Raw genomic sequence first — 121,896 nt, forward strand, 5'->3', positions numbered from 1 at the left:
ACTGCTTTCACAGCTCCAGAGGTTCCCATATCCAGGACTTGGTGCATGGGTGTTTTTTCCTTTCTGCTGCCACACTCTCCTAATGACCTAGCAGGAGGGGATTTAGGGCAAGAAGAGGGCCTCTTGCTTTATTCTATGAAGCTTCTAGGTCTGTGTGAATATGCAGGAAAGCAGTCCATGACACCTTTCATTTGGATATGGATCTTATCTCCAGGTTTATCATCAAAGGGAAGCACCACACATCTCCCAACTTCTGTGATTGTAAGCCCTATCAGACCAGAGTCTGCTTTATTATGCCCCCTTTGTTTCCAAAGTTAAATTCATCCTATCCACTGAAGGTGGCTGGAAACTGTGGGAAAACACTGTGTAACTGAACATTGGATCCTGGAGTATACAATACATGGGAAAGAATTAGGGTTTTCGCAGGCATCTCCTGACTTTTTGGGGGCCAGAATTCACAACACTTCTTTGAACTGAGGGTTATGGACCACGCTCTTGGCCTTTCTGAAGGAAGGGAACTAACTTCCGCAGGTTGCCTGAAAATGGGAGGTTTTCTTCAGATTTTGCTCTCTGCAGTTACATGATTTCTTAAGATGGACTTTATTGACCACCTTCCTTGACAAGTAGCCTCATAAGTTCAAAGCAATGTGCTATAAAATAGCCCTACTATGGAGATCAGTGTCTAGCAAGACTGGCTTTTTAAGTGCTGTAGAAAAATAGCAAGAAAATAAGTATGTGTGAGACCAGGAGGATATTTATCTTACTAGCAAGTCTCAAATGTGCTCATTCAAACTTACTGTGGCACACTCTGAGGACCCAGCCTAATGGCAGAGACATTAAACTTTAGCATTAAGGGAGTGGACTGTGTAAGTTGGCTTGAAGGGTACCCAAGAGGTTTTATTATTTTTGCCTATGGTATTTATGGTGAGGCAGCTTCAGTTTTCTAGGAATACATCTTACTTTGTTTTCTTCTGAGACTTCTCTGTTGTAAGAAGTTGTTGATTTAAAACTATGCAGAAGTAAGCAAACAGGACATTTCTCAGAAATGTTTCCATTCTGTTTTTCCAAATGTTGTAGGCATCTAAAAATCTCTCATTGTTCCATGTGACAGGAAAGCAGAGCAGATCAGTTAGGGGTTTTGGCAAACAGTGTGTATTTATGGGGCCAAAGAGAGTGAGAATAACTTGGTTATCACAGCAGCCGGGGAACAGACACCCACAATTTGTTAGGAGAAGAGGAACCGGGAGAGACTCAAAAGTCCTCTAGCTTCTGACTTCAAAATAGTTTGGTGGGTGAGAAATTCTCTTAAACAAGATCAAATCCTGCTCCTGTTTAATTAGAAAGGAGAATCCTGGTCTCCAGTGTCCTAGTTGAATACCTGGAACTAGTGGAAAACAGTAAGAGACTCTCCACCCCTGTCTCCCCCTGATTTAGTGTGAAGGTGGAAAGTTCCCCTTCCTCATTTTCCTTCTGCTTGGATTCACACGAGAAGTCTGATTCCAGATTGATTTAATTTTCCTTTCTCCTGAATTTCAGTCTTTTTGAGGGGGATCCATCCCAGCGCCGTTGACTATCACTTCCTTAAGCCGCTGATTCCAGCCTTTCCTCGCAGTTCCTTGCAGGGCTTGCTGAGCCCCGAGGGGGTGGCAGTGAGGGAGGCAGCCAGAGCTGCCTTAGGCAGCGCTGCCTTAGAGCTGCTGCTGCTTCAGCGCTCAGCCTTACAGAGAAACAAAATGGAAATGATTCAGGAGCATGAACCAAAGTGGAGGTGCTCCTGGTACCAGTGGCATCCCAGAGGCCTTTGGCAGAGGTTTATAGATGTGAACTTTTGTGTTTCCTTGGTGAACGAGTCACTGTGGCTGTGCTTAAATCCTTAAAATGTCTTTTAAGCATTCACAATAGCATTTTTTCCCTGTTCGTGTGGCTACTTTCAAACACTAACTTCATGTACACCCAGGCTTTTGCAAATTGATACGAACTCTCCTCTGCTGGGTAGAAGCCAGGTTTGACCCAGAAGCTATTTAGCCGTGCTAGCGAAGTCCAAAACGTGGTCTAGTCTCTCTGGCAGGGTTTAAAAGCTTAAGCTCAATTTTTTTTTAGGTGGCTTTCCATTCTAAGAGTAAGTTCTTGTGCAGAAGGATCAAAATAGAGGGAGACTGAGCTTGCAGTTACTTGCAAAGTCAGGCTGGCTTTATCCTATGAATTTGCGGTATAAGAAATAACAAACCTAAATAGCGTGTCAGATCTTGACTCCATTTTTCATTGCTTCTCCTGTTCTGGGGGAGCTGCTACCTTGTCAAAATATGATGCGCACAGAATAAAATACAAAAAAAAAAATCGAGCAACAAATGAGATATTCTCATCATACTGAATTTTGTGGTGGAGATGGGACTGTTCCCTGGAACACCATGTACTAGAGGTCATGGCATGATATGTAACTTTAAACTTTCTCACTGCCGGTTTTGTTGTGTTAATATTTGGGTGCTCTGCTGAGTTGGCACTGCCGGATGCAGGTTGTTCCTTATCCATTACTGGCAGGAAATGTTGCACCAGAAGGGTGGATACAGACACCCTGGCTGCTGGGCACTTGCAATAGGAGATAATTTCCTGAGTGGCATGAGGCAGCATGGTTTGTATATCATGTAAAAAGCCCAGCTCCTGTGGCATTTTCCTCTGATTGCTAAGTCCACTGCAGAAGAGTAGAAACATATGACACTTAAAAATAGGATATATCCTCAACCATTGCAAACGCCATCTGTTCTCAAAGAAACAACTGGTAGAAAAAAATAACCTTGGGTTGAAACCTTGCATGAAGTTGCCATTTAAGATAAGTGGGGTTGGCTTTGTTATTTTTATTTTTTTGGAGGTGTGGAGAAGGGCTGTTTGATGGCAACTGAAAGAAAACAGATACGTGGAACTAGAGTGTGCGTGTTACAGACGTGCAGAGAAGTTGTGTCTTGAAGACCTGTTAAAACCCTGAGACCAAGCATCACAGTGACACTGGAAGGAGCCCATGCTCTATTTTAAATCAGTTCGTGCAGGTGACTGCAGCAAGGTTCCTGCCCACCACCAGAAGGTGGTTTCTAGGGAAAATGTCTACATTACTAGTCATAAACAGGTAAGATCTAATTTTCCAGCTGGACACAGTTCTCTGGTGAACGGTATGGCTTCCTCACCCATTCCGACTCCATCCAGTCTGCTAGTGAGGAGTGAATCAGTAGCCTAGGGAATGCTGACTCCATCCCTGTATGCTGCTCCCCCAAAACACACCCACAGCCACTGCCTCTGGTAACAGGAGCAAAGAGTCTGAGCTTTGGCCATTCCCAGGAGTCAGCACTGCTTCTTCTGGCCCTGTCAGGATGTGATTAAATGACTGAAGAGAATTTAGTTTTCACATAGTGGCAATTTGCTGTCCCCCATGGAACTTCAGTAACTAGTCATACCACCTACCCCAAGTCTGATAAAAAATCTTGAAAGCCCACTAGAGGACTTGGTCACTTGTGCTGTTTTGGATACCCTTCTGAGAAGTCAGGTGGGATACCTTTAGCATATACCTGTGATTTCCTTTGGTCCCTAAACTGAAGACAAACAGGAGCAACTCACCTTCTTTACATGAGCTGATAGCTTTAGAGCATCTATGGCCTATATGCAGGTGCAGAAGCACATGAAATTAGCAGGCCTCAGTAGCAACATAAAGCCTGTGTCTTGGTAGTCTTGTATGGAATAGAAATTTGAAAATGGTTTGGCTGCATTTCAGTGCATCTGCCCTGCTCTATACTAATGTGAAGAGCAACTGACTTGGACTTTAGACACATGCCAAGAAAGTGTGCATGAGGTAAAGGGAACACTGCATGGTGTTTGCTCAAACAGAATAGTCATGTTCCAAGGTGGTGTCCTAATCCTGTCAACCTCCCTGTTTTTATGAGCTCCAAGTGGGACAACATGGTGAGGTAAGAAAAGGGCATCTTAATGAATAGGTTTGATAGGGATATTTCTGACTTGTTTCTTTTTTTGCATCTCCCAGCACAGGAATAACTGCAGTGATGTAATGTTGCTATTTAGAATTGTTTTCAAAGTGTGTTTTGAGTTTGGTGTCTGCAGTATTGAAAATTTTGCTTTGGAAATGAGTGCAGCTAAGGTAAAGGATGTGTGCATGCATTTTCAGGCTCTCTCTCTCTGAATTTGGACTGCCATGCTTCTGATCTTCTTATCTCCAGTCTGAACATTAGAAGATTTGAAGGGTACTAGCTTGTGCTCAGGTTTTGTGACAAGCAGATGAGGGATGGGACAAATCTACTAAATATATTCTCTGCTTTGCAGGGGAGTAAAGCAATAACCTGCTTGCCAGTGTTTGGTCCTAGCAGACCTAACTCCTGAGATAAAGACCTTTTAGTACTTATGCCAGGGAATGAGTAATTCTTTTGTGATGTTCTGCCACAGCACATTTCTCTGTTCTGGCCTTAACTGCGCAGCAACAAAACCTGGCTGCATTGCCCCACAATAGAGCAAAAAACCACTGTGACTTTGAGGGTAAACTCCATGGAAGCATGAGGAGTGATGTGGCTGGCATAGTTCACAGTGGTGTGAGAGCAAGCTTCTGATTTCATAAGTGACGAGACAGAAAACCTCAGTTTTGCAAGACCTTTTTTTTTTTTTTTTGTCACACTGTTTCATACTGGAACAGTGTGACTAATTTACCAGGCCACAGACAGGGCAATAACACCCAGCCCTGTTTGTAACAAAGTATGCTCTTCTTGCAACACAACTCATACGTCTAGATTTGAGCCTTACGTGTGGGTCAACTATAGTTAACGTTTTAATACTCTAGCAATGTTTCAAACACACTCTGCTTTTGTCTACCAGCTTTTCCATTTCTTGCCACTGATGGTCTTGATCTTTCATGGCAGAAGTTCAATATCTCTCTAAAGTTGAAATAAAATCTTCTGTACTCTGAAATGTTAGATCAGCCTTATTATTATTAATTTTTTCCAGCTGTCAAGCTTAATGCATCTTTTAAAGCATCCTCTTACTTTAAGGTAAAGTTGTGAAAAGTGAATATGTAACAGTGCATATATATCTACTGTACATGTATCTGTTTGTGAGAGACCAGGACTGAAAACTAAATTCTGTTAGCCCCTAAATCTGATTCATGTTCACCCCTTCTCACAGCTTTAGATCTACTTGTGAAGTTTGTAGCATTGTGCATCTTTTTAATGGGTTAAATGAAAACTCTGGTTTGGGGCAATACTAACTTTTGTCCTAAAATGTATGATTTGGCTTGTAGTAGATTCCCACCGTGGGATCCTATGTCTGCATCCTGTCTCATTCTGTTCTGTGACTTCCAACTCATATTTGCCGTTCTGCCTAATATTTAAACAAGTTCATTAGGTATGGCCATGTTTTAAAAATACAAACTGCATTTTTCAGGCTATGGACAAACATGTTAAAAACCATCTGTGATATCAACTGCTCAACTTATGCTCTCCGAAGAGCCTGCTTTACTTACGGCAAATGCTCTGCACTTACAGAAAATAAAGATGGTCGTTAAGTACCTCAATTCACGTTTGAATATTTCAGCTAAGACTGAAATCATTACAGCTTTTATTGTATCTAACCCTCTGGGTTCTTTTGTAAATGTGGCAGAGTTAAGTGCTTCTGTCATTCATCCCAGTTATTTGTGAGCCCAAATGTGGAGTTAGGTAACTCATTTCAAACATATGACTTTGAAAACAGGTGATGAGAGTGGTGAGTGAAAATGGAATGAAATTTCATAGCCTGAGGCTTAGGCAAAATGTCCCTTTGGCTGTTCAGGTCAATGTGATTACCAGGGAAGTCTTCTTTTTCCTGAAGCATTTATTCCAGATGTGTTTCTTTAGCCTTCTGCTCTGCTTGGCTGACTGTTTGTCCTTGCTCTTTTGTACATAAATAAATTGAATTGTTAGATATAGAATTAGGAATTATCTTGGGTTATTGTAATGGTCTCTAAAGAAGGTAAAAATACTTCTGAGAAAAAAACCCCAGCAAATTCCAGGTTGAATTTTGTAAGCCACACTGGCATGGCCATGCTGAGGATTACCTAAAATTGTAGCTGTGTAAAATGCAGCGAAGCTGACATGAAAGTGAAAGGGAAAATGAATGTCGCACAAAAATTCTGTGTTTACAAAGTCACCTTCTGCACTGCAGGGACACTTTAAAGAGGAACATTAAGGGTCCTAAACCTTAGCTCTAGAGCTCGTCTGAATTTTAGTCCTTTTAAACATATTTGATGTTCGGTACCTTATGCCATATTAGAACAACAAAGGGCTCCTCAAAACAGCAACACAAAATGCTGCCAGCTTGAGGTAAAAATTCTCAAAGACTTTCACATGTCTTACTCATCGTGTCCTGTTCCTGCCCTCAGCCACTATAAGTGGTGGGAATCTCAATTTTACTGTTGAAGCAGATGGGCTTTCTGCAAGTCACTGAGGATTTCTACTCAGTTATTTAGTTCAGAAGAAAACATAAAAACTTCCTCCCCTGCCCTCCCCCTGTCTGGGCTGTTAGATTTTTAGACTAATGCTTAGATGTACTCCTTGGCTAATGGAACCCTACCTTCAGATTCTTCAGTTGTGTCTTTTGTTTCCCCTGTCCCCCCAAGAATTTGAGCACTTCAGACTTCTTCAAGGATTCCTGGTTGGAGCAAAAGCAATTGCAGCAACAAACCAAGCCAGAATGCTTTCAACAAGTCTGCAGGCCACATAGAAACCCAGTGTGTGTCTTCTGCAGATGTGCAGACCCAGTGCAGGGCCCCAGCTCACAGTTCTGCCTGGGTGTGTCTCTGCCTCCTGGAAGTGACAGACTCACAATACATGCCCCATACTTCTGCCTGGAGAAGCTTTACCCTCTGCCCAAGCTTCTGAGGGCATGGCTGTGAACAGCCACCATCACCTATTATAAATTTGTTTTCTCATATTTCAACTGCTACAGTAAAAATTGGTGCTTCACCACTGGTCAGGAACCAAGACTGACCTTAAAAAGCTGTAGACTCAGTTCTTATTTGTACTCAGCCACTTTTTTATGAGCTTGTTGTGCCATCAGCAACAAAAAAGGTCCTTTGCCCTTGCAAGAATGCTACAATGGGTTTTGACATGCATAAGAATCAGGAATGTAATATCTCCAAGTGCTGAATGATTTATAAACATATATTTAGTCAAAGGACAGATGACCACAGCATTCTCTGTTCTTCTAATGCTTTTTTTTTTGCAGTCAGAGAGTAAAATGTTGAATGAAGCAGGGTGTCTGAGGGCACACCTATATAAATTAGGGCTGACAGCCTCACCTTCTCTACCCACACTCTGGGAGTTATGTAAATTCCCCACTGCTCCAAATCCAGCCAACATGGAGCATGGGCAGTGAAAAGTTTGAGTCTGTGCCAGCCTGTGTGCATGTACCCTTCAATTTTTCCCAGTTAACCTCGTGGCTTGGGTGTCTCCTGCAAAGCTGCTGTCAGCCACTCAGTGCGACCCATTCTTCCATTAAAGATTTTAGATGTCCAGAATATATGTCTTCTGTTGTTAGTTGTGGCTTCTTGCAGTCCTGGAAATCCCAGTATCATCTTCATGCAAGACAGTTTTGACCATCACAGTTTGGGTAGGACCTGCTGAATCACGCTGTACAAACTGTGCAAACTGTCTTCCGTCATGCATGAACTTGGCAGTTCACTGAGCTTTGCTCAGCCATCTGCTTCCACCAGTTTCTTCCTCAGAAGAACAGCTTACCACCTTGGTCAAACAAGACCCCAGGCTCACTCTGTACTTCTAGGTCTTCCTAGAAATATCTGTTCTCATGTCTGATTACTTTGGGGTCGGAATTCTCTGATTAGCTGTTAGCATCTTGTCATATGAGAGACCCACATTTTTTTTGGCTCAGTCTGGTCCATTACTGATAGAATACAGAAATTAACACACTAATGTAAAACAGTTTTGGGACTGGGATGGTCCCCACATTTCAATTTCATTTGGCTGATGTTTATTTTTGTAGAAATATCAGTTGAAAATGTTCATAAAACTTCCCTGTTTCAGTTCTTTCTTGCGACATTTATTTCTGGTTTTATTTGTTTGGTTTTTTTGTTTGTTTGGATCACCTTAAAAATTCCCTTTTCCTATTGAGTTCCCAGCTCACCACATGAGTATGTCAGCATCCATAATAAAATACAGATACCTCATTAAAACACCTTTCTTTTTAAAGTAGTTAGGAATGTCAACTTCTGATGGTATAGTTGGTGGCTGACTTAACAAGATAGCAAAGTTTCTTCAGAGTGGAGGTCTGCTGCTGTGCCGGGCTGATTAGCTCTCCCATTTTACGACTATGTGGTCATAGCTGAAATTAAAAAGATGGCTGTGTGGTCATAGCTGAAATTAAGATGTTAAAGTAAAATATCCTTCTTCACTTCACTAGAGTGTGTGGCCAAGTTAATCAGAAGCATGGAGCTGCTGCATGACACACAGAAGGCACATCTTATTGTCACCTTTCACAACAGGACACTGTAGAGGCACAGAACATTATTGTTGAGAGCACTCTCACATTCGTTGCCATTATGACACTAGCTGATCATGTGAAGATGGTCTGAACTGTGAGGTAATATTCTGCTTACGGAGAGAAATGTCTGAACAGAAGCGCAAACTCCCCTTGTATTGGTTGATGAAGTTGCCCACGGTTCCCAAAAGCCAATGGGAATCTGAAAGTGTTACCTTAGTGAAGAGTAGGAAAAAACATAGTCCGAGGACTCAACTCATGTTCAGCTATGCTTTACTTAAGCAGCTATTTCTTTTCCTACTTTTAGGGTATACTAGTAAAGCAGACTCTGGCTTAAGATCCTAATTTCTTTTTCCTTGCTCCTAGCTAGGAAATAATGTCCTTTTCAGTGAACCCCCTTTCTTTCCAGCCTGTAGTCTACAGTCTCAGATGGTAGTAATGACTTTAATATTTCTGGCTGAGAAATGTAGTCATTAATATTCTCACAGAGAACTCACAGCAGTGACTGTAAATTACATGGTACTCTGGAAACACAGCGGGAGGTGTTTCCTTCCTTGGACCGTTTATTACAGGGCCTTCATCCCATGGCATATTACCCATATTTAATTTGCATGTTGAGTAATACCGTTGTGTCAACCTGGCTGGTGAGAATGCCTGTCTGTGACAGTGAGCTATCGCTCATGGTCTGCGGTTTCTCCTGTGTGAGAGCAATAAGAACAAGTCAGGGCTGAAATTTTCAAACTCCTCCTAGGGATTTGCCTACTGGTTTTAATAGGACTTATGAGGATTAACTCTTCCTCAGCCTTGAAAAGACCTACCCTATTGTCTTTGCTGAGAACAATGTCAAAGGTTTCAAGAAGTTCCTTTTGCTTTATCTGTGGCCATTGTTTCGGGTGTGAGATGTTATCCTTGGGAGATGGGATTTTTTATAAATAACCATAGAATCAGATTAAACACTTAGTGGACATTAAAGAACGAACCCTGTCTGAATTTCCTGGGTTCAGTCTGATGGGAGTATATTTATCTGGGATGACTGCTTTACTGGGGACTGTCCTAGGAGTTGCTTCAAATAACAATGGCAAAGAACAATGACTGTTGCTTAATCAGAACAAATTAAGACACATTTGCCTAATGAAGATATATTCAGCTGGAGCCAAGCCATTAAGTGGTGCTTAAATTCATATTACATGTTGGGGTTTTAGTTTAGTCTTAGGTTTTCCTGTTAAAGGAATTTTCTCCCATATGCATGTTGCTAGGGGACAAATAGCTGTACTTAAGAAAGACAAAAAGGGGAGTGGGGCGGGCCTGGCTACTCTTTTGTCTACACCTGGGTGTGGGGACAGTTCGCTCTGAGCGTCCGGGGAGAGAAGCTGCAGAGAAAGGAGCTGCTGCTGCTTTCTTTTTGGCCGTTCTTTCTTCCTGCTGGAAGCAACGCCGGGACCCCAAAAGCCGCTTTCCCTGCCCTGCTGGAGACCGAGCTGTGGCTGCCCTGCCCCGCTGCTGCTTCGAGCTTTCGCTACGCTGTAGCCCTGCTCGCCCTGCCTGCCTGGGCCTCCGTGGTTTTTTCCCATCTGGATACATCTCGCCTGCCACCCGGGATTTGCGTTCGTCCCTGCCATTCCAGCCTGCTGTTCCTGAGAGCCCGGGATCAGCTGCCCAGCGGTTTGTGAAGCCTTTGTTCCATCCCTTCCCGGGATCCCAGGGCACCAGAGCCGCGGGTTTCCCGAGCTCGCTCCGGAGCGCCCCCTGCAGCCGCGGGGGAACCATCGCACCTGCCCTGCTCACCGGGAGCCGCCAGCGCTCCTGCCGGCTGCGAGCGGAACTGCACCCGAGGGGAAAGGGCCTGACAGCCGAGAAGGCTGGGACTGGGTTTGTGATTGCTGTTACTGCCATAGTTGTTGTTGTTTTGTTTGACTGGTTATATACATATATATATATATATAGTAAAGAACTGTTATTCCTATTTCCCACATCTTTGCCTAAAGGCCCTTGATTTCAAAATATAATAACTTGGAGGGAAAAGGGGTTATATCTGCCACTTCAAGGGGGGCCTCTGCCTTCCTTAGCAGACACCTGTCTTTCAAAACCGAGACAGATCTTGGCGCCCAACGTGGGGCCTGAGGGCATTAAGAGATAGAGGTGAAAAAGGAATAACAGTTCCTCGATAACTTTATTTTGTGTGCTGGATATTGGAACCTTGTTAGGCAGCATTATGTGGTCTAGTTTACCCTGGTTTGGGTGGCATGTAGCCGTGGCTATATTCTTCCCCTTTGCAGCTCCTTACTTGAATATGGGTCCTCTGACTAAGGCTACCATTGCTGTTATCCAGCTTGCGTTATGGGTCGAGAAGGTGAGGAATTCATGGGTTTTTAACTTCCTCCAGAATGTGGGCACATGGATAAACAGCTATCACACACTGAGCACATGTTTTTGGGGTTATGTTAACAATGGTACCTTCTGTGAGGAAATGACACCAGGGGAAGTTTTCTCCCAACCCCTCAACCAGTTCTTTGGGCCCACCCCATCAATTTTCGAAGGGTTTAAATTCCCTCTGAATACTAACCATCTGCTGCTGATAGGCCTACTCTATTTAGCATTCAAGGATAAGTTGAGATTGGCTTGGATATCTACCCGGACACCAGCCCCAGAGACTAGAGATCCTGCCCCAGAACCTGACATGGCCCCAGAGAGTAGAGTTCCTACCCCAGAGCCTGATCCTGCCCCAGAGCCTGACACGGCCCCAGACACTAGAGATCCTACCCCAGAGCCAGAGCCTGCCACAGCCCCAGACACTAGAGATCCCGCCCCACAGACTGATACTGCCCAACAGTCCACCTCAGAAATGGACTACCCAAACTGGGTGGGGGTACTGGCAAAAGGGATGCAGGAGATGTGCCAAGAGATGGGTCAGGTGCGCCAGGGGATATGCCAGGAGATGGGTCAGGTGCGCCAGGAGATATGCCAGGAGATGGGCCAGGTGCGCCAGGAGATGTGCCAGGAGATGGGCCAGGTGCGCCAGGAGATATGCCAATTGCTAAGGGAATACACCTCCTCAGCTAGTGAAAAACCCTCTCCCTGCCCCAAAGAGGGTGAGTCCGATGGTGCAGCAGTGGAACCCACGGATGTTACAACCGTCCAGGCTTCAGCTGAACCACAAGGACAACCACAGCCAGCAGCAGTCGCCCCTGTGCAAAGGAGGAAGTATAAGACCAAATCAGTACGACCAGTTAATGATGATGGGCAACCAGGGCCCTCACAACCAGCAGGAGAGCCAGAGCCAGAAGTCATCACTGAGTCCCTGTCGCACGACAGTCTCCGTGCTATGCGAAACGACATTGTGCGAAGGGGGCGTGAGCCTTATACCACCTGGCTGCTTCGGGTTTGGGACCTTATGGGCACAAGTGTGCAACTGGATAGTGGTGAGGCAAGGTATCTGGGATCGTTGACCCAGGACCCAGGTGTGGACCAGATATTTGTGAGGGAGCCAGGGCCTCTCTCTCTCTGGGAGCGGCTCTTAATGAATGTGAGAGAAAGGTTCATTCACAAAGAAAGAATGCAGGAGTATCATCATAGAATGCAGTGGAAGACACTCGAGCAAGGGATCCAACAGCTAAGAGAGGTGGCAATATTAGAGGTACTCTTTGGGAAGGATGGACAGCATGATAATGACCCCGATAAGGTCAGGTGCACAGGACAGATGATGTGGAACCTGGCAAGGCTAGGGCCATCGCAATACACCACCTTCATTGCAACGATTGATGCTGACAATACCCGAGAAACAGTGGGCTCTGTTGCCAACAGGCTCAGGCATTATGACAGCATGATCAATGGCCTGCTGAAAGCTCATGTCTCTGCTGTGGTCCAGGACCTCAAAGAGGAGATGAAGGAGATGAGGAGGGTCAGTGTGGCACCAGTGCGAGTCACAGGCCCCCAAGTCAGAGCCCGTCGTCCCCCTGCTAGAGAGAGAGGGTACACCCCACGAGCTGAGCTGTGGTTTTTCCTGTGTGAGCATGGGGAAGACATGAGAAGGTGGGATGGGAAACCCACCTCTGCCCTGGCAGCGCGGGTGCGTGAACTCAAGGAGGGAGGCACTAACCGAGGGGGTTCCGCTAAGGTGAAGGTAGCCTCAGCCTCCCGTGACCGAGCTGCCAGGTATTACAGAAGGGAGGATGATATGTCGGATCCCCTTGAAGGTACCTCGAGCATGTACGCCCAGGGAAAGAATGATAACCAGGGCTAGAGGGGCCCTGCCTCTAGCCAGGAAGAGGCACGGGAGAACCGAGTTTTCTGGACGGTGTGGATCCGATGGCCTGGCACATCAGAGCCACAAAAATATGATGCGTTGGTTGATACTGGGGCACAGTGTACTTTAATGCCATCGGGACATGTGGGGGCAGAACCTGTATCCATCGCTGGGGTGACCGGGGGATCACAGCAGTTGACCCTTTTGGAAGCTGAGGTGAGCCTGACTGGGAAAGAGTGGCAAAAGCATCCGATTGTGACCGGCCCAGAGGCCCCGTGTATTCTGGGCATAGACTTCCTCCGGAATGGCTACTACAAAGACCCAAAAGGACTCAGGTGGGCATTTGGGATTGCTGCTGTGGAGGCAGAGGGCATTAGGCAATTGAACACCCTGCCTGGACTATCTGAGAATCCTTCTGCAGTTGGGCTCCTGAAAGTGGAAGAGCAACGAGTACCAATTGCCACCTCGACAGTGCACCGCCGGCAGTATCGGACAAATCGAGATGCTGTGATCCCCATCCACAAGATGATCCGCGAGCTGGAGAGTCAAGGGGTGGTCAACAAGACCCACTCACCCTTCAACAGCCCCATCTGGCCTGTGCGCAAGTCTGACGGGGAATGGAGATTGACTGTGGACTATCGTGCCCTGAATGAAGTGACTCCACCATTGAGCGCTGCCGTGCCAGACATGTTGGAGCTCCAGTACGAGCTGGAGTCCAAAGCAGCAAAGTGGTACGCCACTATTGACATTGCCAATGCATTCTTCTCCATTCCTCTGGCAGCAGAGTGCAGGCCTCAGTTTGCCTTCACCTGGAGGGGCGTGCAGTACACCTGGAACCGACTGCCCCAGGGGTGGAAGCACAGTCCCACCATCTGTCATGGACTGATCCAGACTGCACTAGAAAAGAGTGAGGCTCCAGAACATCTGCAGTACATTGATGACATCATTGTGTGGGGGAACACTGCAACCGAAGTGTTTGAGAAAGGAGAGAGAATAATTCAAATTCTCCTGCAAGCTGGTTTTGCCATCAAGAAGAGCAAGGTCAAGGGACTTGCCCGAGAGATCCAGTTCCTGGGAGTAAAGTGGCAAGATGGACGACGTCAGATTCCCACTGAGGTCATCAATAAGATCACAGCAATGTCTCCGCCGACCAACAAGAAGGAAACACAAGCTTTCCTAGGTGCTATAGGTTTCTGGAGGATGCACATTCCCGAGTACAGCCAGATCGTGAGTCCTCTCTACCTGGTTACCCGCAAGAAGAATGATTTCCACTGGGGCCCTGAACAGCAGCAAGCCTTCGCCCAGATCAAACAGGAAATTGCTCACGCCGTAGCCCTTGGCCCAGTCAGGACAGGACCAGAGGTGAAGAACGTGCTCTACTCTGCAGCCGGGAACAATGGTCTGTCCTGGAGCCTCTGACAGAAGGTGCCTGGTGAGACTCGGGGCCGACCACTGGGATTCTGGAGCCGAAGCTACAGAGGATCTGAAGCCAACTACACTCCCACCGAGAAGGAAATCCTGGCAGCTTATGAAGGAGTCCAGGCTGCCTCAGAAGTAATCGGCACTGAGGCACAACTCCTCCTGGCACCCCGACTACCGGTGCTGGGGTGGATGTTCAAAGGAAAGGTTCCCTCCACGCATCACGCCACCGACGCTACTTGGAGCAAATGGATTGCCCTCATCACGCAGCGCGCCCGAATTGGAAACCCAAGTCGCCCTGGGATCTTGGAAATAATTACAAACTGGCCAGAAGGTGAGACTTTTGGGTTATCTTCTGAAGAAGAAGAGGAGCAGGTGACACGTGCCGAAGAAGCCCCACCATATAACGAGCTACCAGAGAATGAAAGACAATACGCCCTCTTCACTGATGGTTCCTGCCGAATTGTAGGCGCTAGCCGGAAATGGAAAGCCGCTGTATGGAGCCCCACACGACAAGTTGCACAGGCCACTGAAGGAGAAGGTGGATCGAGCCAATTTGCTGAGCTCAAAGCTGTCCAATTAGCTCTGGACATAGCTGAAAGAGAGAAGTGGCCAAAGCTCTACCTCTACACCGATTCATGGATGGTAGCCAATGCTCTGTGGGGTTGGCTGGAAAGATGGAAGAAGGCAAACTGGCAGCGCAGAGGAAAACCAATCTGGGCTGCTGAAGAGTGGAAAGACATTGCCACTCGGGTAGAGAAGCTATCCGTGAAGGTCCGTCATGTAGATGCTCACATCCCCAAGAGCCGGGCTAATGAAGAACATCGTAACAACAAACAGGTAGATCAGGCTGCGAAAATAGAGGTGTCCCAGATAGACTTGGATTGGCAACATAAAGGAGAACTGTTCCTAGCTCGATGGGCCCATGATGCCTCAGGCCATCAGGGCAGAGATGCCACCTATAAGTGGGCACGAGACCGAGGGGTGGATCTAACCATGGACAGTATCTCCCAGGTTATCCATGACTGTGAGACATGTGCTGCGATCAAGCAGGCCAAGCGGGTGAAGCCTCTGTGGTATGGTGGGCGATGGTCCAAATACAAGTATGGGGAGGCCTGGCAGATTGATTACATCACACTGCCTCAAACCCGCCAAGGCAAGCGCTATGTGCTCACAATGGTAGAAGCCACCACTGGGTGGCTGGAGACCTACCCTGTGCCTCATGCTACTGCCCGGAACACCATCCTGGGCCTGGAAAAGCAAGTCCTTTGGAGGCATGGCACCCCTGAGAGAATCGAGTCTGACAATGGGACTCATTTCAAGAACAGCCTTATAAACACCTGGGCTAGAGAACATGGCATAGAGTGGGTGTACCACATCCCTTACCATGCACCAGCAGCTGGGAAGGTTGAGCGGTGTAATGGACTGCTTAAAACCACCTTGAAGGCACTGGGTGGGGGGACTTTCAAAAACTGGGAGATGCATTTAGCAAGAGCCACCTGGTTAGTTAACACTCGAGGTTCCACCAGCCGAGCAGGCCCTGCCCAATCCGAACCCCTACAAACAACAGATGGAGATAAGGTTCCAGTGGTGCACATGAGAGGTATGCTTGGAAAAACTGTTTGGGTAAAGTCTGCCTCGAGCAAAGACAAACCCATCCGTGGGGTTGTTTTTGCTCAGGGACCAGGTTGCACCTGGTGGGTGATGCAAAAGGATGGAGAGACCCGATGCTTACCTCAAGAGGACCTTGTTTTAGGGTGAACTACCCATGGCTCTGCACTTGTATCAATATCAGCATGTATATTTGTATATAATTTGGGTAATGCATAGATTTATATGGTTAAAAAAAAAAAAAAAAAAAGTTAAGTTTCATGTAACATGTTAGTATGGGAAAAATTCGGGGTGGATAATGTTGGGGTTTTAGTTTAGTCTTAGGTTTTCCTGTTAAAGGAATTTTCTCCCATATGCATGTTGCTAGGGGACAAATAGCTGTACTTAAGAAAGACAAAAAGGGGAGTGGGGCGGGCCTGGCTACTCTTTTGTCTACACCTGGGTGTGGGGACAGTTCGCTCTGAGCGTCCGGGGAGAGAAGCTGCAGAGAAAGGAGCTGCTGCTGCTTTCTTTTTGGCCGTTCTTTCTTCCTGCTGGAAGCAACGCCGGGACCCCAAAAGCCGCTTTCCCTGCCCTGCTGGAGACCGAGCTGTGGCTGCCCTGCCCCGCTGCTGCTTCGAGCTTTCGCTACGCTGTAGCCCTGCTCGCCCTGCCTGCCTGGGCCTCCGTGGTTTTTTCCCATCTGGATACATCTCGCCTGCCACCCGGGATTTGCGTTCGTCCCTGCCATTCCAGCCTGCTGTTCCTGAGAGTCCGGGATCGGCTGCCCAGCGGTTTGTGAAGCCTTTGTTCCATCCCTTCCCGGGATCCCAGGGCACCAGAGCCGCGGGTTTCCCGAGCTCGCTCCGGAGCGCCCCCTGCAGCCGCGGGGGAACCATCGCACCTGCCCTGCTCACCGGGAGCCGCCAGCGCCCCTGCCGGCTGCGAGCGGAACTGCACCCGAGGGGAAATAGCCTGACAGCCGAGAAGGCTGGGACTGGGTTTGTGATTGCTGTTACTGCCAGAGTTGTTGTTGTTTTGTTTGACTGGTTATATACATATATATATATATATAGTAAAGAACTGTTATTCCTATTTCCCACATCTTTGCCTAAAGGCCCTTGATTTCAAAATATAATAACTTGGAGGGAAAAGGGGTTATATCTGCCACTTCAAGGGGGGCCTCTGCCTTCCTTAGCAGACACCTGTCTTTCAAAACCGAGACATTACAGTCTAAACTTCTGGAAGTTTCCAAATAAGTGTTAAATGAAGATGTAAAACAACAAACGTAATTTTTAAGGGGGTTTTTTGTGTTGTATTTTTACATATCTTAAAAACTATTTAGACCAAGGTTTCTAACAGCTTTTCTTTTTTACAGCTGTTAAAATACAACAATTTACTGTTCATTGAGGTGCCTCAGTTCAGAGGATTTTAGTGCATTGCTATTAGCATGTAGAAGTACAGTTTTTTCATGTGCCCCAAGTTCAGGGTTTTCCTCTGTGGGCAGTTTTTCTGCACATGCTTGCAAAAGCCGTGACACAGCAGCGTGTCCCGACGTCAGTCACCTGGTGGAGCAGCAGGTGGAGGAGGTGATGTTTTCAGGTGCTGACCCATGCTCAGCTTGTGGTTTCAGAAAACAACACCCAGCCTTTTGCTACCACAGCACTCATGTGTGAGGTAGGTGGGGAGGGACCTCCATGCACACGGAAATAAAGGCACCAGAGTGCTGCATTGGAGAGGAAAATCCCTTGGAGAAATGGAGGAGCTGGTGGAGTTGCTACAGAAGTGGGGGAGTGGGACTTTCCCCTCTCTTTCTTCTGTGTTTTCAAGACCCCATCAACATGCCATCCCCATGGGGACAGGGAGGAGGCCTGAATGATGAAGTTACTAAGCATTAGTGTGATTCCCACCTGAACATTGCCTGTGAAAAAGTACATCTTCCTGCCAATAAATCAGCTGCCTTTGAGGTAAAGAGAAACCCAGAAGTTGTGTATGTACTGGCACAGGTAAGAGAAGAGGTGCTGGCAGATCACATTCTGTGTGATAAAATGAGATCAAAGACATACTAGTGCAAAAATCTGACATTGAACAGACCTGTAATGTCCGTCAAGTGGGATGTTAAGGTGTCAGATAAGTTTTGGTCACAAATTTTTTCTCTCTGGTATTTTGGGTCAAACGCATTGGTTTAATAATGAATGAGAACTGGAAACCATTGTTTAGGAGATCATATATATATTTATAGGAAATGACCCTGAGACTCTGTTACTTAGATCAACAGCTTTATTTTAAAGTCACACAAGTACCCTCTGTGCTACCCTGAAACATCAGACTTATTTGCCTAAACTTCCTGAAGCAGATAACCCTTATTTTGCTCTCAGAAGGTATTTGGTTTGGTTTTACAAAGAAAAGTTGATAGTTTGGCACATAGATAGGCTTGTTACATCCCTATTTGTATGCCAGTGAAGTTTTGAAAGCACTTACACCTCTTATCTTTCCCACAGTCCTGAGATAAGGGAAGATTTCCATCAAGCATCTTCCTGGCTCTTGGATCTAAGGTCAATAATGTTCCTGCTCTGTGACGTAATGCTACGAAGCCATTGCACCTACAAGTGTATAAATAAGTAGGCTGAGGTCCATGCTTTGCCAATTTTCTCCCCAGCAGTGTAGGGCTGATTTTCCCTGTGGTCTGGGAGGATGCACACTGGGTGATTTTCCCAGCCTTGCTGCAGTGTGGTGTCTCAGCTGGCAGAGCAACATGTTGTCACGGGGTGGCAAGTCAGGTCTGAGGATATCCATGTACACCCTCCTTCTCCACCTATGCATTCATTTGTGCATGCAGAGGAACTGTGTCCAAACTGCTGCACACTGGGTGGATGTGGGGGCTCTGCAAGGTCATGGAGGAAACATGGCTCTGGCTGTATGCCAAAAGGTCAAACTTCTCAGAGCATCATGATTTATACCTGAGGCTAATAAATGAATAAGGCCTGGGGAGCAGCTCTGTGGAAAGGGACCTGAGGTCCTGGTGGACAAGAAAAAGCTTGATATGAGTGAGCCGTGTGCTGCTCCTGCAGCAAAGGAAGCCAACAGGATGCTGGGCTGCATCAGCAAGGGCATCACCAGCAGAGATGGAGAAGTCATTGTCCCTCTCTAATTGGCACTCCTCAGGCTGCACCTTGAACACTGTGTTCAGTTTTGGTCCCTGCTATGCAAAAAAAGCTATGGACAGGCTGGGGAGGGTCCAGAGGAGGGCCACAAAACTATTCAAAGGCCTGGGCAGCCTGCCATGTGAGGAAAGGCTGAGAGAACTGGGTTTGTTCAGCCTTGGGAAAAGAGGCCTAGGGAGACCTCATCACCGTGTTCTAGTATTTCAAGTGTGGTACAAAGAAGATGGAAATTCCTATTTGCAAGACATCACATGGAAAAGACAAGGGGTACAAGTTACTCTCAGGAAGATTCTGATAGGACAGAAGAAGGAAATTTTTCACAATGAGAACAAACAGCCCTTGGAATAATCTCTCACAGGAAAGTGGAGTGTTCCCCAGTAGTGGACACTTTTAAGATTCAGCTGGACAGAGTGCTGGGCTGTCTTGTCTAGACCATGCTTTTGCTGAAAACAGTTGGTATTCTATGATTTATAGAACAAATTACTTTCAGCACTGTTGTCCCAGCTACCCTGTGAACAAGCAGTGCTTGGTGTCCTGCATTACTTTGATTTTCCACCTTGTAGTCTCCCTGCTGTCCTGCATTCTACTGATATCAAGAACGACGGGCAGAGCAGAGGTCAGTCTCTTAGCTAGTTGTGCTATAATGCAGCATGGAGAGAGGATTTTATCTGTTGGAATACCTTAACTGCATCTTAGGCAGGCTCCCTGACATCCAGAAATTCGCCTTGCTTAACACATGTGGAATGTGGCACTTAGCTTAAATGGAGACTCCTCTTTCTCTTCGACTGGGAACCTCTTTAAAATCTCAGCACACCCACACGCTGAAGGTCGGACTCATTTGATGTGTACCCAAGCTCTCCCTGGGTGGTACAACACATTGCTGCCTCTGCACAACTTCCCTTTAAATCTGCTGTACTGGGGTTTTCAGTGGTGAGACTATTGCAGTCTCTCTGCAATACAGTCTCTCTGTAAAGAAACATTTTACACTGTTTTTGTGAGTAAAATGGTGAATTAAAAAAAAAAAGGCATACTGCCTGTCTTTCTAAACAAACATGTGGTTTGGGTCTTGATGTAAGTCTGTAGTTTTGTTGAGGTATATGTTGATATGCTAAATGTATGAAGAGAGATATTTTCCTTTATGGAAAAATATCTAATTCTCTCTATTATGGTAAGCCTCAAGTCCTGTTCAAATTCCTGTTTTGGTTACCCAGCCTTCTTTCCCCAAATGGTGCAATGATGAGTGGAAGCAAATTATTTAATAGCTGTCACAATGGAAGACACAATTAGTACAGTAACAACGTGAGGATTCCTAGTTAGTGGAGTCAGTACTTTCAGGGCTGAATTTCAGCCTCATTCATGGGTTAGAATGAAGTTCAGCCAACAACTTAAAGGCTCAAGAAGAGCCTACTAAAATGAAGCTTAAATGACAGAGGTCATAAAAAGAGGGATTTCTGTCCTTCAGTGTATCAGGGTCTCTTTCTTTTGTTTCCAGGTCTCCTTTGGTTCACACTAGTCACAGACCCAGGTCTCATTCTCAAGGTGTCCAATTACTTGGAATCAGAGATATAAATTTCCTCTGTCTGAAACTTTCTTGAAACCTGAAGCCTGTGGTAGGTATTCCAAAGTCTTTGCTTAAACCTTACACCAGAAACTGAATGTATTTGAGTCATATCTCTAATTAAACTGATTGAATACTTAAATATGTTATGGCTGGATAAAAAAAGTGTTTTTCATTCCACTGCTACTTTTCAGTTCACTTGCAATGGTAATACTTATCATGTTGGCAAAGGAAATACCAACATCCCTTGTGCTCTCCAGGTAAAGAAGGGCTTGTTGGACTAAAGTACTCATGAGGGAGACACATGATAAAGTTCCTGTTCTGCTATTCTCTTGTGTCTTGGGTGAGATCTCAGAAAATCATCAAATAACTGCTGCTCTAGAAATCAAGAAATCTTGTGTGAGAAGCCTGGATGATGATTTTTTTCAGAGCTGGCATTTTTCTCTGAAATAGTTTTGTTGACCAGTTTGGTCAACAGAATTTGTGATGAGGAACTTCTAGGTAATCTGTCATATGAATAGCTTGTGTGAAGAGTCCTGGCCATTACTGGAATGCAAGGTACAGTTCCAGAGGATGAGAGATACGAAGATGGATTGCCATGCTTTTGGAAGGAGTTAGAAGCAATGATCCTGTACTCATTTCAAAGCACACCTTCACAATCCTAGCATTTTCTCACAGCTGAAGCAAAACAATGATTACTGTCCTTCTCAAACTCTTGTTCCACCATGGCAGCGTACCTCCAAGTAATGCAAACCATGGAAGGTCTGCCTGTATCTTGAAGCAGTATCATGCTGCATCACCCCATGGGATAGCCATGATTCACCAAGTTTCAAATCTTTTAAAGATCTTGGTATCATTGAAGATGAAGGTTATAAATCATTTTGAGAGCAACAGATTTAAAGTAGAGATATTTTCTCTGAGGAGACAAATTTAAAACCACATTTATTGCCGTTTTTCAATTTTACATCAGAAATGTCTGAGCATCTCCCATTCAATTTCCACTTCTTCTATCAAGTATTTATTATTTCTCCAGAAAGTTGTAGCTGGGTTGGAAAGCACCACTAGGTCAATTCTTAGTTTGATAATAGCCTGAAATCCCAATGCTGACCCCCGAAGTGCTTCTTCAAACATGTCTTTTGAACAGCGCTGGCTGTAATAGCAATAACAATCATACTTGGAGGTCCATGTGGGGAAAATATGTAATAAGTCAGATTGGAGTTCTCTTTCATCTATCTCTTGTAAATACACAGAGCAACAGTCACTGGGTAATTTATTCTTGTGATAACACAGATTATTCATACAAATGGTGCTTTTTAAGGCCCGTTTTGCAGGGCTAGGTCTCTGGCTGACCAAGTGATACTGTATTAATGGAAACAGTCGTCTTCAAAGAAATTTCATCTCTTGGACTGCTAGTGAAGAAAATAACAGGCTTCAAAGACAATTGAAAAAATTGCAAAAAATTCAACTATCACAGTGTGTGAGAATGCATTGCTTAAAATTACAATGTTCCACACCTGGAGAAAAATTAGTATGATAGTTTGCTGGAATACAGTAAAAGAGGTCACCTAGATCTTTACCAACCTCTTCTGAACAACAGTCATTTTTATAAAATTTCAGACAGAAAAGTTGTTTGGCTCTAAAAGTTGAAAGAAAATAAGTGGGTGTTTGAAATGAAGCGGCTTAGATTTTCTGGAATTCTTTGGAAGCACTCACATCTAAAGTGTTAATTTTTAAGCAGCATTTGTCAAGTGTCCTTGGGCAGCACCCCATTGCTGGCTCAATAAATGTATTAGTGGTGGTGTTGTGCCCCTCCAGAGCAAAGGCACCTTTGCACTCCTCAAATCCGTTTTGAGTGGTGACTGTGCAGCACTAACCACAGCTGCAGCCGCAGCAGGCTTCCCATAACCCTTAACACCGCGCGGTTCAAAAGGTACATTGGTCCTTTTTCAGAAGCCACTCTACTTACCAGAGTGGATGCAAATCTTATCTTAAAGGTTGAGCTCGGCCAGGTCATGTGTGAGAGCTTCTGGAACTAGCACAGGGAAAAGCTCTCGTACCTTCTCGCATCCCCTCCCTTAACCTCTCGCACTACCTGGCTGCTGACCAGCTAGCTTTCCTGGTGGCTCTGTTTTCTCAACTTACACTCTTCTACTTTTGGAATATTCCAGGCATTATCCTAAAATGCTTTTCTTAATATAGTGTGTCACTCTTTTCCCTCATGTCAATCCATACTCTTGGGTCTAAAGTGCAACATGTCAGAGCCCTCTTTACCTCTCTGCTGCAGCTGAAGCTGAGCAGTGTGTGTGCCATAGCCTTTCACATTCTTGCTTATACAGGGTAGAACTTTTGCTTGGCATAGCCCACCTTACATTAAAGAGCCCTTTTCAGTAATGTCTTACATTGGGAATCTTACAAAGAATTTAAAAAAGTATTTGACAGGGTGAAGTGAAAATATTTCATGCTCTTTCACGCAACATGTTGGACTACAGCTTTTCTCCTTTCTGTATCTTTGGGTATTTGTATGCAGAATCAGTTCAAAAATGCCTCTCTCTTAAAAAAATAATAATAAAAAATCTTGAAAAACTCTTAAATCGCATTTTCCCTTGCTTTTTTTCCACTACTCACTCCTCTTTATGTATACATATATGTATGGAAATGAGAAATGGAAAAATAAGCTTGAACTTTTTTTCTTCAATTTGAAGGAATGATGCCCATTTGAAAGGATCTTTATTAAAATAGGAACTGTTAAAAAGGACTATTTCTCTTTATTATTTCAAGTTCTGCTCGTAAGAATGTGAAAGGAAATATTTTTATAAACTTGAGATTTTTGTAAAAGCTTGTTTTTACTAGTTCTAAAGTACTGGGTAGCACTAATTTGTCAATATTTCTGGGAAATTGAACAGTTGAAAGGATAAAAATGTGTTTATGTTATCTTTGGGTTTTTACTGTTACTTTGCTTAGAGATTGATATATAAAATTCAGGTCCCTTCAGAAGGCTTCACAATCATTATAAATTACTCAACTCTTGTTGTATTAATTATTTATTTTGGAAAAAGTTTCTTATTATCCCAAATCTTGTCTATATATAGTATCTGATCTTATTAGAAAACAAAGCAAAACTGAAATTCAAAACTTAAACCCCAGGTTTCTTAAGAACTGGAACATCAGTTCCATGGGGAATTCCATTGTTTCTAATACATTTGTCTGACTTTCAGAGGAGAAACCAAATATTGTTTATTTATTGGAAGAGCAAAAATTGCTTTTCAAGTAAAGGGAATGGAAGTGTTTAGGTATGATAATGTTAAATGCCCCTTTTTTTTACAGTGCTTTTATTCATTCTGTATGCATTTACTACAAAATGAAAAATTAAAAAATTTAAAATGAAAGTGTCCCCACTTCCCCAGTGCTTATCTTTTCAGGATAAGGGTCTATCAAAACAGCCTGGTTTGGGACTTGATCTCAAACTTGATCAGGGACAGAAAAAGGATCTTCTACAGACTACTGACATCTGGGAAAAATCTGTGGCTTGTAGCAGAGTGGCGATCAGATAGCCACAGCCCTGGAGATCAGCAAGGAATTTATGACAGACACGTGGACTCATAGCATGGTGTTCAAAATGACATGTTCATCCTGAGCTAAAAGAGAGACTTTTCAGTAGTGTGCTAAAGGAATACTCCCACTATTTCTGCCATAGAGTGCCTGTGAGTCAGCACTTTCTTATTTCTGTGTGTCTTTTGAAATTTCTCTGTTCAGAACATCCTTCTGTTGGAAAATCACAGGCATGTCTGCAACCCTCCAGAGGAGACAGAGTGATTCAAAGGCCCTCAGACTGTGATGGAAAACAGAGAACCAGACTTCAGGTGTAAACTGGAGAGAATTTTGCTGCCAGTGAGATGTCCTTTGAGGTGGTTGCAGCACAAAAGAGAGTTGAAATGAGAAGAGCCAGAGTTTGACTACAAGGCAAGAAAAAGACCAGCTCAGGTCAGTTAACCTACCACGTTGCATGTGGGGGATCTATGATCGGGCACTGTCTCTGCCTGCTCTGAAATAGTGTAATTGAAGGGATGCAGTCTTCAGAGGTGTCCTTGCCTGAATGGCAGCTGCTAGGGCTTGCTAGGCATCGCTGATGGAGGACTCAGAAAACTACCCCAGCAAAATGCTGCAAGTGGTGAGAGAAATACTCATGTAACAAGTTGGAGAGTTCGCAGAGGGAGTCCTTGTGGAGGGATAAAAAAGGATGGAGAAGGAGATCAAGCTGTTCAAAGGCATGAAAGCAGCAGCTGAATAGAGTTGGACTCCTCATCCTGTCAGTGATGGAGTGCCTTGAGAGAGACACAAAATCATGAGTCTAAGCTGCTTGATGACTTGAAGGTGACTTCCAGTTTTGTTATTATTCTTAGCTGATATTTAGATACCCAGAAACCTGAGCAAATCTCTGTGCATTACACATTGCTTTCTTAACATGTCTCAGACACAGCTGAGGATACTTATTTTGCTGGCATTTGCAAAATCATGTGAGGAGGAGATGCAGGAAGCAGACATATTCAAAACTAAATGGATAACTGTGCTTGGAAAAACAACCATTCAAAAAGGTGAGCTGAAGTAATGGGCAATATGTTCGCCATCACCTCTCTATTCTGAGGACAATGTCAGTACCAAAGTGGTGATATTTCAGTACTCTGCTGATAATAAAAACAAGCAGAGAGAACTGTAGCTATTGGAAGAGAAAATTAAATGTGAGAAAAGAAAAATAATTTCTTTAACTTTCTTGGAAATTATCCCCTCTGTCTTCTTATTGCTTTAATCAGAAATGCACAATCACACCTACCCACAATTTCCTTCCCCCAAATCCTAAATAAGAAAGCCCTCAATGGGTGATGAAGACATTGCAAAGTTTTAGCCTGGTTGCATAAGAAGATATTATCTGATGTCAAAATTCTTGTTCAGCACCCCAGCAAGGGTACAGGGTTGATAAATTTCCAGGCGTTTCCTTTAACATCCCCTGACTTCTGAGAGCTCTTGCATAATTGCTCATTTCAAAAATCTCTAGCTGTACCAGAAAAATTTAATGCCCTGAGGTCAAGATTCAGTTGAGTTCTGTCATTGTTGAAGCCTGCTCTCAATTCTGGTTCTGGCAGGCTGGCTACCTGGCTTTAACAAAGGTGATCTCTGAGAACTCCAGATCTGAAGACATAAGCAGAAAATCACGAAGCTGAAGCTAGATAATTTGAAGGCAAATCTGAACATTGTAAATACACGCCAGTAGCTTCCACCAAAGATTTTGGAAATGAGATAGAAATTTTCACTGAAAATTTCAGCTGCTTTGTAATGGTTACTGCTGTGGCTTACCAGGTTTGGGATGGGTCTGCTGACTGGATTTTGTTGATCCCTTGAGCAATAAGTCTTGCAGTAGAAAGAAGCAGAAAGCAGAAGGTTTCTAATGGAATTTCCACCTAGAAAATTTCATTTGAGACATGCTCATCTATGGAGAACCAGATCTTTCAAACAGCCTACTCCCTGATCTCTTCCATCATATTTGATGGCACCAAGGACTTTGTGTGGTCAGGGAGTCACAGATTTCTTCACATCAGAAAGAGACTGCTTCTATAGGAAAATTTTGCCTGGTGCTGTCATATAACACAGAGGCAAAATTCATCCCTTAAAAACTGATGATCCAAATGAAGTTATTATTTCAATACTATTGTTACTGGTCTGGTCTTGGTGAAGCAATGTCATTTCTCTGAACAAAATGACTCAGCTCCTTGCAGAAGGAAGAACTGACCTCTGGAGCTGACCTCTGCCTGCCCCTGACATACTAGGGTTGTCACGGTGTCTCAAAGGATCTAGGGAAAAGCAGCAAGAACTCCTAAATAATTTTGCAGTAAGGAAAATGCCCTCTTACCGTAAGGTTTCCCTTAGCCCTACATAGAACAAGATCTATCTGACAAATAGTTAGCTTCTAGTTTAAGAGTTAAAGGCGGGCTCATGTTTATTAAACTTCTATTAAATATAAAGCAATTTATGTTTCCAGTGCAGAGATAATCGGAGAAGGTGGGTTGCTTATGAGACACATTTGATCCAACTCCCACCCTTGGAGCATGATAATCAGATCTGGATAAATACATATGGACTTTTCTCTTCTGGGAGTACTGGACCACATCATGCTGAAATGGCAACAGCTGAAAGTATATTTGATTTTCATCAAGTATATTTGAATGATCTTTCTTACCTTGGCAACAGTATTGATGGTCCTTGTCAATCCTTCCAAATGCAGTTTCTCCCTTCTGTGGTTTTATGGTTCCTTTTTTGCAAATTCACCTAAGCCAAATTATTACTCAGCTTTCTTTTGGGAAAAAATAAAAAGTCACAGAAATGCTTCTGAGAACTTGTATAAGTGAGGTCTCAGGAAAAATGTAAGCCAAAATATCTGATCTACTTTAAGAGCTATAGAAAACTGCATCGCTCAGTTGTCCCATGCTTGTGCTACCACTGTTTTCCCCAAACTGCAAATGTTGAGGGTTTTTTTTTCATTTTCACTGTTTAAACTCTGTCATCCTTCCCTGAATTCCTTCATAGTCTAAGTAGCAAGGTGAAAGTTCTCACATTCAATACTCTTTACTTCAAAACTGCTGACATTACTGACCTTGTGTCTCACTAAATACTCTGCAGCATTTCCATCCTCTTTTGGATGCTGTACTTGTAGGCCTCTCCTGGGCATTACAGTCCTATTGAAGGGCCAGCTGTGTGAGAAGCCACTCAAGAGTGTCTCTCCATGACCTCAGAACTCCTGAGTCCTCTATTTTTTCCTCCATGGCTCCAATTAAGCAACAGCTGGGGGTTTTTTTCACATGTGCAGAACAGACTTGTGAAATAGGTGTTATCCATCAGGATAATAAGGCACTCAGAGTCCCTTGCGCTCTTAAGGCACCCTGAGCACCGTCACATGGGGATTTCTCGGGAGAGTTCCCGAAAGAGAAACCAGCTCATGGCTGCTGAATGTTAGTGTCTAGCCATGCATTTCTATGTAGTCCTTATGGGGAGAGTATTGGTGCTGGAGCACTTTTGTCCGGCGGCTCTGTGTGCATGCAAGCAGGCACAGCCACTCAGGGAGCGTGTGGGCTGTGCTTGGGGTAGGATCACACACATCATTTGGGCTGTGCCACTTGTACCACTTACAAGCTAGGTGGATGTTGCTGGAGCAGAACTCAGTAGAAGCCCTTGAGAACTACTTTAGACAGATTTGGAAAGTATGTTGGGACTGTTTTCATTTGCTCACAAAGATGAATGCTTTAGTTAGAAGCTCTTAGAATTAGAACACTTACAGAATTTTAAAGAAACCACAAAATCCCAGAAAAATTTCAATAACCTCATGACACTAAATGACACTCAGGACTTTCCAGGACTTTGACTAAGTTCTTTCTGCTTGCTAGAAAACCTGAACATTCCCCAGATCGTTCATTTAAGAGCTCTTATTTCAATGTTTGCGGGATGGGAGATAAAGAAACTATGAAAAATCATGACTCCTGGCTTGTAGGGTAGGAAACTCACTTAGAGCAACAAGAAGAGGTTGATTTATGACCTGCTGCGAATTGGAGTCACCTGTAGAATTGGGATGTGTTATCCTGCAAATCACAGTGAGACAGATGACTAGACAGAGAACAGGGGAAGAGGCAGAAGAGATTGATTTGGTAAAATTCTCTATGATTTATTGTATGGTGATCCCAGCCATCCCAATGGACATCACTTTCACATAGTGGCTAGGGTCCTGCAATATGCAACAAAAAGGTTCCTGCAAATCTGCAAGGGACTGTTCCTGGCCATTTTCCTCTCTGATTTACAACCTTTTGCCCAAGAAAAGGAAGTAAAACTTTAGTAAGTGAAAAAAAAAGCTCTATTAAGGCTTTTATTTGTGGCAAGATATTTTAAGAAAACATGTTTGGGACAAATGGTGTTCTATATCTCCCTGGGTTATTTTCTTTCTTCTTTTGTGAGATGACTTTATTATCTTCCTGGGTTTTTTATCATTATAACGGTTGTGGTTGGTGTAAGGAAAGGGTCTTATGATTAATATTTTATTCTGGCAAAGATCAGATCAATACTTTGTGGTCTGTTTTTTAAATTTCATTTCATATAGGCTGCCTCTTTTCCAGGGTTGGTAACTTCCTCCACAACTTTTCTGTCTACAGGTCTTTTAAACTCACTTAAATTTTTCTCTCACTACTTTTGATTTAATATTGATGCTGTGACTTGGAAGGAGAGCTCCTTCCAAGAGGAGGGGGGAGGATGAGGTGTCCAGACTTTGTTCACTCTGCAGATTTTTTTGGACTGTATCAGCTTTTGTGAATTATGTGGACTCAGGCTTGAGTCCAGCTTGTCAGGAAAGCTGTAACCTTCCTGCACCTCCTCATTACATCCAAGAATACTCAGGAGGAGACACAAACAGGGAAACAGAGTAAGAAATTTTTGAACTCTGCTTCTCTTCCTGATTTTTATCTCCTTTTTCTGGCTTTGTCATGTGAGGATCTTTCACATGGATTTTGTGCTTTGCTGCACCTTGGTGTAGCAGGAAGATGAGGACAGCTCTCAGACAGAGGCTGCTGCTCTTGTTGTGCCTTGTTCTCCTTAAAGCTCTGAGGAGCAGTCCAAATATGCCCAGGGAATGTCAGTGACTTCATCTATATGAGAACTCATGTTGTGCAGACAAGATGACGAGATTTTAAATAAATGAACTAAGTATGGGTAACAATTCTTATATCATAGCTTCTGAGGACCATAAAGGTAAGAGCAAGATGCAGAAGTCTACAGTTTTAAAATATTTATATTGTTAAAGAGCACATGAATTTTTGTGCTGAAAGGAACTGGAAACCTACATGTTTGCTGGTATTTGAAATAACTCTTGAAAAGATATAAACTGTAATGAACCCTGATCCTTGATTGTCACTGACTTCCCTAGAAACAGGTTTGAAGTTATGATGGAGGGATAAATTGCAAATGTATCAGTTTCTTAGATTCTCTTTTTTTTTTTTTGCCATGGATTGACTCTCCCTCCCATCTCTGGGAACATTAAGACTTCCTCTTTTGAGTCTTCTGGTAAACACAGGGGTTGCTGACTGGAAATCCCCTTCCCTCTCTGTCCCTCCCAGTGGATCACAGGCAGCACTCCACTAGGAAATACCTCAGTCTTCTAGGTCAAGTGGGATCCCATCTTTCCCATGCATGTGGCCAGGCTCTGCCCTTTGCTTTGCTGTTGCCTTCCACAGCACATCAGTGAGGTGCACAAGGTTTCTGTTTTTCACTTTATGAGTGATTTTGGTAACAAACACATATAGTAACTCAGCCTGGCATTGGTTCATTATTTCAGTACTTCCCCTGCCAGCATGGATGGTTTGACTACACATTTTGGTGGTCTGTCATATGGACTCTTTTTCATGTTTGCCCGGTGGGATGGCATTTGTTCATTTGTTTGGGGGTTGTTATTACTATTTTTAAAAGTATTTTGGATGTTGTTTGCCTGTGCAAATTGGCAAGGGGAATGAAGAGACCTGAAATAACTTTTAACTCTATCATGAGAATATATCCTAGAATGAAGAAATGTCCATTCTGACAGACTTGTGAAACTAGAGAAGAGAGTGAATTATTTAGTGTTTGTAAGTAGAGCTCACTTTTAGTAATGATACGCAGCCTCTGATTCACTGTGTGTTGCTTGTGTTGGACGCAGAAGGAAGGTCATAAAGGAAAAATGAGACTAGAGATGTGGCCAGTGAAGTCTTCAAGATTCCTATTTCATTCCTGGTAAGAATAGGACTCCTAATGATAATAAGCAGAGAGAAAAGAATTAAGGCAAGGAGGAAAGTTTGTATGAGACTGCTAAGGAGAAGCAGACTTGAGAAAAAGTGAATTTGTTGATTTACAAAGGAAAATCTTTTCACTGAATGAAGATACTATATAATTTCCTTCAGTTATTTTGAAGATTGGGATATGGGAATTGAGGATCAGTCTAGAGTTATCTCTTTTTATCAATGTTATGTTTTTGTAAGAATATGCAGAGATTTCTTTCTTATAATAGGCATTCTGTGTTACTTGGAAAATTATCAAGAAAGGATTCCCTGCATACAGAAAACACTTACTTTCCATACTCAAGGTTCACTTGGCAAGGAGAGAGAATGAACTGGTGCTGTAATGAGTTCCTGATTCTGAAAAAAAAAAATAGGAAGGGCATGGTGAACAAAGAAAGACATGTTCATAAATCCAATGTGTCCTTGAGGAAAACAAGGCTTCTTTATCTTCAGAAGATAAAGCAGCAAGCTCTGAGACTCACGGGGGCAGAAATTAATGGAAAATAGGAAAAGAATTAAAAGGCTTCAATCATTAGTAGTTTCAAAGGAACAGTTTCCTTTGTTTTCCTTGCCTTAAATGGCGGTTGATGTGGATCCTGGAGAACTAGGCTTAACCTTGATGCAGAGTCTGAAGAGAAGTTTGAAAGAAACATTTGTGGCTGTTGACCCCAACGATAACCTAACATTGAGCATGGTGTTGCACAGAACTGATGTCAGCCCCACAGAACAGTGTTGATTATGCCCTTAAGATCTTCACAACCTCCTGAGAATACCAGAAAACACCATCCCCACCCCTCAACTTGAAAGTGATAATGGGACAGAGAGGACATCTGGGCTTCCATGGGAGTGAAGCTCTCAATCAGTCAGTCAGTCTCTGGTTTTCAGATCTCTGTTGTTCATGCTGTAAGGTTTACAGAGCTGAACTGTAGCCATGTGGATGTTGAGCTTGCTGATGTCTGATCTCCTGCTCTGTGTAAGGCGATGCATTCCCCCCCTCTCTGGTGTACCTGAATACAGTGGGATGAACAGCCCTCTGGAGCTGTCTCCATTTACTGCAGAGAAAGCATAAACAATTGAGTTGATTTAGGCTATATCAAACTCCTAACTATCTATGGTGAGAGGAGAAGAATCCAACCTGAACTCACTGGAGATAGGTCTGAATATGCCAAAGAAAGCAAAACCAGAGTGAGGGCTACAGTGAAGGTGAGTGAGAAGAAGCCAAGTGGAAACTAAGATTGCAAATCCTTACCGCAGGCTCTGTAATGTAAAATGTGATCTGTGGGTGTGACTGAGTTAATGGCACTTGCTGTGATATCATTGACTGCTGAAGCCTTGATATCCTGGAGGACAGAGACCAAAGTGATGCAAGGGGCTGGCAGGTGGTTGTGTGAAAGGCCACCACCCTGGTATCACTGGATGTATGGAGCTCCAGGATGGGTTTCTGAGAGAAAGGAGAATTGTGGGCAAAGAGGAGACAGAGGCCTGTGCTGACCAAGAGGGTGGACAGATGACAGAGTGAGGAAGTCATGGAACAAGAAGAGTCCAGCCTTTCTGAAAAAGCCTTCTTTCTTTAGGGAAATTTAGGCATGTCCAGCTGAGGGGAACAAAATTTATATCATATAAGGGCCCCAAAGTGACTTCATTAATGAGAGGGACAAGATATCAAAGATAATTTCAGAATGATTGTGAGTCATTAGGCTGAAGACCAAAGAACTGAGCAGTCTTGGCAGAAAGCAGGAGGTTTCTGGGCTGTGAGTTCCTGCTTTCTTCACAAAGGTTACAATATGAAAGGAGGACAGGAGTTCTCCCTGGGAGAAGCAAAATTTGGCTAACCAAGTACCTTGATGCCCTTTTAATTACTGTCTTTTTTTTTTTTTTTTTGCCTGTGATCTCTTCAGACATCACCTAAAACATGTTGTGCTGCCATTTCATTCACTTTTTCCTGTGGAGGTGGAAGATGTGCCAAGCCTGTTGAAGAATTCGTGCACTCCAGAGGTTTATGTAACACCTGTGAGGTTTTTTTATCAATTGAATTTCTGCATATATCTACTTTTGCAACCATCCTACAAACTGAGACAAGTGTCTGTATTTCTCAGCCAGGGAGAACTTTGGACCAGGTGACCCGCTCTGGTCTCTTCTAACATTGCCCATTCTGTGAGGTGAGGTAGCCACAAGATTTTCAGGGTTCATACCATACTGAAATAGGCCAGTGTGAGGCTATGCTGGGGATGCCTGGCAGTCTCCAGTCTAATCTGGAAACAGCCTCTCAGTATGTCTGATTGCTCTGGTCCTAAGCTGTTATCTTGGACAAGAACTGAGATGACTGGAGATCCAACATCAGCTGCATCGACGTGAGTGGGAAAAGTAGATGAGGTTGGTTTGGGCATATTCAGTGTTCCCTGAATGCTAATGAAAAGACAAACATGTTTGGCACCATTACAAGTCAAGCACCCTGAGGATTTCAAAATAGTGTCCTTTTTTATAACAGTAATAAATTTGTCAGTTATGTGGGAAAACATTGTGAAAAATGAATGTCTTTTACTGCATTCAGAGCTGCTGTTCCAAATCCAGTGAGATAATGGTCAATAAAACTTTGAGCAGGGAGGTTGAGTTCTGCATTGCTAAAGCTTCATTACGTGTTGTTTTAGAAAATGTACACATGTGCCAGAGTCTCATTGTTCTTTTGCTGTTTTATTATTTTGTCACTATGAAGTGGCTCTGATTTCAGCTATGAAACACAAGTTTAGCTTATATTGATCCTGCTGTCTGTGTATAGGTGTTTTGCAACTTTGCAGGATGTTGTTAAGAGCAGTTAGGTTTTATCTGCAGCTGAACCATACTATACTGTTCCCTATCAAAAAAATTTAATTTCGGTCCAAATGTACTTGATGTATCTTTTTCTTTTTCTTCCTTTTTTTTTTTCTTTGTGTTGTAGAGGGTTGTAATTGAGATCCCCCATGTTTTTTGAATACTTAGAGGGAGCCAAGAGACAATCTATTTGGGAATCCCAAGGCACAGAATGTGACTGCAGTTCCCAGAACTCTTGTTAAATGGCCGGCTCTGCTGTGGGGCCATAGCATTCTCTTGTCCTTATAGTATAGGCCAGATTCTCCATTAGTGTTAGGCTGAAACTCTGTGTTACGTTCCCTGTTGCAGCTTTTAGGATAATGCAGGCTTTGTTTATATCTTTGACAAATCCAGTAACCCCTTGTTTGAAAAACATTTGTATTTGGGCAGACTGGAATACAATTAGGAGCTCTTCTGTAACCAGGTTCAGTTTTCAGCACTCAGTGAAAGTACTTCATCTCACAAGAAGTTAGCATTTGAATCCAAGTACATCACATTGCCAGTCCACTTGTTGGTTCTCTAGGTATTATAAATCCAACTCACAACAATGACACTTCATGTGTAGTGTCTGGGGTTTTTTTCCTAACTGTGGTATACAGTTTAGAATATGATGCATAAGCTAATACTCATTAGCAGATCTTGGAGGGATGGCATTACAGACACAATGACCTCAAAAAGCATGAAAATACTGCAACCTTTAGGACGGAATATGTGAGTTTATTTTGTACTGTGACCAATGCTATGCTAGGAAAAACTAACACCTTGTGCTGGAACAAAACCAGTAGACAAGGGCGTGTGCTTGCATAACAAGCCTACCCAGACAAATAACAGAATGTTTTGAAACAGAGAAATGATGTGGTACCTAAGAACTGAATGGAGAGATTGTTGGTTTAGTGTAAACCAGGCAATGGTGCTGGCAACAACAAGGGTCTTATGAGAGACTGTGAGGACTGTGCATTAGTGCAGCATCATCGGTGTATCACATCTGATCAAAACTGAACTCCTTGAGGGACTGCAGCATTTGTTTTCTCAGCATAGATGGACAAATCCTTGATCAAATTATTCTTTTGAACAGCACTGATGCTTTGCAAGGGAGACTGGGCACAAAGCAAATTAAAACCTTAAAAAACTATGCTGGCAGGAGAATGGCCATAGAGTTGGGCATGGGCTGGCTCCCACCATGCTCTGCACCAAAGGACGAGTGTGTAGAAGGGCAGTAATGTATTATTTGTTGATCCCCTCTTGGGTAAGAAAAGCTCTGTGTTGACACTACGTCTGCTAGAGGATCAGAAAATGGAAATTCTCTCTTGTATCTCTGACACCTTGTCTGTAGTTCATGGCACAGTGCTATCATGTGTGTCTGTCTGGGGCTGTGTAATGGATGTGCAGTACCAAAAAGAGTGCAGAGAGATTTGCTGTTCCCCCTAGCGGGTTACAGCACACATGTACCACAAGGAAAACTCTTTCTGATGTCACCTGATCAGATTTTGTTGTTGGTCATGTGTGTTTGGAGAAATGCCATAGTCTTCAGTACTGTCCCTTGGATTGTGTACAGGCAATGGGGAGGGGATCAAACCCTTCATTTTATCTATGAAGTCAAAGGCAACTGAAGTCAGAGGATTTTAAAGGAGGGAACTGAAAGTAGATGACTACTTTTGTTTTGGTTAATTTTAGAGGCAGACATTAAGGTTTTGAATCTGTTTTATCTTGCCATTAGAAGCAGTCAGGTTTACCAGAGTTAATTTTAGAGAGCTAAAATATAAACCAAAGGCACTTAAAACCAGCACTAACTTTCATCCTTTTCAAGTCAGTATGTTTGTAAGTAATACAATATTATAAAATGGACTTGTAATTGTGTGTTACTGTTTCCCCTGTAAGGACCAGCAAACCACAGGGAGCAGCATTCCACTAAGTATTTGAGAGATCAGCTGCAAAATGCAAAAGGAGGTCCAGGTAGTTCCCTGGTTTGTGGATGTCAAAACATCCACATGGTTTTGATAATCCAATGCTCTTCTTCCTCTGGAGCTCAGGAAGTCCTTCCTTAGTCTTCTGCTCCTTCTCCCACTACTGGTCCGCTGGCTACAAACCAAGTGTCCTGTTCCAGTCTGTGTTTGCTGAAACTCTGGTGGCTCCACTCAGGCCAGGTGCTCTCTTCCCCCTCTCATGCGTGTACTCCTTTCTGGGGATAAACACTGGCACTTGAAGAGCCTGCTATCACACTGCAAAGCCCTGCTTGGGAAATGGGATCTGTAAAAGAGTGCCCCTGAAGTCCTCTCAGATGTTTTTTGGCAAAAAAGCAAAGAGCAACGCTTGGTTTGAGCGTGGGAGGTTTAAAGCTTCCCTGCTGGTCTCCAAAGTCTACCCAGGAGCAGTTGAGCAGGAGCCTTATGTGGGGTGGGTGGGTTTGGGTTTGCACCAAATCACAGGACTGAGTGGTGGGAAGATGGGGGGTCCCAGCTCAGAGCACACACCCCCTGTATCTCACTTTGGATATATTATTTTCTGATGGAAGGTGAAATGTTGATCCCCTCTCCTTTCCTCTTTATGGAATTGCTTTGCCCACTGCTAATTTAAATCTCAAGCATAAAAGAAATCTTTGTGTTCAAATAAAAAACATAAAGCTTCACTCTAGAGGCAATTAAAAATGAAGAGACAAAATATTATAATGTACTGAACAATATTCAAATGCTTTTTAACTTTTTCCACAAAAATACATCTGCAGATCTGTATGCCATTGCAGAGATTATTCTAGAGGGATTTGATCCCTAAAACAGAACAAGACAGTGACTTTTGATCTTTACTGAAGTGGTGAGTTAATGGATATACAAAAAAAAAGGAGGAAAACAGAACAGGAGGTAGAAATTGTGGAGAATACACCAGGAATTTCTGGAACATTTTACACTTCAAAACTATGCACATGTGGGTTGTGAATTGCTCCATAATTTTTATGGGATCTGCCCCAAAAAGTCTGTCAGAAATGTCAGGGACCCAAGGCTCTCATTCTTTTAGACCAGGCTTTGACAGTGGAGCAAACCCAACAGGAAGGTCCCCAGCAGACTTTTGTAGGTGTAATGGGGCACACCATGCGGAGCACTGATATCACAGATACCAACAACATAGATGTATCACTCATATTTCTCCAGGAATGGTTCAAATGTCCAAAGACTCTCTGAGGCTGGAAATAGCAATGACAAATTTGGTGCTGTAGGAAATGTTACCCTCATTTCAGGTACCGCAACTAACTTGATAGAAATGCAGTCTTCTGCCCAGATCAAATTTGTCCTGCCAAGCAGTCTGCTGGTGGAGAAAGCCAGAGTCTGTGACAGTGAAACCCTGGTGAGAAACTTTCTGTTACCTCTCTCCTCACAGTATTGAATTTCCTAGTTTTTATGTCACATACAACTGATGGTACAATAGAAAGACAAAGCTAATGGTTCTCTATCTGTCATCAGAAAGTTGTCTATCTGGCCTAGATAGACAACTTATTTTTCTTAATTTTTTTCATAGCCAAACTACACTACAGAGAAAGGATTAATTAAAATAGAAGAGAAGCTGGAGGGGGAAGCTGGAGGGAGAGCCATTGTGATGAGGTAACTTTCTCTTGAATTAGTGCAATTAGGTTGTGTTATGATCAGATCCTGTCACGTAAAATTAGCCCCAAAGATGACCTTAAGAGATCATTAAACGATATTTCCTTCTGAATGCAAGTGCAACTTTATCAGCATCATTCCTTACAGATGTGTGTCTAACTCCTCCTTAAAGATACCCAGAGATGGAGTCTTGAAGTTGGGGCCTCAAAACTTAAATAAGCTTTAGCAAGCTGTAGCAATGAGCAGTTGTGATTACTAGAATTAAGCTTATATTCTAAGGAGCTGGAAAAATCAACCATAATTTAAAAATCTGAGTGTGTAGGCTAAGTAGCAAAGCCACAAAGGTAATTCAAAATTAAGCTCTGTAGACAGGTGAGACAATAAATATCCCAGTCTTGCTGCCTTTTTGTTTGTATGGAGCTTTTTCCCTTTATTTAAAAATTGAGTGCTTTCTCTGTCTTTTATAATACAGATTTGACTAAAGATATGTAAATATCGTGGTATCTTTTGGCAGGGAGGAGGAGGGGGGAGGAATGCATTGTTTGGTTTTAACTGAGAATTACTTTCTGCCTTCATTTCACACGGGGTGGAGGTGAGCAGGTGATGGGTGGCAAGGCAGTAACCAGTTAAGACCGTCCAACTTCTTACCTGCCTTGACTTTGGAGCTGCTAAGTTCCCCTCTATGGGTTTGCAAAAACTGCTGCTGATAATCTGTATTTAGTACTTACTTGGCTTTATCTGGTTTAAATATCTGTATAACTGCTTTTGTCTCTTTTGTGCTTACTATGGCCTTCTTTTAGAATCCTTTCTCTCCAAAACTGCTGAGGGATGTACGGAGAAAATTATCTGTGAACTGAAGTCTTGACTTCAGAATTAGGTCATGAGTTATTGTCTGAGAATTTGGTCCTTAAAACTAAACTGTCAGCAAGAATCATTGAAATTGCTAGGAAATACACTGTTAAAAAAACAGCTTGGTGTTACCTGCACAGCAAAGGAGGCTGCTGTTTGTACTTCAGCAAGGCTGGAATTTAGACATTAGTAAGGCCTGTTTTATAGCACAGACTTAATTCTGGAGCATACCTTCATCTCTCTTCGCTATTTTGCTCCAGAGCCAATGTAGTTAAGGCTACAGTGTTTTGAACTGAGCTCATCCTTTATGGATATGAATCCCTTTTCTAAAATGGAAAAAGGAGAAGTGTATTGTGACTGACAGCTCAATCTGAGCTTTGCATCTAAGCAAAACCCTGATTCACGTGTGAGGCAGGAAGTGAATTGCAGAGCTTCAGAAATAGCACAGAAGCCTACATTCTGCTTGCAAATGCCCCGTTCAGCGCTTCTGCAGGGGCTGTAGCTCAGTACCCGGCAACAAAGGCAGCAATCCTGGTGTGGAATAACATGTAAAAAACTGTATTGTGATAAACACTTAAAATAAGGGTGCCTTACAGCAGGTAGGAAATCTTCTAATTGCTTGGAGGATGTGGTGGAAGGTTGCCTTAATTCAAAGGCTTTGGGAGCAAATGAAGATGAGTGTGGCATAGCAGGACTTCGAAGGTTCAGTCTGGTCCCATGAAACTGCAGTTAGGTCAGGTGTGGTGCATGCTAAGGGAAAGTGAGCCAAGATCCAGCAACTTTAGGTCAGTATGGAAAGCAAGACCTTGCATTTATAGCTAAAAAAAAGTGTCAAAGTAGCTCTAAGCAGGCTGAACTCCATCCAACAGTCTGCTTTATTTTGGTTCTTTTTCTCTTACAGTGGGACTGGGTTTAAATAACAGTGGCTCTGTGTTGTGAAATCTCTTTAAATGACCTAGAAAAGAGGTTTAGCTGACCCTGGGGCAAGAATACTCACGTACATGATACTCAGGCCCGCAGATTACTTTGGTGCTGGTGGCATCACAGTGTGGGACAGGGCATTAAACGGGCCAAGGTGAAAGTAAATCAGCTCTCAATTCCTGCCCTTCCCATGCCAGCACATGATTAATATCCCAAGGTGTAGCATGCCCTGCATAGTCTGGTGAGAGAATTGTCAAGGAGCAGTCATGCTGGCTGCAGCTATGGGAGGTCTGCTGGCATTGCCCGGATGAGCACAAGCACGACATCACTGTTCAGCCATTGCAGAGGATCCAGGGTGTCCCCAAAATACTGTGCAGGTGCAGTCTGGCCACATGTGTGTTATCTATGTCCAATGCATTGCCTCAGGGGATCAGTGGGAAGGCAGAGTCCAAGTGCCCGCACCAGGCTGGTGATGATGGGAAAGGATTGGAGGGGTGGTAGAAAGCTGTGTCCTAGTTCCACCAGTGCAGCACTGGTTGTTTTTTACACCTCTGATGTAATCTGCTGCATCAACAGGCTGCTGAATCTACCAGAGTCTATCCAGGGAGTGTTAAGATCACAGAGGACTGAACTGCTTTTTTGGAAGGCACGAGTTTCTTGCACACACTGAAAACTTGCAGATGAAATCCTAAAAATTTTGAAATTTCTAGAGGAGCAGGGAGAAACAAAAGACACAGGCATAATCATGCTGTGGTATTCTGTCATCATAATTAATGCAGTTCATAGTAAATGTGTGTGTGTAAATAAGTATATATTCATCTCTTTGTTAAATACTGTCTCTACTTATGATTCTAGGAGTTCTTCATATTAAAATTAAGACAATATATGGTTTCATATCATCTATATTTGTAATCCCATTGTAGAAGAAAATGTGATAGCTTCTGTTGGTGCATTTCAGGAACAAATATCCAAATCTGGTTTATTCAGATACACCAAATACATTTGGTTACAATGATGGAAGTTATATAATCTTTTGGATTGTCACTTTTTATTTGCCTGAATGGAAAAGAAACAGCCCCTTCATTTTCCCCACCTCAAAAAAAAAAAAAAGAAAAACAAACCCCAAAACCTGGAAATTGTTTTAAATGCTGGAAAACACCCACAGGAGACACAAAATGGAGAAACAGAATTGTCAGCCCTCCTGAATGACTAATCCTGGATTTTAAATGACAAACAAAATTTCATCTGAAATGATAATTTTCAGGAAACCACAACCAAGTGGGAGGACAGCTTTCCACTGGCCCAGTTGAGTTTACTTTCATCTGCACTTCATGGCATCCTTTACATGGTTAGTCCCATGGGATAATTCAATGTTAAGCACTTCACTCACTGTGAAACAGGTTATGGAAAAGCAGTGTAATGAATTTAGTTTTGCAGCTTTAAGAACGCATCCATTCCCAGGCCTCTCGGGTTTCCTATTTGGAATGAAGGGAAGGAGAAAAGCGTAGGACACTTGAGGGTTGGACCTCCACCTCCGCTCCTTGTGTGCTCTGCACCACTGCCATGCGACAGCAGAGCTCCAGGTTTGGTGGGGTGGTGCTACCACCCTTGCTTTGATAGAGTCCTGCAGGGATATGCCTACAGTCCATGCTAGAAATGGGAATAACATCGCCGTTTCCATCAGGTTTGTGCTCCTTTCCTTGCTGTCTGTCACAGTTTTCTCTACCAACAGCTTCACTGATCAAGGCATAAATGAAGGTAGGGAGCTGGCATTTGCTGTCCTCTCAGCAAAGAGAGGAATGCTGGCTCTGCAGCCTCTTGACTGAAGGAAAAACATGAAATTGCTTTGCTGCCCTTCTGCAGAGAAGTTATTAACCTCACTAACAGGGAAGGGGGTACATTTTTAAACCCCATGCCTGTGGGATTAGACAAGCAACTCTTAATGTCAGCATTTATATGTCTGAGTAAGTTAGTCCCTTCCTGAAAACATAACCCAGGTGAGCAGAGATTCTGACTGTGCAGCTTTAGCCCAAGTGGATGGAGGAGAACAGACCTTACAAAAGAAAGGCCAAACCCAGGCCTGTTTATGATAAAGAAACATCTACATGTTTACATTTATCAATGTGAATTTCAAGGAATATATATATATATATATATATATAATATATAATATATATATACACACATATGTATATATATATATAATATTCAGTGTGAAAAATAAAAGGCTCTTCACCAATGTTTTGGTATTGTGCCTTAAAAAATGACACTTTCCACTGCCAGTCATGACTTTAAGTCAGATTATGGCTAAAAATATTAAGGAAAGGATCACCACAGCAACAATCACATTGCTCCCCTTGTGCAGAAGAAATGGAAAAACACTCAAACTTTGCCAACCTGAATAAATTACCCAGATTATCAAAACTGTAAGGAAAGCCATATGTAAGCAACTCTGTGTGTGTGTGTGTGTCTGGGAGTGTGTGCAAATGTGTTAACTGGGTTGCAACCCATTAAATACCTAAATCAAAGGGGACAACTCTGAAAATATGCTCAAGAGACAAAAAATTACTGTGGTTGTACCTTAATTGGCCAGCAGATACCGTGTGAAGGGTAGTGCTCACTGTAACACCAGAGGACTCCAGTCCAGCCGCTGGGCTGGGCTCTCCTGCCCATGGTGGCCTGAAGATGGGATGGAGGGCATTGATGCTCACTTGGCCTTGCACCAATGTGAAGCTGGGAAAGGGCTGCTTTGCTCACACAGATGCACTCCTGCTCCAGTCTTGCAGCTGTTTGTACATACTTGGTGTGGTTTGCTCTGCCAAAGGAAAACATCTCGTTAGCCAAGGGGGGAAGAACAGCAGTGGAAGGGTGAGGGGACAGGAGCAATATTGTCACTGCTTGACTTGAAGCACATTATGCAGGAGTCTGTGCTGGAAACCTCCTCTTACCAGGCTGCCCACACTGTCAGTGAAGATAAGATGGCTTTTTTAGAGGCAGTCCAAGGATGTGACTTAGAATAGTTGAAATGATGTCAAGATCTTTGGTGAATTCATATTGCATTAAAGACTCTAAATCAACTTATGGAAGCCTGAAGCACATGGCTTTTGAGCACTGGAAGAGAAGGCATAGGTGCAAAGGCTGTGTGTTCCCATTCTCTCGCTGTTAGAATGAGCATTTGTTTAACTGTTTGTAGGCCCAGAATTAAACCCTGGATTGTTGTCTGTCCAGGGGGCTGCTGTCGCTTTCTGGCTTGCATTTCTAGCTAGAAAGGATCCTCAGTTATTTTTGGGATCGCGTATTTTAAGTAAATGGTGCTTGACTGGTCTGTGTCTTTAGCCTTTTCTACTTTCCAGATTCACAGATGTTCTGCAAAGGAGGTGTATGCTCCTGCTGAACAAATTTAAACCTATGGATATCAGACTTGCTTTGCTTTTTTTTTTTTTTCCCTTTTTTTTTTTTTTTCTTTTTTTTTAATGTAGGCTGCTGCAGGCTATGGCTTGGCCAGATGATCTAAGTGATGCCAGTGATATCCTGGCCCCATTTGAAGTATCTACTGAATGACAGGTCCAGTATATATTATATATATATAGTCTGTTGATGCAGACTGAATTCCAGTAATGACCCATACCTGATGGTAACATGGCTGGAAAATGGTTACAATAGCTGCTGTCAGAAGCATATGGGGCTCTCTCCTGACTTGCAGTATGTGCTGTTCAGGGCCCTCATGTGCCGGTGCCAGAGAGGCACATGAGCAAGCAGGAGGTTTCAGTTTGATCAGGCTGGCTGAAAACTCCTGCTGTTACCTCCAGCTTGTAAAGAACAGTTTATGGCAAATTTGGTTGCTCCGCAGTATTCTGCTTTTTGGGTTTTTAAAGTGCAAATTTAAAAATTTTCTTGCCAACTCATTTGAAGAGCCCTTAAGGCCCATCCACCTTGCTCTATTTTCTGTCTTTTGATAGCTGCCACCTTGCTGTGCCCACCATGGCACCAAGGCTGGCAGCCTGCTTAGCCACGGAGCCTTGCCACATGGCATGGATTTTGTGTTGGCTGGTGGTGACACTGAGCCATTTCAGTGGGGAAATCTAACAGCAGCAGCTGGAGTTAATGAATCCTACATCACCCAGGATCAAGGACAGGAATCCCAGAGCTCAGAGGGTTTTTATGGAGGTCTGCTGCAATCTTGATGTGTGAGTGAGTGGAGGAGATGAAAGCACATCTGGATGAGCTAAGGAATACGTAAGCACTGGAATTCTAATTAGTTCAGTGCTTGTGCATTAGTTGATTTGTTTTGGTTTGGTTTTTTTTTCCTATCTCTTTTTAAGATTTGCTTGTTTTTCTGGGTAAGGAAAGATGACTGGTACATATGGTTAGATGTTTCTCTGGTATGATTCTGTTACTGTGTGTGGGACCTTTAAAAATGGAGTGTTCCCTAGGCTGTAGCTTAGCAGTGAATGCTATGCATCAATGCAAGATAGCCCTTACAGTCAGTTACACTCTTGTTTGTTTCCCATGTAGCTGTTATTTCTCTCCTTGCTTGTTTGATCTAATTTGAAACAAAAGCTATTCTGGTTGTAGGAAATTTTGATCTAGGCATTCAGGAAATGGAACAGGATTAGATCTGTGGAAAGTATAACTGTGGAAATCCTACAAGAACAACATGTTGCTTCCCCCACCATCCTGTCTAAGTCAGGTCTGATCAGGGTGTCTCCTCTGTACCACCCTGACCTACCTGTTAGGAGGACAGATTCTGAACTGGATGATAATGGATTTTCTTTCCCCTTCAAAATCACTCTCTCCAAATTAAGGTCTGTATGTTATAACCAACACTCCAGTCTAGAAAGCTGAAGTGATTCCTAGCTGCAAAAGTAATATTTGAATTCCTGATAATGAGATAATATGTGAGAAGCCACCAATTTCTTTAATCCAGATTTACTGGATGAAAGCCTCAAATATGAGTGGTATATCTAAAGGAGCTGTGGGTCTTGCCTGCATTACAGTTTGGGAATTGGCTTGCTGCATTATAGTTTGGGAACAACAGTCTTGGTAGCCTCTAAGCTGAACTCAGCCTCACAGAGTGCCTTTCTGGTGACTAGTTTATTCTGTTTGTTGTACCTTCCTGTCAAATGCGATGGGAAATCAGTGATGAACAGGAGGTCCCTAATCTCCATGGATACTTGTCTCTGCACGGTGTCAAAATCTGAGTTGGCTGTTAATTTTCTCATACTTTACATATGACTAATTTACTTAGGAAGGGAGGGAAAGGAAGGAGGTTGTTTGAGATTAAAGTAAAAAATGAGAGAAAAAAATTTGGCAGTGGTTCTCAACTGTAGCTGCTGGGAGGCCTCCAGAAGCCTGTCCCATACCTGCATCCCCCAAGCTTGCTGTCAGCTCTCACGCTTTGTTCTGTGCTCGGAGGAGGGTCTCGAAGGAACACAGCTGCTGCAGCTGCTTGTAGACCAAAAGGTGACCTTTGAGTAGCTGAGGAATTATGCATTATTTAGTGCATTCCTGGCTAAAATGGAAATGAAATGTTTTCATGAGCAGAAAGATTTGTTTGTCCTTTTGCTTGCATGCATCCTTTTTGCATCACACAATAGTGTGGCGTGCACACCACTCCTCACCGTTTCTTTGGGGTAAAGTTTTTGGTAAGATACTGAAAAAACACTGTTTACTAGAAGGACTGTACAAGCCAAATGTAATAGACTTCAGTTTAGAGGTACCAAGTTTGCAAAAAAACAACTTCTATTTAAATAATGTGTAGGAGTGAAAGCTTCCTGGTGAAGTGTATGTCTTTAGACTATCAGCTGATACTGGTAAGTACCATGACCAGCTGTTGCTTCAACATGAAGTGTTTTGCTTCTTTCAATTAATCAAGAGTCTCTTGGAAGTTGCCATAGCAGGACATTCATTACAGGGAGGTTTAATGAGTAGAATATTTGTCATTTGCATAGAGAGAGGCTTCAGCAGTGATAGCCAGGTACTCAGGCACTCTGTGTATCTGTTGGGTGAAGGAGGGGAGGCAGATGGGACCAATTTTTCACAATGTCTGACATTAAATTTCCCACGTGGTCTTCCAGACAGAGATTCAAAGAGGCTGGAACCTCCCTCTCCTGATGACTGTGAATGAAGACTGCAGTATACTCTGCTACAAGTCCATCTGCTCTTTAACGTTATTAAAAAAAAAAACCAAAAAAACCAGTGTGTTTTTACTTTGAATTTTCCAGCACCATTTATGAAGGCTCAAAAGGGATATTATTCATATGTTTCAGATGAAGAAAGCTGAACTGTCAAAGTAACAACAGACTTGAGAATAGCCAGTATTCTCCAAGGCATCAGTATTTAGAAGGACCTGGGAAAAGATCCTGTGCTTACCAGGAAACTTCACTGATCTCATCAAGCCCCAAAACACAGGAAGGAGAAAAAATCTGCACAAATGAAGAAGTGCCCAGCAGACCATGCTATCTTGTTGAAAACCCCAGTGGTAAAAATTGTTCATAAAATGAAAGGTATCTGCTTCTGTGGGATTATTTTTAGCAGTAAAAGAGTAGACAGTGTAAGACAAGTGAAGAGGGATTCCATAATTCCATAAATAACTGCAAGTGTTTCAGTTACATGTTTGGCATTGTCTTAATTGTTACAACAAACAGCACAAGATGACAAAAATTTAACACCTTTCTACTCAGAAGATAAACTGCTCTTAAAAAAGAGAGGAACGAAACTCATCTCTATGATTTCTAGTATCCCAGTTAATTAAAATGGACATGACTGGAGAAGCACAGACACCTGAGCAGCTTTCAAGACACTTTTCTGGCATATTCTTACTGACTCCAAGACCTTATTTCCAGCCACAGTGTCTGCTCATCTTAAGCCAACACCCTTCAAACCAACCTTCCCCAAAGGATCCAGCAGATATGGTCTGAGAAAAGAGCTGAGCACAAGCTGGTAGGTTCTCACTGCAGGGAGTTTTAAGTGCTGTGGGATTTAGTCAAACAGTAAAGTACAAGCTTCTATGATGACTCATCTGGTGTAAAACTAGTGCTAAGTATTGTACATAATTAAGACAACATTATTACAGTGAGATGGCACTTCTTTTTTTGGTGTGGTTAAAGTCTTGAAAAGGTGTAATGTTTTCAGCCTTCAGAGCTGTGAAGATGAAGAGTTCTGATAGGAGTTTGTTCTAAAAGATACCATGGCTCCAGTGAGTTTAGATCATAATTTGCGTTATTGCTGCAGCTTTGCATGCATATTTCTGTTGCCTTTGTGAAAAGCTGTGGTATTTGTGAGAATAAACACGACCTTAGAGTCATGTTCATTAGATAACACTTGCAACACTGGCCTCTCTACACATTCCAAGGGTTTTCATAATTTTTATACCCACAAGTCAAGCATTTCATTTTGAACCACATTTCTTGAAGAGGTCCTATTGGTTTTTCAAGTAACAGGCACAAAAAATTATATTTGCCATTGAATGCAACAGAAAATGCTGGTGACAGTACTGTCACTGAACTAGAGATTCAACAGTTGAACACTGACTGTCAGCAGGTACAGAAGTATTAGTAAGACATTGTCCCTACCAATGGGAAAAGTTGAACAAGTAGGTCATTCCAATTTGCTCATTTGCCCCAACTTTTTCCTTCAGAGGTCCACAAATCAACTTTGCTTTTAGTGAATGCATGTTCCTGGTTAAAATGTATTGTATAATAATAATGCCAAGAAATTCAGCTTATTGGTCATTCTAAAGCCATTTGTTCAAGTTACTTGGTTCTCATTATCCTTGACTAGAAACTCTGTGGTGCTATGATATTCTTTCTCTTCATTGATTATCTGTGACTTGCGAGGGAGAGGTGGTAAATCCGACTGCAAGATGGTGACATGGGCCATTTTAAGGGACAGGACTTTAAAAGAACCCATTTCCACCTGTGTGTTCCAATGGATGCCTTTGAAGTATGCTTATGCTCTTGGCTACTCCATCGGCTACTTCTTCAACCTAACTTTCACCACTTTTCTTATAGTTTCCTAACATGCTGTTTATACCATGTTTCATGCACATCTCCAAGGAATTATTTGTGTAAGTTACAGGAACTACAGAGTCTCAGGACGAATGCCAGGCAAACAGTGAACTTGGGTGAAGACATGTCAACTACAGCCAGTAAACCCTTTCTTTTTGTATGAGTTGAACAAACTATAATATTTTACAAGTCTGAAGATTAAGAATTCCAAGGGCCTTTCTGGAACAAAAAAAAAGATCATTTAATATAAAAGATCAATTCCTGTTTTGTTTGTTCTGCTGCTTTCCAGATGAGTTTCCAATCTATTAGTGAAGCAGTAAATGCTCCCCCAGCAACCAACCATCAATGTTTTGAAAGCAAATCAAAAGCTGTGTAAGGCTGTTGAAGAAAAGGGCTTGAAAGGAAAAGAGTGAAAGATCATACCATTCCTATGGTAGCTGCAAGAGTTTGTGAAGATTGCAGCTGAGAGAGAAATGGGCCAGAGACCAGAGAGAGACCAAGGGATCAAGGACAAGGTATCTGCCTGCAGAATTTTGTCCTAACATGCCTTCTTGCAACCTCACAGCCTAAACAGTGCAACTAAAACTTTGTAGGGTTGATCTGTCAGGGGCACACCATCAGAGGTGGAATTGTGTGAGAGGATGGATAAGCCTCAAATGGAGAGAGCACCTGTTGACCATGGTTATTACCTTGGACTTTGTTCAGCCCTGACAGGATTTACAGAGACTCTGGATGAGTAAGAGAAGTACTGTGCATGCCTATTCTTTGTATCATAGGGTTTTCACTTCAGCGGAGGGGCCAGGGACCTTGCTGTGGGTGCATGCCTGAGATGCACTCTCAGCTGCTCTGACTTTTATCTTTATTCCAACCATGAGCTCACTACAAGCCCAAAGGGAAAAGTATTTGTATTCCACTGTGCACATTGACAGTAATTTTGTGGATGCAGCACAGCACTGTAGAAAGAGACAGGTATATGGAGCATTTAGAAGGCAATAATTTCTTCTAACTTTTTTATTTTTTTTTTTAGGCACACTGCAAAGGTTATAGTGGGAATAGCAAAGGAAAGAACTTGCAGACTTCACAAAAATCAAAGCCTACAGCTTGTGCTGGATGGGTTTATTTGGCACACATCTGTGATTATGAAACAAATTTTGAATTGCTTTTGAACTTCATCTGGATAATGATTCATTCTTTTGATTTCGCTTTTCCCTCCAGAACATCCGCCATTAACAATCCAACAAGTTGCAATGTTGTGCAATCCACATTTGAACCTATTTCTCAAAAGATTGCACATTTCCTTGAATAAACAATTACTCAGCTCATTTGCTCAGAGATAAGGTCAGTCTCGGGACTGAAAAATGAATCAACAACCTTCACTGGCAACCATGTTTGAAAGGGTCAAGAAGCAATTGCAGTAGAAACATGTTAAACTGCAACTTCATGTTGCAGAAATGCAACATCAGCAGGCAGCTTGAGTGTTTCTGTACAAACAGATATTGTACAGCCTTGGTTTGGTTGAGTTGAGCCCATTACAGGGTTTAGGCGCATGCCTGAAGATGGAATTACACGACAGAAGTTAAGATGTGTTTAAGTGTTTTGTTGTGTATAGGCCTACACACTGCATCTGTGTTTGTATTAAGAAGAAAAGCTGTTCTACAAGACATTCAGGCATTTTAAAATATATTTTTGTTCTGAACTGGAACAGGAAGTTTTATCTTTTAATGAAATTTAGGAGATCTTTAATTCCAGAAATCTTGTAATTGAGCATACTTGAAACATTCTGTGTCAGTAATGTTGAAACTATTTGAGACATTAAGATTGAAATATTGCATGTCCACATATGTTACTAAATTAATTAGAAGCAACTGCCGGGATTGCCTGGGTTTGTATTACCACTGCCTGGATACAGAAAAGAGCTGTGGTCTGGTCTAGCTTCTTGGCTGAGATGCAATGTTCCATGAACATGCTTCTCAGCTGAGCAGTACAACAAGGGTATTCATCTGTGTATAAAGTAGACCCGGACCTACTAAACCCTGCTCAGTCCAACTGGACTTAGGTAGGGACATCTCAAGTGTCTTGTACTAGGTCTCTGCTGCAAGTGCTTCAGGAATGCAGGACACAGACCCTGTGCTTGTGCTTGTAGGTGGTTTGGGTCTTCCTTGGCTTGTTGGTTCTGCCTTTGATGTATCCAAGATGATTCTTGGCAAGTCCAGGAGCCATGGTAGTTTGGACACAGCACCATCATTTGCATCTGATGCTGTACATGATAAATGAGCCCCTCTGGAGCTGAGGGCTGCAGCTCTGCAGTAACCAGCCTGGGTGCAGAACTAAGCTGCAGCTACTTAAGGTCAAGCTGAGTCTTTGCAGGAGCTTTAATGTTCCCTACAAGCCTGTTCTGCCATAAACATCCCACTACCTGAGGACTGCAGCCTGGCTTTAAACTTAAACCCTAAAATTTTAAAGTCAGAGCTAAGCATGTTTTGGTAACTTCTTACTAACTATATTACCAAAATCAATTGCCATTCTCTTGAAAAAGTTTCAGTATTGTGGAATCAGCCTTCACTATAAGGAGACTGATGTACTGGACAAAATTCAAGCAGCTCTGTGAGTATATAGCAAGAATGATAGACAAAGTCTTACCACACTGAATATGCTGTTTGTTCTGCTTCTCTCTAGATATAGTGGCTGTTCGAAAGGGGGTAGATACCTGGGAATAGTCTGTGAATGGGAATCATACTCTGTTCCCCTCTGTTTCCCCTGCTCTTCAAGTTACAGTCTCTTTTCTCAGTCTTATTGCATGACAGATCAAGTAGGGTTGATCCCCAGGCCAAGGGCTGGTTTGGGTAGGTGGGCTTAAGAAAACTGAGACAATTGCTTTCGATAGGAATATTTGCATGGCCCAAACATATGGCACCCGTGGTGAAATTTATTCAGACAAATGTTTTACCTAAAATGGCCTTTCCTGCTTAAGTCTCTAGGTAGTTATGGCATTGTTTGGATGTCCTGCCCTTTTCTTCTGGGGTTGAAATAACTATCTGAGGTCCATAGCCTTTCTGTCCCTGTCAGCCTCTGGGTCAGCTGGCCAGCAGAGAAGTTGTCTAATCCCATTTTTGAGAGATGTTCTTTCATCCTTTAAGTCCTCAACTCCAGCAAAACATAAACCAGTAGATTTAGCTGGAGACTGTGAATATTGCCCCTTATGACAGACTCCTCTGCCCTTGCTTGACTTCTCTCTTACTCTTCCTGTAAGAAACTAGGGCAGTCCCTATAATCCAACCAACAAAATTCTTTGGGTTCAGATCTGATTAAGAATAGGAGCAGGAACCTGGATTCTATATTCATAATATTTATTATTATTATTATTATTATTATTATTATTTTGCTGCAGTTACTACGTGTATTGTTATATTTCTGTCTGAAGAAACAGAACAGCTTCACAAATGAGTATAAAAAGATGCATGTGTTTTCCCAAACTTGTATGCATTTTACTGTAATCTGACGCTGACTGTAAGAAATACATTTTATAAAACTGGCAGTGGCAGACTTTTTCTGATAGAAAAAAAATGTATTGAACAACACACTGTGTATCACTGATAGTGACTTGCAGCAGTATTTCTATAAAAGTAAAGGATAATTTAGTACTTGAAAGTTAGGCCTCAAGACCAAAATAAAATGCTTTTCTGTTTCTGTACCTAGCCTAGGATATATCTCATCTCACTGCAGACATCAGCAGTGTAGACACATATGGCAAAACCCATCACCCCAAGCTCCCTTTGCAGTCAATACAGGGAGCAGGCACTTTTAGGCCATGATTCATCTGACCTATTTACATGTCTGCTGTAGGAGGAGATGAATCACTGCCTAGACTAGATCTGTGCGGAGGATAAAGGGAGCCTAAGATGGCCAGCACAGATGTAGATGCTTGTAAAGATCTACAGTTTGAGTTTAGGTTTTCAGTTTGGAACAACAATTTTTCAAAGAAGAGTAAAATTTCCTAAGCTGTGTTTTCCTCGAAAAATATGTGTATGAATATATACATATATGGTATTTTTCTTCCTGCAACAGAAACATTTGCAACAATATCTTTTGAACACTGGCCTTATATCCCCTTCCAAATGTTCTGCCATTTGAAGAGCTGCCATTTTATCTCTCTCTGCCTCTGCCCCTCTTTCACACATACAGACATGTACACATACCATATTTCAGAGCTGGGCCTTCTGAATTTTCAGCATTAACTTAAAATATATTGCTCTGTGTGTGGCAGCCAGAGCTGCTGCTACACACAGATATATTAACTGGGTTTGTTTTTTTAAGAAAACCAAAGAAAAATATGCAAACCAAACCGCCAAATGAAGGTTTCTAAAATTTCCTTCTTTAAAAATAACATTTTTATTAGTTTGGTTTTTTTTCTTCTAACATCTGCTCTACCCTGCCTGCAGCTTTGGTGAGGCAGAGCATCATAGGAAGAGGAACATGAATTTCTGGGAGACAAGTACAGATGCAGAGGCAGCAGGAAGACAAGACTTGATCATCTAAGAAAGAGTGCAGGTTCCTAAGTAAAGCTCTGAGATGACAAGAGAGAGGCACAGTTGTGTTATTATGTATAGAAAGTCAGAGTTGAGAGAGTCTGGTTTCTCGAGGATGATGTCCTGGCAGGTACTCCTGTGCACATGCTGTAGTATAATGTTCCAGTGCATCCGTACATCCATCCACACTGCAAGTGGCACGGGGGTAACATTTTAAAAAAAGAAGAAGAAATGAAACCACCCTGTTGGAGAGCTTTACAATGCTCAGCTGCTCCCTAGGAGTGCTTGGTGTAGCTACAGCAGGCAAAACATCTCCCCCATCTAGACACTGGCACACAGCACAGCAACCCATTTATGTGAGCACCTGGTTGATCAGTTTGCCTGTGACAGATCTTGGCATACCCTCTCCTCTGGCTGTAAAGCTTTACTGACTTGTGTGTTTTTTCCCCCACAAATTCTTGTCTGGCATGGGAGGACTTGGAACAGAACAACACTGGCTCTAGCAACAACAGGAAAGTGCATTTTAGATAACCCTTTAGGGTGCAAGCTTTGCAGCCATTTAAGGGCTTTTCTGTGGGGTTAATGAGGAAAGGCTGTCCATCATCCAAAGTCTACTGCTGTGGGAAGGGTGCCTGTGACTGCAAAGGTCTTTGGCAAAGGCCATGAGCATCTGAAAGCTGCTCTGAGAAATGGGTATGGGCTCACAGTTCCCCACAGGGTGCAGTGTAGAAGTGGCTTCAGGAAGAGAGCGCTCTTCCACTGGTCATCCCAGTGCATCATTCATTAAATATAACGCCCTACAGGAAAATCAGGGTTTCGTGCTTTCTGTACCCCCTCCTGCATCAGCTCTGACGTCAGTAGTTTGGAACCACGGAAGTTAAATTAAGGCCAATGCAGTCTAATAGGCAAGGGATAGCAAATGCTAAGAAGTCAAGGTAATGAGAAAATACCTGCCATCTGGAGCTGTCATACACATGAATTTACATCTCTCCCCACGAAATAAATAAATCACAGCCTACAAAACATTACTCTCCCTGGATGCAAAGTCCCACTCCTGCCACTGCCACCAAAAATTTTGGCCTCCCTACTTTCTGCGTGGTTGGTGGCTTCTGCCGAAAGCCCCAGGGTGACGTGCCTGGGTGCGGGGAGACATCTGCAACCGCTGCCTGCTCAGGCGCGATGGCTGGAGCGGGATCTGTTCTGCTGCATCCACTCGCTCCAGTCCTCACTCTGACGGAAAGTTTTCCTCCTGGCTCTGACAGCGCTGCAGCCACTTGGGGAAGCACATGACTTCCTTGGGAGAAGGTGTTTCTTATTTGTGTTGCAGGCCTCCAGCAGGCATGGCACCGAGGCAATATTTATATCAGTTTTTGTAACATCTTCGCAGCAGCTGCAATTTTGGGAACTGAAGTGCTGGCTGGAAGTGGAAGAGAGAGGCACAAAGCACAACATGCCACACAGAAATGTGGATGCAAGGGGAAAAAAAAAAGAAAAAAAAAAAGTAAAGAAAAGAAAATTGGCAACCAGCCTCCTCCCCCAGAAAGCTCATTGTGTTCCCGGGTGCCAGGGGTGCTGCTTGCTCTCCAGATGGTTACCACAGGGCCCATCTGTGAAAAAATGAGTCAATGGCAATTGCAGCTTGGGATGCGTGTGATGGGATCAGATCTGTCCCCTCAGGGTGCTTGCACTCCTGGGGGAGCAGGGCAGGGGAAGGAGAGTGCTCCAGCCAGGTGGCTTTCTGTGCTACAAGCCAAACAGTCTTCAGCAGTCTTCTTGTACCCTTCAGCTATGAGAAAGCGTAGTGCAACACTTATGTGCAGGTAACCAGGCTGCCCCCAAAACTGCTGCAGCCCCATGCTGTGCCTTGGCAATCAGCCCTAGCAAGCTCTTTATCCCAGCTGCAGTGCCATGCTGCTCCCAGGTGCCCAGCTCGGATCTCTGACCCACACTCTGCAGGTGTCCTGACCTCTGTGGAACCACCTTGCTGTGGCTGGGAAACCCCCAGGGAGGTAGGATGGAGGTCCTGTCTTCCAGATGATTTACTTGCTGCTTCCCATTACAGGAATGTGACTCAATTCTTTCCTTTTCTGCCCCCTGGCTTGATTTCAGTGGTGTTTAGCCAGTGGAGGTTTGAGGCTCTGGTGCTATGGGGTGAGAAGACATAGCTGCCTGAAAGACGGTAGAATCCTCTTCACTGTGTCTCCTTGTTCCTTCATCTGCCCTGCAGCAGAGGTGAGTAAGTGCCCTTGGTGGGTCCCATGTATGTAAGAGGGGCTGCCCACTGCCCATGAATGTTCTCAGTAGGTGGTTTCTACCTCTGCTGCCAAACAGCAGCAGCTGGCAGAACATAGGCCTGCCTGAATTCTTCCCTGTCCATTGCCTTTTCTCCGTGTAGCTCCACTGGCCTGTGGAGTTGTCTGACAGAGGAGGTGTCACACAGTCCCCAGTTACCTTAGAGCTTGGTGAAACTGAAGAAAGTTGACATGAAGTTGAAAAGCTCCCACAAGCTGCTGTCCCAGACCTGTTAGGTGATGCACATTTTATCATGGGCAAGAGCTGAAGATCATTTGACCCAAATATAGCTGTGTGGTGCAAAATACCTTCATTGTCCTGGGCAGCACAAGGTCTCTAGAAAAAGCTGGGCTGACAATGAGCTCTCCATGTTCATGTGTCCTGCAGTCCTCTGAAAGGACTGCTGTGAGGACTAAGCAAGGGAACCATCCCTGTGTCTGCCTGGGAGGACCCTTGAAAACCTGCACACGAAGCTGCATCATAGGCTCCCTGAGGCAGACACCATCAAAGTCTGGCAACGTGGTAAGCATGGCTTCTTGGACTATGTCTGTCAGAAAATCCTCTCCTGTCTCCCACTTCATATGCTCTTGTGCCATAAGCACTCCTACTTTGTCTCAAAAAGAACTGCAACTTCAGTGCCCAAGTTGTTTCCTTAGCACAAACACCCTGAAATGCTCCTGGTGAGCAGAGTTGCAGTGAGACAGGCAGGGAGGGGAGGGAGGAAAAAAAAACATGCCAGCTGTGGTGGCAGATCCTCCGAGGTGGCATGGGGAGGGCTTGACAAACCTTTCAGCACTGTCCTATTGCAACAGGAAGGAGGAGGATATACAGAGGTTACTTAAAAGCCTCCAACTTTTTCCCTGCTTCCATTGCACTGCAGAAATTCTGCAAGGGAGAAGGAAAAAAAAAGACTATCTGAAAAGAAGGTACCCTTGATAACTAAAAAACCCCTTCCTTTTAGAGCTTACTTCTATTAAATAATTTCTACATTTTCAATTGCTGTTTTCAGGGGCTTTGGGAAGAAGTTTTCCTCTCAGTCATTAATATTTTCTTAGAAGGGTGGCACGGCTTTTTTACTGCTACATGCTTACACTGAAATAGATGTGAAAGCAGTTTTGAGTAGCTCAAAAAGAAGTCTCTGATCAGCCTACATCTAAGATTTCCCTTAAGGACATTAGTGGGAGAGAAATAAGTGGATAAGTGCTTTTTTCTTTTCCTTTTTTTCCATTTACTCCCCTCTCTCTTCCCCCCTCCCCCTCTTTTTCTCAAAAGTGGATTGTCTGGGTGCATAGGGACAAAAATACAATTCTCCACTAATCATCCACAGACTGTTGTAGGCTGTAGTATTTGGCTTGATTGAAGTATGACTTATAATGCCATTTTTATTAGGGAGAGGTAGTGTGTGATGCACTTTCTGAAAATATAATCTGCTATTTTGGATTCAATAATGCTGTTATGGAGTATGAGAGAGTGAATGATTTTCCAGTTCTTTTACCTGAAACTTCCTAATGTTTTTAGTGCCTTGCTTCTCCTAGGCAAATACTTCTGTGTTAGACTTCCCTCCTCTTCTCCCACCCCCTCCTTCTTCTCTTATTCATGTGTTTTGATGAACACAAAATGCCTTCCAATCCTTAGAGAGCTGTACTTATCATTAGACTGATGTTTTCTCCCTCTCAGGTTTTATTTATGTAAGTCAAAATTGTGTAGCTCACTGACACCCCACATTGCTTTTGGCTTCTCCCATCTTGCACGTACCATGCTAGCTCATGTTTGCTTTTTCCTTGCACTCTTTCTTTCATAGTATTACACCTTTTTTAGTACAGGATGTCTGAAACAATGAGCACTAACGAGGAGAAGAAACTTCCGTTGAACGGGAGAAGAGCCATCCCACCAAACAACTCCAATGATGAAGAAAATGAGGTCCCTGAGATGGAGGCTTTTGGATTGATACCTAGAGGATTTAATCCTAGAGGTACAGTGTATAATTAAGCCATAAATTTATTTTTACATCTTCCATACCCTTCTCAGCACAGATCTGTGAACTAAACCCAAACCACTTTTTCCTTACATCTTTCCAACTCAGTTTTTCTTGCTGCTTATGGGAAAACTTACTGAAACCACCTGTATGCATGGAAATGTTAACACGGGTTATGAGTAGGGAAAACGAGGAGTGGAGAAGCTGAGTGACCAATTTTCAGCTTGAACTGTGAGACTGGTTAAAAAAAAGGCAAGAATGGGTTTTCTCAGTTTGATCGTAATCACAGAGTTACTTTAGGAATCTGCTGGCTTCAGGCACGGCTGTGGCAGCATTGGAGTAAAGAGCCAGAAGGAGTCTGTACTCTTAATGGCCCTTCTCATTTATATGGCCTTAAACTGCCTGTGAAACTGCTGCAAAATGTTGTCTGTCAGGGAAAACTTTTGCTATAGACATTCAGCTCACTCACAAAAAATAGCATGAGACTAAAAGGAATACCCATATGATTATTTATTCTCCTGTGAAAAATGTTTCAATCATTTGACTGGGAAAACAAAACAACGTCATGGTAGAGGATAGACAAATCAAAGTTTTGTTCCCACTGTCAGCTCTTTGGAGGCAACCAGAAATAAAAAATATGTAAGATTTGGTTAAAAGAAAACAGGACTAACTTCTGAATGACTCACTAATGAAATGATGTTAAATTTTTTGCCTATTTGAATTGAACAGCAGAACTTGTTGAACGTGGCAGCTCAGGGTAGCTGGATGTAATACTACTTAATGCTCATAGGGGAATTTTCAAGAGTTGAAGGAGTGCTTAATAAATGTGGACAAGAATTAATTACTGAATTTCACACATTGGGAAGCAGGCAAAGAGATTTTAAGCGACAAGTTGCAAAGCATTATTTCTGTAATCCTAATCATGTGCCTTAGCCACCCTCCCCACACGCCCTGCCCCACCCCCATCTTAGCACACACACATTTCTTTTAAAAGCATTTATTTTTAAAAAATGCCTGAGAAAAGCAACTGGCATGTTAAGACTGCAGAAATTTTGCTTGAACCTATTCTGACAACCCTGTAGCTCTGGGGCAAGTGTGTGTGTTTAAATTGTCAAATGCAATGCAGTGCAGGTCCTGGCTAGACACTGTTTCAAACCTGATATGCTCACCGAAACTGGAGATGTTTAAGTGTGGGATACCTTAGAAGGAATGCAGCCTGTAGCTAAAGCCCACCAGTACCAGGAGAAAGATTCCTATTGCTTTTTGATGTGCTTCACATCAGGCTCTGAATGAAGTGTGGTGCTTGTGGGTGGCAGCCTCCTGCTTTTCAGAAATGCAGTGGCAACTTAGGAATGTCGGGTCAAGTGAGTTGAGGCAGCAACCCAGCATGTCCTTATGGTGATGCTCCTGTTGAGAAAAACATCCCTTGTCCAAAGCAAGAGCTTGTGTGGACATTGGGTAAACCTGGCTATGGGACTGGTATGGCTGGAAAATAAATCTGTGTGTGACAGCAAAATTCTTTTTGTACATCTGGATCAGCTCTGCTGTACAATTCTCTCCAATGCTTGTAGCAAAAATATGCAAGGGGTGACCTGAAGGGTCACCGGAAAGGTTCCTGAAGGGACTGCAGCAGTGTTCCTGTTTTGGTGCACATCAGCTGTGATCTAAGCCGGTGCTACCAGCTGATGTTAGTGTGGTCCCTGGACATATTGTTTGGGGTAGGACGCTTAAGTCACCTGTCAGACCGCGTTAAAGGTTTATTGCCCCATGGTGCTCACCCTGACATTCAGGAGCTGAGCTTGCCCCGGAGCACTCTCAGTGCTGTGCTTGGGGGATAAAATGAGTGTCCACGGGTAGAGCAGGAGCAGCACAGCACGACGGGGCTCTAGAGCTGTGAGCACATCCTGGCAGAGAGCTGCTTGTGACACCTTCCCCTTCTCCTGCACACCCCTACACTTCTGCTTTGTCCAGATTTTTCTGTAGTGTTTCCCAGATTTTGTTGCCATAATACACTGAAAAAAAGTGTGCAAATGCTTTTATCTCTCCTGTTACAACTGAGGTGTTTTCTAGCCTTTGGACACCTGCTATAAACATCTAAACACCTGTGTCTTCATCTGTGTCAGATCATAGTCAACACAGAGCCATCCAGGGAGTGGAAGTGAGGGCACAGGTTGTCCAGGGAGTCACTGGATGTCAACTCCATGGTGATCTGTACCCTTCTCTCAGCTTCACCGACTGCAGCAACCAGCCATCAACTGGCCATAATAAGAAGTTACATACCAAGCTCACATCATTTAGATGCCTAAATTTAACTGAATTCTGCCCTTGATCTGTGCAGTGTAGGAGTCTACAGCTGAGCTAGTCACCCTCGTTTCCCTTGACAGCCAACAGAAAGAAACAGGCATTTTTAGGGTGTGATTCATTTGACCTATTTTAGCTACTACTCTCGGATGAGGTAAGACCCTGTGCTTGCCTAGCTCTCTGCTGACACCCACTTCTACTCCGCTGAATCACAGCCGGGACGAGCACGGCGGCCGCCAGGGCCGGCTGCGTCCCCAGCCCGGTCAGTGGGCTACCTGCTGCTGGAGCCGGCTCGCCTGCGGGAGGAGATACTCCTGAGGGGGACGGAGCGCTTCTTCAGCGAGAAGCCTGTGTCCCCGGGAACATCCCTGTGCCATGTCCTCCCTCTGGCTCGTCCTGGCCAGCTCATCTCACCACAGTGTGTCGTGAGTGGGCTCGGCGGGAGGACGCAGCCCTGCCACCCCGCCCTTCTTCGAAAAGTCCGGCGACTCGCCAGGCATTCATGCTTCCCCTGCTAGCGGAGTGATGGGCACTTCCTTTGGAAATTCACGCTAGTTTTTTTAGTAACTCAAAGCCCTTCCTCTCTGCTTGTCCGAGGAAACCTGATGTTTGAAGGCTATTCTTTTTATTTGAAAAACCGCTCAAGCTTGTGCTCATTTATTTCCCTGCAAGCATAACATTACAAAAGCTTTAAGAAATCGCACTGCTGCCTCTCGTGCAGCAAACCTTCTTGCACTGAACAACAGAACAGGCTACAGGCAAACCCTCAAGTGGACCTGACTTCAAAGGAGGCCTCGATGGCCACCTGTCAGTCACAAATAGATGAGCATCGCCTGGAGCTTTCCTTTGGATCACACCCTGATGCTGGTGTTAGCACATCCCATTACCCTGCTCATGTTTTGCCCTCTGTAATTACCATTACTGTAATTAGCACAGGCTCAGCCATGGGTTATCTTCATCTGTCAAGCTTAATGTACATTTTAACACTGATACCAAAAATGAAGTATGTTTTCTGCAGATGTGTATGGCTGTGTTCTGACAGGAGCCATATAAAGTCCTGTGGTAAAATGAAGCAAATGCTGAACTGAAAGCCCCGGGTGGTTTAGCTCTGCCGTGCCTTGAAGACATGCAGAGGAAGGGTGGGTTCACTATTGCCTTTTATTGCAGAACAGGAGATGAAAATAAAACAAACACTCAGTTCTGGTTTTATGCCTTCTTGGAAGGAGGGAGAAGCTGAGCCAATTTCTTATTGATACTTCACTTCTCACAGAACCCCAAAATACACAGCTTTTACCTGTAGTGCTTTCCGCCCAGATGGGGTTGCGACATATAAGGGGAGAGACTCTTCCCCTCCCCTGCCCCTGCTTTAACCCTCTACTGGGAATTCCTGCCTCGTGTAATTGAATTGTGAATTTTGTCAGCATTTTTGAGACAGCATTGGTAAGTTTTTCAAGGAGGGAGGTGAAGACATGCCCTACTTCAGAGAGGGGCAATGAGAAGGATTTCTGAGCAAAGTGTTTCATGCAGACATCTCTGTAACTTCAGCCAGTGCTAAAGCCAGTGGGTTTTCACAGAAGTTACTCCAGAAGCTTGATGAATTGAGCAGAGAATAACAATAACATTGTCATGGGACTTTAAGCCTGACTCAGGATTGAACAGAGTATTCCAGCCTTTTTGCAGATTAGGGCTAGCAGGAGGCAGATGGTTTTGCGTTCAGTTATGCAGGGCTTTTCCATGAAAGGTTCCTTATCTTTCTGTGTCCTCAGGCATATTCCTTTCCTTCTGTTTCCTAAAAGACACGGCTAGGGATCTGAGGGGTGATGCAAGCAGGAGTGGGACCTACTCCCACTACCATTACTCCCCTGTCTCCCATTAGCTGTTGCCCAGAGCCCAGGCTGGGGCAGGTAAAGGACCATGCTTCCCATCCAGGGAAGGTGCTGACTGCAGGGCTCTGCTGCTTGTCAAGAACTGACAAATTAAAACAATGTGCAGAGCTCTAGTCTGAGCTTCTCTGAAAGGGGCCGTGTTCAGCCCTCAGTGACTTGAATGTCCGACTCATTTACTGGGCACATCATTCTTGCTCACAGTGTGCTTAGCAGAAGGCCAAATTAGCCACCATCACAAGTACACACAGCTCCACCAGCTGCTGTAAATGTGCACCTCTTTTTGCCAGGCATGAGTTTGGCTCTGTCACTAAGTGTAAAATGCAGGAATTAGCTTGTTTCTAACCGTCTGCACCTGGAACAACAAGCTGAGAGCTGCCAATCTAGCTTTACTCTTCTGTCTCTCTCCTGGTAGTGACTAGTAATGGACCTGCTCCTCCTGGCAGAGGTTTCATGATTATGTGCCTAAGCATGTAGGCAAAAGAACGATATCCAGTTCCTTTTCATGTGGTTTTTCATAGTGTGAGAATACTCCCATTGTGCAGATTCATGGTGTGGTACAGTCATGTCGCTTATGGTGACTGCGAGCACCTGTGGCTATCCCAGTGCCACCCCACACTGGTCATTAGCTGAACAAACTACTTCCAGTCTGCTATAACCCTTTAGACAGCCCTAAATTGAAGGGAGCAAAGCTTTTCCTGTGCATGTTGTAGATACCTACTGCTGCTTGCCTGTAACTCTATGCTGTAATTGTATGCTGTAATGTTATATTTAGTTTTCATAAGAAGACACTAATAGCAGTGGAGGTGTACTGAGAAGCTGAGTCTAGACACATGCAGTACACCCAAACCTTATCTAATACAGGCAATCCAAGCTCTCAGCTGAGTGCAAGATCATTAACTGCCTCTCAGGCTCTTCAGCTCTCAGTACCAGTAGCATTTTGCAAGCAATGTATTTAAGTGTCACAAAGCCCTTGTGAATTTGCATTTTACAAGGTAGGGGCCTGCAAGAAAGGAGACACGATGCCCCAGCTGTCAAAGCCCCACTAATTGCTCCCGTAAACTTGTGACAGCAAGGCCCAGACTTGAGGAAAGCTGATGCCAATGGAAAGTTGTGGGCCAGACTCTCCTTGGGGACATTCACCTTCCAACACCTAACTACTCTGTCTGTGGTTGCTTTCACCATGCATTAGAAGCCTTGCAGCCTCTGTGAAAATGGCAGGTTGTTACAGCAGGGATTACTGTAACACGCATATATCAAACCAGGAGTCCCGTGGAAAAGAAGTATATATGGACGGATTCTTGCTAGATGTTTCAGAGATCCTTATTTCTCCAGCTGCATGGCCGGGGCTCTGCTCAGGAACTCTCACAGTCACGGGACCCGAGGGTCCTTCTGCCCGCGCAGGGGAACACAAAACAACCAATCGGGAATGAGGCTGACCAGCGGCAGGGAAACCCCGTGTCTCCCCCACAAGGGCCCATCTCCCAGGGCTACATGGCAGGGGGGGAGACCCCAACAGCAGGTGGACAGAGAAGTGTCAGTCCAAAAGTCTCTGCTCAGCCAGGAGCATGTAAGCCCCACACAGGTCCAGCATGCTCTTGTTGCATGGTGTCCCTTTTCCGGAGAAGGGGAGGACATGGCCTCTAATGATGTTGATACCAATACTGACATTTCAACACACTGACTCCTTCCCCCTCTGTTCATCTATGTGTCTCTGCAGACTACCTGCGTGTTGAGGATATTTACATGTTCAAGGACCCTCATGAGATCAACAAGCAGGAGCACCACACTGACAAGTACTACAACCCCAAGCTGATAGTGCGTCGGGGACAGTCTTTCCAAATCCAGATTTACTTCAACCGGCCCTACAAGCCAGAGACGGACCAATTCTGGCTGGAGTTTTTGATGGGTGAGTGCCTGGCAAAGGTTGTGTCTTATCAGTAAAGCAATAGTCTCTCATAAACATGAACACAACAGAACTTAATGGCTGGGTCTTTTCCTGTTATGATTGATAAACCATAAAAACAGGCCTAGCCATAGGCAAGGAAGTGTTTTTCTAAACAGGGTTTGAATCCTTTCTTGAGAAAATCAGCAGAATTTTGTGTGAGAGAAGAAGGAGCAAAATGTGGGGGTTTCTGTTTCGTAAGAAGCTGTACTTTTTTGAGCTTTCAAAGTTGTATCTGGTTAATGCTGTATGGCAATGCTGACAGGTAGGTGGAACAGGAAACATCTTTTGTTACTGTTTAGGAGATGTAGGGAGGAGGAGTCTGTTGTTTGCGGTAGGAGGGGTGAGTGTATGAACTGAGATAGCAAAATACTGATTGCATAAAGAGGGGAAGTTACACAGGGTGGAAGAATCTTGCAACTTTTCAGCCTGCATTCACAAGCAACTTAGTACCAAGAGAGAAAGTTCAGTGACTGTAATTTTGGACCAGAAACAGAACTGTGAATCATTACATCACTAAGGTTGGAAAAGACCTCTAAGATAATTGACTCTACATGTTACCCTAGCACTGCCATGTTTACCGCCAAACTATGTACCCAAGTAAGGGTTGTGATTCCACGACTTCCCTGGGCAGTCTATTCCGATGCATGACTATCCTTTCAGTGAAGAAATTTTCCTTAATATCGAATCTAAACCTCCCCTGGTACAACTTGAGACTATTTCCTCTTGTTCTGTTGCTTGTTACCTGGGAGAAGAGACCAACCCTCTCCTTGCTATACCCTCCTTTCAGGCAGTTGTAGAGAGTGATGAGGTCTTCCCTGAGCCTCCTTTTCTCCAGGCTAAACACCCCCAGCTCCTTCAGCCACCCCTCATAGGACTTGTGTTCCAGACCCTTCCCCAATTCACTTGCTCTTCTCTGGACCTGCTCCAGCACCTCAATGTCTTTGTTGTAGTGAGGGCCCAGAACTGAACATGGGATTCGAGGTGTGGCCTCACCAGTGCTGAGAGACTTACTCAGGACAATTTGAGAGACTTTCTTGATTTATTGCTGAAAGAGCAAGAGAGTTTTTTGCCTCTTGCTGAGAAGTCTTCATCAGAGACCCAGGTCCTAAGGTGCCTGTGTACTCATTGAAGGTACAGGACTAGAGAAGAGCATGACCTCATAGCCTCACTAGAAAAGGAGAGAAGCAAAAGGGTTTCCTGCTATGCTCCAAAGTTGCCCCCAGCAAATACTGGTCCCTACAACGCAACTCTGGGAAACCCCCAGCTTAATCTAGATTCATTTTGGAGTTTCTGTGTTAAGACATCAGTGTTCCCCTTATAAAGTCTTTAAAGCAGGTTATAATTGGTGTTTTAATTTACTTTACTGTGAGATGCAGCTCTGAAATTTGTAATGCTGAGTCTTTTCCATCATTGAATTATGATGATGTGGCCATTTATTAGATTTGTTGCCTTCTAAAACTAGATGGGTGTTTATCTCTTAAACATATGTGCAGTGAAAATGTTACTGTCTGCACATTTTTTTTCATGGGTCTCTTCTTTCTAATTTAAATTAGGGTTGGAAGGCATGTTATGACAGTCCAGTGAATGATTGGCTGAACAGCCACGAGTGCCTTTAAAAATTTAATATGCATAAATATCATTAGTTCTTTTGGGATTTAATTAAATTCAAGATTGTTCCCTTAATCTTTATATGTTTAAAACAAACAGCTGTATCAAGAAGAAGTGGAAAATGGAACATTTGGTTTTTATTGCACTCTGTGCAGTTTGCATTTGTTTTAATCAGATATTCTATATTGGAAGAAGAAAATTAACACTTCTTTTGACATTGCACTATCTGATTAAGAGAACACATTCACTTATTTTTCTGTTGCTCTCTCCTAACACATCCATCCATGGTACCTTGAATCTCTAAGCATGGGTAAAAATACTCTCATCTTCAGCCATGGTAGGAATGGGGTTAAATACAGCCTGAGCCAGGGGATTCTCTGCAATAAACACAGCTCTGAATGATTCCTTTGGAGTTAGCCCTGAGTCTGTGGTGGAATTCCCCTCTCTGTTCCCCTCTCTGTTCTTCACTGTTGCTGTCCTTCCTGTGAAATGTGATGGGTGTCCATGTGTGGTGGCTGACAATCAGCTGCAGGAAAGTGCTGCAGATACAGGATGATGTTCAATGCTATTGCCCTCCCCTGCTTTTTAAGTGTCTGCTTCTGTGAACACCACTGCCCTCTTGTTGCAAGGACTTAGCTCACAGAGATTCAGTCGGGAGGTGTTCAAGCTCCTCTTCTGGGAACTGGTCAACATTCAGCACTCTGCAAATGTTTCTCTTTGTGAACATGTGGTGAAAATGCAGTATATTTGTTCTCAGAGGCTAGCAACAGGAAGCAAAACAAAAACAGTCCACAATGGAGAAGGAAAATTCAGAAATCACATGCTTGACTCTTGCTACTTCTCCTTTTAGTATTAAGTCCAATGTTTAATGCTGAGAAGAGAAAGGAAATTTATCTTAGTTACAAAAGACAACTGCCTGCTGAATGTCTCAGTGCTGTGCTCTCAAACCTTTTGTCACAGGGAGATGTGGCCATTTTCATCCAGTTTTTTTCAGTTTGTCTTCCTGAAGAGCTGGCACTCACCTCTTGTACTCTTGTACACCTCTTGTACCTCTTGTGCTGCCTGAACAGCAGAACCCAGTCCAAAGCTCTTGCCCAGGCTGCCTGTGAGCAAGGGGGAGAGGCAGGCACCTCCAAGCAGAGTTTAACCCTGCTGTCTTAAAGTGGGATGAACTCTCTTCTGGATTTTTTTTCCTTCCTCTATTGAGTCTCTCTCATAGACCAGATTCTGACTTCTAGAACATCGAAGGCAGGAGAGGTGAATCCTGCCCTTTGGTACTGTCAGGCAGAAGCTATCCATAGGGAGTGGCTCAGACAACAGCCCTAGAGCAGAGGCAGCTTGAGCTCAGAGAAGCTTTTTGTACTGAAAGGAGTATACCTTCTAGGAATGTGCTGAGTTTGGGAGATTAAAATGATGGACACACAGAAATATTGGCAGGCTGTTGTAAGATGACCTTTCCAAGGAGCACTCTGTCTGCCTGAGCAGTAGATTTCAAATGGTGCAGCAGAACTGTTGAATAGGATAACCTAGATTGGAGGGGCCTCCGTAGGTCTCATCTCTAGCCCTTGGTCAAAGCAGGTCCAGCTTCTCCAGCATCTCTGGGTCTTTCCCTGCGAACAGGTTTTGAGTATCTCCAAGAGTGTGGATGTTGCCCCAAGCAATGTGGACCAGACTGTCCTGAACTGCAGAACTTTTTGAGTGGTTCAAGGTTCTGTTCTCATAAGGTACAAAGATACTCTATAGGGATGGCTGGCTTTGGCTCCCAGGGAATTCAGCTGGAGCTGGGAAAACTTGAAGTCTCCTTTTGCAGGGCTGTGCCTGCAGTGGGGGCTGTTTATACAACAGTGCCTATGAAGCTATTCAGAAGTTATTAGTTTCCAGCTCTGGGAAATTTCCCAGAGTTGACATTTCCATCACAGAATTTTTATCCATTAAAGACTAATTTTGATCCTGAAAAATGTGACAGTTGTAATGGATTGATCATGTGGGTGTGCACAGAATTATTCTATTTCCGTTATTCCCTAAAATTTCCCTTCCCTTCTCTTTTTTTTTTTCCCCTATTTTTTCTTCTTTTGCATCATTAAAAAGATGATTAATGAAGCAAGTAAAGCAAGTAGAGACTGCTTAATCCTTCTAATTGATAATGAATCAAGGGTACCTGGGACAAATGCTGCTTGTGTCATATGAAACTAGGTCTGTAACACTCACAGAACAATCTTTAATTACAATCTTATTTAATCCACAGTCCATTTAAATACCATTTACACAGAATTTAGAATTCATAAGTTAAATTGTATAAACAAATATATATATATATATGTAAATATATAAATACATATGTGAATATATGAATAATTCGCCCCAATCTCTTGAAAGTCACTTTTACAGATATTCTTCTGTGATGGGTCCTTATGATGGAAGTCATTCTTGCTTTAACAGACTGTTTCCTGTAGAGTCATCAGTGGTGAAACTGACTGAAATGCTAATGTGAATTATCATAATTCAGTTTTGCACATAATCCTTCATTAAATTAGGACCATAGTTGCCTGCCAAAGTATGGAACACAATGAATGTGCCAAAAAATCCACATGGAAAAATATCCACTTATAAAGAGTAATTGGATGTAATTCCAGTTCTTGTGCTGGACCTCAGCCCTGCCACAGTACCTATGGTTTGAGAGCTGCTCCATCACCACATATTTCCTTTGTTTCTGCCTTCTGCCTGGTTTTTACAAGAAGAAAGGTGAGCATCACCACTTGGGAGATACTCATTTTATTGCTCTGGGGTTGAGATGAAAGAGCCAGGAGAAGTGCGGATGCTGTGCTTACATCTAGTTCCTCACAGTGGGAATAATTTCAGTTTGTTTGGAGCCTCAGCCAACCCGGACTCCTTCACCCACCTTGATCTGTCCTGACTCCTGCCTTTGCAGTGATGGGGATATTTTGTGTTCCTCTTTGCTTTCCACAATGCAAGGCTTAGCCTGGCTGAGCACAGCTCCCACACCTGGGACAGCCAGTTTGGTGTGAGTGCTGAAAAGTTTCCACTGGCACTGCTGCACTGGTAGGGATTTCTCTGAAAAACAGATGAATGGTGAGATGAGTTTATACAGTCTTCACTCTTGCTTTTAGTAGTAGTTTCCAGTGCATGGCTGTAAATCCTTGTGGGGCTGATGAGTTTATATGTGCATCCTGACTCTAATGATGTATTTCCCCACATCCTCATAAATTGTTGTCTATTTGTGTTTTCCTTAAATGGCTTCATAAATCCATATATATTGGTCTAGCCCTAAATGTCATTATGAACATTTTATTCATTGATGCACTTCTGGAATGACCATAAATTCCATTCCCCCAGGCTACCATCACCTTTCCACACGTGTGCATGTGTGGACACCCACGCACCTGTCCATATGCTCTCTTCAGGCTTCTATAAATCATTGGCTTCTGGCCTGAGATGAGAGACTTACTGCTCATTTTTCCACAGTCTTTCCAAGCCAGCTCCAGAGGGATAGCTAGAAACGCATCAAAGAAGCTAAGAACATAAAGATGTTAGAGCTGATCCCGTATGGCTTATTTAGGTGACACCAAATTCCCACTTATAGTCAGAGGGATAGCTGAGTTCAACTAAATAACTAAATGTCCAGTCCAGGATACACACACCAGAATCAATGGAGCTCTTCATACTGTCCTACAGTGTCCACAGCCTTTCCCTGTTTTCACAGCAGAGTTGGACCAGGGATGATTCCAGGGTTATTGAGGTTTTGGTGATTTTGTCAGACAGTAATTCTGCCTTAGTGGGAAGTATTTCTACCTCTGCTCTTACCTGTCCTCCTCAGCAGCTCTGGGCAGGGCAGGTTGTAGCCAACAGAGGTGCTGGAACATGAGATATCCCCCAGCACTTGGGATGGGATTGTCGAGCTGAGTTCTGACTCTGGGTAAAAGTTTCTCTTTGGAAAACTTCGGATCTTCATGTTTTAGCAGCTTTCTTGGCACTATCAAGAGAACTAACTGGTCTAGAGGACACAACATGTTGATGTGTAACAACACTGCGTGTTTATTAGATCCCTGTTTCACAAAGAACTACAAAAAATTGAGCAGAGATACAGAAACACCTCATGGTCTAAACTTGAAGTCTCATTTTGTGATAGAAAAAATAATTTATTAGCAGTGGAACATATTTTCTAGAGATTGACTCCCAACAGACAACAGACTTGTTTGCCAGCTCTTAGCAAACAACAAACCTCTTCACTTTCTGAACAAAAGCATTGAGGTATATTTTTCCTCCTCTCTGGAATTCCCAACCAGCCCCCAGAGGAGCAGAGAGGAGGGAGTCCCTCGAGGTGCTCTATAAATGCAGTATTTCATGCAAAGCAATCTTTATCATGCCAACTTTTGCACTGCTGCAGCAGCAGCAAGTGGCACATAAAATCTAGCTGTATTTTTTAGTTGTTTTACTAGCTAAGGTGCATGGCTCTGATGTGTGTTTTACAATTGTAAAGTGCTAGAAACATTCACTGCTGGGACAGAGTGGCCAGATGTTAAGTATTCATAACTGGAGCCATGAGGAAAACTTCTTTCTAGGTATTTGTGTTTACTACATCTCCAAGTTTGTATATAGCACTTCTGAAGGCAATGGAATTTGGGGGTGGAAGGAATCCCGATGAGATGTTAGAAATTAGAGACTACTGCTTTTAACAAAAAATTCTTTCTTTTTCTTACTGCTTTTGATTGCTTGGAATTTTATTAGAGCATCTCTTCTGTTTCTTTATTTTACTCTGTGTTCCCTGTCATGAATCCCATGTGCTAACACCCATCTCCAAGGCTGCTTGCTATCAAAAGGCTTACCTCTGCTACACTGTACAGCCACTGTACTGGTGGCTTCCAGATCAAGCTTATTTATCAACATGTCACAATTATTATACTTCCATGTATGGCATTGAAATAGGTCCTTTACCCTTTATATGAAAGAGTGTATCTAGATAAAACAAATGAACCTATCGGAAAATTGTTAATTACTCTGTGTAATATGTATTCCAAAGGGAAACAGATTATTTGACTCCTTGAAAAGCCAATCTTCCAAGGAGGGTTCCTAAGAGACAAAAACTACTGAGAGATAACTTTGTTCACCTCCCTCTCTTCTGAGGTATCCCACTTCCATCAGGAAGGAAATGTCCTGTAAAGCTCACTAAATCTCTAGTCTCTGTGCTACCAAACTTTCCCTCCTCACTGCTGGAAATAAAGCTCAGTTGTGTAGGACCTATCCAAGAGCACCTGCTGGTCCCTCCACTGTCTGTGCCAACAGCACAGCACTAACTCAGCTATGGCATTTATGAGCTGTTTAATGCACACACACAGCAATGTGCATGTCCACTGGGGATCAAGGGCACAGCTAAACTAAACTAAATGTAGTCAGGAGCTTCCAGGCACTGGGCAGAGAAGGCGAAGGAGGAGAAGAGTCTGAGCAAGCCCTGGGTCCTGTTAGTCACTCGCAGGGAACAGCAGCAGAATTGGATAACTGGAGGAGGAGTGCTTGTGTTTTGGCAGCTGAAGCCACTGTACCTATCTCTCACCCTCTCTCTATGTCTGTAAACCCCTCTCTGGTGTGGCAGTTTTACCCAGAATTTAATACAGCTTGCTTCCGTGCCTCATGGGCCCAGAGCTGACATGCTAGGGAGATAAGGCGTATATGGAAAATAACTCACTTTGAATGCATGTGTGTGGCCCCCACCCTGTGTTTTAGATTGCTCATTATTTTCCTGCTACATAAATAGATTTTGGCAAGCTTTGACAAACACTGGACTTTGCTCTTTGCCCCTGTAAAGAGTCTATGAGTGACAGGAAACATCCCATGCATTCCCACATCCACACACACTTCAGTCATGGCACCTTTTGCCATGTAGATCTTCACTCATGTTTTTTTATTTATTTTATGACTGCCTTTAATAGCAACATCAGCTACTTTACTCCTCTTTTCCTGGGTACCTGGAAACACCAAGAAGTGTAAAGTTGAGCTCAGCTGCAACTGAAGTGAGAAGGAGCTTTAGAACCCCAGCTTAATTAGCTATGGAAACCAAGGTACAACAAGAAAGGATAAGAAAGAAGTATCAAAGGATTGCAGACCTGTGTACTGTGCATCAGGGGAAATAGATTTGTTTGTGCCATTAAAAGTTCTGTACAAGGGAGGTTTCTGTAAAAAGTAATGTCTTCTGGCAGTGTTGTGGCTCAGGACCTAGCACTGAAATGCAGAGGGTTGGAGGCCCAAGAAAGGGGGTCACTGTGAGTTCTCTCCTGTCCTCTCCTGCTTCAAAGGCAGGACAGTCAGCAGCTTCCATTCAGTACATTATATCTTCGAAGGAGCCTATGAGAAATTCACCCAGTGCAGGAATCTCCAGACTTTCTGAGCTCACAGGCTGGATTTTCCCATTTCCATGTGCTGTTAGAGTGAGCAGACAGGGATATCCCAACAGCATGGTGACACGCAAAGACTTTGTCTGCCACAGAGCAATTGGCTGTGAAATGTCCTCGTGCAAGGGCCAGGGCCTCCTACACCCAAAGCAAACGTGAGCACTGGGGAGTGAGGCAATCACAAAGAACTGGCTGTGGAGCATGGTTCAGGTTGCCAACTCCTGCAGCAAATCAGAGCTGGAGAGATCTGAGCCAGCTGATGCTACTGGCATAATGTCAGCACCCTCCTGTCAGCATAAAAAGGGTTTATCTTGTCTACATGTCCTGGTCCTGACATGCACTCAAACTGCCTACTGCCTCTCCGTGGGTTGGGTTAGCACCAGAGACCCTTCAGAGAGTGCTCTGCCAGGCATTCACAGGCTTTTGGTAATGAGTCTTTGAATAGTATTGAGTCTTCTTCCTTAGAGACTAAGCCAGAGAATGAAATCATCACTGTTATTCCTTCTGAGAAAGGGCCAACATTACAGATATCCCAACTATGAGCCAAAGTTGGCTCTACTTTTCCCCTGCAGCCAGAAATGTGTGCTCAAGATGTAGGTAAAGGTCAAAAGGCCAAGCCATCCTGATAGGACTTCCCTGCAAAGTTGATAAACATGGTACTGAGCCTATGTAAGAATTATTTTGCCAGCAAACTTAGCATGCAATGCCAAAGTTACTCAGCTTTACAGCGCTCTAATATCAAGACAACAGATGTGTGTATATGAGACTAGTGTGGCTGATGCTGTCAGATGTCTAGATGTGTGTTTACAATGCAGCTCCACAAGCTCCTAACAGAAGTAACAATATCCTTACTCTTTCTTTTACAACCCTTTTTCTCCCATTTGCATTTTGTTTTGCTTGGTTTCTGGTTTGGTTTGGTTTTGTTTCAGAAGGTTAGGGAACCTGTCCCGTCTTCAAAGAAAACATTGGAAATTGCTCACTGTGCTCTTGAAGGCTCTGCCTATCTTCCCAAACTTCCTTGTGGGTTCAGGATTTATGTAACCATTAGCAAGCACCAAATCATGATCGTCTGTAAGGACCAAAAAATGTTCTCTTGCATTTACTATTTATAACACCTGAGAAGTATCCTGGCTTCTAGGATATCCCTCCCTGGCAAATCTGCTGTATCTGCAGGGATGCAGGCATTGTCCCAGAGCACCTTCTCCTCATGGGTGAGCAAGCTAATGCCGTGACCTCTTACTCTGTGGGACCAGCTGTGTGAGGCTCTGGGCTGAAGGGACCTTGCATACTCCTCAACAGCAACTACATCTGCTCCTTGTCAAGCAAAAGGTATATTAGGGTGTCTTGTGGCTTTGCTTGTTTGGAAGGGAAAATGGGGTTTTGAGTTTTCAGAAAAAGTAAGAATACCAGAGGCTTGGTACTTCGCCAAACCTGCTTATGAGGTGCCAGTGGCAGTGGTCCCATAAGGACATCTTGAAACGTTTTCATGGCCGCTTTGAGATTCTATCTGGTTCCTGTAGGCAGATTTTCTGGGAAGTAATTCTGCAGTCTCCCCATGTACACGTGGCATACACAGACATGGCAGTGCAAAGTCACTGCCAGAGCACGGCTTCTCCTGTCCCCAATAGGCTCCTACACCAACATGCAGCTTCCAGCAAAGACAAGGATGTCAGTTCCTAACCATGTTAAAATAGTAATCTCTTCCCCCTCCCACCTTTCTGAAAGAGGTACGGGAGGTATTTTTAAAAGTAACACTTGTTAACAGTTTTCAAGGATATCAGTTCAACTACTTGGTTTGTTCTGCTGCTTTGTTTGCGCGGACAGCTTTTTTTAGAAAAAGATGATGTCAAAACTAGAAGCAAAATATCAACTGTAGAGGCAAGCTGGGTCATACACAGTTGCACTACAAAGAACAAGAATGTGTTCAGCTACCAGATCTGTTACCTCTATAGGCTCTTCTCTCTACACTGGCTTTCTTTTGATGGTTTATATTTGAAGTGGCCAGTGCTCTATCTTCTAGTGTTTTCTATTGATTTTGCTCTCTTATTATAGTCCTTTATTCTTCTGTAGGGCTTTTCCTTCCATTGTGCTCCTCACTGATCTGAATGAGTTTCATGGGTTACAGCATCCCTGGCCTGCAGGGCAAAGTGGGCTATTTATGTGCACTGAATATCTGCAAAATGGAAATTCATGTGCTCAGAATAATCTCTTGGATGAAGCACAGTAGCCCCAGATTTCTCAGAAACACAAATGTCGTGGCAGCTTGCAAGCTTCAGATTTAAAGCTGGAGTTGTTCTTTCCCAAAATGTAGCAGCGTTCAGATCTGGGATTATCTTTACATCAGCTGTATAAAAATAAGCAAGCAAGAAAATCAACGCCCTTATGAGTTTAATTTTGAAGTTCTTAAATAGTAGGAATGAAAAATATAGAAGTCTGTCCCTCTGTCTGCCATCATTGCTTTTCATTACCCTATTTTTGAATGAGTCTGACTTTCAGCCTAAAATATGAAATGAAGAGTAGATTTGAGAATGAGATAAGGAACGCATCCTTCTCACAAGTGTCTCTTCTGTCTATGCTTCTGGTTGGCTTCCAGATTTAGTTTGGCTCTACCTCAGTCTCAAGGGGTAGAACTTCACACAACTTTGAATCCTGGCAGTGTACATGTTTACATGTAGCCTATCCGTCTAGCTGCTTTTAGAGCTGGCAGAGTAAAATAAGCTCCTCTTGGGTGTGATTTGTCTTACTGTGAGGCAGAATCTCACGTGCAGTACTTTGGTGGTGTGTCATACTTTGGGACCCATTTCTGGCAGAGAAAGTCTGGTGATTCAGCCCCAGTGTGGTGGTTTATATTCTATAGCGTCCAGAGTTGGCTGCCATTAAGTCCCTGATGCTCGGGGGGAACCGAGCACTGGGTATCTGCAGGTGGACTCTCTTTGTGTTTCCTCCATCTGTGTGGACTTCAGGAAAGAGCGCTTGGTCTCTGCTTGGCAGTGCAGTAGTGCAGAGAAGAACAGGGTTCTGCTCTGCTAAAGAGCTCCAAAGCTGATGTCTGTGCCCTAGACGGCACTTGTGTGCTAGTGACAAGGGTGGTGGGTGAATCTGAGCTGGGGAAAGGGCTCTTACCTAAACTCACCAACCATCTAGCTGGTGTTGTTGACACCAAGGCAAGGAGCAAGCTGGAGTGCAGCTTGCTGCACTAGGATAAACGGTGGTGGCTCATGCTGGCAGGGCTATGCTCCTGGCAGTGCTCAAGCCAGTGAGACTGAAGCTTGCTGGAGTGAAATGGGTGGAGGTGTGGACACAGGCTGCCTGTGGGGTGCTGTTGCAGGTATTTGTGTAGCTGTGCTGTCAAGTGACCAGGCCCTGTGCAGGGAAATGAGAGAGGTAGGTGATTTTTGCCCACTAAAACCTGCCTCCTCCATTGAAAATAAGACAAAGGGACAGAGGACTCCAAGGAAATTTAAAAACTGTCAAAATAAGGTGAACCTCTTCACTTCTCTCTCCAGGTCGCTACCCACAGCAAAACAAAGGCACCTACATCCCAATCCTAGTAGGCAATGTGCTGAAACCTGGTCAGTGGGGAGCCAAGATTATCCACAGGGAAAACAACTCCATTCGGCTGTCCATCATGTCCTCTCCCACCTGCATCATTGGGAAGTTTCGCCTGTATGTTGCTGTCTTGACTCCCTTTGGCATCCTTCGGACACGCAGGAATTCAGCAACTGACACATACATCCTGTTCAATCCCTGGTGCCAGAGTAAGTACCTGGTCAAAGGCTTACACTTTCTGCTGCTGGGCTCATCAGAGGATTGGTCCAGGAAGGGAAGCTTGGTACCGAGGAGGTTGGAGACATGTCAGTTTGGATCTGGAAAATTTACAGTAATTCTGCCAAAAGTCAAGTCTTTCAGGCTGGGGACTAGCCCTGTGTGAGCAGGACTTCATGCTGGAAACCAGTGCCTGTGTTTTATCTAAACTGCAGTTTTATGAGGCCAAGCCTGTGTTTGCTGGCTCAGGCTCCATTTCTCATAGTAAACATACCGCAAGGCTTTACTCTGACTTGAGCAGGCAACAGTGAGAGTTTCCAGTGTGCCTGTATGTGCCTTGAACAAGTCAATACAGGCACATTTTCTCCAGCATTTGGTGTGGGACAGGATGTGGTGGCCTCACATACTCTTGACTTATGTCTCGAATTGCCATGTTGGGGATTGAACATCTGCTGTCAAAATCTTGCAGGAATTCAGGGGGAGCTGCTGCTCCTGCACAGGTTGGGTGGAGCCAACTTGCTCAACCAGTGGCATCACTGGTGGTGCCTTCCTGCTGCTACATGACATTTGCCCTTATAACTTCCCCTTTAGCGGTGACTAATTAGCAACGGTGCCCTCTCTGAGGAACAAAACACTTTGCAAATGAGCCTTTTTTTATAATACAGCGGGTTGAAGAACAATTTATTTTTAAAAAAACTCTCAGGATCCTTGAAAGAAATCAGGCTTTACTCTGACAGGGTTTTATTTTACCCAATGAGCTCCAAGTCTGGCTTTCAGGAGAGGGCAAGGAGGACCAGAGAGGTTTGACTCCGCCTTCTGACAAGTTGTAGCACTGCCTCAGCTTCCAACACTTGAAAGGCTCCAAGTATTACAGTATATTTAGGTCACCAGCTAACTTTAATATCCTCCTGTACTTTCCTTCATTTTTCCATTCTTTTACCACAGTATTCGCATCAAATAATCCTGTACCAAACAAGGGCCTTCCTACCAAGTGACAAGTAAGTTTGGCATTATTAGTACAGCCATTATTCAGCTGCACTACTGTCAGTACATGAAATGATTTGTGCTGGATTCGTTACTTGCCCCTAGTCTGAGGGAATATAAGCAATGATTAGCTTATGCATTATTTAAGAAGATATAGATTAATGCTGAATAAAGCAGAGTTAGTTAAGTGGGAATAGGAGGGAAGGGCAGGGCCCAAGGCCCTGCCACACTGTGAGATACTTCTGAAAGCAGTGTAGGGCACCTCAGAGCAGTGTGCTAACAGTTTGCTCTGGAGGGTATGCAACAGAAAGAGAGGAGTCATTGCCAATGCTATGACCCACTGGGAGCAGACAAAGGTTCTTAAGGTTTGTTTTGGCACCATCAGACTCACAGCTTCAACCACGGAGATGCAATTCTCCACCTAAAGGTAAAGCACTACTTGATTTTAGTCCTGGGTGTTGTAACAGCCAGCACGGTGACTCTGCAGTGGCTCAGCACATCTTTGGAAAGGGATAAACCCCAAGGAAAAAGCTTCTTAAATTGCCTCAGTTTGCCTCATGATTAGCAGACAAGCAGCTAGGGCTGCATGCAGTCCTAATGTGGAGACAAGATGTGTTGTGGGGGGGTTGGCTACCCCACTGTGGTGTGACTGGGACCACACAAGCTGATGTGAGGTGTTAGAGGGAACAACGGGAAATCAATCCCAACTTCACACCTCCTTGCCCAGCAGCTCTATGTGCTGACTGATCCACCTTTGTTCATGGCATTTGGACACTTTGCTCTCCTGTGCCCTCCTTCCCTCACACCTGAGCTGAATGAGCCCAAAAGCCAGCAAGATTAAAACCACAACATGGGAGTAAAGCCACAGGGAGCAAGACATACAGCAGTTGCCTCCAGCGGCAGGCATTGTCAAGACTGATGGAAAAAGTCTGCCTTAGGAAACAAAAAATACTCTCTGTGCAGCAAGGACATGCTTTGTGACCCCAGATCCAGGGGAAGCAACTTGGGGACCACATTTTCCTCTGCAGCTTATGTTTTCAGATGTCTCAATGGCTTCAGGTCCTGTCCCTTGCTGACTACTGTAGTTTTCATTTCCTGCATGTTTCATTTGGATTTGGATATATTCTCATTTCTTGTTGCTACTTTTACTCCTAGGTAGTTTGGACTAATTGGCTCCTATATCTGTCTTTCCCTCCTTTCCTTGTGTTAGAAAATCAGGGACTGTTTCTTCATGCTTTATCCCCTGGCTAGAAAAGATTTTTCACTGGAATGACAAAAGGGTAGAAAAACTGAGGTAGTTAAAGTGCAGAGAAAACAATACTTTGAAAATCTTCTAGGCTTGTTTGCTGGGTTAATAGCTAAGCAGAAAAGCCTGAGTGAAAAGCCTCATTAAAAAGAGAGAAGGCTGATGCCAGGAATGAATGGGGATTGTTACAGCAGGGAGCAGAGTATGGGCTCTAGTGCAGCTTTCGACTCATCATTTTGGAGGAACATCAATATGTCAGTATGAGCTTTTCTTTAAGACAGAGGCATTTGTGCCCTTTCTTATTACTCCTTTTCTCACTGTAGTTCAATTTTGACATATTTTCCCAGGCAGGAATGGTTTTTTTCCTGCCGCTTCAGAAGTTTGAATACTTTACCACTCAAGCTACAGAGCACTTTGCTTCCAAAATCATCATATGCTTTTATATATTTTAATCCTTTTAGCTACATTTAAGATTGACAACTAGGAATACTTTAAAGACAAAGGGCCTGATTCTGCAAAATTGTATACACCAGCCCCAAACAGCTGGGAATTCACCTAACTAGTGGATTGAGATTTCAATTACTCAGGTGAGATTTTCATTGCTTAATGAGCAAGGTAAAGTCTGTGAGCAGAGGCAGCATCCTTTCTTCAGCCAGCTGACATAGGTGGATAAAACAGATGTGCTTTTGGGCATGCAGAGCTCTCTTCAGTTCTGGAACAGAAGATACAAATGGCAAGTAGTTAAGGATAACTTCTTGGAATTTAACTAAACTCTTGGCAATATCAGACTACATGAAAGCGGAGAAGAGCTCCTTTGATCTGGATTCTGTGGGCTCTTTCCAAGGAGCTGTGAGCTCTTTCCAAGCAGGTGCTGAGTCCCTGCAACTTTCTGCTGGGGAACACTAAGTGCGTGTCAGGAAAAGACCTTGTACTGACTCCTGTGGCTCTCTCACAGGTTGAGGTGCACAGTGTAGCTGAGAAAGTTGCACACCCTGTGGGCTGAAGTGTGCGTTTCGCTCACCCAAGCCTCATGCAAAGCGTATTACATTTAAGGAATTAAATATATTGCAACTTTGTTGAGTCAGCTGTACATTTCTCCTGCTTAAATGTCCTAATAGAGTTTGAGGATTAGTAACATGTGGTTGACTTTGGACTCCTCTCACATGTTGCCAGTCATCCAAATTTGGCCCAGTAACATTTTCTTACTTTTATAGGTAAATCCTAAATTAGATTGCTTGTGTCATAGATTCCACATGGGCAAAATTCACACAGAGCTTCATCCTTCTGCTGCATTAATGTAGGCAAGTACTAACACTATTCAAGGCAGCATACTGCTCTTGATCCTGGGTGGAGTGGTTTTTGTAGATAACTACGTTTAGCTCTTGCAGCTTGGGGTTTGTCACAGCACTGTCCTCTTCCCAGAATGAGCCCTGGGAGCCCAGCCTTACATTCCTGGATTCCTGCACATTGAAGGGAGGCTGTGAGCTCAGGGCAAGCCTGCTGCTTCTGCTTCCACCCATCTGCTGGTGCTGCTGTGCTCAGCTGTCACTGTCTGCGTGAAGAAATGGCTTTTCCAGCACCACAGGGTTGCTGTGCTGGGGTTGGGGTCCCTCCATTCTGGGTAGAGTCCTCTTATGTTCATTCACCTTCCGAAATCGAAAGGGTTACTCTGCACTGCTCATGTCTTTAACAAGGGATTCCTTGCCTTCGATGCTGTCTTCACGTGAAGTGTATTTTCACCTTACCCAACTTCAAACGGAGTAGCATAGAAGCTAATTTGCTTCTTTGTAGCATTGCTGGTGTCTTAGTAAATTCCCAGGATAAAAGAAGTGAGTAAAAAAACTCCTGAACTGCTAGAGAAAAAGAACAAACAAACCCAGCACATTTCTGTGGAATTCTTCTGTTTGTCAGATGTGAGCCTCCACTTGCACAAAATAATTAGGAATTGCATTATGTAGAGCATGTTTAGCATCAAAGTAGTCACAAATGCCTCATATTTTCTTCTAAACAGTCTCGAGAGTAGTGAAAGCTGTCAAAAATCAAAGCAGCTGGCTTTTCTGTGAAACACAGAAGACCTTTTTACCTTATCAAAACCACAAATATTTAAAATAATCGACAGAGAAGTTAATCAATTTTCATCTGATTTAGCAAAGATCATGCAGTCTCAAAATAACATAAGCATCTCAATTGATACCAACAAGATCAATGTTGATATTTTTAATCCCCAAAAGAAAACAACAGCTGTCAAGAAGGCATATGCACACACTTCACTGAATGTGTAACTGTACAGAAGAAGGTGTGAATTCTCCTCTTTAAATGAACTCTCTGTACTATTTGTATGGATGGACTTTAATAAAATCCAAAGCTCAGTGAGAGAATGCAGATAATTGTTCAATGAGTAAATCAGGCAAATCCAGCCTAATGAAACAGAGCCTAGATGATCTGTAACATCTGTGATATTTTAAGTGGGATGTTATGCAGGACTTGTTGGACCACAAAAAAGTCATGTAATACAGAGTTTCATAAGTATGAGAGTCCCTTCTTGCATAAATGGCTGCAGCCTTTTCATTCACTGTGAAGTTCTAACATTCTTTTTCACCTCATAGCCTCTGAATATAGTAAACCCATGATCATCCACTTTGTACCTGGGTGCAGGCTGACTAGGTCGTGGGTAGTGAGAAGCTTATAAAGAAACATCTTAATGGCTCAGCCTTTAGAAGCCAGGTGAATACCACCACCCTGCCAGATACAAGAGTGGGTCCCAGACCTGTCTCCTTCAGGTAAAACTCCATAAAGCCTCCGCTTGCTCCAAGTTGTACTTAGTCATCAGAGCCTGTGCAACAGCTGCCATAAAGCATAATGGCAAGCACTGATCTCCTCAAATGCAATACAGGCTTCTTGTATTTAACCCCTGCTTCTCTATCATTCTTTGCACACCAATGTGGAGGTCATTATGTAACATATCTATGCATAATCCCTTATATATGTATGGACATAGTAATATAAATTCAAGGAAAACAAAACTTCCAGAAGGGTCAGGTGTGTATATTGGCAAAGCCCTTCACCTAGCTGAGGCTAATGTCAGTCTCACCACTGATTTTTTTTGGTGGGCTCAGATTTAGCTTATTTTCAGCCAAATTGCAGTTTCATGGACAAATGAAGAAGCTTTTGAGGATGAAGTTTACCAGAGAGTGAAAATCTGATTTTCATTTCAACAAAATACAATGAATCAATAGGCTTTTAAAAGTTGAATGATCCTCTAGTTATTTGTAGTGGGGTGCTGAAGAAATCTACTATCACAGTAGTGAGTGGTAGTTTTGTACTAGCTCATATCACATTGTCAGAAGTTATTGCTTCCCTTTAATTTGCTATCTGGTACCGTGTTACTGATTTCCTCAAATTAATTAATTCCCATGCTGTTAACTGTTAAGCTGCATCTCTTAGTCTCAAAATACAAGCCTGGAAAGATATCTTCAACTGTTCTAGAATCACAGTATCATGGCCTGCTTCATACTTACCTGTGAATGTCTGAATAGTTTCATGTCATTCAGGGCTCCTTATGAATGTTAATAATTAGTTATTTACATATGTAAATCATGTTTGCAAGTTAAGTGTCCGTGCTTACGCTCTTGATTTTTGATATAAATCCAATCTAGAATGTACCCTTTGTATATGTTTTGATGAAGATCTTGTCCAATTACTTCCAGTTCTCACTTAGACACTTGAATTTCTTCTCATATGACCTGGTCAGTCATACTGATACTCCACTCAATAACTAATGTACAGAAAAAGCAACCAGACCTTTCTCTTAATACGTTATAAAAGCTGTATTCCATTTTTTTAATGCGCTACAGATTTTTCTTTAAATCTCTTGACCTGAGCTGCTTTCCATTGACATTAATAGGTTTGAAATTGTTCTTTGATCTGTTTGTACAGATGCGGAATTGCATCATGGTGCTCCAACTTTTAAATTAGTTGTACACAGTAATCATAAAATTCTTGATAAGATGTGACATTTTAATCATACTTTACAGATCCTGAGAAAACAGGCAAGAGTTGTTTTTCCATCTTGCATGTTTTTAAGTTATGTACCATATTCCTAACTATGGTCACTACCTCCTTATTCCTGTACTCTGTTGAAGCAAGTAATGCTTTGTTTGATGGAAGAGGGGTACTTTTCATCAGAGATGACTGTATTATATGCTCAGATGTTTTATCTGTCCTATATGAAAATTAAACACTTGTGCTAACATTTATTTTTGGTAAACTAATGCAGTGGATGCCGTGTATCTGGATGATGAGAAAGAAAGGGAAGAATATGTCCTGAATGATGTTGGTATTGTATTCCATGGAAACGTCGAAGATATAAAATCAAGAAGCTGGAGTTACGGTCAGGTGAGCTGTTTAGATCTTCTCTGGCTGCTCTCAGTAGGACAGCAAATGAGTTTAATTGACACCAGACTGTGGTTGAGACTGTGGGCTCTAGAATGCATTATTGGTTTCTCCTTCAGAAAGATAAGGGGTATCATTTTAAAATTGTATGAAGTGGGTATAAGCCTAATCCAGAAAAGCAATGCTATAATAGCTGATATTTAAAGACCTTGTTTCAGGGGCATATTTAGGATACTAAGAGGCTGCCTGTTGGAAGTTATAATCATTAGCTGAGGTTTCCACAGGGCAGAGGTATTTCTGCTGCTGCATTATTGCTGCTTCAGGATCAAATCAATTTGGGAAAAGTAGAGTTGTTTGTTTTGTTTTTTTCATTTTTCAACAACAGTTTGTATTGCTTTTTGACCTTTCTTTTTAGTTTTAGCAACTTGGTGGAAATAATTCTGATCTTCTTGGGGGTCAGATAGTCACAAGTTTCCTGTGAAAAACTAGCATTTAATCCCAAAATTTTAAATTCTGGGGGAATCTTTCCCTTTTCTGCCTGGACCTGATAACATCAGTCTCCAGTGGCCTCTTGCAGTCTGGGGGAGACACCCTCCCCCAGGCTGGAGTGGGGTATTGGTGTGCCTTCAATAACACAGGATCATAGAATAATTTGGGCTGGAAGGGATTTTTAAAGATCATCTGGTTCCACCACCCCAGCATGGACATGGACGCCTTCCACTAGATCAGGTGCTCAGAGCCCTGTCCAGCCCGACCTGGAACACTTCCAGGGATGGGCCATCCACAGTCTCTCTGGGCAACGTGTGCCAGCAATTTACCACCTTCATTGTAAAAGCCTACTTTATATGTAGTATAAGCCAACCCTCTTTTAGTTTAAAACCACTACCCCTTGTCTCAGGCTTATTACTCGCCTATTTTACCTCAACCTTCTTGTAAGAATTAACCAGCTTCAAAATCCCCATGGGATGGAAGAGTTAATTTATTGTGTTAGAATGGGAAAAAGGCCTCGCCAAGCAGAATCAAAATGAGGGCAAAGCTATAACCCTGGCTGTCACACAGAGGAGCTCCAATGGACAGGTATTGGACATGGTGAACTCATCTCATCTCCTGGATTTTCACAACAGCACAATTAAGAAGGTACTGAAGTATTTCACTACTACTCTGATGATGGATCCATTCAGTTTTTGCGGTGCCTCCCTAGCACAGCCTTGCAGAAGGGGCCTTGCTTTTTCTCCCTCAGCTCAACACAACCTCAAAGCCTGAGCTGGATGGATTTCCAGTGTGCTTGCCCTGGAGAGCTCTTTGAACTCACATCTCTCTTGTTTCCTTATTTAAGGGTACAATTTCATCATTTTTTTCCTGCGGCAGCACTGCCTGAGGGAGTTCCTGCCTCTGCACCATTCCTTTGGCTGTGTCAGTACCATTATTTGCAGGGTCTGACTGGTTTCCTGACTGAGATAAAAACAACCGTTAAATAAGGAGTGGGGAAGAAATTCCGTAAGCTGATGGTGCCTCTGATACAAGAGATGTGGAACCAGATCTTGAGGCCAAAGCTGGGCATGCATTTAAGCTGACCAAAAATGCCCCCTCCTGGCCCTTCTTTCCCCCTGCAAGTGCTTTTGCAGCTGTGCAGCGACTCAGACAGGAGAGCTGATCTAGCTGAATAACTGTCTCCTTGATTTTTTTTTTCCCCTGGGTTATTTCTTGGGCTTGCTCTGTTCCTAGATTTGGGATTCACTCCTTGACAGATGTAAGGGGAAGGAGAGAGAGGAATAAGTGGCTGGAGGTGGAAAGTGCTGCTTAAACCAGATGCTGGATTTATGTCCTAAGATGCTAAGTTTATGGCCTATGGTGGCTTGGCCTGAGGTGCTTATATTCTGCAAATCTGGCATCTTCCTGACACAAACACCAGCCTCCCTTGAGAAACTGCATTATTTATTTGGTTTTGCTAGGAGGTAGTTCTGTCTGGGAGGTTAGGGCCTCTCCATAGTCCTTTGTCGTGTACTTTCTGTCCTGTGTTGACTGAAATCAGAGGACCTGATTTCCACCCTGTGCTGTGGTGCACCTTTTGCTATTGGCTGCCCATGTGAAAGCTGAGTGTGGCAGATGCAACTCAGCAGGCCCAGGCCAAGAGCTTTAATGGAATTTATAATTTTGTATGGGTTTAACAGGCATGTCAATCTGCAAACGAACAGAGAAATATTCTGCTGGTTCCCTTACTTTCGGTGAAATGGAGAACAGGATGTTCCTGATCTTACCCTGTCCATTTCCAACCATTAAAGACACATTTTTGGCAATTCTAGATGTTAGGAATGAGACCATTGCTGTGAGTAAAAGCTAGCAGCAAGGCCTATATTATGAATATATCATGCAAGTATGCTTTTTATATTTATGATTTATAGCCCTTTCCAACATGTAAGTAAAAAGCACAAGGCCACGCAGAGTTGTAGAGGTGAAAGGTATATGGTCATACACAGAAATGCAGATAGATTTGTGCATGGTAATGTTCTTAGGCTAAAAAATTGCTTAGGACAATGACAGCTGGAAACTTCAACTCAGGTTGCAAATTAAAAAGGAGCATAGAATTCCAAACTGGGTTACTAGTGGGAGACGGTTCTCATAGCTGCTGTCTGTAATGAGAAGCATCAATGCAAGAGGAGGAAAGGCAAGAAACATGGACAGAGGAAGAAAAAACAGCAGAACAGTTGAAACATGGCTTCAGTGAATGAGGATGGAGGTGTTCCTTGTAACATGGCTGTGATCCCTCCTAAGAAACTGTAAAAGGCAGTCGCTCAGAAAATTCCATGCAGGATTCAGGGGAAATTTGGCTTTGGAAGACATCTAGGCACATAGGAATGCTCTAGCTGAAAAATGTCAGAAGTTGGATGCTATCCTGATCATTTAATGTTGATTTTTGGTTTTGTGAGAAAAATAAAATAAAACAGATGGGCATAGATTTCTGTTGCCATTGTGATTTCTCTCATGTCCACACATTGATCTGCTTTAGCTTGGAATCCCGCTGTGCCTATGTAATTCTACAGCACGTGCATTTGGTCAAGTCAGACCACAGGCAACATGAGATCATGTCTGCCTGCAACTGACTGTGAGAAACACAGCCTGAAGTCAACCAGCGCAAAAAGTGATACAGCCCCTCTTACTTTGGTTTAAATGGAAGGTCATCTATTAGAAACAGGTTAGCACGCAGGAGGATGCCCAGGACAGCTACATGTGTTGCTCTGTAGCACAAGGCACATCTGTGTGCATTTCACCTGTGTTTTCTCATGCCTTATTTTCCACCTGCATTTTTTCCTATGTGGTTTTGCCAAAGTTCCTTGCTCTTGAAATAGGCTTATTTTCATTTCAGCTTTGGTGGAGCAGGCAGTGACTGTACCTGGATCAGGTTCACTCACCTATACTATCTGCTTACTACTGCTCTGGTTCCTCTGATCTTTCAGAGATGTTCAGCATTATAACTGCCATTTTTCTATTCCAGTTCCCTCTAGATAGGATTTTCTTGCCAAGAGTGAGGGCAGAAAATTGATTTAGTTTGTTTTAATATTTTTTAAACCCCTGAATAGTTGAGAAGGGCAAAACTGGCCTTAGTGTTAAGGCTACTCTGCATCCTACACTACTGCAAACAGTGTAAGCCAGCTAGCCCTTGCAGCTTGTCCTCTCTCTTCCCTGTTAATCCAGTTATTACACAAGCATTCATGTCACTTGGTAAATGTTAAGGTGGAAGGCAACAACCCTGACAGCAATTTATTTCCTCTTTATTCTTTCTGTATATAGTGGCAAGATTGACAGTGTCTCATAAACTGTAGATGAGAGAAGTTTAATTTGCAGGGTAAACTTCTTATTGATCTAACCCAGGTCTGATTACTTGAAGTGCAGAAAGCAGATTTTGATCCTGCTAAAAGATTGTTGTGCCAGACCGGAAGAAAAGGGAATTTGAACCAGAAAGGACAGCTGTGAGGCCCCAGAGTTTACATTTTCTGTTGTGAGGATTCTCCTTGGGAAGGAGGATCCCCGCAGCCCAGTCATTCACCCGACATTCTTTGTGTCACATTGCAGGGGAGTGGACTGGGATGTGCAATTATTCAGCTTCCACGAAATGAAAAAATACTAGTAGTAGGTCTCTGAGAAACACTGAGGAACATTGATCCCTGTTTCCCTATTCCCAAACACCATGAATTCAGCTATGCTCGGACTATAAAGTGATCATTAGCAAATGCCTGCTCCAGAGAAAGTAATGCAGTGCAAGTGTGGGTGATAATGAGAGCGGTGTGCTGCCTTGGAGGACGTTTGCTGAAAAGGATCCATATGCCAGTGGCACCCTCAAGGCAGAAGCAAAGGACTTCTATTGGCCAGGAAATGGCTGAAGATGGTGAAACAAGATGATGCTTCCCCTTTCCTGGCTTATGCCAGAGCTCAGCTGTTGCCTAGGATGTCACTTCTATCCCTCCCATCTTCCCTGCTGTATCAGCAGCAGTCTTTACTCTTTGGGGCTTCCTTTTCAGCTCTCTGACCTCACTCTTTGTGCTCCTCTCCTCAGACTTCCAAAGCAGCAGTTTGATCTGGGGTCTTGCTCACTTTCTTCAGGAGGCAAAATTCAGGACAGCCTTATCTGCCAAGGAGCCCTAAGCCAGGCTGGAGAGAGCTAGGAAATCAATCCAGCTCTAGTAGCAGCTTGAGAGCAAAAATCCTATTAGCATGAACCATATCTTTCAGGATGCTAGCACAGAACATAAAACCTAACACCATGGAGTTTCTGTCACAGCTTTGAATGTTAATATAAGTTTGTGTGTATCTAGAAAGTATTTGTTTTATTGTTGTGAATTTCCCTGTCTCCTACCATTTTCCAGGGGACAGAGGTATTTTCCTTTGCTATGCAGTTTCTCCTAAGGAAAATGAAATACATTGCAGGGCAAGTTCTGTGACAAATGGTTTCTGGTCTATTTAGACACCTCTGCCCTCAATTCATTCTTGTGCTTGTTCATGCTAGACTGAAAAAAATGTACATTTTCACTCTATTTTTGAAGAAGACTACTTTAGGTCACTTGGTATTTTTGATGTCTAAGTTTTGCAGACCAGGATTAATCTATATAATAAGCTTTTGGCTGGTCAATTTTAAACAGATTTTAAAAATAACTTTGAAATACAAGTGTCTTCAAATTACCACTGGCAAACCACTTATTGTTCAACTTCCCAGCAATGCACTGGCTGTGTTGGAGAAGTCCTGAAATTAATAGGTCTGGAATCTGTGAAGGACATAAAGTCCTTTGCAAGTAGACAAGCTTCTTGTAGTTATTATTATAATAGCCTGCTATTATATACTTGTTAGCATTTAAAATTTCGTGTCCTGTCAGAAAGTCTGTGTTGTCGTTTCAACCTTCTGGAAACTGGACTGAGATTGAATTGAAAATTACACTCTCTTCCCTCACAGCCTCTCACATTTTTATTTTTTTTCCCACACATGGGTGATTATTCCAGAAGAAAATTTCTATTGTTAAACACAGAGCTTTGATGTGACCAGCTAATTTTGAAACTGATCAGCAATTATAACAACAAGGAAAAATAGCTTTGCCTGTTCTTTCCAGAATAAAAAGAGACTCAAATATTCCTCTGTGTCCCTTTTTCTTTTATTTAGTTTGAAGAAAACGTTCTGGATGCTTGCCTGTTCCTGATGGACAAGGCAGAACTGGAGCTCTCTGGTCGTGGAAACCCAATCAAAATCTGCCGTGTTGCCTCAGCAGTGGTATGTAATGGATGCCTAATATGTGTCAGAAGGGACTCATAAATCAAAGCCGGGCTGATTTAACTGGCCCTCGTGCCCTGATGTGCTCTCTACAATGCACAACAGATCAGTTGTCCATTCTGACAATTGTGCATTCTGGAGTCTGACATTGCATTTCTCTCCACTAAAGTTCAAGCAACTTCTGTTGGCTCATCGCCTTGTCCTGAGAATGGTGCCTGACTGGTGGGAAAACCACTTTCAGATGTTGTGCTCCAGGCATAAGCATTTCTTATGTGGCAACGTGCTTATTTTCCAGTAACTGATACAATTGAGAAAACTATTTCTGCTGTGGATAGTGCAGTGGCATGATGGGTGGAATTTTGGATGGGGAACTGAGGGACTTTATGTGGACTCCAGTGCTAACCTCAATGGGGTCTTAGAACACTGCAAGGGTGAATGTTGTTGTGCCTGATCCAAGCCCCAAATGACCTAATCAGGCTGAGAACAGTTATATAAGTGGGCTGCTTTGGCCCCAGAAGAAAACACTGTGGGAATTGTCCTCTTAAACATGAGGTCCACAAAACATACCCCACTCGGAATGAAAGCACCTAAAATAACCAAGGAGAAGACTTTCCAGACCTCCATTCTTTCCAGTTGCCAGGCACCAGGAATCATGTCATGGGTGCAAGAGCAGTCCCATCCCTAATATTTGAGATGCTAGACTCATCCAGGATGTGGAACACAGAGGCTGAGTCCTGTCTTTTGCCTTATTAGAGGTCTGAACCGATGCTTTCTGCTTCCCAGAATAATACTCTAGTCATTGAGCTAGAGTAATTAGATGTTCTCCCGAGCCAGCTACTAAAATAGACTGTCCACAAAGCATGGCTACTGGAGATAGATGATCCTTTAACCCATTTGTTATAGCATTTGCCCAGGCTTTAAGAAAATGAACTCTTTGTCTTAGATGACATTGAAGTGGGATCTCCAGCCTCTCAATCTTGCATGTTAAATAGAATAGCTTCAGCAAGAAATACTGAGAACACCTCTACTTCTCTCTGTCTTTTAACATTTCAGTTAGTTCTTTCACCCCAGATATCAGGAATACAGCTTTGGACCTTTGAATAGAAGAAGGAATCAAATGTGGTTTCCTCATTCCTGAACTAGTAGATGTAAAAAGTCCCTCATGTAAGGACTATGAAAGCCCCCAGGACAGAATAGCACAAAGTTTATGAATCCAAATTGGGCTTGGATAATTCTTAGGTTTTGAGCCACTCAAACATTTTAGAGAGGTGGAGGAGTTCACCATTTGAAATCCAGGACTCAATACACTTTAGGCCTAATCTGCAGAATTAGGCCATAACTGGGTGGAGGGTTTGGTCATTGAAATCTGGAACTGAGTAAGAAGTCAGAAAGAGGTTCTGAAGTCCCACCTGTGTTCCTTAACCCCATTCCTGCTCAAGTTGAAATGTGGTAGAGCTGAGTTAGTCTGAGGACATGCCTCTCATGCTGAAATCCTTCTGAGGCTTTCTGGTGTGGCAGAGCAGGTAGAGTCCCTCTCTTCTTCCACTCATTCCACTCAGTTAGAGTAGAGCCTGAAGATCAACATGCTGTCCTGTCCTTGAAGTGATTCTTTTCTTGGCATGTTTCCTACACCAGTGAGATGGGCACAACCCCTTAACCCTTTGGTTATGACTCTGAATACTTATCTCTGTTCAGTCCTAGAGTTCACAGGAAGTCGATTTTCTAATTATAAAACAGTAGTTAATGCAGCCAAAAGCTTTTAAATGAGAACTGTGATTTATTTGGCTGGCATGTAGCTGTTCCACATTAGCATAATTAAAAGGTACAGAGTGAATGAGCTTTTTGCACAGCCTCAACTGGCTTGGTTCAAATTGCAGCTAGGAGATGTATTGCTCGTTAATGCTTATCAGTATAGCCATTAGTCAGCAAAACTCTTTGCTTTGTCTAATCTTACCAGAGGAAAACTTACACAGCAAATTCCTTCTTGTTTTCATGTGTACCAGACCAAAGAAATTAGTTTCTACTCTAAAAATAGCAGTAGACTGGTTCTCCTTTCAATCTCCTGTAAATCAGGAGTGATTTTATTAAAATCTCTGGACTGATATGGACAGAAGAACAGATGATGGAGAGAATACAGCTTAATATTTCTGAGGCTTGCTTATCAGTGTATAACTGATTGCATTTATTAAAAGTACATAGCAGTAAGCATGTTTAATGTTAATAAAACTTGTTAATTGGCAACATGGATACTCAGCGTGGTGATTTAATTTCAGATTTAAGTGTCTGATCTTCATTCAGAATTGTTCAGCGATGGAGAATCCATGGCCCTTAAGATTGTCTTATTTATGTCCTACCTTCAAAATGAAACACTTCTATCTTACTTTCTAACCTAAACTTGGCTATATTCACTCTCTCCCATCCTATCGGTCTGCTGGGTTAAGGAGGTTTTTATTATTCAGTCTCTGACATCCCTAATGCTCATTTCCTTTGATTTTAGATTAACTCCAGAGATGATAATGGTGTGATAGCTGGATCCTGGAATAATTCATATGATTATGGTGTTGCACCTTCAGCCTGGACGGGAAGTGTGGACATTCTCTTGGAGTATTACAGTTCTAAGCAACCTGTCCGATATGGCCAATGCTGGGTCTTCGCTGGTGTCTTCAACACGTGTAGGTATCAGTGAGAAAAGCTCCAAGCTGCTATGTGGTTCCTGCTTAACAGAGCTTTTAGGTAAACTTAACTAAAATACTTCCTAGCTCTGTGCTGCTCAGGAGTAAACAGCAGAGATACTTAAAAATACATGGCTAAAATAGATGGTCTTTAAATAAACCTCTGGTGTGTCCTTCAGGTCAGATGCTCATCCACATAAAACTGTTAACTATTTATTCGTTCAGTGAAATGTATTCAGTGACTCAGGAGGGTAAGTTTGTGAGAGAGAAAGTTGAGTCCTTCAGCATAGTCCACATTGCTGTCAAGAATTCTTAGATGGACAGGGTGCTTGTCATCTAGACCTAAAATATTAAATTACTACCCAATATGGAATATTGTGATCATGTTTCTGCTCTAGAAAGGCCAAATCTCACCTGCTGAAGACTGCTCCTAGGAAAATTGAGGTGCACTGTCCCTGCACCTGTTTACTGAGCACTGTTAACATTTTATATGGAGTTTATGAGCCAGAAGAATAGAGAAAACAATGGCCTAGTTTGTGACTTACGTAGTGCTACAAAGTCTAAACACATTTGGTCAAACAAGAGTTCCAGTGTTGCAGCAAACAGAGTGTTGCAGGTCATAAAAACCAGTGGGGAAAGCAGCATTGGGTTGGTCCCATATTTTGACTGTCTAGCACTTTCTAGCAACATCATCAGCTAATAGACAGGAACATACTCTGTGGCCTCCTCTGGAATTTCTCCAATAGGTCCTTTCTGTGCTGGTGACCCCAGAGCTGGATGCAGCACTGCAGGTGGGGTCTCAGCAGAGAAGGGCAGAGGGGCAGAATCCCCTCCCTTGGCCTGCTGGCCACGCTGCTTTTGATGCAGCCCAGGATACAACTGGCTTTCTGGGCTGACAGCACACATTGCCTGCTTATGTTGAGCCTCTTGTCAATCAGCACCCTGAAGTCTTTCTCCCCAGGGCTGCTCTCAATCACTTCTTCCCCAGGCTGTATTTGTGCTTTGCCTTGACCCGTGTGTAGGACCTTGCACTTGGCTTTGTTGAACCTCATGAGGTTTGCACAGTCCCACCTCTCCAGCCTGTCCAGTCCCTCTGGATGCCGTCCCTTCCCTCCATCCTGTCAACTGCAGCACACAGCTTGATGTCTTCAGTGAACCTGCTGAGGGTGCCCTTGATCCACTGTCCATGTCACTGACAAAGATACTGAACAGCATCAACACCTGAGGAGTGCCACTCATCACTGGTCATTGACCATTAGACAGCAAGTCTTTGAGTGCAATCATCCAGCCAATTCTTTATCCACCAGTTGGTCCATCCATCAAATCCGTGTCTCTCCAATTTAGAGGCAAGGATGTTGTATGGGACATTGTCAAATGTTTTGTGCAAATCCAGTTTCTTTCATATATCTGGAGAGGTTTCTTTTTTGATTTGGGAAGGTGCTGGCAAATGCTTTGTCCTTCAACACATGAAATGTTTCATTTTATTCCTGGTGCAGTGGGATAATGAGCAATCACCCATATCCAAAGAACCTGGGTGACATCTACCTCCTTCACTGCCTGAGGCTGCATGGTCTCTACTTGATGCTCCTCAGCCTCTGCACAACACAATAGGTTCAAAAAAGTTCATACAAATGTTTCTTATGGATGCAATTCCTCGCAGTGGATTCCATGGGCTGCTTTGTCTTCTCTGCCCGTTGCCTTATCCGGATTTCTCTAGATCACAGACAGACACATACACTAGTTCTCCCACCTTCCCCCCGCACTTGCCCTGAATCACCACTACTCAATACTTTGCCTGCAGGCCTCTGTAAAACTGGGGTGATGCAGCAGAGGCCCGGAGCCTCCTGTGTTGAAGGAAGAGGCATATTTATCTGGGGCAAAACTAGACTTGGTTTGCTGACTAAGTTACTCAAGTCAGAGACCTGGCACTTTGCACTGCTGCTAAGATTGCCAAAGTATAAAGTTTGTTGAGCATTATGAAATGAAAATATTGTCCAGTGGCTGACCTGATGATAGCCACTGACACATCCAGCTGCTGACCACTGCACAGAGGACAGCGAAGGTCCAATCAATCATGTGCAACTATCAGGGTTGTTTTGAGGTGTTTTTGAGTCTCTCTCAGCTGCCAATATTTTATCATTGTGACCAGTCCAGCTTTCCAAGGTTACTATATTGTACACTCCAGATACTCATCTGATAAAAATGCAAAAACATTCCAAAAAATGGTCATTAATCTTGAAATTGTCAGACAAATTATTTCCAATGAGCCCTGATGGCTCATGTGCTGGAAGCCTGGGAGGGCATTTGAATTAAGTTTAATCAATAGGTACATATGGTATTGGATGCATCCAGGTAATTTGTCATCCAGGAACTTGGAATGAATGTGCAGTGTTACACTTCATTGGGAGTCACAGTAGTGACAGTAATGAATACACATAACGCAGCAGTAGCAGCAGGGCTGTTCAACTCTGCAGCATTGGAATTATTTTTAAGTAGGATTTTCAATATAAACCTTTTTCCTTAAAAAACCCACAAACAGCCCCACAAAAAATCCACCCCAAAAACCACCACCACCACAAACCAACAAAAAAACCACACCCCGCCCCTCCAAAAGAAACAAACCCAAAAAAACCCCAAAAGAAACAAAACAAACCCTATCAACCACCAAAACCCCCTCACCCTCTGTTTTCTCCCATACCATGTTGGCTCCTAAATTGAAAGCCAGGAACTTTTTTTGGCTGAGACAAAAAATGTCATCTGGAGTAGCTGAGATGATGTGTCACCCCACAGACCCACTCCCCTAACCTGGGGACGTGCTCCATGCCTATTTATCAGCCAGGGTACACAACAAACACAGAAGCCTATTGATGCACTCTTGCAGACCACAGACATAGCTGTAGCATTTCCATGGTTTTTCCACATTTCTTAAATTTACCGCTTGTTAAACGGTAAGAAGGGTCATGAGTGCTTTATTGTGATGGTGTGAGAATTAGGGCTAGGGGCTTTTTTTTGATCCTCCTTTTAAGGTCTTTTATTGGGAGGGACTATCGACTCCAAAATGTTATTACTTAGTGGGGAATATGAATTATGTAGTACATTTTATTCAGATTGTCAAACCTTGTCATTTCAGTTGCAAATAATGCAGCTTTTCCCCATTGTTATCAATAATTTTCTGCTTTATTCTTTGTGTTCTCCAGATCCCTTCTGACAGCAGACATCAAACAGGAAAACTCCAAATCAATCAAAAGGAGATACTTTTTTATTACTTTTCTTTTTAGCATAATCTCATAATTCTCCTGAGTTACTGATACTAAGAGACCTCATATGTTGTGTATTTCTTGCAAGATCAAACTTCTTTTTCTTTGTATCACATTTGGTCATGCAGCTGACCCACTGCACCCAGATTTGACCTGAAATTCTGCAGTGTGGTCCCTATGAAAGGCTGCTTTAAAACTATTGGTAATCAGATGCTTTGGTTATAACCATTGTACCATTACATGTTTTTAATGCTCATCATTTTGGGACCAAATAAAATATTTGGCATGTGCAATATAAAAACAGGAGAAATTATTTGGGTTGATTTGACTGAGTTTTCCCATTTTATTCTGGTTATTAATATTTCTGTCCTCTCATCCTGTCATCCATGAACGCAGTCTTCGTATTTGCCCTTCTCAGCATACCTCTGTCTTTGCCACAGTTCTGAGATGCTTGGGGATACCTGCAAGACTCGTTACCAACTATTCTTCTGCCCATGACAACAATGCCAATTTACGGCTGGACTTCTTTCTGGATGACGAAGGAAAAGTGGACACCAGACTTACAAAAGATTCTGTCTGGTGAGTCCTCCTGGAAAATGCCTTTAATGTGTCAATGATAAAAGTAGTAAAAAACATGATGGCAATACCTATGTTGTATTTATTTCTCTGTACATTGAAGAACACTGCTGGCTGGTGTGAAACAGAATGAATGGATTGTTGGTAGGCTGACTAATATGAAGCCCTTGTTGTGTAAACAGGCAAACCCTGGGGGATCCTGCTATTAATGTTACCATACATTGCACATTTAAGCATTCTGAGAGCTGGAATGGGCTTGTGCTCCTTACAGACAAGCTGTTTCTAAAAATGGAAGGGGGTAGAATGGGCACTTCTATTCTTCTGGAGCCAGGCTCCAAGAGGTACCTCAATATCTATGGAAAAACACCCTTCTTGATCTGCTTGTGCCCAGTTTCCACATTTGTAGACTGGTATTACTTTGTGTGCACACAGCCACTGTTGCAAAGAGGTGCTTTCCAAAATAAACCCAGTTCAGCTGAAAAAGAAACAAGTCAAGGTATCATACAAGATACTGAAATGCTATCACCAGATTTATAAAATGAAAACTCCCTAGGGCCGAGAGAAGGAGTTTACACATTCTTTTTGAGAAAGCAGTCCTCTAACTGGCACTTCAAACTCTTACTGTCTTCTGTCTGACAGGAGAAGTATAGCATGTATTGATTATATGCTGTGTGGGATATTGGCCCTCAAGCCTCTCCTCGTCAGAGTGAAGCAGTGAATGTGACCTCTACATTCCTATATTCAGGAGATACTTGTCCTATTCAATGTTAATATACCTGACTTGTGTCAGTGATATCTTCAACTCATTAGCAGAGCAGCTCATCGGCCTGTTTCATTAATAACTTAATCTGTGGAATTCTTTGTATTAAAAACTGTAATAAACCCACTATGTGGTAGAGGAAATGACTGAACCTGTTGCTGTGACATCTTTTATGTGAATTCTATAATCAAGAGAAAATCTAAGGAAAGCAGATTCATTTACATGTGACACTTGTGTCACAGCATGACAGAATAGTTGAGACTAGAAGGGACCCCTGAAAGTCCTCCAACCCTCCTGCTCAAAGCACAGTTAGCTAGACCAGGTTGCTCAGGTCTGTGTCCAGTTGGGCTTTGAGTATCTCCGAGGATGGACACCCCATGACCTCTCTGGGAAACTTGTGCCTGTGCTCAGCCATTTCCACAGTAAAAAAAAGTGTTTCCTCATCCTCAGACTGATTTTTCCATGTTTCAGTATGTGCCCATTGCTTCTTGTCCTGTGCTTGGGCTACTGAGAAGAGTCTGGCTCTGTCTTCTTTCCTTCAACTCCCTAATCAGGCATTTACACACAAGGATAAGATCCTACTGAGCCTTCCCATCTTCAGACTGAACAGTCCCAGCTGCCTTAGTTTCTCCTCGTGTACAGTCTGTGTTGAATCAGCCATTCCTTCCAGGTTTCTATATCAGCAAACTTGCAGAGGGTACAGCGGGTCTCATAACCCCGGTCATTAATGAAGCTCTTAAATGGCGTCAGACCCAGTATCGACCCCTGGGGGACACAACTAATGACTAAGCTTCAGCTGGGGTGATCACTACTGATCACAGTCCTCTGATCCCAGCGTTTCAGCCACTTTTCAATATATCTTGCTGTCCACTTGTCTAGTCTATACTTCAGTGGTTTGTCTATGAGGATGTTCTGGGAGATGACGCTAAGGTCAAAAGGGCCAACCTCCATGCACTGGTCTCTGCTTTGTCCTTTCCGTCACTCATTTCATCAGAGAAGGCTCTCAGATTTGTCAGGCACAGCTGGCTGCTTGTAAATCCATGCTGACTATCGCCAATCACCTAGTCCTTAATATGTTTGGAAATGTTTTCCAGAAGAACTTGCTCTATAACCTTCGTAGAGATCAAAGTGAAGCTGACAAGTCTGTCTCTCCCTGGATACTCCTTCTCTCTCTTGAAGAATAGAGCAATATTTGATTTCTTCCAGTCTGCAGGAACTTCTCCAATTACCATGATCTTTTGAAGATAGATATGAGTGGTCTTACAGTAACTTTGGAAAGCTCCCTCAGCATTTTTGGTGAGATTACATCAGATTTTCCATCAGATCCATTGGACTTGTGTGTGTTCAGTTTGTTTAACTGTTTTCTGTCTTGTTACTTGTCTAGTTTTCATTATTCCAAACCTCCACACTGGTCCCATGGGCTGTGATTCCTGAGGGCAAATCTTAGCAGTAAAAACCAAGGTGAAGAAGGTATTGAATGCCTTCTCCTAATCCTTTGTCACCAGGTTGCCTGTTCTGTTCAACAACAGAGCCACATTCTGAAGTCTTCCTTTTGACACTGATGTGCTTGCATTACTTGCTGCTCTTCACATGCCTTGACATACTTTGTTTGCTCTGTTCTGGCTTTCCTGTACCTGTCCCTGCATGCTCAGACAGTTACTCTGTATTCTTCTTGGTCACCTGTCCCTGCTCCCCCCTCTTTTTTAAGCACCATTTTTTTATGTTTAATTGGGACCACCTTGTGCCACTTTTGGTTGTTTTTCTGCACACAAGGATGCACCATTCTTAACTTTGGAGGAGGTGGTTCTTGAAAAACAACCAGCTCTTCTGCATCCATCTCCTACCCAGAACTGCCTCCCATGGGATTCTTCCAAGCAGGACCTTAAACACGTCAAAGCCTACTCTCCTGAAATCCAGAGCTGTGGTCCTGCTATTTGCCTTGTTCCCTCCTATTAGTACCCTTGGGCAGTTTTGCATGTGGTTTGTGAGACAGAAGGACCTCAACATGTCTCATGGGGCTGGTCCTTTTATGACTCATAGAGCTGTAAAGGAGAAGTCTTCTATAACCTACTCTACCTGTAAAAGATATGAAACAAGACCCAGTGACTGGGCTAGTCAGTGCTATGTCCATACACACCCAGTAATGGATCATTGCTGCGCTTTAGAATTTTCACTGTCTCACCCCTTCTCTCCTTCTCCTAACCCAATCTTTGAAATTCATCTCACCAACTTTTGAAACTTCCTTTTACTTCCCTACCTCTCTTTTTGCCAGCTGTTTCCAAAGACTTCCTAATTTAATGTATTTTTCTCCCTTATTCTTTTGGGACAGGGTCAGATTATCCAAAATCATCCTAGCCCCACTGAAATCCATATGCAATTTTATACTAGCATTTCATCCTTCCATCCTGCATTTGCTTTTCTTTGGCTTGATAACTTCTCTAACTGCCTTGTTCATCCTTTTATCCTCCCTCTGCACTTACTAGTACATGGTGCACATAACCCTTTGGGCATGACTTAATATATACACCTCTTTTCATTTCTCCTCTGTGTCCTTTCTTTTCATTACTCTGTAACACTCCATGGTAGCCCACATGCTGACTTCTAATGACTTGTGTCTTAACCCTGATTTTATTTTTAATGTCTCTTTTATTTCTTTTTTTAAGAGGACAAGCTTGAGGTATTTATAATGATATTTTAAAATGCATTTCTCACTTTTATTTATAATCTCTTGAAAACTGTAAGCAAAGCCCTTTTTCTTTATTAATATATCATTTCTATTGTACTTGTACTCTAGCCTTGTACTGCTGGAGCTGATCTGTCTTCAGGTCTTAAATACTCTCAGACTTCAGGGATACTTGGAGTCAGGATTTTTAGTCCAATCAATCTCTGAGTGTGGGCTCCCTCTGAATGTTATCTGACATTTATTTATTTTTATTAAAGATCATCTTCTCCCTCAGGATAGGAAACAACAACACCACCACCAAAACACATATACAAAATTACACAGGCTTTGCAAAAAGTTATTTTTATAAATCTGGCTGGATTTGGGGCCATCAGTACTGTCTGTTCTCCTTGCCTTTCTTAATGATGATATAAAGACACTTAAAGAATATTTCTCTTGGATGGGAATCAAGACTCACTCTTACTGTGAGGTCCAAGCAAATAATCGTCAGTATCTCAGCAGAAACTTACTTGGTATCACCCAGCCCCATGGGAGTTCCACATCCAGACCTGTGGAGAAAGCCCTTCTGAGACCTCTGCTCTTCAATTTACTTCCAGGTCACTTTGCTCTAATTTCTCAGCAATATTATCAGTGCTCCTCTCGACCTCAATGCCTGAACTTGTTAGCTCATAAAAGGACAGCAGCTGCTTCTAGCATATGCCTGTCCCCTAAGCAATATGAACTACCCTTCCTGAATTGTCTTCCAGGCATAAAACCCACCTGGCCATCTTTTATTAATGTCCCCATTGCTTTGTTTAGTCTATCTGTAATTATCTCTGTAAATATTTAATGGTCACTACATTGATCTCTGTTGCCATTCTTGCTTTCTTTAATGTCTCAGGCTTGCTGTACAATAAAAGAATTACAGAATCAGTTGGACAAATTATGGTCATGCGATCAGCTCCTCAGCTGTGCTCAGTTCTATAGAGAAGTTTCTGCTACATTTGGAAAGGCAAATGTTTCCCTCACCCTCCTTTCCTTAATGCTCACTGCTTTACAAGCAGTGTCTTTCTGTCCATTCAGATTCCATATCCTCACGTGTATTTGTTATTTGCATGGCAGCAGACCTAATGCAACTGCCATCCTTGTGTGTCCAGAAACCAGAGAGAAAGGTCCTGTCCCTAAGACAAATACAGAAAAAAATCTAGAAAAACTGCGTTACCTAATTGCAGAACTGAAGTAGATCTGCCATTTCACACACTGTTACCCCCCTCCCAGCCTTGTTTTTATCATCTTTTCCTTTTGCGTGCTCTTCAGGTTCTTCTTTCACAGAATGCAAAGCCAGTGACACATCTGACTTTGATTCAAAGCGAACCAGTGAAGGCTTCAGGGCAGGGATTGTCTTTCTCATATGTTGGCAAAGCAGTTTTCAAATACCCACCTTCCACGAAGTTTGTCCCCATTCTCAGGTAGCCCTCAGCAAAGTTCTGTGTGCATGATTCAGCACTGAATACTCTCAGCAGCATCAAAAATTCTCTGAGCGTGCGTCATTTTCCTTGAATAATTCCTTTTTCTGTAGTGCTGCTTCATTAACTCTCCTAACTGACAAGTTTTACCCTGATCCAAGATTTCATTTCCACTTTGAAATGTCTTGTTAGACAAGCTTCAGATCCTTCTGACTCTGCTCCATAGCTGGTTTTCACCTATTATTAATGAAATGGTCAGAGTTTAACAATCCCCATTTTGGTTGCTAATATCATTGCGTGTACTAGAGGCTATATCAGCAGCTACACAGATGTAATTTTATTCAGATCTGCTGTAGGATATGTACAATTTGCAAGCAAAATTGCCCCTTTCTCTACTCTTTCCTTCTTTTATTTTTTTGCAGTAATGAAATTCAAACATTTTGCAGGCTTTACTGCGAGACCCTCTTTCCAGATTATTTTTTCTTCTTGCTTGTGCTCTCTCCCTTGAGCGTCGGTAGCATTGTAGGAAGTTACAACATCTGTCTGTCTTTTCTGCTCATCTTTGAAACACCCAGGGCAGACTGTGATGGTGCTGTACCGGTTTTTAAATTTTCTTGAGCATCCAGCCAGGTGAGAGCATTTTAACCCTGAGCACCTAGATGAACTACTCCCAGAATTTTACCTTTTGGGTCACTGTCCTGGGCCCTAAAGACTCGGGTTGGCCCACAGTGGTTGTAGGTGGGTTTTATGAAAAGATGTATGTTTTAGGAGATCTGACATCATGTACTGGCATGACACATGGGGAAAAACTTATAAGGAATCCACAGTGAGGATAGTTGTAGAAAGTCTTTTTCTCAACGAACATGGAAGCCAGCTGAGCATGCTTGTTTTGAGCCATTAAAACAAAAGTACACACTGTACATTGTGGAGTTGATCCTGAATCTCTTAATAAGAGACACCAAAGCTTCAGTCTGGATAATTAAAAAGCAGACCATGTTTCATTGGCTTGAAGATTGAAAGTTTGCTTTAGCAGGCAGATTGAAGTGGAGGTGTCTGGCTGGAAAGGGATTCTAGTTTGTGTAGCTTTTCATATACCCCAGCAATCTCCAAACAGTGGCATATTTTCTGAGATATCTACACTCAGAACACATTAGAAGAATCAAAAAAGCTTCTTCAACTTGCAGTCAGGAAACTACAATGAAGGATTTTGTCTTTCAGGTTTTAACAGATAGGTACCACACTTAAACACCTAAAAATCTGTTCTCTTAAAAGAGTCAACTTTTTTACTCCTGAATTGGAAAATGGTGTTATTTAAGCAATGCCAGGACATAAATACACAGGATTTGTTTTGGTCTGTGTGCTTCTTTCCAAGAATTTAATATACTGGTCCCATCTCTTGTCTAAGGAATTATCATTGCTGGAATGAAGCTTGGATGACCAGACCTGACCTTCCTGTTGGTTTCGGAGGATGGCAGGTTGTTGATGGGACACCTCAAGAAACCAGTGATGGTAATATTGATTGAAGTCCTCCTTAGCTCACTTTCTAATGTTTGGGATCTCTGTTTCAAACAATGAGCTGATAATAGCTGAGCCAGTGGCACCTGGCACCATATGGCCAGCGACAATTTCTTGAGCCAAATAACCATACTTGCCTCAGGGCCTTCTCCTGCTTTGTTTTGAACTCTAAAATAAATCTGTCCTTATTATAACACTGCTGCCTGGGCACAAAATCCTGCATGAGAAAGGCCCTGTTTGGTACAGAAGGGATGTAATCCTGTTGCCAAAGAGGGCTTCTAACATTTTAGAGTACCTATACAGGAGCCTGATCAAATTAATTCTCCTTTATGTTATGAAGCCCTAACTAAAATTCAAGAGCAGACAGTCGGCAGGAGAGAAAAAAGTGAAAAGTCACTGTTGTTTCTTCCCAGTCCTTAGTTTTCCAGCCCTTAAAATATAAATTCTCAAATTTATAGTGAGATCTTTCTCAGCCTGTGGTGTACCTGAGTCCTCCCAAAATTATCTGTTTTAACCAAAACCAGCTGTAACTATATTTTGAGCACTTGAGACTTACAGTGGATGTTATAGTGCCATTAAAGGTACCAAACCACCAGGTTGTTCCAGACTTGAGTCTGTGTTAACTATGGAGATGGTAAAAAAATTAAGCTTTTTGCTTCTTGGTCGAGAGTTTCTGTAAACTATTAAAAGAGTTCTTCAAGCCCCAAGAATTCTTTTTCTTTGAGAAAATATAATATTTTTACATGTTTTTAATGAATTTAGGCTCTCACTTTGTCTCTCTTCTCCCCATAGGTATGTACAGGTGTGGTCCAGCCTCAGTTCAAGCCATTAAACATGGTCACGTTTGCTTCCAATTTGATTCTCCTTTCGTCTATGCTGAGGTACATATGAGAGAATTTTTACTGCAACGAATGATATCAGTGAGACCATAGCGAGACAAAAGATAGGGCTCCACTGCAATTTATGGATTGAGAAGTTACTTCATGTATGCTTCATGTCACAGAACAATCTCATCATTATATTTTGACATGCAGGCCAGTAGGTGTGATATGGGTCTGACGAATGACAGAGATTTCTCTAATCTCTTCCCCAATATAACAAGAAGAAAAAGCTGCTCTGACTTCATTGAAACTTCAGACTGTGGTCATTTTTCCTTCCAAGATTCAGCTATGCTGAATGAGTCACTAGCTCTAGCTGCTCATCCTCTTTGCTCACCACATTCCTTTTGGCTGCTGTGGGCCATGGAGATCTCACATGGGTGATTTGACTGACAGATCTGAGAGGGAAATATCTCAGTAAGGAGATAGAAGGCCTGGTCTGGAGTTTTAACTTCTTGTATCACCAGAGGAGGCATGCCCAGAATCACAACACTGCAGGACAAGTTTCTCTCTAATTGAATTGTAAATAGCTTAGGACAGAAAAGAATAAAGATATTTTATCTGTTAAGCATTCCCCTCTCTATTTCTAAAGCTTTTTGTTACAAGAAATGTGTAGCAGTGGTCTCCAAATCTGAATGACCTCTCTGTAGCCTTGTAAAGTTTACACTCTCTGTCATTCTGGAGCTGTGAATAATAAAATTCATCTCAGCATATGACTAATTTTAAACATGAAATTTCAACATGAGTAATTAGTGGGACTTCAAGTCAACATGTCATTATTGTGGGGGAGATAGGTTGACTTCTCTTCCTCTCTCTACTTCCATATATCTCAATCTTCTTTCACTTAATTTCATAGGTGAATAGTGACATTTTTTACACAAAAATGGAGAAAAATGGAACCCAAGTGGTAGAAAAAATTGACACAACCCATATTGGCCAGCTGATTGTGACCAAGGAAGTTGGAGGTGATGGAATGATGGACATTACTGCGGAGTACAAGTTCCGAGAAGGTAACCTGAAATGGGCTGCAACCATATGGATGTAGACTTATCTCAGTCAGATCTTGGATGATGACTTGGAAATCTCTGTCACCGAAGGAGCTTCATGAACAGCTGCCTAAGTGCCCTCTGGAATTCTTTATCTGTAACTCCATCCCAGAAACACTGCAGATGCCTTGATCTTAAGGCACAAACAGAGCACAGACTTTGCTACTCAGAAATGCTTTAGACTAAGTAAGTTGTAGTGAAAATAAAGGCTAGTCATGGAGCAACTCAAAGCATTCAAAACAGTTCAAGGCATTCTGTACACATGTTTAGACATTTCTTATTCAGGCCAGAGGCTCACACAGAGTAAACCAGTGCAGATGTATTAATAGGAATTCAGCTACATCAATTTGTCTGATATGGCTTTAATAGCAACTCCCTTGGTAGCTGTGAAGTTCTCCCACTGCTAGTGTTACCCCAGGAGGGTTCACTGTCCTCATCCATTCCTTTCAGCTACTACAAACCATGGAAGACACACCATTGTGATCGGTAGGTGGGCCAATGCTGCACTTCCATTTCTTTTCTAAATCTGGTTTTCATTCATTCCTAGGCTCAGATGAGGAGAGACTGGCTCTCGAGACTGCTGTGATGTATGGTGTTAAAAAGCAAAGTATCCAAGATACCACATACCAGCCACAGACGGATGTTGAAATGGACTTCCAAGCACAAAAGGCAGTCCTTGGCAATGACTTTAAAGTCACTATAACTTTCAGGAACAAGAGTCGCAACTCCTACACCGCTACTACCTACCTTTCAGGCAACATAGTGTTTTATACAGGAGTCACAAAAAGTGAATTCAAGAAACACTCTTTCAGTGCAAAACTGCAACCCTCTTCATGTAAGACTTGCATAGTTGTTTTATGTGTTATTAACTGCTAGGTTTTTCCTGTGTTATTAACTGTCACCAATTTTTCCACCCATGGGTAGAGTCAATTCTAGTAGCTATGGGTAGGATATTCTATTGGGTATCAGAAGGATCCAGTCCCTATTTTGGGCAGGATACCAGGATCATTTAAAGCTGAGGCTGTTTTCTTCAGGCTGTTTCTCCCTGCGTAATGCTCTTTTACACCAAGCTGCATGTCTGGGAATTGTTAATTTTTCTTATTTAGTACAAAAGAAAGCAAAGGAGCACAGGTATTAAGATGCAAGGTATTGTTTTTCCTTTGAATTCCTTTATTTTCCTAGCAGCATCTCAGCAAGTGAAGGGGAAGTTCTAGTTCCACAGGGTGTCATGTACAGAGACAAAAAGGCGAATTTTTTGTCTTATCTGGTAGAAGCTGACAAGTTCCGAGTAGATTCAAGTGAATATCTGGCTTTGGAGGACTGTGTGATTCAGGATTTTGTATTTACAGTGATCTAAAAGGTTTATATATAATGAGAATGTGCCATGATAGAACAGAGACATTTGTCAGCTGGGCAGGAAACCCAAAGGTGAGTTATCTTTACAGTTACAGCATTCACTTTTCCTAGTGCCCTCTGGAATGCGCTAGGGAGATCATGCCTCCCACTTCTCATCAGAGAAGCAGTTCCTGGCAGACTAAGTCAGGAGGCTGTGGGCAGGTTTTTGCACTGCTCAAAGTAGAGAAGAGGGATGTTCTCCTTTTTTAACTTGGACATAATCTATCTGTTTCCTGTCAGCCATTGCAGCTGCAGTGTATTTAGGGCCTGCTGTACTTCCAAGTGCTACCTAGCAGGCTCAAGCAACAACTGACCGCCAATCACTTGTTCTCCTGACAGGCCTGTGTCCTTGGTCAGTACTTCCAGCTCAGCAAAAGTAGTGAGAACGTTGTCTTACAGAGGCGAAGTAGAGGATCCTCCACTTGAGTTCCCTGCTCAGAGAGTCAGCAGCCATGACTTTGCCTTCTAGGCACTGCTACTGGGCAAATCAATCTTTCTGAGCGCAGCAGGAAGGGCAGGACTTTGGGACCCCGAAGGATGGGCCTCCTGAGCTGGGTCTGCTGCTGCATCGCAGCAACCCTGGCTGACCTCTGAGCTTTCTGTCTTGTCTACCTCATCCCAGCTCAAGAGACACTGTGAACCCTCTTTCCTCAAAGAGGGCGAGTTTTGTCTCAGTGAGATGCCTCCATGGGATCACCATTCCTATCAGGCCACAAAAAAGCCCACCTCTGCTTTCTTCCTAACTTTGAACCTCATCTGAAACTGCACATTTTATTTGGAGCTGAAATATATTCTGCAGAAAATAGAAGTCCACTGATAAGGATCTACTGGTGAAGGTTAATAAAACTTCTTCCTCTGGTCTGTAACAAAGCCCTGAGAGCTGCTCGCTGATTCTTTCTAACTCCCTGGATCATTTGCAGGGGGCCTGGAAATGGGCACTGAGTTGTTCCAACATATGCTATCAAAACACAGTGTGAGGGTTTATAGTGACTTACATCAGATACTGCAAAACTTTTGGAGACTTGAATAGGTACAGTAAAAAAATTCAGTTTCAATAGCCTTGGTCTAAATTCTGTACGGCTTCTTTGATGAGGGAAAATTCAGTCATCTTGTAGGAGAAGTGCAAATACCTGCTACATTTTCTGGCTGTGATTTGTGCTTGGTTCCAGGACTTATTTATGTCTGCTCTTGCATCAAAGGTCTGTGTAGGGTATTACTACCTAAAATACAGCTTCTGCAGTGCTTTGAGGGTCACCTGGCTCATCTCTGCAAGAAATGAAATGAATAGATGTTTAAACATCACTGAGCATCATAATTCATTTTTTCTAATTTAAGTAAATGCTTTGAAAAAAGCTTCTTGAAATTGTGCAGGAAACTCTGAATCAAGTGATGCTGAGTGAACACAGACTGGGGAGAGGCACCTGAAAGAACAGAACATGTATTTTTATGTATGTGTACCAAGAGTAAGTCCCCATCACTGCTTCTGGCCAATGAGACATTTTTAATGTTATTCCCACTTTTCAAGGTGGAAACTTGCTTATATCTGAGCTACAGTCATCAACTTGTGGGGCACTCTGTCCTGCAATAGGACAAAAACTCCTCACAAATTACACCATTTCTGAAGGTGATACATGAAATTTGAGCATGAATTCTTTCACCTTTTCCTTGGAAAGAAGTATGTGTGGAATCAGGAATAGTGTCTGAGCAGGTGGGCAGTGTGAAGGGAGGCAGTGTGATTATCTGCAAGTGCATGAGAACACTCTGTCAGGGGTGTAGTGGGAGAGTACCTTCTGAGGCACCCAAGCAGGATTTGTAAGCTTTGTTCAGGGCAAGAAACACGTGTGTGTGTATGTGTATATGTGCATGTGTATATGTGCGTGTACACTTGTGTGTATACACGTGTGTGTGTATATCTCTATATATGTATGTATGTATATATGTAAATACATGTGTGTGTTTATGTGTATATATATGTGTATGTATATATACAGAAGTAGCAAAGAATTACAAAGAATTACAATGCAATAAAGATGCATTGAAGGCATTCTTCCAGCCCGTACTACTAAAAGAATGAAGCAAACTAAGTTTTTAAACAGGAAACGAATGAATGCTTTTCAGAATAATGATTAAAGGAATTGTGTGGGTTGAAAACATCTTTGAGGATTTCAATAGCTTAAATCTTCCAGTGCCTTCAAAGGTGCTCTTGCATCTACTGAGTTATATTTAGTTTTCTCTTTTTTTTTAAAAGACGGTAAGGCAACTCAGTGTTGTGTCTCCCTTGGCTTTCCCAGATGCAGTAAGTGGTACTGGCAACTTACCAGCACAACCAGTGCTAAGGCAATGGAAGTCTATTCTTTTTTTTTCCCTGCAGTGATTAAATTGAAACAGAAGAGTTTGTCTTTTCTTCCATTGTAAAGTAAATTTCTCTTGGTTTGTAACTAATTATTTACTTATTTAATTCTCAGATGAGAAATACCTTGCCTGATTTATAATTTACAGTTAAGGGTATTATGGGAAATTCTTTTACACAAGATAAGAAGTGAGAGGGAGGAAGAAGGAGCACATCAAGTCAATTTAAGGCTGGCCTAGTAAATCCAGGTCAGGTGGCCACCAAGGGAATAGCTTTGAAACCAAATCAAGGAACTGGTTTTGATGTGAGCGGATCAAAAGAGTGAAAAGGGGTGAATGTCATTTACCCAACTGAGTTCAATTATCTCAGTGTTTACAGTGTATGTCACAAATACAATACAAATAATGGATAACAGTAATCATCATAGGTAGCAGATGGGAGATCTTGATGTGTTTACTACAGTTATAATGAATGTTTATAGAGAGAAGAGCTCCAGGTCTATATATTTTTCCTGGTCAGTTCGTTAGCAGGTTTGATTCTCTGCACCAAATTCTCACACCATTGTTGGCCTGGGAATTGCAGTTCAATATAGTTAAAATTAATGATTCCCTGCTTCTCAACTGTCTAGCCTACAGGGACTTGTTCCTTCCAATAATTATTGTCAGAGAGCATGTGAACGCTCTCTGGAGGGCATGCTGGTGACAGGAAGACCTTCTTGCTAAATTTCACAGGCAAGTCCAGTGTAGAACAAAGGCAGACATCCATTCATGTCCTGGAGAGCAGGTGATCTCCCAGATAGCCTGCATGGGTTCACATCCCCAAGTTGCTGCTCTGGTGGCATCCCTGTGCCAAGAAGAAAGGCAAAGAAAACACAGGAATAAAATGAAATAGCAAACATTTACAGGAATAACACTCAAAAGCTGGTTTGGACCTTTGTGCCCAGTAGATATGTGTTTCCAGCCTTCCTTCTCACTTATTTTGTGGTAGCACCTAGAAACCTTCAACAGTCACCTGGGCCCATGCTGAGGGTACTGGGCAAAGGCTGTGCATAAACCCCACCCTTGGCCCTGGGAGCTCACAGCCTAAATGGAAAGAGGGAAAAATTAGAGGGAATATGGTTAAGTAAAGAAATGAAGTTAGTTTAGGGGAAAAAGATCAAAGCCGTTCTTTGACTCATAGTTCACCTTTTTTCCAAGGCACTCATGTAACTGGCGCTGGCCATGATGGGAGGAACAGTTAGTGATTAGATTGCTTCAGATGACTTTTTTCTTTCCTGTGTCTCCCCTCAGCCAGCTCTTTTGACATTGTGATCAAATCGAGTGAGTATATGAGTGACCTGCTGGAGCAAGCCTCCTTTCATTTCTTTGTGACTGCACGGATCAATGAAACGGGGAAGATTCTGGCCATGCAGAAGGCAATAGTCCTGGAAATTCCCACCCTGCGGATCAAGGTAGCTCAAGGGTGTGGTGGAAGGGATGGCTGTTCTCTACAAGGCTGTCACGCTGAATCGTGGGGTGGAAGAGTGTATGTGTGTGTGTGCACATTGGAGTGTCTAGCAGAGACCTTACAGAGCAGTGGCTAGCTGGAGTGTGTGAGGGTGTACGGGTGCATTATATAATGTACTGAGTGTCCCTACACTGAAAAGACAGCCAGACAGAGGCACTGGTAGTAAATACTGCAGTGATCTCAGTGGAGGAAAGAGGCGAAAAGATCTGAGAGAGCTGAAGACACTCAAAGGGTAAGAGAGATTACTCACTCAAGTTCTTTAACTACTTCAAAAGTCTGTGCTATTTAAATCAGCACAGCACAGGGGCCTCTTGCTGAAGAGTGAGGAACACTGCTGTTGAAGTGATTTTGCTGGGAGAGCTTCTGCAGGTATTCTGGAAAGCTTCTCCAAACTTCAATGGGCAGCATTGATTTGGGACAATGTCTTAGGATTTCAGTGCTTTGCTGCCACTCTGACTGTACTGTCAGTGGTGTACCCTGAAAGCTGAAGCATTTCTGCAGACAGTGGTGTGGTACCCACGAAAATGGAGAAGAGTAATGCTTGTGATACTACAAGGAGCATGTGTTGTATGGCAAAGACAAGGCGGGGATTTAAACTTCTCAGTTCATAACTGAGCGTCCAAATAAATTGCAGTTTTCAAAAGCACCAAACCTTCATCTGCTTTCAACGATGGAATTTGGATCTGCTTTTTTCCTAACACTAGAAAAAAAAAATCAGAACACCTGTTCAGGAAGCTTTATATAAGCATGAATACAGCTTTGTAAATTCAGGACCTCGAAAAAAAATCTAAGTTTATCCAACTTTTCCCCTCTATATATTTACTTGAACCAGTGCTCAGGTTTCCATATAATAATTTATGTAGCAACTGCAGCCTTATGCAGAAAAAGCTTTTTAAAAAACATGGATCAAAACTATGGCAAAATTTGCCAAAAAATCTACTCGGTTTCATGGTCTTCAGAAATACCATGATGTTCTGATCAGGTAATTGCATTTTTAAACAAAATGGTTTTGGTTTACTGAGCATTCTAGAGAGGACGTAGACAAGACAGATAAACTCTACTTCAAATACCTATCTTCAAAACCCAAATTTTAAAAGTAAAGAATTCTTTCAATTCAATACTTAAACAGAGCATCTTATACATCATCTCAGATGTTCAACTTCAAAATAATTTATCCTCCCTGCTGTCCTGAAGAAAGGATTTTTAGCATATAGGATAGGCTGTTGTCCAAAACCTGTGTTTTCTAGTCAAACTAAGTTTCTCTCTTTTCTGTTTCTTTGTGATATATGAAAATACACTGAAATTTTAAAAGCTAGATTTTTTAAGATGTGTGTGTGTGCATGTGTGAGCAAGTATTGATAGAGGAAATGTTGATTTATTGCTTTTTAAAGAAATTTGAGAAAGTTTACCTGTTTAGTTTTCTTGTCAAGTTTGTTCAGTGAACATGACTGGCAGACCAAATTTCTTAATGTGAGAGTGAGAAAGAAGAATGAAAAATGTATCTCCCTCATGTCTTTGGATACACCTTTGATCTTTCTCTGTTGATCTAAGCAGATTGTCAGACTCAACAACTGAGGAAATTACACCATATTCTAACCTTGAGACCAGCTCACAAAAATAGGATCAGCAAATACATATCATGGTCTCAGCTGCATGTGTGAGACTTTGGGATGATTTTGAAGCACACCCAGTGATCTTAAATGGTCAATTGAAATAAGGAGGATAGAAGATCTCTAATCGGGCCAAGACTTCCAAAAATGCCACTGATTTCCTTTCGCACATTCAGATGGCCAAATGCTGTTGAGAGCTTAGATGTATCTCCTCCTGTACTCCAGTCATTTCATTGTTTTTTGGCACAGAGCAATCCCTTAGACCAGAGTCTATGCAGCTTTTTGCAAATGTCATACTTCCTTAAAAAACCACTTTAAATTTATTGACAAGATACTTGTTCTTCTTAGTTACCATTCTCAAGGCCCTTTAAATCAGTTGGTGGGCCATGAAGTGGGCTGGCAGATCTGCCAGCCATAAGTTGAAAACCCTTTCTTGAGCAAAACAAATACATATATTCTGTGAGAAATGCTGAATTTTCAGGGGGGTGGAGAATCCCAAATCCCCATACATGTAGCCTTTGTTTAAAAACACATTTGTTTGGAAGTTTACTATTTTCCAGTGCAAAATGTACTGCTCTTTTGCTTACATAGAGTTTGGAGGAAAACTGGCCTTCAGGCCTCCATAGAGCACACAGGCAGGGTTATAAAGCCTTCAGAGCATGAGAAGAGAATGCAAAAGCAAGGGGAAGATGGGCACGACATTTTTGAGGGTGCAACCACTGTAGCCTACTGTTTCTAACTTAGGATCTCCTCTGGAGCTTATGTCCTGAGCAGATCACTTCAGTGCTGCTGAGGAGCCTGAGGAGGGGGGCAGAGTCTGGGAGAGAGGCCCCCTCAGCTGGACTCACCCCCAGTTGGGCCGTCAGCTCCAGAGCTGTCCATGCAGATTTCTGGTTTTCTATGGAAATGAGGGCCTGCCTCTTGATCTGCCATGTGGTTTGAGGGAAAATTACAATGGGTGGAAAAATGCGCAGTGGTACCTATGAGCCCAGCCAACAATTTTCTTCTCACTCAGCTTCCTTTGCCTCATGCTGTTTCTCTGTGTGCTCCATTCTTCTGCCTTGCCAGTACTGTGTATCTGTTATTAGGAGTTTCTGGTGCATTATCCTTTCCTTGTCTTGCAGACCAAAGGTGAACTGGTAGCTGGTAAAGAAACGTCCGTGATTGTAGAATTCACCAATCCTCTGAAACAAACCCTGGAGAACGTCACACTCCGCCTCGAGGGACCTGGTGTGCTGAGAACAATAAAAAAGCAGTTCGGGTAGGGAAGAAAGCACAACCAGCTGGGAGTTTGTCCCCTGCCTGCTCACAGTAGGAGCTCACAGGAGACACTTAACTGATGCTGTGCTGAGTAATTTAATTCAAACACTCTCTCTGTACTTTAAAATCCAATACACAGGGGAGCTATAGGTCTCAACAGTCAGTAGAAGTCGGGCTATCCAGAGAGATTGTGAGAGTATTTCATCTGTTCAGTACCAGGGTTGGAGGAATGGGTAGTGTTTGTAGGTAGCTGCTAGCATAGCCCAAGTTTACTTTTTCACTGTATTACATTATTTTTAGCACTTGACAATAGCACCTACAAGCCGCTATCACAGAGAGGAAGATTTATCCTACGCTTGAAGTGTTTACTGCCGCTCACTCAGCGTGTGCAAATTGAGTCCTGTGCTGTTTTTCGGAAAGGGCTTTTCTCCGCTCATGTTAATCATGATTATACAAGAGGTTCAGGTACCTCAGATGATCTTTTCAAGCTTATGTCAAGACACAAAATGTGTGTTGTTTGCAGAGCCTGCTGGCATAACTGTGGCATGTGTGTGAGCACACAGCTCCCCCCAGTAGCTCCACTGCACAGGGCTGCCCTGGCATACAGGTGTGTTCCCAGCACAGGGCACTCCCAGACCTGAGGAAAAGGAAAGCCACCTTCATTATTCTCAGCGTCACACGTCACGCTGACACCATGATACCCCTACGCTAAGCAAGTTGTAAATCCTCTTTCCATTTGAGTTCAGTGTTATGATCTTAGCATTAGCCAAGGGTATATAACGGAGAAACTTGGAAAATTTTGAGGCTATTGCTTACTCCTGGGCATCTATCTGTCTGGGCTTAGTATCTATCATTACCTGAGCTGATGGTCCCCAGGTGTGTGCAAAAGGAGTTTGAAAAATTGCCAGTGCTTCAGCAGCTTCATAAATTGTCAGCATCCTCTGCAGCCGGCAGGGGAGGCCTGAGCCTGACTACGCCTGGGACAAGGATAAAAAGATCAGAACCAATCTCCAGAGTGGAGCTGATAGAAAAATGACTGTGAAAGGGCAACATACTGTGTTTGCTTTGTGCACATGGTATGTCACAGGTGCTGCTGAGCATGACTCAGCATGGTCCACAAGAGTTACACAAGTTGTAGCAATAGCCATCATTGTTGCCCAGCCGTGCCAGCCTCCCCTGTTGTTCTGCATCCTTTTTGATCCAAAAGCTGCTGTGGACTGCCCTCACCTTCAAGGATGCAGAAATTATCAGGTGCATCAAAGGCACAAGAGTTACGGGAGAAAAATGACTCATGGAACACACGTCATTTTCCTTAGAGTCACCATGTTTTCCCCTTTTCAGTAATGCCCTTGGCAACATTTAAAATGGAAATGGATCAGCTTAGTCATTTTAAGATTTAACTTCTCTGAGATGAATGTAGGATGCAGGTGATACACACAGAGGACAGAGCAAGGGGCAGTTGTAGTTTATTTAAATAATAATCACATTTGTCTCCATGCATTCAAAGTGATAAATGGCTCCAGTGTGGTGATGGCTCAGCATATTATACAGAATCATTCATCACTGAGTTCTCTCCCAGGAAAATCAGATCAGGGTAGCTTTACCCCATTTGCAAAGAGAATTAAACACATTCTAGGCTTTCCCCACCCTTCCAACATTTCCCTGTTTACCAGGGACTGTTTCATATGGGGTGGAGCTATTACAGTTCTTTGTGGGGAAAGGTTTTTTGACCTCTGTGTACTTTTAAGGTAGCTTTTCTGTATCACTTGAGCAGCTCCACAAAACTGGTCATGTGTGACCCGGCTGATACAACATTACTCTGGCAATGTGACGGCCTGGGGGCTTCAGTCTTGACCATTCATAACGTCTATATATCGATATAGATATTGATATTTAGTTATTAGGCTCAGACAGATGAGGAGCATGAGTTATGGAAAAGCCTGTGGCAGCAGCAATTCCTACGTGGGGCATAGTCTTTGCATGACAAATGAGAATTAACCAGGCAGTGATGGATAGCACTAAAAGGATTATAGCCAAGCATACTTTCACACTAGCAGGTAAGCCATTTTGGGTGTTTCTATATGTCAAAGCTAAGCTAGTATTAGCATTTGTAGTGAGAAGCAACTTGTTTTAGAATTAGAACAGTAGAGAGGCAGGAAAAGGTAGGTTTGGTTTCCCAGCACAGCTATTGTCTTCCTGCATGTACACACACACACACACACACACACATACACATATATACACACTCACACATATATATATGTACTGAGATTATAGCACTAGAAAACAAGGATGGTAGTGCTACCCTCTCTCACTGGAGTACTGCAAAGCTGTGGCCTAAAAACATTAATCCTTAGAGAATCTGGCCCCCCAACTGCTCAAGAAGTGCTCAAGAAGTCGGCACAGCAGACCTGTAGAATAACTTCTTCACTTTCCATTCAGATAATTCCTTGCAGATAATTCCCATAAACTCTAAAAGATATTTTACCTTCTTCAGCATTTGAAGTCATTGTTTTATCATGATGCCATTTTAGGGGGCATCTGGTGGATGCAAGCCAGCCAGCCGAGGGGAACAGAACCTCTCTCATTGATAACAAAAATAAAAAGAGGGAAAACACTTGCTGGAAGCAGTCTGCACATGCTCACATCAAAAATATGACCTTCCTCTGCTTGTTTTTTCTAAAACTGGGTACATGCCCCAAGGTACCTCTATCTGTATATGCAAAATGCAATGCAGTGCCATGTAGAGATATCTAAGGTAACCTCTAAGGAGCTGGAATACCTGTCATTTTACCAGGGGCAGGCTTGCACCGAAGAAAATACTCAGGTGGGAGGATTCCAGGCTAGCTCATTTAGAGCTAATTAAGGTTTCTTGTCTTGTGGCAGCTTGTGCTAAGCCTGGGCAGACATTTCTGTCCTGACCCTGGCATAGGACATGGCACCTGAGAACCAAATCCTACCAGATGAGAATTTGAAACAGTGACTGATTTACAGGCTTGCTTTGCTCTCGCTTTGTTCAGTTGTTTTCAGGACACTGTAGCCACATGAGATAAGAACACTGCTTGAACTCATAACCCTCTTATTTAATGCTGAGGAAAAAATCATTCATTGTCATAAATAGCTCCCCACTACACTACTTTGTCCATTGGTTCCTTTGGAGCAGTTGTATCCCAGCATCCCCCAAACACAATCAATCAACCAATCAATCAATCAAAAAATATCAGCCTTCAAAATCTGCACAGAAAACCTTGTGAAAGCTCTGAGAAAACACAGAAACCCAATACTTGAGGCTGTCCATGCATCTTAATCGTAGCAAAAAGAAAAATTGAAAATCAAGAGCAGTGGAGAATACTGTTGTTTTATATATGAGTTATCAGGAGTCATAAATAATGTAAAAGAGTAACCACCAGCAGGACTCCCAAGAATACTTTGTCTTGTTTGTATGGACATGAAGAAGTCATCTGAAGTGGCTGCTGAAGAGATCTGCTGATGTTACCCCTGTGGCAGGGTGGTTCAGGGTAGGAATGGCAGAGGGGTTCAGCATCTCATCAGCCCTGCATAGGGTTCACAGGGAATGACCTGGACACTTCATAGCAAGGACTTATTTAACCATTTAAGGAATCACCATCAGGCTATAGGCTATAGTAAACAGGAAAAATTGAATGATAAATTAGAAAATATATATGTTAGCTATAAAGAAGGTCATTCTGAAAGTGATCATGAGAGGAAGTGACAGAAAGCAGAAGAAAATGGATTCATTTCACAAATTTAAAATTAGCCTGGAGGAAAGGCTAGACAAGACTTTAGGAGGGTCAGTTCTGAGGAATAGAAGATAAGAGAGTAATTTATATAACACTTATGAGGATGAGATAAAAGATTTGAGACATGTTATACTATCCACCTTCAGTTTCTTCAGTTGTGTGTTAGGCTGAGAGCACTGGCTGACTGACCACAATATTGAAACTTTTCTTTTTTTATTCAGGAGAATCCCAATGAACTCTACATTGACCTGGGAAATAAAATGCATCCCAATGAGACCAGGTTTACGAAAGCTGATTGCAAGCCTGAGTTGTGATGCTTTGAGGCACGTGTATGGTGAGCTGAATGTCCAGATTCAGAAACCATGAGCCAAGGTGCTGCCTTCTTCTCTCATTTAGCTGTATTTCAAACTATCATGGTATGGGGTGGCTGAGGGAGAGGTATGAATCTGCTTATTGTTATTTTTGTCATCCTTGTGCTGAAAAAATTTGATAAAGCAAACTAATTGGTATGACTGGGAAGAGCATAAAAAAAGCACCTGGATGCCAAGTGATTTAAAATTAGATACATGTAATTAAAGGCAATTCTAGGTCATCTTATTCCTGTAGTTCACTTGTATTTATGGTCCTCGGCATTAGTGCTGCAAGGGAATTTGAAAAGCTCCATTCGCCACAGTAATCTGAACTTTAGTTTTAATTAAGGCCTGATATTTCACTGAAAAGGGAAGAAAAAAAATAACCCAGTGTTATAAATTCTTAGACTGAATTACACAGAGCTATGGTAGATCATTCAGGCTGCAATAGAAAAAGGTATTTCTAGCTAAAGGGTCTGCTTTATCTTACAAATTAATAATGTTCTGATTCATGGAGAGCTCACTTCGCTGGAAGCATCTCTCAGGATGTTTTATCTCTAGAATATTCTCAGCCCCTTGTTTCGTCTTGCAGCTTCCCTATGCTGTTTCTCCTCCTCTTTCATGTGTGCAGGCACCCACACATACTCGCTTCATAGCCTCATCCCACCCCGTATGCTGTTGATATGTTGTTCCTCTACTTTGCTGGATGAAAATCCAGAGTTTTTCTGCCTCTGGTCAGAGTTTATCACACAAAACCTGCATTTGCTGGTCATATCTCTTGTGTATGATATGTTCTCTCCTCACCCTTCTCTGCCTTTTTTTCTCTCCTGAGCCCACCATGTAGACCCATTTCCCATGAGTATGTCAGGGGTGTTTGCTGTCCCACAGCAGTCCAGGCTGGCAAATGGGATGAAGGAAAGCAGAGTGGAGCAGGGAGCCTGAGGGTCTTCTCCTGACAGTCCCACAAGCCTAGCCAATACCCTGCACTGGAGCTGGGTGAGACTGAAAATATCGGTATGAGTTTAGATTAAAACATGCCTGAAAGTTTCCAAGAATCATGGCTAAAGCAGAACGAAGATCTGTAACATGAGTAACCCCAAGAATACAGAAGGATAGAAACTCATCTGGGAAGGGAATAAAGATGTATCCTGAGAGTCAGAAACTTACACAAGCTGCAGCAACTCCTCCCCTCTGGCCACAGTGTCCGTAAGAGCATATTGGGTATTAACAGCACAGGGGAGCCAGCTGAGCTTCTAAACTTAAAAGAAACCTCTTGCTCTTTGAACACTGGGGCTTTACTGTATGGCCGTGTCATTTGGTGGTCTCAGTGAAAAGCAAGGGAGATGCCTTCCCTTCTGCTCCTCTTGTTGCTACACATTGCCCATGGTACCTCCTGCAAAACCTACAATCAGCTGTTAAAGTCTTGGGAGAGGAGAAATGCAGCTGCTCTTTTTACTGAAATGTGGGGAACAAAGCAAAAATTCATACCACCTCATATACTCTGGGAGTACCCCAGGATCCAGGAAACCAGGCTTTTGGGGGCTTTCCCTTCAGACATGGACACACCTTCATTTTATACAGCTTATATGACCATATTAGAAACTTTGCAATGTCAAAGTCTCCCATATAAGTCCTGTGGGGTTGAAGAGACTGAACAGTGTGTTGCCAGTGCCAGGTGACAATCCCTGTTAGGTAATTAAGCAGTCTTACCAAGGTCTACATCTTCTAATAAAATTATCCATTTTGTGCTCTTGCATATAAACCTGCTTTCTATTCCAGACATTTTATAAATACGGTGTAATAAGAATTTAAAATAAAGCGTGTCTGATTGCACTTGTGTGTTGTGTTCTGTATTTTGATCAATTATTTCTACATAGTAGACACGAGCTGCTGCATCTTCATTGCAAAAATTTAAAAATTCACTTCTGAGCCATGCTAATAACAGTGTCTTTTTTGGTGCTAAGGAGAAAAACTTATATTTATTTAAATGGAAAAAAAATTTACAGGCTCAGTTTAACTCTTTGCCTTTGTTTTTCCTTCTGTTTCAACAACTGACTACCTAATGAATTGGAGAAGGTGATGATTTCCAGAGAACATCACTAGTGCCAGGAAAAAGAATCCCTGGAATTTGCTTTAACTTGTCAGAGACCATTAAGGCACCAGTTTTCCCCTAATGAAACCTTACCTACATCCCATTACTAAGAAGTGCTTCTCTCAGCTAAGTATTTCAGGACTTTTACTAAGAGACATTAAGCTGAATGACCTTTGCCAAGAGACAGGAAGTATTTTTATCTATAGTTTGTAGGCGGGTATATTGAAGTGAAGTGATGGCTGAGAACAGAGACCAGGGATGTCCACAGCCCTTGGCACCACCAGCCCACTCACTGTGTACCGAGATGCTTACAAAAACCTAAGGACAAAATGAGGATGGCCTCTAGGATTTCAGCCACTCGTCAGCCCCTGCATGGACTGTCACATGCAACACAGGTAAAACCTGACTGGAGAAGCAGGGAGTGCTGTGTTTGCACTTTATGTACACACAGGGTGTGATCAATCAGTAATGAGGACAGATTGGCAACCTCAGACCTGGAGGAGCTCTGAACCTGAGAAGAGTTACAGAGTTCAAATTCTTCTGCTGAGTGTCTTTTTTGAGTGGGCTGAACTTTGGGTCCTCAACGCAGCTATCACAGGTCAGAGATGCACTCGGGAGGAAACAGTCCAAACCTAAACCTCTACTTCCACAGATCTCACAGTCCAGCAGCTCAGAGGTGCCAAATGCAAACAAAAGTCACTCCTGAAAGCACACCTCATTTGTTACCAACTTGTTACATCCAAGCTGTGAGGCAGGTTGCTCCAACAGCCATCAATTTGTCACATTACAAATCTTGCTATGATCAAAAGGAAACACACCTTACAGGTGGACTGGGAAGAATATATCGTTGGTCTTGTTAAAGATAATCTAATCAGAGAATTATTAGTAGCTGAAATAAATAGGATGGAATTATATTCTTGTATTTTTATTACAATGATAATAACATTTATAGTCCCAATTATATTAGTGTAGCGGGTTTGGTTTGTAACCAGGCAGAAACACCAATTTAGTGTAGTGGTTTGGTCCAAAATACTCATTACTGTTTACCTTCTGTGGGATAAGAATTAGGAGGAAAGCAAAGCAGGCACCAAACTTGAAAGAATATAAAGAAGTTTATTAACAGACCTAAAAGAAGAGGAAAAAAAAAATCATACCACACTTTCAGGACACTTCACCTCCCCCCCCCCCCCCCCCCGCCTCCCTTCTCCCACTGACAATGTAAAAAGACAACCCTTGAGATGTTCAGTCTGTTTACCACTTCCGTAATAGCCTTGTTCAGTTCATTTAGGAAGAGGAATCTCTCTTGCCCATGCTATGGAGGAATTATCACAATGAGACAGCCGCCCGGGTTGGTTCTCTGCTCGCATCATATGAGAGTCCCTTCCCACGACTTGCAGCTTTTCCCACAACTGCTTTCAAGGGTCCAGTCTTGGGCCACTGGGGTACCATTTTAAGGTTGAGCCGTTCAGAAACAAAAGTTCTCTTCACCCATCTCTGGGAGCATTTCATCTCTAAGAACAGAGGCCCTTCTCCTTCCCTGGGAGCAAAGGGTCCTCCTCACCTTCATCTCTAGGACTATCTCTGGGAGCATCTCTAGGAACTGAGGTCTTCCCCTTTCCATGTGGAGCAAAAGTCCTCATCGCTTCCATCTCACCCTGTTCAAGTTCTCATTAAATTACAGCTGCGTCAGCATCTGCCTGTCTCAGCGCAGATGCTTTTGCTCTCAAGTACAAGTTGAACGCTCCACCCCCCATGCCTTCATGAAATTACAACGGGATACTCTGATATATCGTAGCTTTACAACAGAATTTCAGCTTTAAGCATCTCCTCTTTCTCCTCCCTCAGGTTTTCAGCTCTTCACAGCACTAAAAGGGTTAATCTCACCCAGGCCTTGCAGCTGGAATGTCACTTATCACTGTTGCTCACATGATGTTTGCTGGGCAGCTGTGGGCAGCTTTCGGCTGAATCTTGGCAGCACTGGAGAGGGGGAGCCGAGCTGTTCCGGCTGCCCACAGCAGGGCTGTGGGGGGGTTCCGCAGGTGGAACAGGGCCCATCAGCTCCAGGATGGCCATGGTCTGGCCCGGCCTGGCCCAAGCAGGGCCTGGGCCGGCCCCGCCAGCCCCCACACGGGGCCCATAGCCACCTGTCCCAGCACCAGAAACGAGAGAGAGCTCTGCCTGGGATGTGTCTATTCTTAAGTGTGGATCACAGAGGTGGTCACAATTTTAAGTGGCTCAAAGAATTGTCCATATTCAAACTGGCCAGCTTCTGTCAGGTCATAGAGGAGCTGTAAGCACCCCTTTGCAAGAACATCACTTCTGGGACTATGTTTCCTAACCCATGACAATTAGGTAAAACTGGCACACAAACTTTATAGCATACTCCACTTTCTCTGCTTTTTTATGCACCTCTACACTGCCCCTGTGATGTCTTCAGTCTGTGTGGGGGTGTGTGTAACAGCAAGTCACCAGTGTCCCAGCTCCTCCACCAAGCAGAGTTTGATATCAGTGGGGAGAATTTATCTTCCTCTTCACTAGGATAAGCACAACAGAAAATTTCTTCCTTGTCACCCTATGATACATCAGAGATGATTTTTACACACTTCCTAGTACACTCCACATCTTGTTCTTTTTTTATTGGTTCAGCTTCACAGTAGATCCTAATTTGCTACATGTGATGCATTTTACGTGTGTTGGGTACTCATTGTTTGGTCTCCTTTGTTGCATCTAGAATTTGTCTTACCTACCTCCTAATGTTGCACCCTTTGACAACCACTTACTAACTACTGTTGAGCTGTTTGTAGCCTGAGGCCTCCCATATCATCCTACACCTGCACTGAGAAGGCCTCAGTTACCATCCCATCCAAATGAACCTTTATGCTGCATTTTATTTTGAGGCCATAAATAGTTCATTCTACACAGAATAACTACCTGCTCTTACTGTCTACTAGTTACAAAAAGGACGTACAACAACAAGCATTTCACCATTCAATTGGATAAAGCACAGCAAAAACTGAAAGAAAGCCAGTAGTAGATACTAGGTCATTAGAAAATTGCTCTTACAGGTAAAAAGCTTGACAAGCTCCAATGCCTGTGCTGCTAGGTTATCACCAAGGTGTGACCTTTCATAAGCAATGACAGCATCTGATTTGTGCACCAAAATGAGAGAATGTGACTGAGCATTAACTTTTCTAGTGACTGATACTACCAGTGATCACTGGTTTGAACTGAAACTAATCAAGAAACACTCTTCCAAATCGGTGACACACCTAGCCCCCACCCTTTTCCATGGCTGGGCACCGTCCTTCCTGCTATGCCCTTTTCTCAGCATATTGCTTTCATGTTTGTCCTTGTTTTTCCCAAGGAGAAGGCTGTGGCTGCTGGTGCTAGCTTCTGAATTTGAGTGATGGCACAACAGAGGGAGACAACCAGATCAGAGGAGGTGGGAAAACCAGAATTAGTATCGCTGTTATGAAAGAGGAAAGTCTAAAGTGTACTGTAAGTGTTAATGGAAGGAGAGGAATTGTCATGTATATTGGAGCTGGCATGATAGCTGGATGAGTAAGGGAGAGATGAATGTGCACTGTGAGGAGATCCAGGCTGGGCTCGGCCTTTTCCATAAGTCACCTACAGCCCAACTCAAACATGGTTGTGCCTGTCTGGTCTCTGCAGGATTAGTCTGGGAATAAAAGGGACCCCTCACAAATACTCATGCAGCCCCTGCTTGGGTTTTGGCTACCACAGAGCAGACACAAAGCCCTGGTGTATGCTGGAAGGAGCACCGCTCAAAGCCACACCACCACGTAGGCAGGATGTAATGGATGGGGAGGGAAAGAGGTCATTATGCAGTTGCCATCACCTGCAGCTTGCTGTCTCCTGCAGCCATAATCCCGGCGTATTGATTGTGTGAGAGTTTCCTCAGAATCCCCTAACTTATGGAAATGGTATAGATCAAGCTTTCAAGCTGGAAGTTATAAATATATCAGCTTACTCAAAAATCTTTTGAAGTGGATCCAACAGCAGCCAGACTGCTGAGAATTTTGTACTTCCAGGTGTGAAATGGGGGACACCCACAAGGTGATGGGGGAGGAAGAATGAGCACTCTCACTATCTACTAGCTAACTATTTTTTTCATTGCTGCCTGAGTTGTGAGTTATGAATCAGAGAACTGCGAGTTGGAAACATCATGAATTAAGTGATGAATCAGCGAATTGGCATGTTAGACTAATTTGTGCAAGGTTGGAAGTGTCTGTTTTCTTTTCTAGTATGTTCATAGAATAGAGTTTAATTTACAGAGTATGTTTTTCTGTAATTTCAAGCAATCCAAATGCATCATGACAACCTTAATTGAAGGAGTGGGAAACATCTGGTCTAGTGAAAAATGTAGTAGCAATGAGTGGTGTTGCAGATGCAAGTATTTTACTTATGCGATGGGAATATCCTGGTTGGGTACAAATGCAACACAGAATCTCTATTTAGTAGCTTTAGTGGCTCTTTCTTTTGTGATCTTTGAGACCTTCGTTAGATTTTGGCTTCTACCAAGGTGCAATTCCCGGGTGTGCTACCAACAGATACAATCAAATATTTCATGTTTACTTTGAACCTCATTCTCCCACTGACCTCCTTTGATATCACGTATCCCTTGCTCTGGGAGAATCAGAGAGACCTTCTTCCCTCTCCAACATGTGACCTACAGATTCATAGACTTCTGAACTGCATCTCATCCACATCACATCTTATTCAGATTTAGGAGTCCTACCTCAGTCATCTTGTGCACGGAAATTCTTCCATGTTCGTGATTTGTCTTGTTTCTCTCCTCTGAACCACTCTCAACATTATGTCACTTTAAGCACCATTAAAACACAGCAGTTTCAAGCATCTGCGTTTTGAAAGGACACTGCTAATGAGTGACTGACCTACCTGTGCAGGGAAAATGTGGGTCTCTTGGGACTCAGATTCATTAGGTTAAACCTGGACTGAACTGTGGCTGAAACAGATTGAAAACCTGCTCTTGTTGCAAGATCTGTGCCATAAAGGTCGAACACATTTTGTGCTTTTGCATGCATTGTTTCATTAAATACAAGTGTGACTGCCCTTGAAAAGACCATGATCATCTTTCTACAGCAGTTTACTGACAATAAGAAGAGCATTAACATTTGAAAACCAACTGATTTTTTTCCTCACTATGCAGATTCATAGGATTCCGAGATGCTCTTAAATGTTATCTGCATGCTGCTCTTCTTCAAAGTGAATATGTCTCAGAATCTCAGTGGTTGTATGGTGCTCTTCAGGTTGTTTTATCTGATTACAAAATTCCTCTGCTTGGAAATAACCTGCAGAATAGTAGTGAAATGCTGCTGTGAAATTCAGACAGAAAAACCTCACAGAGTAAGGGGTAAATCTAGTAAGCTGTAGCTCAATTTTAATATTCTTCATCTATATTTGCATTAGTGAGGTTTACAGGAACAGATATTTAGAGTGAAGCCACTGGCACTGAGTTCCCAACAGCTACACTGTATTTTGGAGGGTTATATTAGACTTGCCATCTCTGGTCTCAATGGCTGTGAGCCCTTGGAGAGCCTTGAACACACTCTTCGATTCCATCACTCTTCACTCTTCAATCAACTCAGACAAAACTGAGCTGATCAATGTGTGCTCTTAGATCACTGTGATAGGAACTAAAACACTGTAAGCTATTGCTTCAAAAACATGTTCCTGGTCAGAAGGTGTGAGGGATGGTCAAGAGCTCAGCATCTGTGACAGCTGCATGGCAAAGACCTGCCTGGGCAATGAGATCTGAGAGCATTGAAGCATTCAGTATTTTTCTGTGTAGATGTATTGGTCCAAAAGTTCTCACACCACCACTGCTCACTCCAACAGGAGGTACAGTAAGTGCACCTTCAGAAGTAATGGTAGGAATGCTTGGTAGTCCAGCTTTAAGGAAAAAATTCTCTAGTGTCCCACAGGTCTGGTTTTGCATCAGCAGGAATTGGTGGTGCTCTCTCCAGAGTAGAACACTAACCCCGTGTGATCCCTGGAATTATCTTTATGCTTATCTAGCTGTATCTGTGCTTGTACCAAGACGCATGCTTTGGGAACTGGTGTCCTTTTAACCAAATGCTGTGTACTTCACTAGTGATGCACACTGCATCCAAATCCCCTTGGCAGCTGGAAAAGTTTGCCCTGCTACCTTGCTGTTTGCTTAAAAGTTTGTTGGGTTTGTTGTCCTTGAGCTAATTTAGGGACTGTTATAAAGATGATGTTTCAAAGCCTCTGCTGCTTAAACAGTTTAGTTTGTAGGAAGACATTTTCCTTTACTAAGATAAGCTTTGCATAGGGCCATTACAAACCCCACTGCAACATGCTGATGAATTATTTTCTGCCTTTCAACTGGTTTAAGTTAGGTAGCCACAGTTTTTGCAATATAAAACAATACTTTGTGCTCCAATCAGCTAGTTCTGGAGGAGCTTTTAAGTAATAAAACCTATTCCCAAAGCTCTGTTGACCTCATCAGCATTACTGGTGCCCAAGAAAAAAAAATACCTTTGTGTTCAGAGACTCAGCATTGGGGAAGTGTCATCATCAAACTGCAAATTAACTTTCATCCAACTGTGGTTACAATTGAAAGTATGAGGTTAAGCGAATGGGAAAAGCCACAATTTTGAGGAAAAGAGGGGAAAAAACGGACTTCAGACGAGGGGTGTAGGAATTTTAAAAAGTAAAAGAAACTCTACATGTGATTTTTACATATTTAGAAATTGAGTGGCAGGAAACAAATACAGCGAGGGACAGTGTTGAGGGAGAGAGGCAGAAGAGGCTGTATCTAGAACAACACAGACACGACAACAGGCAAACTGATTATGCCACTTTCTGAATCTGTAATTTCTGCCACCAAGTGGATCTTGGTTTCTTTATATCACTGCTCAAACAAACAGTGGTCAAATATCTCTTTTCCTGCAGCAGGAAAGGGACTTTATGGCTCACATCCCTTTTGGGTGCTTTTCATCCACAACAATTTGTTCATCCTATGGGTCTCTTTTGCACAAAACCTGTACCTAGAAAACAGGTGCTTAGAAACAAAGCATGGACTAAACTAATGATGATGGTGGGCCACAGCTGCA

At 42.9% G+C, this 121,896-nt stretch overlaps 1 protein-coding gene across 4 annotated transcripts; it reads left to right on the forward strand.

The window, feature by feature from the left end:
• Nucleotides 1–53,175: 53,175 nt before the first annotated feature.
• F13A1 (coagulation factor XIII A chain) lies at nt 53,176–114,516 on the forward strand. 4 transcript variants are annotated; one of them, XM_048309847.1, is made up of 15 exons: nt 53,176–53,298; nt 55,177–55,330; nt 61,238–61,426; nt 72,984–73,235; nt 79,749–79,867; nt 85,512–85,619; nt 88,117–88,291; nt 91,989–92,127; nt 98,418–98,521; nt 99,320–99,408; nt 100,262–100,415; nt 100,999–101,286; nt 105,486–105,646; nt 108,437–108,573; nt 112,555–114,516. In XM_048309847.1, exons 2-15 carry the CDS (start codon nt 55,183–55,185, stop codon nt 112,697–112,699), a joined length of 2,208 nt encoding a protein of 735 aa, XP_048165804.1. In that variant the 5' UTR covers nt 53,176–53,298; nt 55,177–55,182; the 3' UTR covers nt 112,700–114,516. The 4 variants fall into 4 exon arrangements, with proteins under 4 accessions (XP_048165804.1, XP_048165796.1, XP_048165791.1 ...); XM_048309839.1 differs by lacking the exon at nt 53,176–53,298 and adding an exon at nt 54,184–54,284 and having other exon boundaries at nt 55,160–55,330; XM_048309834.1 differs by lacking the exon at nt 53,176–53,298 and adding an exon at nt 54,187–54,284.
• The last annotated feature ends 7,380 nt before the right edge of the window (nt 114,517–121,896 follow it).

The sequence above is a fragment of the Corvus hawaiiensis genome, chromosome 1 (genome assembly GCF_020740725.1).
Source record: "Corvus hawaiiensis isolate bCorHaw1 chromosome 1, bCorHaw1.pri.cur, whole genome shotgun sequence".
Classification (NCBI taxonomy): Eukaryota; Metazoa; Chordata; class Aves; order Passeriformes; family Corvidae; genus Corvus; species Corvus hawaiiensis.

Coding starts and splice junctions, on each gene's coding strand:
- F13A1 (XM_048309847.1), top strand. CDS start 55,183: ATGTCTGAAACAATGAGCACTAACGAGGAGAAGAAACTTCCGTTGAAC. Junction 85,620..88,116: donor GCCGTGTTGCCTCAGCAGTG/GTATGTAATGGA, acceptor CTTTGATTTTAG/ATTAACTCCAGAGATGATAA. Junction 101,287..105,485: donor AAAACTGCAACCCTCTTCAT/GTAAGACTTGCA, acceptor GTCTCCCCTCAG/CCAGCTCTTTTGACATTGTG.